The 144,179-nt window shown below is 47.2% G+C and overlaps 1 protein-coding gene across 1 annotated transcript; it reads right to left on the bottom strand.

The window, feature by feature from the left end:
* Positions 1–74,736: 74,736 nt before the first annotated feature.
* On the bottom strand, positions 74,737–139,152 carry LOC137308896 (deleted in malignant brain tumors 1 protein-like). The gene is made up of 15 exons (XM_067977333.1): positions 138,833–139,152; positions 120,014–120,319; positions 118,641–118,946; positions 117,264–117,671; positions 113,512–113,814; positions 110,911–111,225; positions 108,562–108,867; positions 102,696–103,001; positions 99,598–99,900; positions 95,014–95,310; positions 93,475–93,789; positions 89,080–89,373; positions 85,673–85,960; positions 82,937–83,053; positions 74,737–80,776 (listed from the first exon to the last, which is right to left on the bottom strand). Exons 1-15 carry the CDS (start codon positions 139,044–139,046, stop codon positions 80,697–80,699), a joined length of 4,158 nt encoding a protein of 1,385 aa, XP_067833434.1. The 5' UTR covers positions 139,047–139,152; the 3' UTR covers positions 74,737–80,696.
* Positions 139,153–144,179: the final 5,027 nt, after the last annotated feature.

Raw genomic sequence — 144,179 nt, 5'->3', positions numbered from 1 at the left:
AGGAATTAACGCGACGCCAACGTCAGACAAGGGATTGTCTCCAATGGATAGTCGTCCCTGAATTAGGTTTTACGACAAACAGCAAACTCCGTTTGATATGTCTTTGGTCACTCGTTCATGGGATGTGGGCATCGCTGGCGAGGCCGGCATTTATTGCCCATCCCTAATTGCCCCTTGAGAAGGTGGTGGTGAGCCGCCTTCTTGAACCGCTGCAGTCCGTGTGGTGAAGGTTCTCCCACAGTGCTGTTAGGAAGGGAGTTCCAGGATTTTGACCCAGCGACGATGAAGGAACGGCCGATATATTTCCAAGTCGGGATGGTGTGTGACTTGGAGGGGAACGTGCAGGTGGTGTTGTTCCCATGTACCTGCTGCTCTTGTCCTTCTAGGTGGGAGAGGTCGCGGGTTTGGGAGGTGCTGTCGAAGAAGCCTTGGCGAGTTGCTGCAGTGCATCCTGTGGATGGTCCACACTGCAGCCACGGTGCGCCGGTGGTGAAGGGAGTGAATGTTTAGGGTGGTGGATGGGGTGCCAATCAAGCGGGCTGCTTTGTCCTGGATGGTGTCGAGCTTCTTGAGTGTTGTTGGAGCTGCACTCATCCAGGCAAGTGGAGAGTATTCCATCACACTCCTGACTTGTGCCTTGTAGATGGTGGAAAGGCTTTGGGGAGTCAGGAGGTGAGTCACTCGCCGCAGAATACCCAGCCTCTGACCTGCTCTTGTAAATTGCATTCCCTTCACAACCATAACATTGCAATCTTAAATTATGTCACACTCACACTCACACACACACTCACTCACACTCACACACACTCACAGTTACTACATGCTTTACTGGGGAACAAAGATTGTTTGAAACGATTCTGTTCCAACAGCCCTGCAACCATTGGGAATTCAGCTACTTTTGTGTTTTCATTCAAATATTGTAAATTAACATCTTTGGTCACCATTCCCATCGACGACTAATCAGATTCCAAGTCTGGCATAATCTAATTCTGCTCAATAATCTTGCAAAGACTGCAACTGACCTTAATATGATGTGTGCTATAACTTTGTAGTACTGCTATCACTATTGCTGTTAATAAAAATACAAAGTATATAAATATTATCAGCATATATTAATATTAATATCATCACCACTATTAACTTGAAATCGTTCAGAGTAACTTGATATGATAAAATAAGTCATACAATAATTGAACGATCGCAAGAACCATCTTAGAAATTGTAAATAAGACTGAACTGGGGTAAGTCTGACTCACTTGTGAGGATTATTTCAATGGGACGACTCGGTGACGATCGTACCCATCGACCTGACACCTGTGTCTGGTATAAACAGGTGTAGTTCCCTTCACTGCCGGCCTTGACGTTTCTAATGGGATGTGCGAGGGATCGTTGGCTTCTGGTGCTGTCCAGGACAGAGGTCGAGTCCTTCAGCAACTGGAATCGGCCCTCTGAGTAACCAGGTGGAACTGTACAGGTAATGGTGACGGTCTCTCCTGTCACATACACTGGATATTCAGGACTCTGAGAGACCGTGGGCTGAGGCGGGGGATCTGAAACGAGAAAATCCAAAATATCAATTCCAACAATCGGACATTTGAACGCCAAGGAATTAACTCGACGCCAACGTGGGACAAGGGATTGTCTCCAATGGAAAGTCGTCCCTGAATTCGGTTTTATGACAAACAGCAAACTCTGCTTCATATCTCTTCATCATCCAGTCATCATTGGGATGTTCTTCATTAATTTATTATAATAATTACTGAAACTATTATTGTCATAGTTATCAATATCCTCGCATTCGAACAAAAGTGGCCGAGGACATGGGCTGGAAAGGGTTAATATGTATTTTAACAGGACGGGAGATGACGGACAACTGGATCTTCTGCATATGCCTTCCCTGCTGGAATGATAAACCAACTCTCCCAAGACAAGATGAGCACCTGCAAGCCTATTATATCCCAGAGTATGGAAAAACCGTCCAGTCACGATAGTGATTATTATTGGAGTGGAGATAGATTGGGAAAAGGGAAGGTGCAACGAGACCTGGTTGTCCTTGTACACCAGTCGCTGAAAGCAAGCATTCAGGTGCAGCAAGCAGTTAGGAAGGCGAATGGTCTGTTGGCCTTCATTGCAAGAGGATTTGAGTACAGGAGCAGGGATGTCTTACTGCAGTTATGCAGGGCCTTGGTGAGACCACATCTGGAGTATTGTGTGCAGTTTTGGTCTCCTTATCTGAGGAAGGATGTCCTTGCCATGGAGGGAGTGCAACGAAGGTTCACCAGACTGATTCCTGGGATGACAGGACTGACGTATGAGGAGAGATTGGGTCGACTCGGCCTGTATTCACTAGAGTTTAGAAGAATGAGAGGAGATCTCATCGAAACATGTAAAATTCCAACAGGACTAGACAGACTAGATGCAGGGAGGATGTTCCCGATGGCTGGGGAGTCCAGAACCAGGGGTCACAGTCTCATGATACGGGGGGTGGGACATTTGGAACCGAGATGAGGAGAAATGTCTTCACTCAGAGGGTGGTGAACCTGTGGAATTCTCTACCACAGAAGGCAGTGGAGGTCAAGTCCAGAAGGAGATAGATATATTTCTTAATGCTAAAGGGATCAAGGGATATGGGGAAAAAGCGGGAACAGGGGACTGAGTTAGACGATCAGCCATGATCATTTTGAATGGCGGAGCAGGCCCGAGGGGCCGAATGGCCTACTCTTGCTCCTATTTTCTACGTTTCTATGTGTGTGAGACTTAAACCCAGTTGGTCCGGCGAACTGGATTGAGGAAGGTCAGGGTTATGGGATCGTTAGAGGAAGTAACATTAACTGATAAAGTTATCTCACCCATTCCAACTAATGGTAGAACTCAACCCATTGGCCATGCAGAAATATCTTGTAGTTCAGAGAGATGGATTTCATGCCTTAGAAGGACATTTGGCTTTGAGATTTGTAGTCAAGAGAGGTGCAGAAAGCAGCGAATTGTAAGGGGAACTTGGATTTCAGTCTGCAGGTTAGTGTTCGGGTATTTATACTCGATGGACACTGTTTCACCAAGAATGAGCTACCCTGAGATCTCAGTCATGAGAACTTGGCCTTTTTTGAAACATTGAACGAGTGAAATTTTCCCTGTGAGAGCATCGTTCACCGTCATTGAATGAGTTCACCCAAAAATCACCCCAAAGGTATCAATATTCCTTCCATATAATCGAATGTCACCCAAAGGCACTGTATCCTCACTACAGAATTGTAGCATCATTCCAAAAACAAATCTGGGAAATCACTGTGAAACGTTCCCAACTATTTTTGGAAAGTTTGAATACGACAGAACTGCAGTGAGTCTCAGTGAGAATTGGTCCAATGGGACGACTCGGAGACGATCGAGCTCAGACCTGTGTCTCGTGTCAACACTTGTCGTCCCCTTCACTGCTGGTCTTGACATTTCGAAGATTAATATCATCATTAAACTACTATTATTATCAGTATTCTTGCAAACGTTTGAAATAACTCAATGGGACAAACACTTCTCACAAGTTAAGGAATGGGAGCACCAAACGTCTGAGTGAGTTTGAGGAATGCAGTAAGTCTGACTCACTTGTGAGGATTATTTCAATGGGACGACTCGGTGACGACCGTACCCATCGACCTGACACCTGTGTCTGGTATAAACAGGTGTAGTTCCCTTCACTGCCGGCCTTGACGTTTCTAATGGGATGTGCGAGGGATCGTTGGCTTCTGGTGCTGTCCAGGACAGAGGTCGAGTCCTTCAGCAACTGGAATCGGCCCTCTGAGTAACCAGGTGGAACTGTACAGGTAATGGTGACGGTCTCTCCTGTCACATACACTGGATATTCAGGACTCTTCGAGACCGCGGGCTGAGGCGGGGGATCTGAAACGAGAAAATCCAAAATATCAATTCCAAACAATCGTGCTTTTGACCTCCGAAGTCGCCAGTCTGCACTTATCGACAAATGGGGCTTGTTCAGGTCTAAAAAAACCCGCTCTTTTGTGGGATCTTTTGGAGGGAGTGCAGCGTAGGTTTACCAGAATGATACCCGGACTTCAAGGGTTAAGTTACGAGGAGAGATTACACAAATTGGGGGTTGTATTCTCTGGAGTTTCGAAGGTTAAGGGGTGATCTGATCGAAGTTTATAAGATATTAAGGGGAACGGATAGGGTGGATAGAGAGAAACTATTTCCGCTGGTTGGGGATTCTAGGAGTAGGGGGCACAGTCTAAAAATTAGAGCCAGACCTTTCAGGAGCGAGATTAGAAAACATTTCTACACACAAAGGGTGGTAGAAGTTTGGAACTCTCTTCCGCAAACGGCAATTGATACTAGCTCAATTGCTAAATTTAAATCTGAGATAGATAGCTTTTTGGCAACCAAAGGGATTAAGGGATATGGGCCAAAGGCAGGTATATGGAGTCAGATCACAGATCAGCCCATGATCTTATCAAATGGTGGAGCGGGGACGAGGGGCTGAATGGCCTCCTCCTGTTCCTATGTTCCTATGTTCCTCATCCCTTCTTTACACGTCTCTGACCGCAGTTGCATCCTGCAGCAGATTGACGAATCTCTGACTCTCAAGGGGGATAGTCACTGATTTATTACGTGAATCAGGTTGGACTTGTTTCCTCAGGAAGCCAATCATCATCCTCATTGACCACTGGCAAGAAACGGTCATAATAATACAATTAATAATAATATTGGACTATTCTTCAGGATCCTGATATTATTACCATCGTTACTCTGATGATGACAGGGATTATTACTATCGATACTTTTATTGGTTTATCATCATAAATATTATCCATTAAGACGAAAAACAAATGCTTGAGGACATGTTCAAAATAATTTGACGGTGTATTTTAAACCAACGACAGACGATGTAGGACAGAACCTTATTTATTGGCCTTCTCTACTGGAATGCTAAAGCTGGCCTCCATCGAGAGTCTGACCACCTATGTCCTAATCATCTCCCAGAATGTGATAATAACCCACAGATAAGATGGGACAAACGCAGTGGGTCGGGCGAACGCGAATGAGGAAGCTGAGAGGTGTGGGACACTGAACCGAAACAACTCGACAAGATCGGTTCACCGCACCCGTTTCAAGCCATCGCCCAACTTTAGGACATTGTTCAGGTACCTGCACCTGATAACTGCGGGACTTATTCGGACAAATAGATTCCACCGTTGCAGTCAAGAAAGATTTATAAAGCAGAGAATTGTAAGGGAGATGTTGATTCTACTGGGGGGGATTGAACTCAAGAGCTTGTAATCGAAAGACGCAGCTTCCTCTGCTTGAGCTGTGCTCATATCGTAGCTGTAACTCCATCGTCCAACTTGTAACTCTGAATCAGCGGTCGTTAACATGTGAGCAAATACGTCTTACCGCCATCAAATAAATTCATAGAATCGTACAGCAGAGATGAAGGCCATTCGGCACATAGTCCCCGTGCAGGCTCTTTGAAAGAGCTACCCAGTTAATCCCACTGCGCTGCACTTTCCCCATAAGTGAGTAAAAGATAGCTATAAGAAAGGAGAGAATTGTAGCGGGAGTTTGGATCACACTGGGGAGAATTGTACTCACCAGTTTGTTCCTGATAGACACCATCTCCCTAATGGGTCTCCCTTGATATCTTCGTTAAAAATAGTTGGAAACATTGAAAAGGTGCAACTTTGCTTGTGAGCCAATTGCCTTCCCGCCATTCAATGAATTTACCTAAATCTAGCCAGCTGACAGCAAATAACCCAATGGTATAAATATTTCTGATGTATCCACGAAGGGAAAGCAAATTAAAAATTATTTTTACATCAGAGATAGAATCTTATTTCACAAATATACGCGGGGAAACATTATCGAATTGGCCCAAAGTGTTTGAGAAATTGTAAATAAGACTGAACTGGGGTAAGTCTGACTCACTTGTGAGGATTATTTCAATGGGACGACTCGGTGACGACCGTACCCATCGACCTGACACCTGTGTCTGGTATAAACAGGTGTAGTTCCCTTCACTGCCGGCCTTGACGTTTCTAATGGGATGTGTGAGGGATCGTTGGCTTCTGGTGCTGTCCAGGACAGAGGTCGAGCCTTTTCGCAACTGGAATCGGCCCTCTGAGTAACCAGGTGGAACTGTACAGGTAATGGTGACGGTCTCTCCTGTCACATACACTGGATATTCAGGACTCTTCGAGACCGCGGGCTGAGGCGGGGGATCTGAAACGAGAAAATCCAAAATATCAATTCCAAACAATCGTGCTTTTGACCTCTGAAGTCGCCAGTCTGCACTTATCGACAAATGGGGCTTGTTCAGGTCTAAAAAAACCCGCTCTTTTGTGGGATCTTTTGGAGGGAGTGCAGCGTAGGTTTACCAGAATGATACCCGGACTTCAAGGGTTAAGTTACGAGGAGAGATTACACAAATTGGGGTTGTATTCTCTGGAGTTTCGAAGGTTAAGGGGTGATCTGATCGAAGATTGTAAGATATTAAGGGGAACGGATAGGGTGGATAGAGAGAAACTATTTCCGCTGGTTGGGGATTCTAGGAGTAGGGGGCACAGTCTAAAAATGAGAGCCAGACCTTTCAGGAGCGAGATTAGAAAACATTTCTACACACAAAGGGTGGTAGAAGTTTGGAACTCTCTTCCGCAAACGGCAATTGATCCTAGCTCAATTGCTAAATTTAAATCTGAGATAGATAGCTTTTTGGCAACCAAAGGGATTAAGGGATATGGGCCAAAGGCAGGTATATGGAGTTAGATCACAGATCAGCCCATGATCTAATCAAATGGTGGAGCGGGGACGAGGGGCTGAATGGCCTCCTCCTGTTCCTATGTTCCTATGTTCCTAATCCCTTCTTTACACGTCTCTGACCGCAGTTGCATCCTGCAGCAGATTGACGAATCTCTGACTCTCAAGGGGGATAGTCACTGATTTATTACGTGAATCAGGTTGGACTTGTTTCCTCAGGAAGCCAATCATCATCCTCATTGACCACTGGCAACAAACGGTCATAATAATACAATTAATAATAATATTGGACTATTCTTCAGGATCCTGATATTATTACCATCGTTACTCTGATGATGACAGGGATTATTACTATCGATACTTTTATTGGTTTATCATCATAAATATTATCCATTAAGACGAAAAACAAATGCTTGAGGACATATTCAAAATAATTTGACGGTGTATTTTAAACCAACGACAGACGATGTAGGACAGAACCTTATTTATTGGCCTTCTCTACTGGAATGCTAAAGCTGGCCTCCATCGAGAGTCTGACCGCCTATGTCCTAATCATCTCCCAGAATGTGATAATAACCCACAGATAAGGTGCGACAAACGCAGTGGGTCGGGCGAACGCGAATGAGGAAGCTGAGAGGTGTGGGACACTGAACCGAAACAACTCGACAAGATCGGTTCACCGCACCCGTTTCAAGCCATCGCCCAACTTTAGGACACTGTTCAGGTACCTGCACCTGATAACTGCGGGACTTATTAGGACCAATAGATTCCACCGTTGCATCCAAGAAAGATTTATAAAGCAGAGAATTGTGAGGGAGATGTTGATTCTACTGGGGGGGATTGAACTCAAGAGCTTGTAATCGAAAGACGCAGCTTCCTCTGCTTGAGCTGTGCTCATATCGTAGTTGTAACTCCATCGTCCAACTTGTAACTCTGAATCAGCGGTCGTTAACATGTGAGCAAATACGTCTTACCGCCATCAAATAAATTCATAGAATCGTACAGCAGAGATGAAGGCCATTCGGCCCATAGTCCCCGTGCAGGCTCTTTGAAAGAGCTACCCACTTAATCCCACTGCGCTGCACTTTCCCAATAAGTGAGTAAAAGATAGCTATAGAAAGGAGAGAATTGTAGCGGGAGTTTGGATCACACTGGGGAGAATTGTACTCACCAGTTTGTTCCTGATAGACACCATCTCCCTAATGGGTCTCCCTTGATATCTTCGTTAAAAATAGTTGGAAACATTGAAAAGGTGCAACTTTGCTTGGGAGCCAATTGACTTCCCGCCATTCAATGAATTTACCTAAATCTAGCCAGCTGACAGCAAATAACCCAATGGTATAAATATTTCTGATGTATCCACGAAGGGAAAGCAAATTAAAAATTATTTTTACATCAGAGATTGAATCTTATTTCACAAATATACGCGGGGAAACATTATCGAATTGGCCCAAAGAGTTTGAGAAATTGTAAATAAGACTGAACTGGGGTAAGTCTGACTCACTTGTGAGGATTATTTCAATGGGACGACTCGGTGACGACCGTACCCATCGACCTGACACCTGTGTCTGGTATAAACAGGTGTAGTTCCCTTCACTGCCGGCCTTGACGTTTCTAATGGGATGTGTGAGGGATCGTTGGCTTCTGGTGCTGTCCAGGACAGAGGTCGAGCCTTTTCGCAACTGGAATCGGCCCTCTGAGTAACCAGGTGGGACTGTACAGGTAATGGTGACGGTCTCTCCTGTCACATACACTGGATATTCAGGACTCTTAGAGACCGCGGGCTGAGGCGGGGGATCTGAAACGAGAAAATCCAAAATATCAATTCCAAACAGTCGTGCTTTTGACCTCTGAAGTCGCCAGTCTGCACTTATCGACAAATGGGGCTTGTTCAGGTCTAAAAAAACCCGCTCTTTTGTGGGATCTTTTGGAGGGAGTGCAGCGTAGGTTTACCAGAATGATACCCGGACTTCAAGGGTTAAGTTACGAGGAGAGATTACACAAATTGGGGTTGTATTCTCTGGAGTTTCGAAGGTTAAGGGGTGATCTGATCGAAGTTTATAAGATATTAAGGGGAACGGATAGGGTGGATAGAGAGAAACTATTTCCGCTGGTTGGGGATTCTAGGAGTAGGGGGCACAGTCTAAAAATTAGAGCCAGACCTTTCAGGAGCGAGGATAGAAAACATTTCTACACACAAAGGGTGGTAGAAGTTTGGAACTCTCTTCCGCAAACGGCAATTGATACTAGCTCAATTGCTAAATTTAAATCTGAGATAGATAGCTTTTTGGCAACCAAAGGGTATTAAGGGATATGGGCCAAAGGCAGGTATATGGAGTTAGATCACAGATCAGCCCATGATCTTATCAAATGGCGGAGCAGGCTCGAGGGGCTGAATGGCCTACTCCTGTTCCTATGTTCCTATGTTCCTAATCCCTTCTTTACACGTCTCTGACCGCAGTTGCATCCTGCAGCAGATTGACGAATCTCTGACTCTCAAGGGGGATAGTCACTGATTTATTACGTGAATCAGGTTGGACTTGTTTACTCAGCAAGCCAATCATCATCCTCATTGACCACTGGCAAGAAACGGTCATAATAATACAATTAATAATAATATTGGACTATTCTTCAGGATCCTGATATTATTACCATCGTTACTCTGATTATGACAGGGATTATTACTATCGATACTTTTATTGGTTTATCATCATAAATATTATCCATTAAGACGAAAAACAAATGCTTGAGGACATGTTAAAAATAATTTGACGGTGTATTTTAAACCAACGACAGACGATATAGGACAGAATCTTATTTATTGGCCTTCTCTACTGGAATGCTAAAGCTGGCCTCCATCGAGAGTCTGACCGCCTATGTCCTAATCATCTCCCAGAATGTGATAATAACCCACAGATAAGATGGGACAAACGCAGTGGGTCGGGCGAACGCGAATGAGGAAGCTGAGAGGTGTGGGACACTGAACCGAAACAACTCGACAAGATCGGTTCACCGCACCCGTTTCAAGCCATCGCCCAACTTTAGGACACTGTTCAGGTACCTGCACCTGATAACTGCGGGACTTATTAGGACCAATAGATTCCACCGTTGCATCCAAGAAAGATTTATAAAGCAGAGAATTGTAAGGGAGATGTTGATTCTACTGGGGGGGATTGAACTCAAGAGCTTGTAATCGAAAGACGCAGCTTCCTCTGCTTGAGCTGTGCTCATATCTTAGTTGTAACTCCATCGTCCAACTTGTAACTCTGAATCAGCGGTCGTTAACATGTGAGCAAATACGTCTTACCGCCATTAAATAAATTCATAGAATCGTACAGCAGAGATGAAGGCCATTCGGCCCATAGTCCCCGTGCAGGCTCTTTGAAAGAGCTACCCACTTAATCCCACTGCGCTGCACTTTCCCCATAACTGAGTAAAAGATAGCTATAGAAAGGAGAGAATTGTAGCGGGAGTTTGGATCACACTGGGGAGAATTGTACTCACCAGTTTGTTCCTGATAGACACCATCTCCCTAATGGGTCTCCCTTGATATCTTCGTTAAAAATAGTTGGAAACATTGAAAAGGTGCAACTTTGCTTGGGAGCCAATTGCCTTCCCGCCATTCAATGAATTTACCTAAATCTAGCCAGCTGACAGCAAATAACCCAATGGTATAAATATTTCTGATGTATCCACGAAGGGAAAGCAAATTAAAAATTATTTTTACATCAGAGATAGAATCTTATTTCACAAATATATACGGGGAAACATTATCGAATTGGCCCAAAGAGTTTGAGAAATTGTAAATAAGACTGAACTGGGGTAAGTCTGACTCACTTGTGAGGATTATTTCAATGGGACGACTCGGTGACGACCGTACCCATCGACCTGACACCTGTGTCTGGTATAAACAGGTGTAGTTCCCTTCACTGCCGGCCTTGACGTTTCTAATGGGATGTGTGAGGGATCGTTGGCTTCTGGTGCTGTCCAGGACAGAGGTCGAGTCCTTTAGCAACTGGAATCGGCCCTCTGAGTAACCAGGTGGAAATGTACAGGTAATGGTGACGGTCTCTCCTGTCACATACACTGGATATTCAGGACTCTTAGAGACCGCGGGCTGAGGCGGGGGATCTGAAACGAGAAAATCCGAAACATGAGTCCCAGGAACCGTGCTCTCGAACACCAAAGAATTCGCTTCCTGTGCGAATCGGGTTTGTTGAAGATTCGAAGGCGAACACTGAATGAGATTCAGTCCTGGTCTCTGATCTCACTCGCGTGGATGGTGAGAGACGGATTTTATGTGTTTTTCTCCATTCACTCATTGATACAGTGAATCACATGAGAGGAGTGTTTAATTACTGCCAGCCAATCAGCAGCCCCGTTAACCCAACTAGAACCGAGTACGAATAATATTTACAATATTATTATTAATCGTATTAATAATAACAGTCATACAAATATTAATAATGAATTATTCTCCATTCTATTATCATATTAGTGCTATTCTGATGATTATTGTGATTATATTGTCTTGTTATCATTTCTGCTTCCATTCTGGTCTTCATCATTATCCTGGCTGTCGAACAAAATAGTTTGGGAATAAGAGCAGGAAAGGACGGGATGAGGGTTTGAGATGAGAGTTATTATATCCCAGTCTACGAGAATAAACCACACGTGATCATGTGCGAGACTGAAATACAAACAAGCAGTGGGGAAAAGTGGAAGGAGACAGATTCCTTCATGCATGTAGGGCTACACGCATGCTCAACAGCGGAAGCAACATGCTACGGACAGAGCTAAGCGATTCCACAACCAACGGATCAGATCAAAGCTCTGCAGTCCTGCCGCATCCAGTCGTGAATGGTGGTGGACAATTGAACAACTAACGGGAGGAGGAGGCTCTGTAAACATCCCCATCCTCAATGATGGCGGAGTCCAGCACATGAGTGCAAAAGACAAGGCTGAAGTGTTTGCAACCATCTTCAGCCAGAAGTGCCGAGTGGATGATCCATCTCAGCCTCCTCCCGATATCCCCACCATCACAGAAGCCAGTCTTCAGCCAATTCGATTCACTCCACGTGATATCAAGAAACGGCTGAGTGCACTGGATACAGCAAAGGCTATGGGCCCCGACAACATCCCGGCTGTAGTGCTGAAGACTTGTGCTCCAGAACTAGCTGTGCCTCTAGCCAAGCTGTTCCAGTACAGCTACAACACTGGCATCTACCCGACAATGTGGAAAATTGCCCAGGTATGTCCTGTCCACAAAAAGCAGGACAAATCCAATCCGGCCAACGACCGGCCCATCAGTCTACTCTCAATCATAGAAACATGCAGAATAGGAGCAGGAGTAGGCCATTCGGCCCTTCGAGCCTGCTCCGCCATTCAATATGATCATGGCTGATCCTCTATCTCAATACCATATTCCCGCTCTCCCTCCCCGTACCCTTTGATGCCTTTTGTGTCTCGAAATCTATCCAGCTCCTTCTTAAATATATTCAGTGACTCGGCCTCCACTGCCTTCTGTGGTAGAGAATTCCACAGGTTCACCACCCTCTGAGTGAAGACATTTCTCCTCATCTCACTCCTAAATGTCCTACCCCGTATCCTGAGACTGTGACCCCCCTCGTTCTGGACGCCCCCAGCCAGGGGAAACATCCTCCCTGCGTCCAGTCTGTCGAGCCCTGTCAGAATTTTATATGTTTCAATGAGATCCCCTCTCATTCTTCTAAACTCGAGTGAATACAGGCCGAGTCGACCCAATCTCTCCTCATACGACAGTCCTGCCATCCCAGGAATCAGTCTGGTGAACCTTCGCTGCACTCCATCCATGGCAAGGACATCCTTCCTCAGATAAGGAGACCAAAACTGCACACAATACTCCAGATGTGGTCTCACCAAGGCCCCTGTATAACTGCAGTAAGACATCCCTGCTCCTGTACTCAAACCCTCTTGTAATGAAGGCCAACATACCATTCGCCTTCCCAAATGCTTGCTGCACCTGCATGCTTGCTTTCAGCGACTGGTGTACAAGGACACCCAGGTCCCTATGTACATCAACATTTCCCCAATCTATCACCATTCTGCGATGCAGTTTGATGGACGGTGTTGTTGACAGTGCTATGATAGAATAAGTGAAGCTTTGTTTGTGAACGCCTTCTCTTACTGCCCTCGAATGAATTCACCAAACGCTCGCCAGCAAACGAAAATAACCCAATGTTATAAATTTTTCATACCGACAACCGAACGGCTGTCCAGGTATCATGAGCGTGTATCAGAAATAGAGGCTCATTTCACAATGAGAAAATATTATACATTTTATCAGAACCGTTTGAAGGGTCCAAATAAGACTGAACTGCTGTAAGTCTGACTCACTTGTGAGGATTATTTCAATGGGACGACTCGGTGACGACCGTACCCATCGACCTGACACCTGTGTCTGGTATAAACAGGTGTAGTTCCCTTCACTGCCGGCCTTGACGTTTCTAATGGGATGTGTGAGGGATCGTTGGCTTCTGGTGCTGTCCAGGACAGAGGTCGAGTCCTTTAGCAACTGGAATCGGCCCTCTGAGGAACCAGGTGGGACTGTACAGGTAATGGTGACGGTCTCTCCTGTCACATACACTGGATATTCAGGACTCTTAGAGACCGCGGGCTGAGGCGGGGGATCTGAAACGAGAAAATCCGAAACATGAGTCCCAGGAACCGTGCTCTCGAACACCAAAGAATTCGCTTCCTGTGCGAATCTGGTTTGTTGAGGATTCGAAGGCGAACACTGAATGAGATTCAATCCTGGTCTCTGACCTCACTCGCGTGGATGGTGAGAGACGGATTTTATGTGTTTTTCTCCATTCACTCATTGATACAGTCAATCACATGAGAGGAGTGTTTAATTACTGCCAGCCAATCAGCAGCCCCGTTAACCCAACTAGAACCGAGTACAAATAATATTTACAATATTATTATTAATTGTATTAATAATAACAGTCATACAAATATTAATAATGAATTATTCTCCATTCTATTATCATATTAGTGCTATTCTGATGATTATTGTGATTATATTGTCTTGTTATCATTTCTGCTTCTATTCTGGTCTTCATCATTATCCTGGCTGTCGAACAAAATAGTTTGGGAATAAGAGCAGGAAAGGACGGGATGAGGGTTTGAGATGAGAGTTATTATATCCCAGTCTACGAGAATAAACCACACGTGATCATGTGTGAGACTGAAATACAAACAAGCAGTGGGGAAAAGTGGAAGGAGACAGATTCCTTCATGCATGTAGGGCTACACGCATGCTCAACAGCGGAAGCAACATGCTACGGACAGAGCTAAGCGATTCCACAACCAACGGATCAGATCAAAGCTCTGCGGTCCTGCCGCATCCAGTCGTGAATGGTGGTGGACAATTAAACAACTAACAGGAGGAGGCTCTGCAAACATCCCCATCCTCAATGATGGCGGAGTCCAGCACGTGAGTGCAAAAGACAAGGCTGAAGCGTTTGCAACCATCTTCAGCCAGAAGTGCCGAGTGGATGATCCATCTCAGCCTCCTCCCGATATCTCCACCATCACGGAAGCCAGTCATCAGCCAATTCGATTCACTCCACGTGATATCAAGAAACGGCTGAGTGCACTGGATACAGCAAAGGCTATGGGCCCCGACAACATCCCAGCTGTAGAGCTGAAGTCTTGTGCTCCAGAACTAGCTGCGCCTTTAGCCAAGCTGTTCCAGTACAGCTACAACACTGGCATCTACCCGACAATGTGGAAAATTGCCCAGGTATGTCCTGTCCACAAAAAGCAGGACAAATCCAATCCGGCCAATTACCGGCCCATCAGTCTACTCTCAATCATAGAAACAAAGAGAATAGGAGCAGGAGTAGGCCATTCGGCCCTTCGAGCCTGCTCCGCCATTCAATATGATCATGGCTGATCCTCTATCTCAATACCATATTCCCGCTCTCCCTCCCCGTACCCTTTGATGCCTTTTGTGTCTCGAAATCTATCCAGCTCCTTCTTAAATATATTCAGTGACTTTGCCTCCACTGCCTTCTGTGGTAGAGAATTCCACAGGTTCACCACCCTCTGAGTGAAGACATTTCTCCTCATCTCACTCCTAAACGTCCTACCCCGTATCCTGAGACTGTGACCCCCCTCGTTCTGGACCCCCGCAGCCAGGGGAAACATCCTCCCTGCGTCCAGTCTGTCTAGTCCTGTTAGAATTTTATATGTTTCGATGAGATCCCCTCTCATTCTTCTAAACTCGAGTGAATACAGGCCGAGTCGACCCAATCTCTCCTCATACGACAGTCCCTGCCATCCCAGGAATCAGTCAGGTGAACCTTCGCTGCACTCCCTCCATGGCAAGGACATCCTTCCTCAGATAAGGAGACCAAAACTGCACACAATACTCCAGATGTGGTCTCACCAAGGCCCCTGTATAACTGCAGTAAGACATCCCCGCTCCTGTACTCAAATCCTCTTGCAATGAAGGCCAACATACCATTTACCTTCCTAACTGCTTGCTGCACCTGCATGTTTGCTTTCAGTGACTGGTGTACAAGGACAACCAGGTCCCTTTGTACATCAACATTTCCCCAATCTATCACCATTCTGCGATGCAGTTTGATGGACGGTGTCGTTGACAGTGCTATGATAGAATAAGTGAAGCTATGCTTGTGAACGCCTTCGCTTACTGCCCTCGAATGAATTCGCCAGCAAAAGAAAATAACCCAATGTTCTAAATATTTCATAACTACAACCGAACGGCTGTCCAGGTATCATGAGCGTGTATCAGAAATAGAGGCTCATTTCACAATGAGAAAATATTATACATTTTATCAGAACCGTTTGAAGGGTCCAAATAAGACTGAACTGCTGTAAGTCTGACTCACTTGTGAGGATTATTTCAATGGGACGACTCGGTGACGATCGTACCCATCGACCTGACACCTGTGTCTGGTATAAACAGGTGTAGTTCCCTTCACTGCCGGCCTTGACGTTTCTAATGGGATGTGTGAGGGATCGTTGGCTTCTGGTGCTGTCCAGGACAGAGGTCGAGTCCTTTAGCAACTGGAATCGGCCCTCTGAGTAACCAGGTGGGACTGTACAGGTAATGGTGACGGTCTCTCCTGTCACATACACTGGATATTCAGGACTCTTAGAGACCGCGGGCTGAGGCGGGGGATCTGAAACGAGAAAATCCGAAACATGAGTCCCAGGAACCGTGCTCTCGAACACCAAAGAATTCGCTTCCTGTGCGAATCGGGTTTGTTGGTGATTCGAAGGCGGACACTGAATGAGATTCAGTCCTGGTCTCTGACCTCACTCGCGTGGATGGTGAGAGACGGATTTTATGTGTTTTTCTCCATTCACTCATTGATACAGTGAATCACATGAGAGGAGTGTTTAATTACTGCCAGCCAATCAGCAGCCCCGTTAACCCAACTAGAACCGAGTACGAATAATATTTACAATATTATTATTAATCGTATTAATAATAACAGTCATACAAATATTAATAATGAATTATTCTCCATTCTATTATCATATTAGTGCTATTCTGATGATTATTGTGATTATATTGTCTTGTTATCATTTCTGCTTCCGTTCTGGTCTTCATCATTATCCTGGCTGTCGAACAAAATAGTTTGGGAATAAGAGCAGGAAAGGACGGGATGAGGGTTTGAGATGAGAGTTATTATATCCCAGTCTACGAGAATAAACCACACGTGATCATGTGCGAGACTGTAATACAAACAAGCAGTGGGGAAAAGTGGAAGGAGACAGATTCCTTCATGCATGTAGGGCTACACGCATGCTCAACAGCGGAAGCAACATGCTACGGACAGAGCTAAGCGATTCCACAACCAACGGATCAGATCAAAGCTCTGCAGTCCTGCCGCATCCAGTCGTGAATGGTGGTGGACAATTAAACAACTAACAGGAGGAGGCTCTGCAAACATCCCCATCCTCAATGATGGCGGAGTCCAGCACGTGAGTGCAAAAGACAAGGCTGAAGCGTTTGCAACCATCTTCAGCCAGAAGTGCCGAGTGGATGATCCATCTCAGCCTCCTCCCGATATCCCCACCATCACAGAAGCCAGTCATCAGCCAATTCGATTCACTCCACGTGATATCAAGAAACGGCTGAGTGCACTGGATACAGCAAAGGCTATGGGCCCCGACAACATCCCAGCTGTCGAGCTGAAGTCTTGTGCTCCAGATCTAGCTGCGCCTCTAGCCAAGCTGTTCCAGTACAGCTACAACACTGGCATCTACCCGACAATGTGGAAAATTGCCCAGGTATGTCCTGTCCACAAAAAGCAGGACAAATCCAATCCGGCCAACTACTGGCCCATCAGTCTACTCTCAATCATAGAAATAAAGAGAATAGGAGCAGGAGTAGGCCATTCGGCCCTTCGAGCCTGCTCCGCCATTCAATATGATCATGGCTGATCCTCTATCTCAATACCATATTCCCGCTCTCTCCCCGTACCCCTTGATGCCTTTTGTGTCTAGAAATCTATCCAGCTCCTTCTTAAATATATTCGGTGACTTGGCCTCCACTGCCTTCTGTGGTAGAGAATTCCACAGGTTCACCACCCTCTGAGTGAAGACATTTCTCCTCATCTCGGTTCTAAATGTCCTAACCCCGTATCCTGAGACTGTGACCCCTGTTTCTGGACCTTCCAGCCAGGGGAAACATCCTCCCTGCATCCCGTCTGTCGATCCCTGTCAGACTTTTATATGTTTCAATGAGATCCCCTCTCATTCTTCTAAACTCGAGTGAATACAGGCCGAGTCGACCCAATCTCTCCTCATACGACAGTCCCTGCCATCCCAGGAATCAGTCTGGTAAACCTTCGTTGCACTCCCTCCATGGCAAGGACATCCTTCCTCAGATAAGGAGACCAAAACTGCACACAATACTCCAGAGGTGGTCTCACCAAGGCCCTGTATAACTGCAGTAAGACATCCCTGCTCCTGTACTCAAATCCTCTTGTAATGAAGGCCAACATACCATTCGCCTTCCCAAATGCTTGCTGCACCTGCATGCTTGCTTTCAGCGACTGGTGTACAAGGACACCCAGGTCCCTATGTACATCAACATTTCCCCAATCTATCACCATTCTGTGATGCAGTTTGATGGACGGTGTTGTTGACAGTGCTATGATAGAATAAGTGAAGCTTTGTTTGTGAACGCCTTCTCTTACCGCCCTTGAATGAATTCACCAAACGCTCGCCAGCAAACGAAAATAACCCAATGTTATAAATATTTCATACCGACAACCGAACGGCTGTCCAGGTATCATGAGCGTGTATCAGAAATAGAGGCTCATTTCACAATGAGAAAATATTATACATTTTATCAGAACCGTTTGAAGGGTCTAAATAAGACTGAACTGCTGTAAGTCTGACTCACTTGTGAGGATTATTTCAATGGGACGACTCGGTGACGACCGTACCCATCGACCTGACACCTGTGTCTGGTATAAACAGGTGTAGTTCCCTTCACTGCCGGCCTTGACGTTTCTAATGGGATGTGTGAGGGATCGTTGGCTTCTGGTGCTGTCCAGGACAAAGGTCGAGTCCTTCAGCAACTGGAATCGGCCCTCTGAGTAACCAGGTGGAAATGTACAGGTAATGGTGACGGTCTCTCCTGTCACATACACTGGATATTCAGGACTCTTAGAGACCGCGGGCTGAGGCGGGGGATCTGAAACGAGAAAATCCGAAACATGAGTCCCAGGAACCGTGCTCTCGAACACCAAAGAATTCGCTTCCTGTGCGAATCGGGTTTGTTGGTGATTCGAAGGCAGACACTGAATGAGATTCAGTCCTGGTCTCTGATCTCACTCGCGTGGATGGTGAGAGACGGATTTTATGTGTTTTTCTCCATTCACTCATTGATACAGTGAATCACATGAGAGGAGTGTTTAATTACTGCCAGCCAATCAGCAGCCCCGTTAACCCAACTAGAACCGAGTACAAATAATATTTACAATATTATTATTAATCGTATTAATAATAACAGTCATACAAATATTAATAATGAATTATTCTCCATTCTATTATCATATTAGTGCTATTCTGATGATTATTGTGATTATATTGTCTTGTTATCATTTCTGCTTCTATTCTGGTCTTCATCATCATCCTGGCTGTCGAACAAAATAGTTTGGGAATAAGAGCAGGAAAGGACGGGATGAGGGTTTGAGATGAGAGTTATTATATCCCAGTCTACGAGAATAAACCACACGTGATCATGTGCGAGACTGAAATACAAACAAGCAGTGGGGAAAAGTGGAAGGAGACAGATTCCTTCATGCATGTAGGGCTACACGCATGCTCAACAGCGGAAGCAACATGCTACGGACAGAGCTAAGCGATTCCACAACCAACGGATCAGATCAAAGCTCTGCAGTCCTGCCACATCCAGTCGTGAATGGTGGTGGACAATTAAACAACTAACGGGAGGAGGAGGCTCTGCAAACATCCCCATCCTCAATGATGGCGGAGTCCAGCACGTGAGTGCAAAAGACAAGGCTGAAGCGTTTGCAACCATCTTCAGCCAGAAGTGCCGAGTGGATGATCCATCTCAGCCTCCTCCCGATATCCCCACCATCACAGAAGCCAGTCATCAGCCAATTCGATTCACTCCACGTGATATCAAGAAACGGCTGAGTGCACTGGATACAGCAAAGGCTATGGGCCCCGACAACATCCCAGCTGTAGTGCTGAAGACTTGTGCTCCAGAACTAGCTGCGCCTCTAGCCAAGCTGTTCCAGTACAGCTACAACACTGGCATCTACCCGACAATGTGGAAAATTGCCCAGGTATGTCCTGTCCACAAAAAGCAGGACAAATCCAATCCGGCCAACTACTGGCCCATCAGTCTACTCTCAATCATAGAAATAAAGAGAATAGGAGCAGAAGTAGGCCATTCGGCCCTTCGAGCCTGCTCCACCATTCAATATGATCATGGCTGATCCTCTATCTCAATACCATATTCCCGCTCTCTCCCCGTACCCCTTGATGCCTTTTGTGTCTAGAAATCTATCCAGCTCCTTCTTAAATATATTCGGTGACTTGGCCTCCACTGCCTTCTGTGGTAGAGAATTCCACAGGTTCACCACCCTCTGAGTGAAGACATTTCTCCTCATCTCGGTTCTAAATGTCCTAACCCCGTATCCTGAGACTGTGACCCCCCTCGTTCTGGACGCCCCCAGCCAGGGGAAACATCCTCCCTGCGTCCAGTCTGTCGAGCCCTGTCAGAATTTTATACGTTTCAATGAGATCCCCTCTCATTCTTCTAAACTCGAGTGAGTACAGGCCGAGTCGACCCAATCTCTCCTCATACGACAGTCCTGCCATCCCAGGAATCAGTCTGGTGAACCTTCGCTGCACTCCCTCCATGGCAAGGACATCCTTCCTCAGATAAGGAGACCAAAACTGCACACAATACTCCAGATGTGGTCTCACCAAGGCCCTGTATAACTGCAGTAAGACATCCCTGCTCCTGTACTCAAACCCTCTTGTAATGAAGGCCAACATACCATTCGCCTTCCCAAATGCTTGCTGCACCTGCATGCTTGCTTTCAGCGACTGGTGTACAAGGACACCCAGGTCCCTATGTACATCAACATTTCCCCAACCTATCACCATTCTGTGATGCAGTTTGATGGACGGTGTTGTTGACAGTGCTATGATAGAATAAGTGAAGCTTTGTTTGTGAACGCCTTCTCTTACTGCCCTCGAATGAATTCACCAAACGCTCGCCAGCAAACGGAAATAACCCAATGTTATAAATATTTCATACCGACAACCGAACGGCTGTCCAGGTATCATGAGCGTGTATCAGAAATAGAGGCTCATTTCACAATGAGAAAATATTATACATTTTATCAGAACCGTTTGAAGGGTCTAAATAAGACTGAACTGCTGTAAGTCTGACTCACTTGTGAGGATTATTTCAATGGGACGACTCGGTGACGACCGTACCCATCGACCTGACACCTGTGTCTGGTATAAACAGGTGTAGTTCCCTTCACTGCCGGCCTTGACGTTTCTAATGGGATGTGTGAGGGATCGTTGGCTTCTGGTGCTGTCCAGGACAGAGGTCGAGTCCTTCAGCAACTGGAATCGGCCCTCTGAGTAACCAGGTGGGACTGTACAGGTAATGGTGACGGTCTCTCCTGTCACATACACTGGATATTCAGGACTCTTAGAGACCGTGGGCTGAGGCGGGGGATCTGAAACGAGAAAATCCGAAACATGAGTCCCAGGAACCGTGCTCTCGAACACCAAAGAATTCGCTTCCTGTGCGAATCGGGTTTGTTGGTGATTCGAAGGCGGACACTGAATGAGATTCAGTCCTGGTCTCTGATCTCACTCGCGTGGATGGTGAGAGACGGATTTTATGTGTTTTTCTCCATTCACTCATTGATACAGTGAATCACATGAGAGGAGTGTTTAATTACTGCCAGCCAATCAGCAGCCCCGTTAACCCAACTAGAACCGAGTACAAATAAAATTTACAATATTATTATTAATCGTATTAATAATAACAGTAATTAAAATATTAATCATGAATTATTCTCCACTCTATTATCATATTAGTGCTATTCTGATGATTATTGTGATTATATTAGAATCATAGAAGTTTACAACATGGAAACAGGCCCTTCGGCCCAACATGTCCATGTCGCCCAGTTTACGCCACTAAGCTAGTCCCAATTGCCTGCACTTGGCCCATATCCCTCCATACCCATCTTGCCCATGTAACTGTCCAAATGCTTTGTAAAAGACAAAATTGTACCCGCCTCTACTACTGCCTCTGGCAGCTCGTTCCAGACACTCACCATCCTTTGAGTGAAAAAATTGCCCCTCTGGACCCTTTTGTATCTCTCCCCTCTCACCTGAAATCTATGCCCCCTCGTTATAGACTCCCCTACCTTTGGGAAAAGATTTTGACTATCTACCTTATCTATGCCCCTCATTATTTTATAGACTTCTATAAGATCACCCCTCAACCTCCTACTCTCCAGGGAAAAAAGTCCCAGTCTATCCAACCTCTCCCTATAAGTCAAACCATCAAGTCCCGGTAGCATCCTAGTAAATCTTTTCTGCACTCTTTCTAGTTTAATAATATCCTTTCTATAATAGGGTGACCAGAACTGTACACAGTATTCCAAGTGTGGCCTTACTAATGTCTTGTGCATCTTCAACAAGACATCCCAACTCCTGTATTCAATATTGTCTTGTTATCATTTCTGCTTCTATTCTGGTCTTCATCATTATCCTGGCTATTGAACACATTAGTTTGGGGCTAAGAGCAGGAAAGGACGGGATGAGGGTTTGAGATGAGAGTTATTATATCCCAGTCTACGAGAATAAACCACACGTGATCATGTGCGAGACTGAAATACAAACAAGCAGTGGGGAAAAGTGGAAGGAGACGGGATCCTGAGATGAGGTCATCTCACCGATTGCAATTAATAGGTCAAATTCACCCATTGGTCACATATATATATCGATAGATAAATTGTGTATTTTAGAGATGTATTTGGAGCCCTTCTCTGCAATTTAGAATCGTGATTTCTCCTTCAGTAAGATATATAAACCAGCGACGTTAAAGGTGATTTGGATTCGACCCATGATTTTTTACTTCAATTGCTGTACACTCAATTAACACTGAATCTCCGCCTCAAACTTTCTTGATATATTCGCTGTAAAAACTTCCACTTATCGGGAAAAATGGAATAAGTGAACCTTTGCTTGCGAGTGCATCGTCTTACCGCCCTCGAATGAATTCCCGAACATAGAAACAGAGAAAATAGGAGCAAGAGACGGCCATTCGGCCCATCGGGCCCGCTCCCCCATTCAAAATGATCATGGCTGATCATCTAACTCAGTACCCTGTTCCCGCTTTTTCCCCGTATCCCTTGATCCCTTTAGCATTGAGAAATATATCTATCTCCTTCTTGAATACATCTAATGACTTGGCCTCCACTGCCTTCTGTGGTAGAGAATTCCACAGGTTCACCACCCTCTGAGTGAAGACATTTCTCCTCATCTCGGTTCTAAATGTCCCACCCCCCGTATCCTGAGACTGTGACCCCTGGTTCTGGACTCCCCAGCCATCGGGAACATCCTCCCTGCATCTAGTCTGTCTAGTCCTGTTAGAATTTTATATGTTTCGATGAGATCACCTCTCATTCTTCTAAACTCGAGTGAATACAGGCCGAGTCGACCCAATCTCTCCTCATACGTCAGTCCTGCCATCCCAGGAATCAGTCTGGTAAACCTTCGTTGCACTCCCTCCATGGCAAGTATATCCTTCCTCAGATAAGGAGAACAAAACTGCACACAATACTCCAGGTGTGGTCTCACCAAGGCCCTGTATAACTGCAGTAAGACATCCCTGCTCCTGTACTCAAACCCTCTTGTAATGAAGGCCAACATACCATTCGCCTTCCCAAATGCTTGCTGCACCTGCATGCTCGCTTTCAGCGACTGGTGTACAAGGACAACCAGGTCCCTATGTACATCAACATTTCCCCAATCTATCACCATTCTGTGATGCAGTTTGATGGACGGTGTTGTTGACAGTGCTATGATAGAACAAGTGAAGCTTTGCTTGTGAACGCCTTCTCTTACTGCCCTCGAATGAATTCACCAAACGCTCGCCAGCAAACGGAAATAACCCAATGTTCTAAATATTTCATACCGACAACCGAACGGCTGTCCAGGTATCATGAGCGTGTATCAGAAATAGAGGCTCATTTCACAATGAGAAAATATTATACATTTTATCAGAACCGTTTGAAGGGTCTAAATAAGACTGAACTGGGGTAAGTCTGACTCACTTGTGAGGATTATTTCAATGGGACGACTCAGTGACGACCGGACCCATCGACCTGACACCTGTGTCTGGTATAAACAGGTGTAGTTCCCTTCACTGCCGGCCTTGACGTTTCTAATGGGATGTGTGAGGGATCGTTGGCTTCTGGTGCTGTCCAGGACAGAGGTCGAGTCCTTTAGCAACTGGAATCGGCCCTCTGAGTAACCAGGTGGGACTGTACAGGTAATGGTGACGGTCTCTCCTGTCACATACACTGGATATTCAGGACTCTTAGAGACCGTGGGCTGAGGCGGGGGATCTGAAACGAGAAAATCCAAAATATCAATTTCAAGAATCGTGCTTTCAAACTTCGAGGGAATCAGGCCTGAGTTACTTGAAAACGTGCCTTGTTGTGCTATCAAAAACCAGCCCTCGAATTAGGTTCGATGACAAACATCTGCTTTAGAGAACTTAGAACACACTGGCCTTGGAAACCACGAATTTGTGACTCTCCAGGGCGTGTTCACTGATTTATTCAGTGAATCATCGAAGAGTATTGTCTTTTACTGGAAGCCAGTCTTCCTCCATCATAACACATGGGAAACAAATAATACATCATAATAATGATATTTATTTTTATTGGTTCATGGGATGTGGGCGTCGCTGGCCAGGCCGGCATTTATTGCCCGTCCCTGATTGCCCCTTGAGAAGGTGGTGGTGAGCCGCCTTCTTGAACCGCTGCAGTCCGTGTGGTGAAGGTTCTCCCACAGTGCCGTTAGGAAGGGAGTTCCAGGATTTTGACCCAGCGACGATGAAGGAACGGCCGATATATTTCCAAGTCGGGATGGTGTGTGACTCGGAGGGGAACGTGCAGGTGGTGTTGTCCCCATGTGCCTGCTGCCCTCGTCCTTCTAGGTGGGAGAGGTCGCGGGTTTGGGAGGTGCTGTCGAAGAAGCCTTGGCGAGTTGCTGCAGTGCATCCTGTGGATGGTACACACTGCAGCCACGGTGCGCCGGTGGTGAAGGGAGTGAATGTTTAGGGTGGTGGATGGGGTGCCAATCAAGCGGGCTGCTTTGTCCTGGATGGTGTCGAGCTTCTTGAGTGTTGTTGGAGCTGCACTCATCCAGGCAAGTGGAGAGTATTCCATCACACTCCTGACTTGTGCCTTGTAGATGGTGGAAAGGCTTTGGGGAGTCAGGAGGTGAGTCACTCGCCGCAGAATACCCAGCCTCTGACCTGCTCTTGTAGCCACAGTATTTATATGGCTGGTCCAGTTAAGTTTCTGGTCAATGGTGACCCCCAGGATGTTGATGGTGGGGGATTCGGCGATGGTAATGCCATTGAATGTCAAGGGGAGGTGGTTAGACTCTCTCTTGTTGGAGATGGTCATTGTCTGGCACTTATCTGGCACGAATGTTACTTGCCACTTATCAGCCCAAGCCTGGATGTTGTCCAGGTCTTGCTGCATGCAGGCTCGGACTGCTTCATTATCTGAGGGGTTGCGAATTGAACTGAACTCTGTGCAATCATCAGCAAACATCCCCAATTCTGAACTTATGATGGAGGGAAGTTCATTGATGAAGCAGCTGAAGATGGTTGGGCCGAGGACACTGCCCTGAGGAACTCCTGCAGCAATGTCTTTACTCGGATGATACCAGAACTGGGAGGTTATACCTATCAGGAAAGACTGAACAGACTGGGGCTCTTTTCGCTGGAAAAGAGAAGACTGAGGGGTGAACTGATAGAGATCTTTAAGATTATGAAAGGGTTCGATAGGGTAGACGTAGAGAAGATGTTTTCACTTGTGGGGGAGACCAGAGCTCGGGGGCCATAAATATAAGATAACCCCTAATAAATCCAATCGGGAATTCAGGAGAAACTTCTTTCCCCAGAGAGCGGTGAGAATGTGGAAATCACTCCCACAAGGAGTAGTTGAGGTGAACAGTGGAGATGGATTTAAGGGGAAGCTGGATAAACACATGAGGGAGAAAGGAATAGAAGGATAGGGTGAGAGGGTGAGATGATATTTGTTCACGTGCTCTGTCACTCTTTCCCTCATTACTGAATACAGGAGTTTCTCCAGCTTAGAGAGTCTTATGGCCATTCCACCATCGTGCCTGTGCTAGATTTTTCACAGAGATATCCAATTATTCCCACCCCTTCCGCATTTGCCCTGCGAATTTTTCCTTGTTTTCAACTCTTTATCCAATTCCCCTTTTGAAAGTTATTATTGAATCTGCTCCCTTTCAGGCAGTGAATTCCAGATCAGAACAACTCGCTGCGTGAAAAAACATTCTCCTCATCTCCCCCCTCTGGCTCTTTTCCCGATCACCTTAAATCCGTGTCCTCTGCTCACCGACCCTCCTGCCCACTGGAAACAGTCTCTCCTTATTTACTCTCTCAAAACCCCTTCATGATTTTGAACCCCTCGATTAAATCTCTCCCCTTAACCTTCTCTGCTCTTAGGGGAACGACCCCAGATTCTCCAGTCTCTCCGCATCACTGAGGTCCCTCATCCATGGGACCATTCTGGTAAATCTCCTCTGCACCCTCTCTAAGGCCTTCACATCTTTCCTAAAGAGCGCGGCCCAGAATTGGACACAATACTCCAGCCGGGGACTGAGCACTGACTTGTGAAGGTTCAGCATAACTTCCTTGCTTTTGTACATCGGAACACAGGAACAGGAGGAGGCCATTCAGCCCCTCGAGCCTGCTCCGCCATTTGATAAGATCATGGCTGATCTGTGATCTAACTCCATATCCCTGCCTTTGGCCCATATCCCTTAATACCTTTGGTTGCCAAAAAGCTATCTATCTCAGATTTAAATTTAGCAATTGAGCTAGTATCAATTGCCGTTTGCGGAAGAGAGTTCCAAACTTCTACCACCCTTTGTGTGTAGAAATGTTTTCTAATCTCGCTCCTGAAAGGTCTGGCTCTAATTTTTAGACTGTGCCCCCGACTCCTACAATCTCCAACCAGCGGAAATAGTTTCTCTCTATCCACCCTATCTGTTCCCCTTAATATCTTATAAACTTCGATCAGATCACCCCTGAACCTTCGAAACTCCAGAGAATACAACCCCAATTTGTGTAATCTCTCCTCGTAACTTAACCCTTGAAGTCCGGGTATCATTCTAGTAAACCTACGCTGCACTCCCTCCAAGGCCAATATGTCCTTCCGAAGGTGCGGTGCCCAGAACTGCTCACAGTACTCCAGGTGCAGTCTAACCAGGGTTTTGTATCGCTGCAGCATAACTTCTGCCCCCTTGTACACCAGTCCTCTCGATATAAAGGCCAGCATTGCATTAGCCTTCTTGATTATTTTCTGCACCTGTTCATGACACTTCAATGATCTGTGGACCTGAACCCCTAAGTCCCTTTGGACATCCACTGTTTTTAACTTTTTACCATTGAGAAAGTATTTTACCATTCGTAATCCAGGCCTCTATTTCTAAATTCAAGGATCTCTCCTAACAGTATTTCCAACCTGTCCTGCCACCTTCGAGGAGTTGTGTATGTGAACCCCCCCAGGCCTCTCTGCTCCGTTACCCCCTTTAAAATCAAACCTCTTAGTTCATCTTGTCTCTCTTCATTCTTCCACGCAAAATGTCCCACTCCACCCTTCCATGTTTCTCATTTCGCCTGCTCCCGTGTTTGCCTGATACACCAGTCGGCCGACGTCTGGAATCAGCCTCACTGCTCATCGCACCACCAAGATCTACCAATCTCGCCAATGTCACCGAAATACCAAAAAAAAACACGCAGACAATCGCACGCACTTGTTACGCGTATTCGCAGGGCGTTGCTGGGTGTGAACCGGACCCACCGTCCAGACACCTGGACCTCGTACCGACAGGTGTAGCTCCCTTGGGTGTTGGAATTTATATTGTTCAACAAATGACTCCCGGATGTTAGGGGCGCCAAGGCAGTGACAGCGTTGGTGTCTCTCAGTATTTGATATCGGCCGCCCGAGTAGCCTTTCGGAGCTGCGCACTTGATGCTGATGGAATTTCCTGTCACGTGTACGGGAAAATCAGGATCCTGAGAGATGGTGGGTCGTAGCAATGGATCTGAAACGGGAAGACACAGTGACGTTACTCGAGTCAGTCTCTCCAATGGTTGGCCTGAATGGAAATCTTCGTGCGAGCTGCCTGATTCGTACGTGGACAGATTTTTGTGATGGACCCTCCCTTCGATTCGAACGCCAACTTTAAAAACAATGTTGTCACTCCAATGGTTAATCGGTCGACTCATTAACTTTGAGAAAAAAAGATTCAAATGAGATTAGGAATTGCGAGACTAATTAACACCCAGTTCGTGTCCTAATATCCTGGTAGTAACGAGGTAATGGAATTCACCAATTTTTATCCCTCCACCAACATCTTGGAAGATAGGAACAGGAGGAGGCCATTCAGCCCCTCGTGTCTGCTCCGCCATTTGATAAGATCATGGGCTGATCTGTGATCTAACTCCATATACCTGCCTTTGGCCCATATCCCTTAATACCTTTGGTTGCCAAAAGGCTATCTATCTCAGATTTAAATTTAGCAATTGAGCTAGTATCAATTGCCGTTTGCGGAAGAGAGTTCCAAACTTCTACCACCCTTTGTGTGTAGAAATGTTTTCTAATCTCGCTCCTGAAAGGTCTGGCTCTAATTTTTAGACTGTGCCCCCTACTCCTAGAATCCCCAACCAGCGGAAATAGTTTCTCTCTATCCGCCCTATCCGTTCCCCTTAATATCTTATAAACTTCGATCAGATCACCCCTTATCCTTCGAAACACCGGAGAATGCAACCCCGAATCTGGTCATCATCTCATTGAGGGGCCTCGTGCTTTCGAAATTATCAGTGGCATTTGCTTACCAAACAACAGTGCCCAGAAGCCAAATTGAGTTCATTAACTTTGGAGAGCCTTGGGGCGTCCTGGGAACAGGAAGGGAACTACACAGATGCGTGTGTTGTTTAATCTTTCTGTCCGACTTTGGTGACCTCAGTTAACGAAACATCTAAACCCTAAATTGGGGTTCCTTTTCGTTTCGGTGGTTGTGTTCTTACCTGGGTTGCGTCTTCCCCATGATTCCAGTTGCGTTCTTACCTGGGTTGCAGGTTACGCCCGTGTCTTCCCCGTGATCGCAGTTGTGCCTGCCCCATCCCCTGAAGGGGCAAGACCACAGGGACGGCTCGGTCCCCAGGCATTTGACGTCGTCCATCCAAATGCTGCCGGTGCCCCGTCCGAAGTGGATTGCAGTGTGGACCGATACGGGAGAACCGCAGCTCAGCTGGTTACAGACGACTTTGGCATCCGCCATGTCCCAGCCGTCGTCGCAAACCGTCCCCCATTGCCCGTTGTACTGGACTTCCACTCGGCCCGAACAGCGATCGATTGAATTCACCAGTCTCACGCTGGGCACTGAAATAACACGGAGGGAACGTTAAATCCGGACAGAGTTGTGACTTTGCTGTGCGAAGCCTCTGCCCTTACGTTTCACTTCATTGCCAGTGATTATTATACAAGAGCGAAGCATCTACTCCTGAGATTAAAAGGGCAATTCCATTCACCGATACATAGAAAAATAGGAGCGAGAGAAGGCTATTCGGCCCTTCGGGGCTGCTCCCCCTTTCAAAATGATCATGGCCAATCGTCTAACTCAGTCCCCTGTTCCCGCTTTTTCCCCATATCCCTTGATCCCTTCAGCATTAAGAAATATATCTATCTCCTTCTTGACTTGACCTCCACTGCCTTCTGTGGTAGAGAATTCCACAGGTTCACCACCCTCTGAGTGAAGACATTTCTCCTCATCTCGGTTCCAAATGTCCCACCCCCGTATCCTGAGACTGTGGCCCCCTGGTTCTGGACTCCCCAGCCATCGGGAACATCCTCCCTGCATCTAGTCTGTCCAGTCCTGTCAGAATTTTATATGTTTCGATGAGATCACCTCTCATTCTTCTAAACTCGAGTGAATACAAGCCGAGTCGACCCAATCTCTCCTCATACGTCAGTCCTGCCATCCCAGGGATCAGTCTGGTAAACCTTCGTTGCACTCCCTCCATGGCAAGGACATCCTTCCTCAGATAAGGAGACCAAAACTGCACACAATACTCCAGATGTGGTCTCACCAAGGCCCTGTGTAACTGCAGTAAGACATCCCTGCTCCTGTACTCAAATCCTCTTGCAATGAAGGCCAACATACCATTCGCCTTCCTAACTTCTTGCTGCACCTGAATGCTCGCTTTCAGTGACTGGTGTACAAGGACACCCAGGTCTCGTTGCACCTCCCCTTTTCCCAATCCATCACCATTCAGATAATAATCTGCCTTTCCGTTTTTACAACCAAAGTGGATAACCTCACATTTATCCATGTTATACTGCATCTGCCATGTTCTTGCCCACTCACCCAACTTGTCTAAATCACATTGGAGCCTCTTTGCATCCTCCTCACAGCTCACGTTCCACCCCAGGTACTTTTTAAAAGAGTTGAGGGTCCCTGCCTCGACCACCAATTCGGGCAGCGAATTCCATACACCCACCACCCTCTGGGTAAAATAGTTTCTCCTCATGTCCCCTCTAATCCTTCCGTCAATCAGCTTAAATCTACGTCCTCTAGTTCTTAAACTCTCTACTAGGGGAAACAGGTACTTCCTGTCTACTCTATCTGGGCCCCTCATAATTTTGTACGCCTCAATCAAGTCCCCCCTCAGCCTCCTCTGCTCCAAGGAAAACAACCCCTTAATTTTGCATTTTCCCTGCACTCTTTAAACATCAAATGTTATTTTCTACAGTCATATAAAGAAGTAACAGTCTCTATATTGTCCACAAGTGAGGAGTGTGATGGAATACTCTCCACTTGCCTGGATGAGTGCAGCTCCAACAACACTCAAGAAGCTCGACACCATCCAGGACAAAGCAGCCCGCTTGATTGGCACCCCATCCACCACCCTAAACATTCACTCCCTTCACCACCGGCGCACCGTGGCTGCAGTGTGGACCATCCACAGGATGCACTGCAGCAACTCGCCAAGGCTTCTTCGACAGCACCTCCCAAACCCGCGACCTCTCCCACCTAGAAGGACAAGAGCAGCAGGCGCATGGGAACAACACCACCTGCACGTTCCCCTCCGAGTCACATGCCATCCCCGACTTGGAAATATATCGGCCGTCCCTTCATCGTCGCTGGGTCAAAATCCTGGAACTAACGGCACTGTGGGAGAACCTTCACCACACGGACTGCAGCGGTTCAAGAAGGCGGCTCACCACCACCTTCTCAAGGGGCAATGAGGGATGGGCAATAAATGCCGGCCTCGCCAGCGACGCCCGCATCCCATGAACGAATAAAAAAGAAAACCATACGACCGAGCAGGTCAATCCAAATCGCGTTGCTTCGGAGACCAGAGATCAACTAAATGGTTGGTTTATTAAATATTGACTAAAAGTTCAGGCAACTCCACAGGCAGGCGAGTCGGACACCTATGGTGGAGGGCGATGTAATTTATAGCTATCTACGCCTCCATCGCAGGGAATAGGTTCATAGTGGGCAGATATTCGTGACGGCCCCTTTATTGTTGCTCAAATGTCTTCCTCATTTCATCCTCGATGTCCTGGGCTTTCTGGCCGAATCGCGCCCAATGCATCTCTGCTCTCCTTCACTGTAGCCCTACACGCTAACTATCCCATGATGGTCTCAACCTAAGCCAAGCGGTTATAATGCAGTCCCTCAATCAACACGACAACTGCAGGTCATAGGGCCTCGCCCTGTCGAAATTCTCAGTTGTATTCGCTCACGAAATCACAGTGCCTTGATCCTAAATTGGGCTCATTCACTGTAAAATGGTATCGCACGCCCCATGGAAGGCTGTCCTTGCCATGGAGGGAGTGCAACGAAGGTTTGCCAGGCTGATCCCTGGGATGGCGGGGACTGACTGTACGAGGAGAGATTGGGTCGACTCGGCCTGTATTCACTCGAGTTTAGAAGAACGAGAGGGGATCTCATCGAAACATGTAAAATTCGAACAGACTAGATGCAGGGAGGATGTTCCCGATGGCTGGGGAGTCCAGAACCAGGGGGTCACAGTCTCAGGATACGGGGGGTGGGACATTTAGAACCGAGATGAGGAGAAATTTCTTCGCTCAGAGGGTGGTGAACCTGTGGAATTCTCTACCACAGAAGGCAGTGGAGGCCAAGTCAAGAAGGAGCTGGATATATTTCTTAATGCTGAAGGGATCAAGGGATATGGGGAAAAAGCGGGAACAGGGCACTGAGTTAGACGATCGGCCATGATCATTTTGAATGGCGGAGCAGCCCCGAGGGGCCGAATGGCCTACTCTTGCTCCTATTTTCTATGTTTCTCTGTTGACACCAAAGGTGCGTTTGTTTTCCTCTCTCCTTCTGTCCTTCTGAAGGAGCAAGACTCCCTCCCTGGACCGTGACTGGGCGACTGGATATCCTCCAGCTGAATTCAATTTCTTGGGTGACCTATGTTAATGAAATGTCTACAATCATCGATTACTTTCATTTGGGCAACCGTCCTCTTACCTTGATTACAAGTCACACCCACATCCTCCGCATGGCCGCAGTTGTGCAGTCCCCACCCACGGAAAATGCACTGGAGCAGAGACACCTCGGTCCCTTTGCACTTGACGTCGTCCATCAAAATGTCCCCAGTGCCTTGCCCGAAGTGGGCGTTGGGATGTACCGACACGGGCCGCCCACAGCGAAGTTGTTTGCAGGCCACCGCGGCGGCCGACATGTCCCAATTGTCGTCACAGACCGTCCCCCATTTTCCATCGTGACGAACCTCCAATCGTCCAGAGCAAGAATGGGGCCCGTTCACCAGTCTCCAGCTGAGCACTGAAACAACACGGAGAAGAGGTTACTTCACGAAGGATTCACATCGCGGCTTCGATTCGAGAATAGTGTGGGCTTTCATCTCTCTTCGTCGCTCTTGGTCGTAACGGAGCACTGGCAGATCTCACCCTGAGATTGGAAGGACAATTTAATTGGCTGATATGTCAACACCTGGAGTATTGTGTGCAGTTTTGGTCTCCTTACCTTTGAAGGGATGTACTTGCCATGGAGGGAGTGCAGCGAAGGTTCACCAGACTGATCCCTGGGACTGTCGTGCGAGGAGAGATTGGGTCGACTCGGCCTGTATTCACTCGAGTTTAGAAGATTGAGAGGGGATCTCATTGAAACGTATAAAATTCTGACAGGGCTCGACAGACAGGATGCAGGGAGGATGTTCCCGATGGCTGGGGAGTCCAGAACCAGGGGTCATAGTCTCAGGATACGGGGGGGTGGGACATTTAGGAGTGAGATGAGGAGAAATGTCTTCACTCAGAGGGTGGTGAACCTGTGGAATTCTCTACCCCAGAAGGCAGTGGAGGCCGAGTCACTGAATATATTCAAGAAGGGGCTGGATAGATTTCTAGACTCAAAAGGCATCAAGGGGTACGGGGAGAGAGAGCGGGAATATGGTATTGAGATAGAGGATCAGCCATGATCATATCGAATGGCGGAGCAGGCTCGAAGGGCCGAATGGCCTACTCCTGCTCCTATTTTCCATGTTTCTATGTCATAGGACTTCTGATGTAAATTTCTGCCACTTCTGTGTTGATTCGAAATTTCAGTCCGACGGTTGGCAAGGTAAGAGGCCACAAAACAGAGGACACCATTGGTCTGAACTATTTGTCACTTTCGCACTGACAGTCCGACTGGGTTTATACTGAACCCACTGCCAGGACTGTCGGTCCTCGTACACTATCACAGCTCGAACGACGGAGGAATCTCTGAACATTTGAAACTCGCCACCCGAGGAATTACTGGGATCTGAACACGCGATGCTGACTGGATGCCGTGTCGCATATGGCGGCCAATCAGGATTTACAGCAACATTAGAAGCAGGAGACGTCCATTATCCCCCTCCGGCCTGTCCCCCGCCATTCAATTAGACAGAACTGCACCTCAACTCCAGGTACCCAATGTGATGGGTACCAGGAGTTGAGGCAACAGTGTGACTTTTCCAAAGTTGGGGTGGGAATGTGAGCTGTGAGGAGGATGCAAAGAGGCTCCAATGTGATTTAGACAAGTTGGGTGAGTGGGCAAGAACATGGCAGATGCAGTATAACGTGGATAAATGTGAGGTTATCCACTTTGGTTGTAAAGACAGAAAGACAGATTATTATCTGAATGGTGATAGATTGGGAAAAGGGGAGGTGCAACGAGACCTGGGTGTCCTTGTACACCAGTCGCTGAAAGCGAGCATTCAGGTGCAGCAAGCAGTTAGGAAGGCGAATGGTCTGTTGGCCTTCATTGCAAGAGGATTTGAGTACAGGAGCAGGGATGTCTTACTGCGGTTATACAGGGCCTTGGTGAGACCACATCTGGAGTATTGTGTGCAGTTTTGGTCTCCTTATCTGAGGAAGGATGTCCTTGCCATGGAGGGAGTGCAACGAAGGTTCACCAGACTGATTCCTGGGATGGCAGGACTGACGTATGAGGAGAGATTGGGTCAACTCGGCCTGTATTCACTCGAGTTTAGAAGAATGAGAAGGGATCTCATCGAAACATATAAAATTCTAACAGGACTAGACAGACTAGATGCAGGGAGGATGTTCCCGATGGCTGGGGAGTCCAGAACCAGGGGTCACAGTCTCAGGATACGGGGGGCAGGACATTTAGAACCGAGATGAGGAGAAATGTCTTCACTCAGAGGGTGGTGAACCTGTGGAATTCTCTACCAGAGAAGGCAGTGGAGGCCAAGTCATTAGATGTATTCAAGAAGGAGATAGATATATTTCTTAATGCTGAAGGGATCAAGGGATATGGGGAAAAAGCGGGAACAGGGGACTGAGTTAGACGATCAGCCATGATCATTTTGAATGGCGGAGCAGCCCCGAAGGGCCGAATGGCCTATTCTTGCCCCTATTTGCTATGTTTATCCAGCTTTGCGACATATCCCTCGATACCTCAGCTAACAAAAATCCATCTATCTCAGTACTGAAAGCTCCAAAGGCTTTTTGGGGGAGAAAATTTCTGATTTGTACGAGCGTTTGGGTGAAAAAAGTGTATCCTCGTTCCCCCTCCCAAATGGCCTAGCTCTAATGCTTGGGATTGCCCCACCAGAGGGAATGGTTTCTCCCTCTCAACCCTCTCAACAACTTCTAATCTTTCAAACACCTCGATCAGATCACCCCTCGATATTCTGTACGCACGAGAATACGAGCCGAGTTCCATGCAACCTGTCCTCCAAATTGAACCCTCTAATCTCTGGTCTCATTCTGGTGAGTCCACGCTGCACTCCCTCCAAGGCCAATCGACCCCAGCTGTGGTACAATGCCCAGAATGGATCTCAGTGCTCCAGATAGGATCTGACCAACGCCCCTACACAAGTATAACCTCCTCCTCATTGTAGGTGCAAAAAATAATCAATAAGGCTAATGGAACGCTGGCCTTTATATCTCGAGGACTGGAGTACAAGGGGGCAGAAGTTATGCTGCAGCGACACAAAACCCTGGTTAGACCGCACCTGGAGTCCTGTGAGCAGTTCTGGGCACCGCACCTTCGGAAGGACATATTGGCCTTGGAGGGAGTGCAGCGTAGGTTTACTCGAATGATACCCGGACTTCAAGGGTTAAGTTACGAGGAGAGATTACACAAATTGGGGTTGTATTCTCTGGAGTTTCGAAGGTTAAGGGGTGATCTGATCGAAGTTTATAAGATATTAAGGGGAACGGATAGGGTGGATAGAGAGAAACTATTTCCGCTGGTTGGGGATTCCAGGAGTAGGGGGCACAGTCTAAAAATTAGAGCCAGACCTTCCAGGAGCGAGATTAGAAAACATTTCTACACACAAAGGGTGGTAGAAGTTTGGAACTCTCTTCCGCAAACGGCAATTGATACTAGCTCAATTGCTAAATTTAAATCTGAGATAGATAGCTTTTTGGCAACCAAAGGGTGTTAAGGGATATGGGCCAAAGGCAGGTATGTGGAGTTAGATCACAGATCAGCCATGATCTTATCGAATGGCGGAGCAGGCTCGAGGGGCTGAATGGCCTCCTCCTGTTCCTATGTATCCCATCCTCTTGACATAAAGGTCAACATTCCATTAACCTCTTTTTGTACCTGCTCACTCGCTTTTTAACGATTTGTGTACTTGGGTTCCCAATTCTCTTTGCCCCTCTCCAGTTTTCCTAACGTCCGAACTGCTCTAATTAATTGCACTCAGAAGAAAAAATCACAGATTCTCCAGTCTCCCCACGTGACTGAGGTCCCTCATCCCTGGAACCATTCTGGTAAATCTCCTCTGCACCCTCTCCAAGGCCTTGACGTCCTTCCTAAAGTGCAGTGCCCAGAATTGGACCCAATACCCCAGTTGTGGCCAAACCAGTGTTTTATAAAGGTTTATCATGACTTCCATACTTTTGTACTCTGTGCCTCTATTAATAAAGCCCAGGATCCCGTATGCTTTTTTAAACACTTTCTCAACCTGCCCTGTCACCTTCAATGATTTGTGGACATACACCCCCAGATCTCTCTGTTCCTGTACCCCCTTTTAGAATTGTGCCCTCCAGTTTATATTGCCTCTCCTCGTTCTTCCTACCGAAATGTATCGCTTCTCACTTCTCTGTGTTAAATTTAATCTGCCACGTGTCCGCCCATTCCACCAGCCTGTCTACGTCCTCTTGAAGTCTATCACTATCCTCCTCACTGTTCACTCCAGTCGTACCAGGGGGCAAAAAGGGTGAGATTACCAGGAAAGGTCGCACAGACCAGGCCTGTACTCCCTCGAGTGTCGAAGATTGAGAGCGTGATCTAATCGAGGGGTTTAAGATGATTGAGGATTTGATGGGGTTGATAGAGAGAAATTATTTCCTCTGGTTGTGGGGGGGGAGAGTCCCGAATAAGAGGGGGCAGAACCTTAAAATTAGAGCCAGGTCTGTTCAGGGGGAACGTTTATTGCTTCTACAAGTGACTTGACGACGAAAGAGACTTTAGAGTCTTTTTTCAAATCAATTAACCGCACAGGTTAGCAAGAATATTTGAACAGATCTGAGCAGAGCTAGCAAGACAACACAAGAAAGGCCAATGATGTTCGATATTCGGACATGAATTGAAATATATTTAGCTATCAAAGATAAGAGAATATAGGAGCATAGGAACAGGTGGAGGCCATTCAGCCCCTCGAGCCTGCTCCGCCATTTGATAAGATCATGGCTGATCTGTGATCTAACTCCATATACCTGCCTTTGGCCCATATCCCTTAATACCTTTGGTTGCCAAAAAGCTATCTAGCTCAGATTTAAATTTAGCAATTGAGCTAGTATCAATTGTCGTTTGCAGAAGAGAGTTCCAAACTTCTACCACCCTTTGTGTGTAGAAATGTTTTCTAATCTCGCTCCTGGAAGGTCTGGCTCTAATTTTTAGACTGTGCCCCCTATTCCTAGAATCCCCAACCAGCGGAAATAGTTTCTCTCTATCCACCCTATCCGTTCCCCTTAATATCTTATAAACTTCAATCAGATCACCCCTTAACCTTCGAAACTCCAGAGAATACAACCCCAATTTGTGTAACCTCTCCTCGTAACTTAACCCTTGAAGTCCGGGTATCATTCTAGTAAACCTACGCTGCACTCCCTCCAAGGCCAATATGTCCTTCCGAAGGTGCGGTGCCCAGAACTGCTCTCAGTACTCCAGGTGCGGTCTAACCAGGGTTTTGTATAGCTGCAGCATAACTTCTGCCCCCTTGTACTCCAGTCCTCTAGATATAAAGGCCAGCATTGCATTAGCCTTATTCATTATTTTCTGCACCTGTTCATGACACTTCAATGATCGATGTACCTGAACCCCTAAGTCCCTTTGGACATCCACTGTTTTTAACTTTTTACCATTTAGAAAGTACCCTGTTCTATCCTTTTTTGATCCAAAGTGGATGACCTCACATTTGCCTACATTGAATTCCATTTGCCACAGTTTTGCCCATTCACCTAATCCATCAATATCCCTTTGTACTTTTATGTTTTCATCTGCTCCTATGTCCCTATATGTCCTACGTTCTGTGCTGTATCTTTTCGATGGTTCCCTGCTTCTAAATTATCGCTGGATGTCTGGGCTTGTAGCCCATGGTGCTGGCTAAATTCAGCGTGGAATAAAGAGAGTTTAATCATGAGAGGAAAATATAAAATGCTATTGTATGACAGATGGAGTAGAGAGAGAAGGCTTCCTTGTGTTGAAAGGATTCTCTCTCTGTAAATACAAATATGTAAATCACGACTAACATAATTTAGCTTATTTTGGTGATATTACAGATCACGGTATGGACACTAACCTTGAGAATAGACAATCTGCCATTCGCCCAGAAGCACTGAAACAGGACACAGAAAATAACTGTTATGTCTTTCTCTGACACATTTCTGATGCAGGAAAAAGTTAGTCGATTTTCGTTTCTAAATAACAGCGATGACAAGCGTTTATAGAGAGCCTTTAACCGAGCAAAACGTCCCGAGCCGCTTCACAGGAGCGATTATCGAACAAAATATGACTGCGAGCCGCACATAGGAAGGAATTCCAGAGCTCAGGGTCGAGGCAGCTGAAGGCAAATTAACAAGGTGCAAAAATCGAGGGATTGGGAGTCGGTGGGCACAGGTGCAGAAGGCGAATGGTATGTTGGCCTTCATTGCAAGAGGATTTGAGTACAGGAGCAGGGATGTCTTACTGCAGTTATACAGGGCCTTGGTGAGACCACACCTGGAGTATTGTGTGCAGTTTTGGTCTCCTTATCTGAGGAAGGATGTCCTTGCCATGGAGGGAGTGCAGCGAAGGTTCACCAGACTGATTCCTGGGATGGCAGGGACTGTCGCATGAGGAGAGATTGGGTCGTCTCGGCCTGTACTCACTCGAGTTTAGAAGAATGAGAGGGGATCTCATTGAAACATACACAATTCTGACAGGGCTAGAAAGACTGGACGCAGGGAGGATGTTTCCCCTGGCTGGCAGGGTCCAGAACAAGGGGGTCACAGTCTCAGGATACGGGGTAGGACATTTAGGACAGAGATGAGCAGAAATGTCTTCACTCAGAGGGTGGTGAACCTGTGGAATTCTCTACCACAGAAGGCAGTGGAGGCCGAGTCACCGAATATATTCAAGAAGGAGCTGGATAGATTTCTGGACACAAAAGGCATCAAGGGGTACGGGGAGAGAGCGGGAATATGGTATTGAGATAGAGGATCAGCCATGGTCATATTGAATGGGGGAGCAGGCTCGAATGGCCTACTCCTGCTCCTATTTTCCATGTTTCTATGTGATAATATTTCACAATGAGTGATGTCCAAGGTTTCCAAATAACCAGATTAGATGTTTCACACATTCTTATGAAACCCAGTTCCGAATAATACACTAGAATATATATGTATTATTCATTAATTATTTATTTGTTTTCTATATTTATGTATCTCATGATCTTATATCATAAAACATAGATAGCCAAACATCTGTTCTCTTGACATTAGTTGGTGATATTGGAACATATAACTCTTAAAACATTGTCTTAAAACATCTCACGGAATATCGAGACAGTGTACACAATCCAGGTAAAGATAACAGTAGAGGGACACGCCAGAACTTATCAAAACCGGTGTAAAACACAATCACAGCCAGCGATAATCCGGTCAAGAAAACGTCTCTGTAACAGTTTACTGCGATTTGTTTATCGTATTTTAAGGAATCGTTTGCCAGAAAATTGAAACACTCACCAAAGATGATAATCACAGACCGGTGAAACATGTCTGCCTCAAAACAGCATTGCAAGTTTCTGAAATGATAACCAAGTTTCCCCTTGCACTTTCTTGTGCTGGTCAGCACTGGGGAAAGAGAAATTGCTGGAGTCTGAGAGATTTAAAGTTTCGATTCTAAAAATAGGAGTCTCGAGAGAATCTCAAGTGCTGACAGTGAGTTATGGCTTTGGTGGAACTGGAGATTTAATTTTGGGAATAATATTCAGATGCCAGCTCAGTCTTTGCAACTTTGGGAACTGACTCGTGGAGCGTCTAGATCTAAACGCACACCAACATGCACAATAACACGGACACTGAGAACTATCTCTACATCTAAATCAACAACTATCTCTACATCTAAATCTACATCTAAATGCACAACTATCTCAACATCTAAATCGACATCTAAATCTACATCTAAATCTACATCGAAATATACATCTAAATCGACATCTAAATAAACATCTAAATCAACAACTATCTCTACATCTAAATCTACATCTAAATCCACATCTAAATCCACAACTATCTCCACATCTAAATCTACATCTAAATCCACATCTAAATCGACATCTAAATCCACATCTAAATCTACATCTAAATCTACATCTAAATATACATCTAAATCTACATCTAAATCCACATCTAAATCTACATCTAAATCCACATCTAAATCTACATCTAAATCCACATCTAAATCTACATCTAAATCCACATCTAAATCTACATCTAAATCTACATCTAAATCCACATCTAAATCTACATCTAAATCTACATCTAAATCTACATCTAAATCTACATCTAAATCCACATCTAAATCTACATCTAAATATACATCTAAATCTACATCTAAATCTACATCTAAATCCACATCTAAATCTACATCTAAATCTACATCTAAATATACATCTAAATATACATCGAAATCTACATTGAAATCCACATCTAAATCTACATCTAAATCTACATCTAAATCTACATCTAAATCTACATCTAAATATACATCTAAATCTACATCTAAATCTACATCTAAATCTACATCTAAATCCACATCTAAATCTACATCTAAATCTACATCTAAATCTACATCTAAATATACATCGAAATCTACATCTAAATCCACATCTAAATCTACATCTAAATCTACATCTAAATCTACATCTAAATATACATCTAAATATACATCGAAATCTACATTGAAATCCACATCTAAATCTACATCTAAATCTACATCTAAATCTACATCTAAATCTACATCTAAATCCACATCTAAATCTACATCTAAATATACATCTAAATCTACATCTAAATCTACATCTAAATCTACATCTAAATATACATCTAAATCTACATCTAAATCTACATCTAAATCTACATCTAAATCTACATCTAAATCCACATCTAAATCTACATCTAAATATACATCTAAATCTACATCTAAATCTACATCGAAATCTACATCTAAATCCACATCTAAATCCACATCTAAATCTACATTGAATACCACATCTAAATCCACATCTCAATCTACATCTCAATCTACATCTAAATCCACATCTAAATCCACATCTAAATCCACATCTAAATCCACATCTAAATCTACATTGAATACCACATCTCAATCTACATCTCAATCTACATCTAAATCTACATCTAAATCTACATCTAAATATACATCTAAATCCACAACTAAATCCACATCTAAATCCACATCTAAATCTACATCTAAATCCACATCTAAATCTACATCTAAATCCACATCTAAATCCACATCTAAATCTACATCTAAATCTACATCTAAATCCACATCTAAATCCACATCTAAATCCACATCTAAATCCACATCTAAATCAACATCTAAATCCACATCTAAATCAACATCTAAATCGACATCTAAATCTACATCTAAATCTACATCTAAATCCACATGTAAATCTACATCTAAATCCACATCTAAATCAACATCTAAATCCACATCTAAATCTACATCTAAATCCACATCTAAATCCACAACTATCTCAACATCTAAATCTACATCTAAATGCACATCTAAATCCACATCTAAATCCACATCTAAATCTACATCTAAATCCACAACTATCTCGACATCTAAATCTATATCTAAATCTACATCTAAATCCACATCTAAATCCACATCTAAATCTACATCTAAATCCACATCTAAATCCACAACTATCTCGACATCTAAATCTACATCGAAATCTACATCTAAATCCACATCTAAATCCACAACTATCTCGACATCTAAATCTACATCAAAATCTACATCTAAATCTACATAGAAATCTATCTCTAAATCTACATCGAAATCTACATCTAAATCTACATCTAAATCTACATTGAAATCTACATCTAAATCTACATCTAAATCTACATCTAAATCTACATCGAAATCCACAACCATCTCTACATCTAAATCTACATCTAAATCCACATCTAAATCTACATCTAAATCCACATCTAAATCTACATCTAAATCTACATCTGAATCTACATCTAAATCTACATCTAAATCCACATCTAAATCTACATCTAAATCTACATCGAAATCTACATCTAAATCTACATCTAAATCTACATCTAAATCCACATCTAAATCTACATCTAAATCCACATCTAAATCTACATCTAAATCTACATCTAAATCCACATCTAAATCCACATCTAAATCTACATCTAAATCTACATCTAAATCTACATCTAAATCCACATCTAAATCTACAACTAAATCTACATCTAAATCTACATCTAAATCCACATCTAAATCTACATCTAAATCCACATCTAAATCTACATCTAAATCAACATCTAAATCTACATCTAAATCTACATCTAAATCCACATCTAAATCTACATCTAAATCCACATCTAAATCTACATCTAAATCCACATCTAAATCTACATCTAAATCTACATCTAAATCCACATCTAAATCTACATCTAAATCTACATCTAAATCCACATCTAAATCTACATCTAAATATACATCTAAATCCACATCTAAATCTACATCTAAATCCACATCTAAATCTACATCTAAATCCACATCTAAATCTACATCTAAATATACATCTAAATCCACATCTAAATCTACATCTAAATCCACATCTAAATCTACATCTAAATCCACATCTAAATCTACATCTAAATCTACATCTAAATCTACATCTAAATCCATATCTAAATCCACATCTAAATCTACATCTAAATCTACATCTAAATCCACATCTAAATCTACATCTAAATCCACATCTAAATCTACATCTGAATCCACATCTAAATCTACATCTAAATCCACATCTAAATCTACATCTAAATCCACATCCAAATCTACATCTAAATCTACATCTAAATCTACATCTAAATCCACATCTAAATCCACATCAAAATCTATATCTAAATCTACATCTAAATCCACATCTAAATCCACATCGAAATCTACATCTAAATCCACCTCTAAATCTACATCTAAATCCACATCTAAATCTACATCTAAATCTACATCTAAATCCACAACTGAATCCACATCTAAATCTACATCTGAATCTACATCTAAATTTAAATCTAAATCCACATCTAAATCCACATCTAAATCCACATCTAAATCTACATCTAAATCCACATCTAAATCCACATCTAAATCCACATCTAAATCCACATCTAAATCCACATCTAAATCCACATCTAAATCTACATCTAAATCCACATCTCAATCTATATCTGAATCTACATCGAAATCCACATCTAAATCCACATCTAAATCCACATCTAAATCCACATCTAAATCTATATCTGAAACTACATCAAAATCTACATCTAAATCCACATCAAAATCCACATCTAAATCCACATCTAAATCTACATCTAAATCCACATCTAAATCCACAATCTAAATCCACATCTAAATCCACATCTAAATCCACAAATATCTTTACATCTAAATCCACATCTAAATCCACATCTAAATCTACATCGAAATCCACATCTAAATCTACATCTAAATCTACATCTAAATCCACATCTAAATCTACATCTAAATCCACATCTAAATCTACATCTAAATCTACATCTGAATCTACATCTAAATCTACATCTAAATCCACATCTAAATCTACATCTAAATCTACATCGAAATCTACATCTAAATCTACATCTAAATCTACATCTAAATCCACATCTAAATCTACATCTAAATCCACATCTAAATCTACATCTAAATCTACATCTAAATCCACATCTAAATCCACATCTAAATCTACATCTAAATCTACATCTAAATCTACATCTATATCCACATCTAAATCTAAATCTAAATCCACATCTAAATCTACATCTAAATCCACATCTAAATCTACATCTAAATCAACATCTAAATCTACATCTAAATCTACATCTAAATCCACATCTAAATCTACATCTAAATCCACATCTAAATCTACATCTAAATCCACATCTAAATCTACATCTAAATCTACATCTAAATCCACATCTAAATCTACATCTAAATCTACATCTAAATCCACATCTAAATCTACATCTAAATCTACATCTAAATCCACATCTAAATCTACATCTAAATCCACATCTAAATCTACATCTAAATCCACATCTAAATCTACATCTAAATATACATCTAAATCCACATCTAAATCTACATCTAAATCCACATCTAAATCTACATCTAAATCCACATCTAAATCTACATCTAAATCTACATCTAAATCTACATCTAAATCCACATCTAAATCCACATCTAAATCTACATCTAAATCTACATCTAAATCCACATCTAAATCTACATCTAAATCCACATCTAAATCTACATCTGAATCCACATCTAAATCTACATCTAAATCCACATCTAAATCTACATCTAAATCCACATCCAAATCGACATCTAAATCTACATCTAAATCTACATCTAAATCCACATCTAAATCCACATCAAAATCTATATCTAAATCTACATCTAAATCCACATCTAAATCCACATCTAAATCTACATCTAAATCCACCTCTAAATCTACATCTAAATCCACATCTAAATCTACATCTAAATCAACATCTAAATCCACAACTAAATCCACATCTAAATCTACATCTGAATCTACATCGAAATCTACATCTAAATTTACATCTAAATCCACATCTAAATCCACATCTAAATCCACATCTAAATCCACATCTAAATCCACATCTAAATCCACATCTAAATCTACATCTAAATCCACATCTCAATCTATATCTGAATCTACATTGAAATCCACATCTAAATCCACATCTAAATCCACATCTAAATCTATATCTGAATCTACATCAAAATCTACATCTAAATCCACATCAAAATCCACATCTAAATCCACATCTAAATCTACATCTAAATCCACATCTAAATCCACAATCTAAATCCACATCTAAATCCACATCTAAATCCACAAATATCTTTACATCTAAATCCACATCTAAATCCACATCTAAATCTACAACGAAATCCACATCTAAATCTACATCTAAATCTACATCTAAATCCACATCGAAATCTACATCTAAATCCACATCTAAATCTACATATAAATCTACATCTAAATCCACATCGAAATCCGCATCTAAATCCACATCTAAACCCACATCTAAATCCACATCTAAATCAACATCTAAATCTACATCTAAATCCACATATAAATCCACATCTAAATCTACATCTAAATCAACATCTAAATCTACATCTAAATATACATCTAAATCAACATCTAAATCTACATCTAAATCCACATCTAAATCCACATCTGAATCTACATCTAAATCCACTTCTAAATCCACAACTATCTCTACATCTAAATCTACATCTAAATCCACAAATATCTCTACATCTAAATCCACATCTAAATCTACATCTAAATCAACATCTAAATCTACATCTAAATCCACATCTAAATCTACATCTAAATCCACATCTAAATCTACATCTAAATCCACATCTAAATCTACATCTAAATCTACATCTAAATCCACATCTAAATCTAGATCTAAATCCACATCTAAATCTACATCTAAATCAACATCTAAATCTACATCTAAATCCACATCTAAACCTACATCTAAATCAACATCTAAATCTACATCTAAATCCATATCTAAATCTACATCTAAATCAACATCTAAATCTACATCTAAATCCACATCTAAATCTACATCTAAATCCACATCTAAATCTACATCTAAATCAACATCTAAATCTACATCTAAATCCACATCTAAATCTACATCTAAATCCACATCTAAATCTACATCTAAATCCACATCTCAATCTACATCTAAATCTACATCTAAATCCACATCTAAATCTACATCTAAATCAACATCTAAATCTACATCTAAATCCACATCTAAATCTACATCTAAATCAACATCTAAATCTACATCTAAATCCACATCTAAATCTACATCTAAATCCACATCTAAATCTACATCCAAATCCACATCTAAATCTACATCTAAATCTACATCTAAATCCACATCTAAATCTACATCTAAATCCACATCTAAATCTACATCCAAATCCACATCTAAATCTACATCTAAATCTACATCTAAATCCACATCTAAATCTACATCTAAATCCGCATCTAAATCCACATCTAATTCCACAATCTAAATCCACATCTAAATCCACATCTAAATCCACAAATATCTTTACATCTAAATCCACATCTAAATCCACATCTAAATCCACATCTAAATCTACATCTAAATCTACATCTAAATCCACATCTAAATCTACATCTAAATCCACATCTAAATCTACATCTAAATCTACATCTAAATCCACATCGAAATCTGCATCTAAATCCACATCTAAACCCACATCTAAATCCACATCTAAATCCACATCTAAATCCACTTCTAAACCCACATCTAAATCCACATCTAAATCTACATCTAAATCAACATCTAAATCTACATCTAAATCCACATCTAAATCAACATCTAAATCCACATCTAAATCCACGTCTGAATCTACATCTAAATCCACTTCTAAATCCACAACTATCTCTACATCTAAATCTACATCTAAATCCACAAATATCTCTACATCTAAATCCACATCTAAATCTACATCTAAATCAACATCTAAATCTACATCTAAATCCACATCTAAATCTACATCTAAATCAATATCTAAATCTACATCTAAATCCACATCTAAATCTACATCTAAATCAACATCTAAATCTACATCTAAATCCACATCTAAATCTACATCTAAATCAACATCTAAATCTACATCTAAATCCACATCTAAATCTACATCTAAATCCACATCTAAATCTACATCTAAATCCACATCTCAATCTACATCTAAATCTACATCTAAATCCACATCTAAATCTACATCTAAATCAACATCTAAATCTACATCTAAATCCACATCTAAATCTACATCTAAATCAACATCTAAATCTACATCTAAATCCACATCTAAATCTACATCTAAATCCACATCTAAATCTACATCCAAATCCACATCTAAATCTACATCTAAATCTACATCTAAATCCACATCTAAATCAACATCTAAATCTACATCTAAATCCACATCTAAATCTACATCTAAATCCACATCTAAATCTACATCTAAATCAACATCTAAATCAACATCTAAATCTACATCTAAATCCACATCTAAATCTACATCTAAATCCACATCTCAATCTACATCTAAATCAACATCTAAATCCACATCTAAATCTACATCTAAATCCACATCTAAATCTACATCTAAATCAACATCTAAATCTACATCTAAATCCACATCTAAATCCACAATCTAAATCCACATCTAAATCCACATCTAAATCCACAAATATCTTTACATCTAAATCCACATCTAAATCTACATCGAAATCCACATCTAAATCTACATCTAAATCTACATCTAAATCCACATCTAAATCTACATCTAAATCCACATCTAAATCTACATCTAAATCTACATCTAAATCCACATCGAAATCTGCATCTAAATCCACATCTAAACCCACATCTAAATCCACATCTAAATCCACATCGAAATCAACATCTAAATCTACATCTAAATCCACATATAAATCCACATCTAAATCTACATCTAAATCAACATCTAAATCTACATCTAAATCTACATCTAAATCTACATCTAAATCCACATCTAAATCAACATCTAAATCCACATCTAAATCCACATATAAACCCACATCTAAATCCACATCTAAATCCACATCGAAATCAACATCTAAATCTACATCTAAATCCACATATAAATCCACATCTAAATCTACATCTAAATCAACATCTAAATCTACATCTAAATCAACATCTAAATCTACATCTAAATCAACATCTAAATCTACATCTAAATCCACATCTAAATCAACATCTAAATCCACATCTAAATCCACATCTGAATCTACATCTAAATCCACTTCTAAATCCACAACTATCTCTACATCTAAATCTACATCTAAATCCACAAATATCTCTACATCTAAATCCACATCTAAATCCACATCTAAATCTACATCTAAATCCACATCTAAATCTACATCTAAATCCACATCTAAATCTACATCTAAATCAACATCTAAATCTACATCTAAATCCACATCTAAATCTACATCTAAATCAACATCTAAATCTACATCTAAATCCACATCTAAATCTACATCTAAATCCACATCTAAATCTACATCTAAATCCACATCTCAATCTACATCTAAATCTACATCTAAATCCACATCTAAATCTACATCTAAATCAACATCTAAATCTACATCTAAATCCACATCTAAATCTACATCTAAATCCACATCTAAATCTACATCTGAATCCACATCTAAATCTACATCCAAATCCACATCTAAATCTACATCTAAATCTACATCTAAATCAACATCTAAATCTACATCTAAATCCACATCTAAATCTACATCTAAATCAACATCTAAATCTACATCTAAATCCACATCTAAATCTACATCTAAATCAACATCTAAATCTACATCTAAATCCAAATCTAAATCTACATCTAAATCCACATCTAAATCTACATCTAAATCAACATCTAAATCTACATCTAAATCCACATCTAAATCTACATCTAAATCCACATCTAAATCTACATCTAAATCCACATCTCAATCTACATCTAAATCAACATCTAAATCTACATCTAAATCCACATCTAAATCTACATCTAAATCAACATCTAAATCCACAACTAAATCCACATCTAAATCTACATCTGAATCTACATCGAAATCTACATCTAAATTTACATCTAAATCCACATCTAAATCTACATCTAAATCCACATCTAAATCTACATCTAAATCAACATCTAAATCTACATCTAAATCCACATCTAAATCTACATCTAAATCCACATCTAAATCTACATCCAAATCCACATCTAAATCTACATCTAAATCTACATCTAAATCCACATCTAAATCAACATCTAAATCAACATCTAAATCTACATCTAAATCCACATCTAAATCTACATCTAAATCCACATCTCAATCTACATCTAAATCAACATCTAAATCCACATCTAAATCTACATCTCAATCAACATCTAAATCTACATCTAAATCCACATCTAAATCTACATCTAAATCCACATCTAAATCAACATCTAAATCCACATCTAAATCTGCATCTAAACCCACATCTAAATCTCAGTGTGCAGTTAATTCTAACTCTGTCCAGTGACCTCCTGTCTGAAAGTACTTCTTTTTCAGGTGAGAATTGATATGTTTTGAGGATAATTGGCGATGTTAATATGTGAGATATCTTTTATAACTGGATGTGTGATGCAGTATAAAATGCTCCCTATTTAATGACCATGTCAAGAAATCAAGTTCAGGATATTCTCTGTCTTCTCAGGATATTTCAAACGAAGCCAAACGCTGCTGAACTGAGTGAAACATTCAGAATCCAATGCAATGGGTCCCACAAAAACCTGCAGTCGTGAAGAGTATTGGTTTCATAAAGAAAGACAGGGGCCTGAATCGAAACGATAACTGCAGAATTGAAATTTCCTGAGAGTTTCGGACATGTGGGAAATTAAAACAGGAACTGAAATAATCGTGGTAAGCATTGTGCTCGCATGTGAATGGAAGCAGGACTGGGCGTGGAGAAGATGAGGAGAAACAAAACAGGAACGTAAATAGTGATTGCGAAAGCTTGGGACTACTATAAGTCAATCAGGAGGAGGGCAGGAGTGCAGGTGGGAAGGCCCCGAGACTGCCAGTTAGTCTATCGATTTGTATTCCGACCCTGACAAAATCGCTGACCCCCGTGTGGACTCGAGAACGAAATGTAATGGAGTTACAGAAAAGAACGCGACCCTTGGCAGCTTGGTAGCAAGGACGGCATTTATTGCCCATCCCTAATTGCCCCTTGAGAAGGTGGTGGTGAGCCGCCTTCTTGAACCGCTGCAGTCCGTGTGGTGAAGGTTCTCCCACAGCGCTGTTAGTTCCAGGATTTTGACCCAGCGACGATGAAGGAACGGCCGATATACTTCCAAGTCGGGATGGTGTGTGACTCGGAGGGGAACGTGCAGGTGGTGTTGTCCCCATGTGCCTGCTGCCCTGGTCCTTCAAGGTGGGAGAGGTCGCGGGTTTGGGAGGTGCTGTCGAAGAAGCCTTGGCGAGTTGCTGCAGTGCATCCTGTGGATGGTACACACTGCAGCCACGGTGCGCCGGTGGTGAAGGGAGTGAATGTTTAGGGTGGTGGATGGGGTGCCAATCAAGCAGGCTGCTTTGTCCTGGATGGTGTCGAGCTTCTTGAGTGTTGTTGGGGCTGCACTCATCCAGGGAAGTGGAGAGTATTCCATCGCAGTCCTGACTGGTGCCTTGTAGATGGTGGAAGCCTGTTAACCATGAACTAAAAACAGACAATTCTGAAAAGCACTCAGCAGATCAGGCGGCATCTGTGGAGGGAGAAACAGAGAGAAACCGTACTGAAGCAAGCACAGTGCCAGAGAAAGGGGAGAGAGGGAGGAGGAAAATTATGTGATAGACTGGAGGGCAGAAGTGATTACGTGACCAAAAGCATGGCCAAACTGGACAACGATGGGACACACCATGGCTCCAGACAAACTTTGGTTCAATCCCGAAAATAACAACATATTCGCACCCCTTGCACGGTGTTGTGTAAGTCAGAATTGAATGCCCAATCACTCATCTGTCAGTCACGATTAACTGGATCATCAAGAAGAAGAAACATAAGAACATAGCAAGAGCAGGAGGCCATTCAGCCCCTCGAACCTGTTCCACCATTTCACGAGATCATGGCTGATCTACATCGTAACTCCGTCTACTCGCCTTGGTTCCATATCCCAACACAATTCGATCAACTCTCAGTTTTGAAATTTCCAATTGACCCCCAGTCTCGACAGCTTTTTGGGGGAGAGAGTTCCAGATTTCCACTCCTACTTTGTGCAGAGAAACATCACCCCTGAACGTCCTGGCTCCAATTTTAAGGTGACGCCCCCTTCTTCTGGACTCTCCCCCCACCAGAGGAAATAGTTTCTCGCTATCGACCCTCAAGAACTCTTTCAATCATCTTGAACTCCTCGATTAGATCACCCCTTAATCTTCTGGGACGAGGACACATAGTGTCTGCAAAGGGATAGCGACAGGTTAAGCGAATGGGCAAAAATTTGGCAGATGGAATATCATGTGGGAAAATGTGAAGTCGTCCACTTTGGGAGGAAAAATAAAAAAGCAAAATGAATGGAGAAATATTACAGAATGCTGTGGTACCGAGGGATCTGGGTGTCCTCGTACATGAAACACAAAAAGTCAACATACAGGTGCAGCAGGTAATCCGGAAGGCAAACGGAATATTGGCCTTTATCTCGAGGGGGATGGAGTATAAAAGCAGGGAAGTCATGCTCCAACTGTACAGGGTGTTGGTGAGACCACACCTGGAGTACTGCGTACAGTTCTGGTGCCCTTATTTAAGGAAGGACATACTTGCATTGGAGGCAGTTCAGAGAAGGTTCACTCGGTTGATTCCGGGTATGGAAGGGTTGTCTTATGAGGAAAGATTGAACAGGTTGGGTCTCTACTCATTGGAGTTTAGAAGAATGAGAGGAGATCTTATTGGAACATACAAGATTCTGAGGGGACTCCATAGGGGAGATGCTGAGAGGATGTTACCCCTCATGGGGGAATCTAAAACGAGGGGGCATAGTCTCAGAATAAGGGGTCGCCCGTTTAAGACGCAAATGAGGAGGAATTTCTTCTCCCAGAGGGTCGTGAATCTTTGGAATTCTTTGCCCCAAAAAGCTGTGGGGGCCGAGTCATTGAATACATTCAAGGCTGAGTTAGACACATTTTTGATCAGCGAGGGAGTCAAAGGATATGGGGAAAGGGCGGGGAAAGTGGAGTTGAGGTAAAAATCAGATCAGCCATGATCTCATTGAATGGGGGAGCAGGCTCGAGGGGCCGAATGGCCTACTCCTGCTCCTATCTCTTATGGTCTTATGTAGTAAAGGCAGAACCTTTAGACGCTTGATAGCAGGTGGAGCACTTGAACAGAACACTTACAAAGTAATGCCACAAATCGTATTGCACCAAGAAGTAGCTGTTGTTCAGGACTTTGAAGAAGGGGCTTTGCTTCAGGAGCGAGCTGATTTGGCTAATCGAGTTCGTTTGGCGAGGTTGCATGATGGGGGAGTATTCGATTTTAAGGAGAGTCGTTACAAGTAGGAATCTATGACCAGTGGGCTGACGTAAAGGACCAGGAACAGAAAACAAACCCAAGAGGGCGAGGGTTTCTTAAAAGAACAAAAATACATATTGCAAGGCAATTAACACTTCGAAGATATTACTTAAGACCTCGAGTGAACAGTTGGGCAAGAAGGGAGAGTCGCCCCGGTCATCTTGGAGAAATCAGACGCAGCAGATTAAATTGCTTTCAACCTCATGTGAATTGCCGATACACAGAAAGTAGCAACAGTTTATAAAAATTCATTCTCATGATACGGGCGGCACTGGCAAAGCTGGCATTTAATGCCCACCTCCTTTATGGACCACCGCAGTCCATGTGTTGAAGGTGCTCCCACTGTGCTGTTCGGTAGAGAGTCCCAGTAGCAATGATGAAGGAACTGCGATATCTGTCCAAGTCAGGGTGGTGAGTGGAGGGGAACGTGCAGGTGGTGTTGTTCCCCATGCGCCTGCTCCCCTTGTCCTTCTAGGTGGTAGAGGTCGCGGGTTCGGGAGGTGCTGTCGAAGAAGCCTTATAAAGGATGTGATAACAGGACACTTAGAAAATATCAACGGGATTAGACAAAGTCGACATGGATTTATGAAAGGGAAATCGTGTTTGACAAACCTACTGGAGTTTTTTGAGGATGTAACTGGTAGAATAGTTAAGGGAGAACCAGTGGATGTGGTGTACTTGGATTTTCAGAAGGCTTTTGATGAGGTCCCACACAAGAGGTTAGTGTGCAAAATTAAAGCACATGGGATTGGGGGGAATATACTGGCGTGGATTGAGAATTGGTTGACAGACAGGAAACAGAGAGTAGGAATAAACGGGTCTTTTTCCGGGTGGCAGGCAGTGACTAGTGGGGTACCGCAGGGATCAGTGCTTGGGCCCCAGCTATTCACAATATATATCAATGATTTGGACGAGGGAACTGAATGTAACATTTCGAAGTTTGCAGACGACACAAAGCTGGGGTGGAATGTGAGCTGTGAGGAGGATGCAAAGAGGCTCCAATGTGATTTCGACAAGTTGGGTGAGTGGGCAAGAACATGGCAGATGCAGTATAACGTGGATAAATGTGAGGTTATCCACTTTGGTTGTAAAAACTGAAAGGCAGATTATTATCTGAATGGTGATAGATTGGGAAAAGGGGAGGTGAAACGAGACCTGGGTGTCCTTGTACACCAGTCACTGAAAGCGAGCATTCAGGTGCAGCAAGCAGTTGGGAAGGCGAATGGTATGTTGGCCTTCATTGCAAGAGGATTTGAGTACAGGAGCAGGGATGTCTTACTGCAGTTATACAGGGCCTTGGTGAGACCACATCTGGAGTATTGTGTGCAGTTTTGGTCTCCTTACCTAAGAAAGGATGTCCTTGCCATGGAGGGAGTGCAGCGAAGGTTCACCAGACTGATTCCTGGGATGGCAGGACTGTCATATGAGGAGAGATTGGGTCGACTCGGCTTGTATTCACTCGAGTTTAGAAGAATGAGAGATGATCTCATTAAAACATATAAAATTCTGACAGGGTTAGACAGGGTCAATGGGGGGAGGATGTTTCCCCTGGCTGGGGAGTCCAGAACGAGGGGGTCACAGTCTCAGGATAAGGGGTCGGCCATTAAGGACTGAGATGAGGAGTAATTTCTTCACTCAGAGGGCGGTGAGTCTTTGGAATTCTCCACCACAGAGGGCTGTGGAACCTCAGTCATTGAGAACATTCAAAACAGAGATCGACAGATTTCTCGATAGTAAAGGAATCAAGGGATATGGGGATGGTGCAGGAAAGTGGAGTTGAGGTAGAAGATTAGCCATGGTCGTTTTGAATGGCGGAGCAGGCTCGAGGGGCCGAATGGCCTACCCCTGCTCCTCTTTCTTATGTTCTTACAAGAGAGTCCCCAGTTGCTACGCACCGCCTGAATAAAATTAAGACCAAATGATAGAAATCGCAGGGAAGCAACTGACACAATACAATCCAGCCCAATTCAATCAAATCCAATGCAGTCTATTCCATTCCAAACCAAGCCAAACCAATCCAGTCCAGAACAGTCCAATTCAATCCAGCCCAATCCAATCCAATCCAGTATAATCCAGACAGTCAAATCCAATCCAATCGAACGCAACCTTGCCGAATTCAATCCAATTGAAATCGAAGACCATTTAAAAATGTGATCGCACTGCAGAGATTAAGCTCCTGGTATCCCCGGGCTGGAAATCGCTGCTGGCCTTTTCGAGCTGGATCCCTGCGGCCAACCCTTGCTCTGACTGGTTTACTTTTTCACTTTGAAAAACAGTTACACACCCAACTGCATGTGATTGGTCTTCCCACGCTATCCAACTGTCAAAGGCAGACGCGTAAAACAGGAGGCCCCCATCACCCACACACCGCAGCCCACCATTGCCGACACACCTGTGAATTAGACAAGTTGGGTGAGTGGGCAAGAACCTGGCCGATGCAGTATAACGTGGATAAATGTGAGGTTATCCACTTTGGTTGTAAAAACAGAAAGGCAGATTATTATCTGAATGGAGATAGATTGGGAAAAGGGGAGGTGCAACGAGACCTGGGTGTCCTTGTACACCAGTCGCTGAAAGCGACCATTCAGGTGCAGCAAGCAGTTAGGAAGGCGAATGGTATGTTGGCCTTCATTGCAAGAGGATTTGAGTACAGGAGCAAGGATGTCTTACCGCAGTTATACAGGGGCCTTGGTGAGACCACATCTGGAGTATTGTGTGCAGTTTTGGTCTCCTTATCTGAGGAAGGATGTCCTTTCCATGGAGGGAGTGCAGCGAAGGTTCACCAGACTGATTCCTGGGATGGTAGGACTGTCGTATGAGGAGAGATTGGGTCGACTCGGCCTGTATTCACTCGAGTTTAGAAGAATGAGAGGTGATCTCGTTGAAACATATAATGTTCGAACAGGACTAGACGGACAATATGCAGGGAGGATGTTCCCGATGGCTGTGGGAGTCCAGAACCAGGGGTCACAGTCTCAGGATACGGGGGGTGGGACATTTAGAACAGAGATGAGGAGAAATGTCTTCACTCGGAGGGTGGTGAACCTGTGGAATTCTCTACCACAGAAGGCAGTGGAGGCCGAGTCACGAAGGAGATAGATATATTTCTTAATGCTAAAGGGATCAAGGGATATGGGGAGAAAGCGGGAACAGGGGACTGAGTTAGACGATCGGCCATGATCATTTTGAATGGCGGAGCAGCCCCGAGGGGCCGAATGGCCTCCTCTTGCTCCTATTTTCTATGTCTCGATGTCTCTATGCCCACGGTAGCTAGTTTTCCTGCTACATATTTGTGTCCAAACTGGTGTCTAAAAATAGGTAAAGGTTATTTTTGGGACCCCCATGTTTGAAAATCTGTATAAATCCTGAAGGATGCTACAGGACATTGTTATGAAACAGTGTCCCCCGCTGTTAGGTCCAATTAAACATCCACTCCCTTCACCACCGGCGCACCGCGGCTGCAGTTTGCAATCTCCACGGGATGCACCGCAGCAGATCGCCAAAGCTTCTTCGACAGCACCTCTCAAACCCGCGACCTCTACCACCTAGAAGGACAAGGGCAGCAGGCACATGGGGACAACACCACCCGCACGTTCCCCTCCGAGTCACACACCATCCCCACTTGGAAATATATCGGCCGTTCCCTCCTGCTGGCTGGGTCAATCTCCGAACAGCACTGTGGCCGTAGCTCAAACATATGGACTGCAGGTTCACGATGGTGTCCAGCCACCTCCGACTCGGGGGTAACTGGGAACGGACAATTAATGCCAACCAGGCCAATATCCCGAGGATGAATTTGAAAATCCTCATTTCCCTTTCGGCAGACCGATGAGTGCGGCAGAGAGAAACGACAGGGTTTCTCCTGCGCTGGACAGTGGGAGGTGGCGAGGACAGACAGGCTTGGGAACATGAAAAAGTCTATTATCGTCGCCGTTATGGTCTGCGCTGGTCACCAAAGCAACCCACACTTGCCTCTGGATTCCTTGCCTGGAGAAAATTGCAGGTCGGGTGTTCGTCAACACATTGAAACACGAGGGGCTGAGATTGCGGGGATGCAAAGAGGGCGGAATCACAAAGTCCCATCAAACACTTCCAGGGCAGGTACAGGGTTAGATACAGAGCAAAGCTCCCTCTACACTGTCCCATCAAACACTCCCAGGGCAGGTACAGGGTTAGATACAGAGTAAAGCTCCCTCTACACTGTCCCATCAAACACTCCCAGGGTCAGGTACAGGGTTAGATACAGAGTAAAGCTCCCTCTACACTGTCCCATCAAATATCCCCAGGGACAGGTACAGGGTTAGATACAGAGTAAAGCTCCCTCTACACTGTCCCATCAAACACTCCCAGGGACAGGTACAGGGTTAGATACAGAGTAAAGCTCCCTCTACACTGTCCCATCAAACACTCCCAGGGCAGGTACAGGGTGAGATACAGAGTAAAGCTCCCTCGACACTGTCCCATCAAACACTCCCAGGGCAGGTACAGGGTTAGATACAGAGTAAAGCTTCCTCTACACTGTCCCATCAAACACTCCCAGGGCAGGTACAGGGTTAGATACAGAGGAAAGCTCCCTCTACACTGTCCCATCAAACACTCCCAGGGCAGGTATAGAGTTAGATACAGAATAAAGCTCCCTCTACACTGTCCTATCAAACACTCCCAGGGCAGGTACAGGGTTAGATACAGAGTAAAGCTCCCTCTACACTGTTCCATCAAACACTCGCAGGGCAGGTACAGCGTTAGATACAGAGTAAAGCTCCCTCTACACTGTCCCATCAAACACTCCCAGGGCAGGTAAAACACAGGTTAGATACAGAGTGAAGCTCCCTCTGCACTGTCCCATCAAACACTCCCAGAGCAGGTAGAGGGTTAGATACAGAGTAAAGCTCCCTCTACACTGTCCCATCAAACACTCCCAGGGCAGGTACAGGGTTAGATACAGAGTAAAGCTCCCTCTACACTGTCCCATCAAACACTCCCAGGGCAGGTACAGGGTTAGATACAGAGTAAAGCTCCCTCTACACTATCCTTTCAAACACTCCCAGGGCAGGTATGGGGTTAGATACAGAGTAAAGCACCCTCTACACTGTCCCATCAGACACTCCCAGGGCAGGTACAGGGTTAGATACAGAGTAAAGCTCCCTCCACACTGTCCCATCAAACACTCACAGGGTCAGGTACAGGGTTAGATACAGAGTAAAGCTCCCTCCACACTGTCCCATCAAACACTCCCAGGGCAGCTACAGGGTTAGATACAGAGTAAAGCTCCCTGTACACTGTCCCATCAAACACTCCCAGGGCAGGTAAAACACAGGTTAGATACAGAGTGAAGCTCCCTCTACACTGTCCCATCAAACACTCCCAGAGCAGGTAGAGGGTTAGATACAGAGTAAAGCTCCCTCTACACTGTCCCATCAGACACTCCCAGGGCAGGTACAGGGTTAGATACAGAGTAAAGCTCCCTCTACACTGTCCCATCAAACACTCCCAGGGCAAGTCCAGCACGGGTTAGATACAGAGTAAAGCTCCCTCTACACTGTCCCATCAAACACTCCCAGGGCAGGTACAGGGTTAGATACAGAGTAAAGCTCCCTCTACACTGTCCCATCAAACACTCCCAGGGCAGGTACAGGGTTAGATACAGAGTAAAGCTCCCTCTACACTGTCCCATCAAACACTCCCAGGGCAGGTACAGGGTTAGATGCAGAGTAAAGCTCCCTCTACACTGTCCCATCAAACACTCCCAGGGCAGGTACAGCACGGGTTCGATAGAAAGTAAGAAATAGGAGCAAGAGTCGGCCCCTCGAGCCTGCTCCGCCATTCATTCAGATCATGGCTGATCTTCAACCTCAACTCCACTTTCCCGCCCGATCCCCATATCCCTTGATTCCCCGAGAGTCCAAAAATCTATCCATCTTATCCTTGAATATACTCAACGACTGAGCATCCACAGTCCTCTGGGGTAGCGATTTCCAAAGATTCACAACCGACCCCTTATCCTGAGACTATGCCCCCTGGTTCTAGACTCTCCAGCCAGGGGAAACAACCTCTCAGCATCTACCCTGTCAAGCCCCCTCAGAATCTGATATCTTTCGATGAGATCACCTCTCATTCTTCTAAACTCCAGAGAGTATAGGCCCATTCTACTCAATCTCTCCTCATAGGACAACCCTCTCATCCCAGGAATCAATTAGTGAACCTTCATTGCACCGCCTCTAAGGCAGGTATATCCTTCCTTAGATAAGGAGACCAAAACTGTACACAGTACTCCAGGTGAGGTCTCTCCAAAGCCCTGGACAATTGCAGCAAGACTTCCTTACTCTTGTACTCCAACCCCCTTGCAATAAAGACCAACATACCATTTGCCTTCCTAATTGCCTGCTGTACCTGCATGTTAAGCTTTTGTGTTTCGTGTCCAAGTCTCTCTGAACACCAATAGTTTCTCACCTTTTAAGAATTGATCTGTTTTTCTCCTCTTCCTACCAAAGTGAATAACCTCACATTTCCCCACATTGTACTCCATCTGCCACCTTCTCGCCCGTTCACTTAACCTATCTACATCCCTTTGCAGGCTCTTTGTGTCCTCCTCACAGCTTACTTTCCCACCGAGCTTTGTATCGTCAGCAAATGTTTGATCATGTTCACCTTCTGATGGTGCGGAAGGTGACTGCGGGTCACGGTTGAGGAGTGGGGCTGTATCGAGAAGATCTTAAAAAGGGCAGGGAGGCATAAAGTTTCAGCATTTTTCCAAAGGCGGCGGGGGCTGGGCGGATTGCGTTTTTGGGACGGGTTTCGGGGGGGGCGGGGGGGAAGGAGATCTCGGAGGAGAAAACGAACCCAGAGGCAAAAAAAAAAGGAGAGAGATTTGTCCATCTTCGTTAGATTCATCAACGACGCACAGAAAGAGGTCCCGACTCCGTGGATGGATTGTCAGTTTGGGCTGGAAACCCGTCTCGGGCGGTGACGCAGGTTCACGTCCGTCGAAGGCTGGCAGCAGAATGGAGATCAGGAACAGACGGACCTCAGTGGTAACAACGGAAACTCTATGAAGGCGGCAGGGCAAGTCGATAAGGCTGTTTCGGAAGGGTAGTTGGGTGGATGATGCTCCCACTTGCCAGGAGCGTTGGTAACCCACAGGACACAGACTTAAGTTCATAGAATCATAGAATCATAGAAGTTTACAACATGGAAACAGGCCCTTCGGCCCAACATGTCCATGTCGCCCAGTTTATACCACTAAGCTAGTCCCAATTGCCTGCACTTGGCCCATATCCCTCTATACCCATCTTACCCATGTAACTGTCCAAATGCTTTTTAAAAGACAAAATTGTACCCGCCTCTACTACTGCCTCTGGCAGCTCGTTCCAGACACTCACCACCCTTTGAGTGAAAAAATTGCCCCTCTGGACCCTTTTGTATCTCTCCCCTCTCACCTTAAATCTATGCCCCCTCGTTATAGACTCTCCTACCTTTGGGAAAAGATTTTGACTATCGACCTTATCTATGCCCCTCATTATTTTATAGACTTCTATAAGATCACCCCTCAACCTCCTACTCTCCAGGGAAAAAAGTCCCAGTCTATCCAACCTCTCCCTGTAAGTCAAACCATCAAGTCCCGGTAGCATCCTAGTGAATCTTTTCTGCACTCTTTCTAGTTTAATAATATCCTTTCTATAATAGGGTGACCAGAACTGTACACAGTATTCCAAGTGTGGCCTAACTAATGCCCTGTACAACTTCAACAAGACATCCCAACTCCTGTATTCAATGTTCTGACCAATGAAACCAAGCATGCTGAATGCCTTCTTCACCACCCTATCCACCTGTGACTCCACTTTCAAGGAGCTATGAACCTGTACTCCTAGATCTCTTTGTTCTATAACTCTCCCCAACGCCCTACCATTAACGGAGTAGGTCCTGGCCCGATTCGATCTACCAAAATGCATCACCTCACATTTATTGGCGAAAAAATTCAAGAGGCGGGGGAAAGGAGGAGAAACCCTTTATTTGGCGGCGAGCCGTTAAGATTCACGACCTCAAAGGGAGGTGGAAAGCCAATTCAGTGGTTCCTTTCAAAAGGGAATTACACATATACTCGAAAAGGAGAGATTTGCAGGGTTAACGGCAAGAGGCAGGGATGTGAGAATGATTAGATGGAACCATAGAACCGTAGAAAAGATGCAGCACAGAAGGGGGACATTCGGCCCATCGTGTCCGCGCCGGCTCAAAAAACAACCAGGTGCCCATTCTAATCCCACCTTCCAGCACCCGGTCCGTGGCCCTGCAGCTGACAGCACTTTAGGTGCAGGTCCAGGTACCACCCTAAACATTCACTCCCTTCACCACCGGAGCACCGTGGCTGCAGTGTGGACCATCCACAGGATGCACTGCAGCAACTCGCCAAGGCTTCTTCGACAGCACCTCCCAAACCCGCGACCTCTACCATCTAGAAGGACGAGGGCAGCAGGCACATGGGGGACAACACCACCTGCACGTTCCCCTCCGAGTCACACACCATCCCGACTTGGAAATATAATCGGCCGTTCCTTCATCGTCGCTGGGTCAAAATCCTGGAACTAACGGCACTGTGGGAGAACCTTCACCACACGGACTGCAGCGGTTCAAGAAGGCGGCTCACCACCACCTTCTCAAGGGGCAATCAGGGACGGGCAATAAATGCCGGCCTCACCAGCGACACCCACATCCCATGAACGAATCATAAAAATAAGTATGTATGTTTCTGAAATCGCAATCTGTGCGTCATTATCGTGATAACTGAACCAACACACGGTCACGACCACAATTGTAACCCAATCGTCCCTCGGTACGTTTCTGAATCTGTGCAGCGGAGAAAGACCATTGACTGATATTTGCCTCCAACGCAGATCAACTGATGAGACCGTCCATTTCCGTGCTGAGATCATCGGCCAGCTTCGTCGGAGGTGAAGCACCAAACTTCCGATGCTCTGCCTCCAGCCAGTTCGCCGTGATCACATTCTACCTGTACAGGGTCGGAGAATCCGGCTCCATCACCTCAGTGGGACCAATCTCAGCTTCCACCGCCATATTGGGCATCCACAATGTCAGCGTCGCCCAGGAATCATAGAATCATAGAAGTTTACAACATGGAAACAGGCCCTTCGGCCCAACATGTCCATGTCGCCCAGTTTATACCACTAAGCTAGTCCCAATTGCCTGCACTTGGCCCATATCCCTCTATACCCATCTTACCCATGGAACTGTCCAAATGCTTTTTAAAAGACAAAATTGTACCCGCCTCTACTACTGCCTCTGGCAGCTCGTTCCAGACACTCACCACCCTTTGAGTGAAAAAATTGCCCCTCTGGACCCTTTTGTATCTCTCCCCTCTCACCTTAAATCTATGCCCCCTCGTTATAGACTCCCCTACCTTTGGGAAAAGATTTTGACTATCGACCTTATCTATGCCCCTCATTATTTTATAGACTTCTATAAGATCACCCCTAAACCTCCTACTCTCCAGGGAAAAAAGTCTCAGTCTATCCAACCTCTCCCTATAAGTCAAACCATCAAGTCCCGGTAGCATCCTAGTAAATCTTTTCTGCACTCTTTCTAGTTTAATAATATCCTTTCTATAATAGGTTGACCAGAACTGTACACAGTATTCCAAGTGTGGCCTTACTAATGTCTTGTACAACTTCAACAAGACATCCCAACTCCTGTATTCAATGTTCTGACCAATGAAACCAAGCATGCCGAATGCCTTCTTCACCACCCTATCCACCTGTGACTCCACTTTCAAGGAGCTATGAACCTGTACTCCTAGATCTCTTTGTTCTATAACTCTCCCCAACGCCCTACCATTAACGGAGTAGGTCCTGGCCCGATTCGATCTACCAAAATGCATCACCTCACATTTATTGGCGAAAAAATTCAAGAGGCGGGGGAAAGGAGGAGAAACCCTTTATTTGGCGGCGAGCCGTTAAGATTCACGACCTCAAAGGGAGGTGGAAAGCCAATTCAGTGGTTATTTTCAAAAGGGAATTACACATATACTCGAAAAGGAGAGATTTGCAGGGTTAACGGCAAGAGGCAGGGATGTGAGAATGATTAGATGGAACCATAGAACCGTAGAAAAGATGCAGCACAGAAGGGGGACATTCGGCCCATCGTGTCCGCGCCGGCTCAAAAAACAACCAGGTGCCCATTCTAATCCCACCTTCCAGCACCCGGTCCGTGGCCCTGCAGCTGACAGCACTTTAGGTGCAGGTCCAGGTACCACCCTAAACATTCACTCCCTTCACCACCGGCGCACCGTGGCTGCAGTGTGGACCATCCACAGGATGCACTGCAGCAACTCGCCAAGGCTTCTTCGACAGCACCTCCCAAACCCGCGACCTCTACCATCTAGAAGGACAAGGGCAGCAGGCACATGGGGGACAACACCACCTGCACGTTCCCCTCCGAGTCACACACCATCCCGACTTGGAAATATAATCGGCCGTTCCTTCATCGTCGCTGGGTCAAAATCCTGGAACTAACGGCACTGTGGGAGAACCTTCACCACACGGACTGCAGCGGTTCAAGAAGGCGGCTCACCACCACCTTCTCAAGGGGCAATCAGGGACGGGCAATAAATGCCGGCCTCACCAGCGACACCCACATCCCATGAACGAATCATAAAAATAAGTATGTATGTTTCTGAAATCGCAATCTGTGCGTCATTATCGTGATAACTGAACCAACACACGGTCACGACCACAATTGTAACCCAATCGTCCCTCGGTACGTTTCTGAATCTGTGCAGCGGAGAAAGACCATTGACTGATATTTGCCTCCAACGCAGATCAACTGATGAGACCGTCCATTTCCGTGCTGAGATCATCGGCCAGCTTCGTCGGAGGTGAAGCACCAAACTTCCGATGCTCTGCCTCCAGCCAGTTCGCCGTGATCACATTCTACCTGTACAGGGTCGGAGAATCCGGCTCCATCACCTCAGTGGGACCAATCTCAGCTTCCACCGCCATATTGGGCATCCACAATGTCAGCGTCGCCCAGGAATCATAGAATCATAGAAGTTTACAACATGGAAACAGGCCCTTCGGCCCAACATGTCCATGTCGCCCAGTTTATACCACTAAGCTAGTCCCAATTGCCTGCACTTGGCCCATATCCCTCAATACCCATCTTACCCATGGAACTGTCCAAATGCTTTTTAAAAGACAAAATTGTACCCGCCTCTACTACTGCCTCTGGCAGCTCGTTCCAGACACTCACCACCCTTTGAGTGAAAAAATTGCCCCTCTGGACCCTTTTGTATCTCTCCCCTCTCACCTTAAATCTGTGCCCCCTCGTTATAGACTCCCCTACCTTTGGGAAAAGATTTTGACTATCGACCTTATCTATGCCCCTCATTATTTTATAGACTTCTATAAGATCACCCCTAAACCTCCTACTCTCCAGGGAATAAAGTCCCAGTCTGTCTAACCTCTCCCTGTAAGTCAAACCATCAAGTCCCGGTAGCATCCTAGTAAATCTTTTCTGCACTCTTTCTAGTTTAATAATATCCTTTCTATAATAGGGTGACCAGAACTGTACACAGTATTCCAAGTGTGGCCTCACCAATGCCCTGTACAACTTCAACAAGACATCCCAACTCCTGCATTCAATGTTCTGACCAATGAAACCAAGCATGCTGAATGCCTTCTTCACCACCCTATCCACCTGTGACTCCACTTTCAAGGAGCTATGAATCTGTACTCCTAGATCTCTTTGTTCTATAACTCTCCCCAACGCCCTACCATTAACGGAGTAGGTCCTGGCCCGATTCGATCTACCTAAATGCATCACCTCACGTTTATCTAAATTAAACTCCATCTGCCATTCATCGGCCCACTGGCCCAATTTATCAAGATCCCGTTGCAATCCTAGATAACCTTCTTCACTGTCCACAATGCCACCAATCTTGGTGTCATCTGCAAACTTACTAACCATGCCTCCTAAATTCTCATCCAAATCATTAATATAAATAACAAATAACAGCGGACCCAGCACCGATCCCTGAGGCACACCGCTGGTCACAGGCCTCCAGTTTGAAAAACAACCCTCGACAACCACCCTCTGTCTTCTGTCGTCAAGCCAATTTTGTATCCAATTGGCTACCTCACCTTGGATCCCATGAGATTTAACCTTATGTAACAACCTACCATGCGGTACCTTGTCAAAGGTTTTGCTGAAGTCCATGTAGACCACGTCTACTGCACAGCCCTCATCTATCTTCTTGGTTACCCCTTCAAAAAACTCAATCAAATTCGTGAGACATGATTTTCCTCTCACAAAACCATGCTGACTGTTCCTAATCAGTCCCTGCCTCTCCAAATGCCTGTAGATCCTGTCTCTCAGAATACCCTCTAACAACTTACCCACTACAGATGTCAGGCTCACCGGTCTGTAGTTCCCAGGCTTTTCCCTGCCGCCCTTCTTAAACAAAGGCACAACATTTGCTACCCTCCAATCTTCAGGCACCTCACCTGTAGCGGTGGATGATTCAAATATCTCTGCTAGGGGACCCGCAATTTCCTCCCTAACCTCCCATAACGTCCTGGGATACATTTCATAAGGTCCCGGAGATTTATCTACCTTGATGCGCGTTAATTTGAAGGTTTATTTACCTGCATGTTCACCGTGATTATCAACAATCGTCTCTACTCTTCAACTCACAGTGAACGGGTCAAGATAATCGTATCGAGTGAGTCGCTCCTCCAAATATCTTCACTCTTAGTCTTCTTCATTTCCAGTTCCAAAGAGCAAAGCGCCATTGCCTAACACGAGAGGGCTTGGAGAGGAGATTTATCTGAATGGTACCAGGGGATGCGGATGTGAGGTTATGTGGAGAGAGTGGGGTTGTTCTCCTTGGAGTGGCGAAGGTTAAGGAGAGATTTGATGGAGGTGTTTCTGAGGGGTTCTGAAGGGTTTTGATGGAGAAGACAGGGCCAAACTCTTTCCATTGGGTGGAGGCTCGGTAACCAGAGGACGGAGATTTAGGATAATCGGCAAAAAGAGACAGGAGGGAGATGAGGAGACATTCTTTTACGCAGCGAGTGGTTAGGATCTGGAACGCACTGCCCGAGGGGGTGCTGGAGGCAGATTCAATCATGGCCTTCAAAGGGGAACTGGATAAATATATAAACATAGAAAATAGGAGCAAGAGAAGGCCATTCGGCCCCTCGGGCCTGCTCCGCCATTCAAAATGATCATGGCTGATCGTCTAACTCAGTCCCCTGTTCCCGCTTTTTCCCCATATCCCTTGATCCCTTTAGCATTAAGAAATATATCTATCTCCTTCTTGACTTGGCCTCCACTGCCTTCTGTGGTAGAGAATTCCACAGGTTCACCACCCTCTGAGTGAAGACATTTCTCCTCATCTCGGTTCTAAATGTCCCACCCCCCGTATCCTGAGACTGTGACCCCTGGTTCTGGACTCCCCCAGCCATCGGGAACATCCTCCCTGCATCTAGTCTGTCTAGTCCTGTTAGAATTTTATATGTTTCGATGAGATCTCCTCTCATTCTTCTAAACTCGAGTGAATACAGGCCGAGTCGACCCAATCTCTCCTCATACGTCAGTCCTGCCATCCCAGGGATCAGTCTGGTGAACCTTCGTTGCACTCCCTCCATGTCAAGGACATCCTTCCTCAGATAAGGAGACCAAAACTGCACACAATACTCCAGATGTGGTCTCACCAAGGCCCTGTATAACTGCAGTAAGACATCCCCGCTCCTGTACTCAAATCCTCTTGCAATGAAGGCCAACATACCATTCGCCTTCCTAACTGCTTGCTGCACCTGAATGCTCGCTTTCAGCGACTGGTGTACAAGGACACCCAGGTCTCGTTGCACCTCCCCTTTTCCCAATCTATCTCCATTCAGATAATAATCTGCCTTTCTGTTTTTACAACCAAAGTGGATAACCTCACAAATACTGAAGGCATATGGGATACTTTCCTTTATTAGCCGAGGCACAGAATATAAGAGCAGGGAGGTTATGCTGGAACTGTATAAAACACTAGTTGGGCCACAGCTTGAGTACTGTGTACAGTTCTGGTCACCACATTACAGGAAGGATGTGATCGCACTAGAGAGGGTGCAGAGGAGATTTACGAGGATGTTGCCAGGACTGGAGAATTTTAGCGATGAGGAAAGATTGGATAGGCTGGGGTTGTTCTCCTTGGAACAGAGGAGGCTGAGGGGAGATTTAATTGAGGTGTATAAAATTATGAGGGGACGAGATAGAGTGGGTAGGGAGGACCTATTTCCCTTCGCGGAGGGGTCAATAACCAGGGGGCATAGATTTAAAGTGATTGGGAGAAGGATTAGAGGGGAGCTGAGGAGAAATTTTTTTCACCCAGAGGGTGGTGGGAGTCTGGAACTCACTGCCTGAGAGGGTGGGAGAAGCAGAGACCCTCAACTCATTTACCTGGATGTGCCCCTGAAGAGCGGTCACCAACAGGGCTACCGACCGAGTGCTGGAAAGTGGGATGAGGCCGGTTGGCTCGTTTTCGGCCAGGGCGGACACGATGGGCCGAACGGCCTCCTTCTGAATTTTCTACGATTCCGTGATCGACCGCAATGGAGCCGTGCAAATCCCGATCCCCTTGTGAAAATACCGATGCAGGAAATACTGAACTATTTATCGCTCTCGTTTCAATGAACAGCCCGTGATATAATCGGTAAGATAACTTAACCGTACCGAGGACGGCATTAATATCTCCGTGTATTCTGTGTGAAAGAGGCTAACCCCTGGTCTGGATTGGGCCATTTTCTGTTCCGCAGTGGGGGCCGGGGCGGTTGCTATGTAAACAGTCGGCGTCCAGTTCATGCATTTTGAAAGCCTCAAAGGATTCGTGTCAGAATTTATTGTTATTTTGCAGACGGCTCGTCTACGTTCCAGCCTTTTATCATCCCGCGAGGGTGCTGCGTTTGTAGCCAGGCAGGGCTGCCTCATCACGGACACAGATAACAGCCCACATCCCAGTCAGAATGGACCGAATGTGGCGCCACAGTGCCATCTCCTGGCCGAGCAGCGTGAAGGTCACACGGCAATAATCTCAGAATTGACAGGTTCAGAGCAAATCGTCTGACGCTATCAATGACCGGTGCAGAAATCAGCTCACTCTCTGTCATTCTTTGGCGTTCCGTGTTGAGAACTCGCCTGGAATCGCTCAGCAGCTCGCACGCCCGGTGGGTGCCCTACTTGTAAGTATATAGAGGTACGACTTGCTTGCAATTCCTGTCGATGCCAATGAAGTCAACGAGTCGATTTGTCTCCGGCGTACGCATCTGTCGAATTCAGATCAATCCACTCAGTTGATCGAACATCTTGCTTTATTCATACAAGTTCCAGCTGTTTCTCCGTGCGAGAAGAGGTTCCTGGGTAATGAACCATGTCGCGAAGAGGGCCACCCCAGGACATGTTGTTTAACTGTCGCTACAGACAGCAAATGAATTATCTGTTACCTTAGTCTCTTATGAGTTGGCTTCTTGAAAGATTTAATCATACAAACCAGGGACATTAGCTCGACCACAGGTTTGTACTAACAGAAGATATTTGATTGAATTGGAATTTGGTGATGTAGCACCCGACTAATTGTGGATAATTGTAGACATTTGGTAGAAGGAAGATGGTAGAGGTTGTCGGAGGCCAATCATCTCAGCCCCAGGGCGTTGCTGCAGGAGTTCCTCAGGGCAGTGTCCTCGGCCCAACCATCTTCAGCTGCTTCATCAATGGCCTTCCCTCCATCGTAGGGTCAGAAATGGGGATGTTCGCTGATGATTGCACAGTGTTCAGTTCCATTCGCAACCCCTCAGATAATGAAGCAGTCCGAGCCCGCATGCAGCAAGACCTGGACATCATCACCACACGGACTGCAGCGGTTCAAGAAGGCGGCTCACCACCACCTTCTCGAGGGCAATTAGGGATGGGCAATAAATGCCGGCCTCGCCAGCGACGCCCACATCCCATGAACGAATAAAAATAAAAATTTGGATCGAAATGTAACCGTTTCTTATGCTCTCTCATCCTCTTTGCCGAGACTAGGCTTGTATTCACTTGAGTATAGACGATTATGGGATGATCTAATTGAGGTGTTTATGGTATGTTGGCCTTCATTGCAAGAGGAGTTGAGTACAGGAACAGGGATGTCTTACTGCAGTTATACAGGGCCTTGGTGAGACCACACCTGGAGTATTGTGTGCAGTTTTGTTCTCCTTATCTGAGGAAGGATGTCCTTGCCATGGAGGGAGTGCAACGAAGGTTCACCAGACTGATTCCTGGGATGGCAGGACTGACGTATGAGGAGAGATTGGGTCGACTCGGCCTGTATTCACTCGAGTTTAGAAGAATGAGAGGGGATCTCATCGAAACATATAAAATTCTAACAGGACTAGACAGACTAGATGCAGGGAGGATGTTCCCGATGGCTGGGGGAGTCCAGAACCAGGGGGTCACAGTCTCAGGATACGGGGGGTGGGACATTTAGAACCGAGATGAGGAGAAATGTCTTCACTCGGAGGGTGGTGAACCTGTGGAATTCTCTACCACAGAAGGCAGTGGAGGTCAAGTCAAGAAGGAGATAGATATATTTCTTAATGCTAAAGGGATCAAGGGATATGGGGAAAAAGCGGGAACAGGGTACTGAGTTAGACGATCAGCCATGATCATTTTGAATGGTGGAGCAGGCCCGAGGGGCCGAATGGCCTTCTCTTGCTCCTATTTTCTATGTTTCTATGTTTTGCACTCCCTCTATGGCAAGGACATCCTTCCTCAGATAAGGAGACCAAAACTGCACACACAATACTCCAGATGTGGTCTCACCAAGGCCCCTGTATAACTGCAGCAAGACATCCCCGCTCCTGTACTCAAATCCTCTTGCAATGAAGACCAACAGACCAACCTCGACTGGACCACCACCAAGGTGTGGACTGGTGTTACGGTCCGGAGAGGCTAACCTTCGGAGCCTGACCTTACAGCGGGGCGTCTGGTCGAGCTCAGGGTTGGCAGTTGGGGAGCTTTGCGACGATCAGAGGAGGTCACACTGTCATTAATGTTGTCGGGCCGACAGTCGGGACCTCGTCAGGGAAAGGTTTCAACACCTCCGAAGGACTGGATTCAGGCACGCACTCTCTACCACTGACTAATCTCCTCCGCTGAGCGTTAAAATTTGACTGAAGTGGGACTGAACAGCAGAGAAAAAATAACAAGATGTTTCAATCAAATTACGTTTTCCCAAATTCCCCTCGATTCGGAATGAGGAAAGGTGCCAACTCTGGCAAAAAGGTCAGGATGTTAATTACTGACACTCACACTCACACTAATATACACACTCACTCACACTAATATACACACACACTCACACTAATATACACACTCACACTCACACTAATATACACACTCACACTAATATACACACTCACACTCACACTAATATACACACTCACACTAATATACACACACTCACACTCACACTAATATACACACTCACACTAATATACACACTCACACTCACACTAATATACACACTCACACTAATATACACACTCACACTCACACTAATATACACACTCACACTAATATACACACTCACACTCACACTAATATACACACTCACACTAATATACACACTCACACTCACACTGATATACACACTCACACTAATATACACACACTCACACTCACACTAATATACACACACACTCACACTAATATACACACACACACTCACACTAATATACACACTCACACTCACACTGATATATACACTCACACTAATTTACACACTCACACTCACACTAATATACACACTCACACTAATATACACACACTCACACTCACACTAACATACACACACACACTCACACTAATATACACACACTCACACTCACACTAACATACACACACTCACACTCACACTAATATACAGACACTCACACTCACACTAACATACACACACACACTCACACTAACATACACACACACACTCACACTAATATACACACACACACACTCACACTAACATACACACACACTCACACTAATATACAGACACTCACACTCACACTAACATACACACACACACTCACACTAATGTACACACACTCACACTAACACAAACACACTCACACTAATATACACACACTCACACTAATATACACACTCACACTAATATACACACACACACTCACACTAACACACACACACTCACACTAATATACACACTCACACTCACACTAACACACACACACTCACACTAACACACACACACTCACACTAATATACACACACTCACACCAATATACACACACTCACACTCACACTAACACACACACACTCACACTAATATACACACACTAACACACACACACACACTCACACTAATATACACACACTCACACATGCTCACACTAATATACACACACTCACACACACACTCACACTAATATACACACACTAACACTAACATACACACACACACACTCACACTAACACACACACACTAACATACACAGACACACACTCACACTAACACACACACTCACACTAACACGCACACTAACATACACACACACTCACACACACACTCACACTAACACACACACTCACACTAACACACACACTAACATACACACACACTCACACACACACTCACACTAACACACATACACTCACACTAACACACACACACTCACACTAACATACACACACACTCACACACACACTCACACTAACACACATACACTCACACACACTCACACTAACACACACACACTCACACTAACACACACACACACTCACACACACACTCACACACACACACTCACACACACACTCACACTAACATACGCACACACACACACACGCACACTAACATACACACACACTCACACTAACATACACACACACTCACACACACACTCACACTAACACACATACACACTAACACACACTCACACTAACACACATACACTCACACTAACACACACACACACTAACACACACACACACACACACTCACACACACACTCACACTAACATACACACACACTCACACACTCACACTAACACACACACACTCACACTAACATACACACACTCACACACACACTCACACTAACATACACACACACTCACACTAACACACACAGACACACACACACTCACACTAACATACACAGACACACACACACTCACACACACTCACACTAACATACACACACACTCACACACACACTCACACTAACATACACACACACTCACACACACACTCACACTAACATACACACACACTAACACACACACTCACACTAACATACACACACTCACACACACACTCACACTAACACACACACACTCACACACACACACACACTCACACACACACTCACACTAACATACGCACACACACACACACTCACACTAACATACACACACTCACACACACACTCACACTAACATACACACACACTCACACTAACACACACAGACACACACACACTCACACTAACACACACAGACACACACACACTCACACTAACACACACAGACACACACACACTCACACTAACACATACACACACACACACTCACACACACACTCACACTAACATACGCACACACACACACACTCACACTAACACACACACACTCACACTAACACACACAGACACACACACACTCACACTAACACATACACACACACACACTCACACTAACATACGCACACACACACACACTCACACTAACACACACACACTCACACTAACATACACACACTCACACACACACTCACACTAACATACACACACACTCACACTAACACACACAGACACACACACACTCACACTAACACACACAGACACACACACACTCACACTAACATACACAGACACACACACACTCACACACACTCACACTAACATACACACACACTCACACACACACTCACACTAACATACACACACACTAACACACACACTCACACTAATATACACACACTCACACACACACTCACACTAACATACACACACACTCACACTAACACACTCACACTAGCACACACACTAACATACACTAATATACACACTCGCACCAACACACACATACAAACATACACACTCACAGTAACACACCTACTCGCAGAAAATACGTAGACACAAACACACACACACGTGCAAACATATGGGGAGTGCAAACAAGGCAAGGGAGTACACAATAAATGGGAGGATACTGAGAGGTGTAGAGGGAGTGAGGGACCTTGGAGTGCATGTCCACAGATCCCTGAAGGTAGCAGGACAGGTAGATAAGGTGGTTAAGAAGGCATGGGGGATACTTTCCTTTATTAGCCGAGGCATAGAATATAAGAGCAGGGAGGTTACGCTGGAACTGTATAAAACACTAGTTAGGCCACAGCTTGAGTACTGGGTACAGTTCTGGTCACCACATTACAGGAAAGATGTGATCGCACTAGAGAGGGTGCAGAGGAGATTTACGAGGATGTTGCCAGGACTGGAGAATTTTAGCGATGAGGAGAGATTGGATCGGCTGGGGTTGTTCTCCTTGGAACAGAGGAGGCTGAGGGGAGATTTAATTGAGGTGTATAAAATTATGACAGGACGAGATAGAGTGGATAGGAAGGACCTATTTCCCTTAGCGGAGGGGTCAATAACCAGGGGGCATCGATTTAAAGTGATTGGGAGAAGGATTAGAGGGGAGCTGAGGAGAAATGTTTTCACCCAGAGGGTGGTGGGAGTCTGGAACTCACTGCCTGAGAGGGTGGGAGAGGCAGAAACCCTCAACTCATTTAAAAAATCCCTGGATGTGCCCCTGAAGAGCCGTGACCCACAGGGCTACGGACCGAGTGCGGGAAAGTGGGATTAGGCCGGGTGGCTCATTTTCGGCCAGCACGGACACGATGGGCCCAATGGCCTCCTTCTGTGCCGTAAATTTTCTATGATTTCCATGATTCTGTGACATGCGTACATGCCACAAACACACACACACATGTAGACACAAACACACACAGACATGCAAACACACACAGAAACACACACATGCAAACACACACAGACACACATGTGCAAAAACACACAGACACACACACATGCAAACACACACAGAAACACACACATGCAAACACACACAGACATGCAAACACACACAGACATGCAAACACACACAGAAACACACACATGCAAACACACACAGACATGCAAACACACACAGAAACACACACATGCAAACACACACAGACATGCAAACACACACAGAAACACACACATGCAAACACACACAGACATGCAAACACACACAGACATGCAAACACACACAGAAACACACACATGCAAACACACACAGACACACATGTGCAAAAACACAGACACACACACATGCAAACACACACAGAAACACACACATGCAAACACACACAGACACACATGTGCAAAAACACACAGACACACAGACATGCAAACACACACAGAAACACACACATGCAAACACACACAGACATGCAAACACACACAGAAACACACACATGCAAACACACACAGACATGCAAACACACACAGAAACACACACATGCAAACACACACAGACATGCAAACACACACAGAGACACACACATGCAAACACACACAGACATGCAAACACACACAGAAACACACACATGCAAACACACACAGACATGCAAACACACACAGACATGCAAACACACACAGAAACACACACATGCAAACACACACAGACACACATGTGCAAAAACACAGACACACACATGCAAACACACACAGAAACACACACATGCAAACACACACAGAAACACACACATGCAAACACACACAGACACACATGTGCAAAAACACACAGACACACAGACATGCAAACACAAACAGAAACACACACATGCAAACACACACAGACATGCAAACACACACAGAAACACACACATGCAAACACACACAGACATGCAAACACACACAGACATGCAAACACACACAGAAACACACACATGCAAACACACACAGACATGCAAACACACACAGAAACACACACATGCAAACACACACAGACATGCAAACACACACAGAAACACACACATGCAAACACACACAGACACACATGCAAACACACACAGACACACATGTGCAAAAACACACAGACACACACATGCAAACACACACAGACATGCAAACACACACAGAGACACACACATGCAAACACACACAGAAACACACACATGCAAACACACACACAGAGACACACACATGCAGAAATTTCCTGTAAACCGGGGGACGACACCTTTAGAAGGTGGCCCAATCACGAGAGACTGGCTCACGCTTCACCCCGCCTGCATCCCATACGTGTAACACCGCAATCACATCTGGCACCTTTGCGCGGGCGAGTTTCCCGATTGCGGACCGGGGGCTGTGGTATCGACCGCTCACGCGGGTGTCAGTGGAGCGAGGCGTGCAGTGAAACCAGCTTTGCCTTCGAACTGGACAACCTGAGCTTTAAAGACACACACGGTACGGACAATGAACATTTTAATGGTTTACGGCAATCAGACAGACAATTCCCGGTGTACGTGCAATCGTTGAATCGTCGCCTGAGGCAAACTTGATTGTTCCGTCGTACGGGCAGCGATGTTCCGCACACTGTGTGGAAAACTGCTTCCCGATTACGCCCTTGAAGGGCCCGGCTCTCAACCTTGATGCGATGTCCCCTCCTTTATCATTCCCCCTCCCTCACCGGGGGACGGTATCTGAACCGAGAGGTCGTAACCACCAAGAAAGACTGACAAGAGAGGCTGAGGGGTGACCCAGTAAAGGCAGGGGAAATGGTGCATGAGGGAGGACTTCAGATGCCTGTGGCATTGGGGAGGTCTTCTGAGGCAGAAGGGGCACCCATACAAGCCAGAAGGGTTACGCCTCGACAGAGCTGGGATTACTGTCCAGGCGGGGGAAGTGAACCAGTGCTGTGCGGAGGGTTTAAACTGATTTTGTTCGCAGGAGGGTGTGAAAGGGGACGAAACATTAATCTAACGAGAAAACAAGTTCCACACAGACTGGGACAGACGAGTGGCACTGCAGCAAAGGATAGTTCGGGAACAGCAGGGATCAAACAGGGGGGGGGCAATCATGAGGCACTCGAAGATGGGTTTGGGTGTACACAACGGGCCACCAAATGGTGGGAAGGAAACAGAGGAGCAAACTTGAAGGCAAATTACAGAAAGATGCAAGAGCGACGGAGTAGTGATAATGTGCGATTCAATTATAGACTGGGATAGTAGCAGTGCGAAGGGCAAAGAGGGGGAGGAAATTCCTCAAATGCACACAAGAGAGCATTCTTCATCAGTACGTTTGCAGCCAAACGAGGAAGGAGGCAGTGCTGGGCACAGTTCTGGGAACGAAGTGGGGCAGGAGGGCCATGTTTCGATGGGGGAGCAGTTGGGGAACAGCGATCACAATATCATCAGGTTTAGAATAGTTGTGGAAAAGGACAAGGGACAAAAATATGTGAAAATACTTAACTGGTGGATTGGAATCAAAAATTTATTTTTTTACTCGTCCATGGGGTGTGGGCGTCGCTGGCGAGGACGGCATTTAGTGCCCATCCCCAATTGCCCCTTGAGAAGGTGGTGGTGAGCCGCCTTCTTGAACCGCTGCAGTCCGTGTGGTGAAGGTTCTCCCACAGTGCTGTTAGGAAGGGAGTTCCAGGATTTTGACCCAGCGACGATGAAGGAACGGCCGATATATTTCCAAGTCGGGATGGTGTGTGACTCGGAGGGGAACGTGCAGGTGGTGTTGTTCCCGTGTGCCTGCTGCCCTCGTCCTTCTAGGTGGGAGAGGTCGCGGGTTTGGGAGGTGCTGTCGAAGAAGCCTTGGCGAGTTGCTGCAGTGCATCCTGTGGATGGTCCACACTGCAGCCACGGTGCGCCGGTGGTGAAGGGAGTGAATGTTTAGGGTGGTGGATGGGGTGCCAATCAAGCGGGCTGCTTTGTCCTGGATGGTGTCGAGCTTCTCGAGTGTTGTTGGAGCTGCACTCATCCAGGCAAGTGGAGAGTATTCCATCACACTCCTGACTTGTAGATGGTGGAAAGGCTTTGGGGAGTCAAGAGGTGAGACACTCGCCGCAGAATACCCAGCCTCTGACCTGCTCTTGGTAGGCAAAACAGTAGTTGAAGAATGGGAAGCCTTCAAGGTGGTCTGAATACAGAGTAGACACTTTCCCATGAGTGAAAAAAACCCAAGAACATAAGAAATAGGAGCAGGAGTAGGCCATTCGGCCCCTCGAGCCTGCTCCGCCATTCAATCAGATCTTTGACCTCAACTCCACTTTCCCGCCCGATCCCCATATCACTTGATACCCATGAAAGCTCGAGCTCCCTGGATGACAAAAGATCATGAAACAGAAAAAGGAGGCTTATGACAAATGTAAGGTTCATGATACAGTAGAGAAGCAGGCTGAATACAGAAAGTACAGAGGAGATCTATAAAAGTCTATAAAATAACGAGGGGCATAGATAAGGTAGATAGTCCAAATCTTTTCCCAAAGGTAGGGGAGTCTGTAACGAGGGGGCATAGATTTAAGGTGAGAGGGGAGAGATACAAAAGGGTCCAGAGGGGCAATTTTTTCACTCAAAGGGTGGTGAGTGTCTGGAACGAGCTGCCAGAGGCAGTAGTAGAGGCGGGTACAATTTTGTCTTTTAAAAAGCATTTGGACAGTTCCATGGGTAAGATGGGTATAGAGGGATATGGGCCAAGTGCAGGCAATTGGGACTAGCTTAGTGGTATAAACTGGGCGACATGGACATGTTGGGCCGAAGGGCCTGTTTCCATGTTGTGAACTTCTATTCTAAGGGAAATAAGAGGGGCAAAGAGAGAGTCTGAGAATAGATCAGCGGCCAACGTAAAAGGGAACCCAAATGTCTTTTACAAACGTAGAAATTGTCCAAGGGTTGGGACAAAGTATGAAATCTTCTTGAGGGCATGGCTGAGGCACTAAACGACGGGTCGGTCTTCACTAGAGATGAGGATGCTGCCAACGTAACAGTGAAGGAGGAGGCAGCAGCGATATCAGATAGGACAAAAACAGATAAAGAGGAGGAACTTAAACGATCAGCAGTTCTCAAAGTAGGAAAGTTGCCCGGTCCAGATGGGATGCATCCTCGGTTACTGAGGGAAGTAAGGGTGGAAATTGCGGAGGATCTGACCATAATCTTCCAATCCTCCTTAGATATGGGGACGGTGCCAGAGGACTGGAGGATTGCAAATGTTGCACCCCTGTTCAAAAAAAGGGGGGAGAGGGATAAACCCGACAATTACAGGCCAGTCAGACTAACATCGATGGTGGGGAATCTTTGAGAGACAATAATCTGGGACAAAATTAATTGGCACTTGGAAAAGCACAGGCTAATAAATGAAATTCAGCATGGATTTGTTAAATTGTGTTTCACGAACTTGATTGAGTCTTTGATGAAGTAACGGAGAGGGTCGATGAGGGTAGTGCGGTAGATGTGGTGTATATAGACTTTCAAAAGGCATTTGATAAAGTGCCACAAAATAGACTTCTAACAACACCAACTTGCATTTATATAGCGCCTTTAACGTAATAGAAAATCCCCAGCGACACCAAGCCACATAAGGAGATATTAGGACAGGTCATCAAAGAGGGAGGTTTTAAGGAGCGTCTTAAAGGAGGAGAGAGAGGCGGAGAGGTTTAGGGAGGGAATTCCGGAGCTCAGGGCCCAGGCAGCTGAAGGCACGGCCGCCAATGGTGGAGCGATGGGAATCGGGGATGCGTAAAGAGGCCAGAATTGGAGGAACGCAGAGATCTCGGAGGGTCGTAGGGGCTGGAGGAGGTTACAGAGATAGGGAGGGGGCGAGGGCCATGGAGGGATTTGAACAGGAGGATGAGAATTGTCGGGACTGGAGGAGGTTACAGAGATAGGGAGGGGGCGAGGGCCATGGAGGGATTTGAACAGGAGGATGAGAATTGTAGGGGCTGGAGGAGGTTACAGAGATAGGGAGGGGGGCGAGGGCCATGGAGGGATTTGAACAGGAGGATGAGAATTGTCGGGACTGGAGGAGGTTACAGAGATAGGGAGGGGGCGAGGGCCATGGAGGGATTTGAACAACAGGATGAGAATTGTAGGGGCTGGAGGAGGTTACAGAGATAGGGAGGGGGGGGCGAGGGCCATGGAGGGATTTGAACAGGAGGATGAGAATTGTAGGGGCTGGAGGAGGTTACAGAGATAGGGAGGGGGGGGCGAGGGCCATGGAGGGATTTGAACAGGAGGATGAGAATTGTAGGGGCTGGAGGAGGTTACAGAGATAGGGAGGGGGGGGCGAGGGCCATGGAGGGATTTGAACAGGAGGATGAGAATTGTAGGGGCTGGAGGAGGTTACAGAGATAGGGAGGGGGGGCGAGGGCCATGGAGGGATTTGAACAGGAGGATGAGAATTTTAAAATCGAGGCGTTCCCGGACTGGGAACCAGTGTCGGTCCAGCGAGCACAGGGGGTGATGGGTGAACGGGACTCGGTGCGGGTTAGGATACGGGGGGGGCAGAGTTTTGGATGAGCTGGAGGGTGGACGATGGGAGGCCGGGCAGGAGAGCATCGGAATAGTTAAGTCTGGAGATAACAAAGGCACGGACGAGGGCTCCAGCCGCAGGTGAGCTGAGGCAGAGGGGGCGGAGACGGGAGATGTAACAGAGGTGGCAGTCAGCGGTCTTGGCGATGGACCGGACAAGTGGCCGGAATCTCATCTCAGGGTCAAATGGGACGTCAAGATTGCGAACAGTCCGGTTCACTCTCAGACACAGGGCCAGGGAGATGGATGGAGTCAGTGTCTCAGGGATGGAGTTTGCAGAAGTCAATGGCCCTGGTCGTCCCAATACAGAGCTGGGGAAAAATCTGTAAGCAAATTTGAAGCCCATGGGATTAAAGGGACAGTGGCAGTATGGATATAAAATTGGCTCGGGGGGCAGAAAGCAGAGAGTTGGAAGGAAATCTACAGTGGGTGTTCCCCAGGGGTCAGTATTAGGACCACCGCTCTTTTTGATACACATTAATGACCCGGACTTGGGAATAATTTCACAGTTTGCAGAAACTCGGGAATGTAGTAAACAGCGAGGGGGATAGTAACAGACTTCAGGAGGACGGAGACAGACTGGGGGAACGGACGGACACACGGCAGAGGGAATTTAACACAGAGAAGTGCGAAGCGATGGATTTTGGTAGGAAGAACGAGGAGAGGCAATATAAACTAAATGGGACAATTTTAAAGGGGGTGCAGGAACAGAGAGACCTGGGGGTGTGTGTACACAAATCACTGAAGGGGCAGGACAAGTTGAGAAGGCTGTTAAAAAAGTATCTGGGACCCTGGGCTTGATTAATAGAGGCACAGAGTACAAAAGCAAGGGAGTTATGCTGAACCCTTTATAAAACACTGGTTCGGGCCACAGCTGGAGTATTGGGTCCAATTCTGGGCCTCGCTCATTAGGAAAGACGTGAGGGCCTTAGAGAGGGTGCAGAGGAGATTTACCAGAATGGTCCCAGGGATGAGGGACCTCAGTGATGCGGAGAGACTGGAGAATCTGGGGTCGTTCCCCTCAGAGCAGAGAAGGTTAAGGGGAGAGATTTAATCGAGGGGTTCAAAATCATGAAGGGGTTTTGAGAGAGTAAATAAGGAGAGACTGTTTCCAGTGGGCAGGAGGGTCGGTGAGCAGAGGACACGGATTTAAGGCGATCGGGGAAAGAGCCAGAGGGGGGAGATGAGGAGAATTATTTTTACGCAACGAGTTGTTCTGATCTGGAATTCACTGCCTGAAAGGGAGCAGATTCAATAATAACTTTCAAAAGGGGAATCGGAGAAATAATCAAAGGGGAAAAATTTACAGGGATACGGGGAAAGAGCAGGGGGGAGTGGGAATAATCGGATAGATCTTTCGCAGAGCTAGCACAGGCTCGATGGGCAGAGTGGCCCCCCACCCCGCCGTGCCATGCCTGCGATGAAACACAATTATATTTTAGAGACGAACAACGTAAGAGCGGGCTAAACGGACGCGCCTTTCGAGAGGCGGATTTGGAGCTGAGACCTCGAGTGTCGAAGTTCTCTCCCCGCCTTGTTTCCTAAAATGCCCCCGTCCCGTCGGTCTGGCGGTGGACTTCAATTGGCTGTTCCGCAAACGGCTAAATTGGCAAAGGGAACTCTTCTGCCAGCAACGGCGTTCGTCCTGCTTGAGATGCTGCTCGCACCGTCACTGGCGAACGTCCAGAGCGTCCGCGGTCAATCGGCAAAAGAAAACAAAACGGCGTTGACCATAAACTTGGCGGTCGAGATGAGTCCTGGACAGAAAAAGGGGCGGGGGGGAACGGCCGCACGCCTGCTGAGATTCGGCAATTGGCAATGAAATCTGAACATGGGAGCAATCTAATGTCCTCGCTGTATGATTCCTTCAGAACACACTCCCCAAGATATCGTCTGGGTTAAAAGGGAGTGTCGTCGTCTATCGCCTCGATGTGAGTCACGTCGTCGAGCAGTCGCTGTCGGACATATATCCTGTACTCTGTGGGTCGAAGATACATAAGAACATAAGAAACAGGAGCAGGAGTGGGCCAATCGGCCCCTCGAGCCTGCTCCGCCATTCAATAGGATCATGGCTGACCTGATCCTAACCTCAAATCTAAATTCATGTCCAATTTCCTGCCCGCTCCCCGTAACCCCTAATTCCCTTTACTTCTGGGAAACTGTTTTAAATTTATTTAATGATGTAGCTTCCTGGGGCAGCAAATTCCACAGACCCACCACCCTCTGAGTGAAGAAGTTTCTCCTCATCTCAGTTTTGAAAGAGCAGCCCCTTATTCTAAGATTATGCCCCCTAGTTCTAGTTTCACCCATCCTTGGGAACATCCTTACCGCATCCACCCGATCAAGCCCCTTCACAATCTTATATGTTTCAATAAGATCGCCTCTCATTCTTCTGAACGCCAATGAGTAGAGTCCCAATCTACTCAACCCCTCCTCGTATGTCCACCCCCTCATCCCCGGGATTAACCGAGTGAACCTTCTTTGTACTGCCTCGAGCGCAAGTATGTCTTTCCTTAAGTATGGACACCAAAACTGTATGCAGTATTCCAGGTGCGGTCTCACCAATACCTTATATAACTGCAGCAATACCTCCCTGTTTTTATATTCTATTAATGGAGATCGCAGATCAGTCCTTTGTAGCTCTTGCAAAGATAACAAAGTATTTATCAGAAATGCCGCAGTCCAGATGCGTGTTTGATTTTTACGCGGCAAGTTCGAAAGTATTTATCTGGATACCTGCTCTGCAAAGAGAGACCTCTCGCATAACGCATGTGTAAAGCCTTTCCCCACTGCAGGATGGCAAATACCTTCACGTCCAGCGAAATGTTTTTGAAGCACAGTCACTCTTAATGTAGGGAAAGCCCGACAGGTAACGGGTGCACAGAAAGAGTAATTCAATTTTTTTTTTATCATTCGTTCATGGGGTGTGGGCGTCGCTGGCGAGGCCGGCATTTATTGCCCATCCCTAATTGCCCCTTGAGAAGGTGGTGGTGAGCCGCCTTCTTGAACCGCTGCAGTCCGTGTGGTGAAGGTTCTCCCACAGTGCCGTTAGGAAGGGAGTTCCAGGATTTTGACCCAGCGACGATGAAGGAACGGCCGATATATTTCCAAGTCGGGATGGTGTGTGACTCGGAGGGGAACGTGCAGGTGGTGTTGTCCCCATGTGCCTGCTGCCCTTGTCCTTCTCGGTGGGAGAGGTCGCGGGTTTGGGAGGTGCTGTCGAAGAAGCCTTGGCGAGTTGCTGCAGTGCATCCTGTGGATGGTCCACACTGCAGCCACGGTGCGCCGGTGGTGAAGGGAGTGAATGTTTAGGGTGGTGGATGGGGTGCCAATCAAGCGGGCTGCTTTGCCCTGGATGGTGTCGAGCTTCTCGAGTGTTGTTGGAGCTGCACTCGTCCAGGCAAGTGGAGAGTATTCCATCACACTCCTGACTTGTGCCTTGTAGATGGTGGAAAGGCTTTGGGGAGTCAGGAGGTGAGTCACTCGCTGCAGAATACCCAGCCTCTGACCTGCTCTTGTAGCCACAGTATTTATGTGGCTGGTCCAGTTAAGTTTCTGGTCAATGGTGACCCCCAGGATGTTGATGGTGGGGGATTCGGCGATGGTAATGCCGTTGAATGTCAAGGGGAGGTGGTTAGACTCTCTTTCCATTTTTGAGATGTTGCTTGAGGGATACTTATTGGTCGGGACACTGGGAGAACTCCTCTCTGCTCTTCTTTGAATAGCTCGATGGGATCTTTTACACCCACCCGAGAGGGGCCTCGGTTTAGCGTCTCACCCGAAAGACGGCACCTCCGACAGTGCGGCGCTCCCTCAGCACTGCAATGGGGAGTGTGGGCCTGGATTGTGCGTTCGCGGGGCCGGAAAGCTGAGAAGCAAAGACCAGGGGGCTGCCATTGCGTCCGTACTTTCAGGTCTTGGATTTCGGCCTGGCGAAGGCAAAGGGGAAACAACAGTTGGTCTCCAAAGTCATCGCGACTGGTGGAATGCATCACTTACCCCTCCTGCAGAATTCACTGCAGAAGTTCGGCAACCATTGGATGCTCTGAAAGCCCCCAAAAGGAGTGAATTTGGTTCTCTCACACGCAAAGAGCATTCGAAAGTTTGCTCCATACCGAGGTCAAAGCGCATTCCTTACCACGTTTGCTCTTGCCAGTCCTCGATTTCCTGAAGTAATACACGGAGACGACCAGAATCAGGAGCAGGATCAGAGTCGCCAAGAGCCAACCAACGATTGCCCCAACGTTGGAGGATTCTAGAACGAAACACGATTTGAAAAAGAAAGAAGCCAGTTTAACTGCAAGGTTCACTTTGCTAAAAACCAACCAACACTTTTCAACTCTGTTCCCGTTTATCTATCCGCCCGAAAATCCTTACGTCTTCATCTCAACAAGGTTCAGCTGCTCCGAAGACTGATTTCCCTTGCTTATAACATCCGAGAAGGCATGAATTTATTTGCGCCCGCAGGAGGACCTGGACGCCATCCGTGTTTGGCTGACCGGGAGCGGGCCAATGCTACGTTGGCCTTCACTGCAAGAGGATTTGAGTACAGGAGCAAGGATTTCTTACAGCAGTGAGACCACACCTGGAGTATTGTGTGTGCAGTTTTGGTCTCCTGACCTAAGAAAGGATGTACTTGCCATAGAGGGAGTGCAGCGAAGGTTCACCAGACTGATCCCTGGGACGACAGTATGAGGAGAGATCGGGCCTGTATTCACTCGAGTTTAGAAGAATGAGAGGGGATCTCATTGAAACGTACAAAATTCTGACAGGGCTCGACAGACTGGATGCAGGGAGGATGTTTCCCCAGGCTGGGGGGGTCCAGAACGAGGGGGGTCACAGTCTCAGGATACGGGGGTGGGACATTTAGGACTGAGATGAGGAGAAATGTCTTCACTCAGAGGGTGGTGAACCTGTGGAATTCTCTACCACAGAAGGCTGTAGAGACCAAGTCACTGAATATATTTAAGAAGGAGCTGGATAGATTTCTGGACACAAAAGGCATCAAGGGGTACGGGGAGAGATCGGGAATATGGTATTGAGATAGAGGATCAGCCATGGTCATATTGAATGGCGGAACAGGCTCAAAGGGCCGAATGGCCGTCTCCTGCTCCTATTTTCTACGTTTCAATATGATCATGGCTGATCCTCTATCTCAATACTATATTCCCGCTCTCTCTCCCCGTACCCCTTGATGCCTTTTGTGTGCAGAAATCTATCCAGCTCCTTCTTGAATATATTCAGTGACTCGGCCTCAACTGCCTTCTGTGGTAGAGAATTCCACAGGTTCACCACCCTCTGAGTGAAGAAATTTCTCCTCATCTCACTCCTAAATGTCCCACCCCCCCGTATCCTGAGACTGTGACCCCTGGTTCTGGACATCCCCCCCCCAGCCGGGGGAAACATCCTCTCTGCGTCTAGTCTGTCGAGCCCTGTCAGAATTTTATATGTTTCGATGAGATCCCCTCTCATTCTTCTAAACTCTAGTGAATACAGGCCGAGTCGACCCAATCTCTCCTCGTACGACAGTCCCTGCCATCCCAGGAATCAGTCTGGTGAACCTTCGCTGCACTCCCTCCATGGCAAGGATATCCTTCCTCAGATAAGGAGACCGAAACTGCACACAATACTCCAGGTGTGGTCTCACCGAGGCCCTGTATAACTGCAGTAAGACATCCCTGCTCCTGTACTCAAATCCTCTTGCAATGAAGGCCAACATACCATTCGCCTTCCTAACTGCTTGCTGCACCTGAATGTTTGCTTTCAATCTCAATGATTTATTTGCCTCAGCATGTGCTTTTCTCGCAGCACTGTGCACAGTTCTGGTCTCCATACACCTTGGTTAGACCACACTTGGAGCACTGTGCACAGTTCTGGTCTCCATATACCTTGGTTAGACCACACTTGGAGCACTGTGCACAGTTCTGGTCTCCATATACCTTGGTTAGACCACACTTGGAGCACTGTGCACAGTTCTGGTCTCCATATACCTTGGTTAGACCACACTTGGAGCACTGTGCACAGTTCTGGTCTCCGTATACCTTGGTTAGACCACACTTGGAGCACTGTGCACAGTTCTGGTCTCCATATACCTTGGTTAGACCACACTTGGAGCACTGTGCACAGTTCTGGTCTCCATATACCTTGGTTAGACCACACTTGGAGCACTGTGCACAGTTCTGGTCTCCGTAAACCTTGGTTAGACCACACTTGGAGCACTGTGTACAGTTCTGGTCTCCATATACCTTGGTTAGACCACACTTGGAGCACTGTGCACAGTTCTGGTCTCCATATTAAAAACAGGATATCGAGGCACTGGAGAAGGTGCAAAACAAGATTTACAAGGGTGATCCCAGAACTGAGAGGTTATAAACTATCAGGAGAGACTGAACAGGCTGGGGCTCTTTTCTCTGGAAAAGAGAAGACTGAGGGGTGAACAGATCGAAGTCTTTAAGATTATGAAAGGGTTCGATAGGGTAGACGTAGAGAAGATGTTTCCTTTGTGGGGGGAGACCAGAACTAGGGGGCCATAAATATAAGATAGTCAGTAATAAATCCAATCGGGGAATTCAGGAGAAACTTCTTTACCCAGAGAGTGGTGAGAATGTGGAACTCACTCCCACAAGGAGTAGTTGAGGTGAATAGTGTGGATGGATTTAAGGGGAAGCTGGAGAAACACATGAGGGAGAAAGAGATAGAAGGAGAGGGTGAGATGGAGTCGGGAGGGAGGAGGCTCGTGTGGAGCATAAACACCGGGATAGACCCAGTTGGGCCAAACAACGCAAGCAATGCAGATCACGGCTGCCCGAGGAGGACCATCCATCCCGTCCGCAAACAGCAATCCGGAAAAGCTTTAAATATCAAGCTCGCTCACCTGGAATGGCAACGACAACGGACTCGGTGTAGCTCGAGTTGACCCATCTTCCTCTCACCTGCGCTTGGTGCAAACAAGCAAAGTGGCCTTCGATCACCTTCCCGCCTTCATTCAGGGGAAAGATCGAGGTAGAATTTGGCATTGGGATGCATTGGACCTGCCTGGGTCCACTCAGACCTATTTCGAATAAATACATCTTGCTGTTCGCTGTGGTGTTCTCGGCCGTGCAGTTAATGAAAGTCTGACCGTCCAATGTGAATAATCTTATCTTCGGATTTGGGAGGGGGTCTAATTGAAAGAAACGAGCAGCAGAAAAATAAGTACAGACAAGAAGCTGAAACACAATAATTTTTTCTTTGTTCGTGGGCGTCGCTGGCCAGGCCGGCATTTATTGCCCATCCCTGATTGCCCCTTGAGAAGGTGGTGGTGAGCCGCCTTCTTGAACCGCTGCAGTCCGTGTGGTGAAGGTTCTCCCACAGTGCTGTTAGGAAGGGAGTTCCAGGATTTTGACCCAGCGACGATGAAGGAACGGCCGATATATTTCCAAGTCGGGATGGTGTGTGACTCGGAGGGGAACGTGCAGGTGGTGTTGTTCCCATGTGCCTGCTGCCCTTGTCCTTCTAGATGGTAGAGGTTGCGGGTTTTGGAGGTGCTGTCGAAGAAGCCTTGGCGAGTTGCTGCAGTGCATCCTGTGGATGGTCCACACTGCAGCCACGGTGCGCCGGTGGTGAAGGGAGTGAATGTTTAGGGTGGTGGATGGGGTGCCAATCAAGTGGGCTGCTTTGCCCTGGATGGTGTTGAGCTTCTTGAGTGTTGTTGGAGCTGCACTCATCCAGGCAAGTGGAGAGTATTCCATCGCACTCCTGACTTGTGCCTTGTAGATGGTGGAAAGGCTTTGGGGAGTCAGGAGGTGAGTCACTCGCCGCAGAATACCCAGCCTCTGACCTGCTCTTGTAGTATTTATATGGCTGGTCCAGTTAAGTTTCTGGTCAATGGTGACCCCCAGGATGTTGATGGTGGGGGATTTGGCGATGGTAATGCCGTTGAATGCCAAGGGGAGGTGGTCAGACTCTCTCTTGTTGGAGATGGTCATTGCCTGGCACTTGTCTGGCGCGAATGTTACTTGCCACTTATCAGCCCAAGCCTGGATGTTGTCCAGGTCTTGCTGCATGCGGGCTCGGACTGCTTCATTATCCGAATTAACTCAAAGGTTCTTCGTCTTGTCCCAGTTTGGTGTAAGTCAATTTATTCTTCAGATGTTGGCGTCGCTGGCAAGGCTGCCATTACCTGGCCACCCCAGGTTGGTTGGCGATGAGCTGCCTTCTTCAACTACGACAACTGAGCGGCCTGCCAGGCCACTTCAGAGGACCACTCAAGAGTCAATCACATTGGCGTCGGGCTGGAGTCACAAATAGGCCACACACCGGGTACGGACGGTGGGTCTCCTTCCCCAAAAGGACATTACTGAACCAACTGGGGTTTTACGACAATCCAACACACTACCACACTGACGGACAAAACGGGAAATTGCTTTGATTTTCTTCCCTCTTCTCCCGCCATGAGTTTTGGCCGACTTTCACAAAATATTTGCAACCATCTTCAGCCAGAAGTGCCGAGTGGATGATCCATCTCGGCCTCCTCCCGATATCTCCACCGTCACAGAAGCCAGTCTTCAGCCAATTCGATTCACTCCACGTGATATCAAGAAACGGCTGAGTGCACTGGATACAGCAAAGGCTATGGGCCCCGACAACATCCCGGCTGTAGTGCTGAAGACTTGTGCTCCAGAACTAGCTGCGCCTCTAGCCAAGCTGTTCCAGTACAGCTACAACACTGGCATCTACCCGACAATGTGGAAAATTGCCCAGGTATGTCCTGTCCACAAAAAGCAGGACAAATCCAATCCGGCCAATTACCGCCCCATCAGTCTACTCTCAATCATCAGCAAAGTGATGGAAGGTGTCGTCGACAGTGCTATCAAGCGGCACTTACTCACCAATAACCTGCTCACCGATGCTCAGTTTGGGTTCCGCCAGGACCACTCGGCTCCAGACCTCATTACAGCCTTGGTCCAAACATGGACAAAAGAGCTGAATTCCAGAGGTGAGATGAGAGAGACTGCCCTTGACATCAAGGCAGCATTTGACCGAGTGTGGCACCAAGGAGCCCTAGTAAAATTGAAGTCAATGGGAATCAGGGGGAAAACTCTCCAGTGGCTGGAGTCATACCTAGCACAAAGGAAGATGGTAGTGGTTGTTGGAGGCCAATCATCTCAGCCCCAGGACATTGCTGCAGGAGTTCCTCAGGGCAGTGTCCTAGGCCCAACCATCTTCAGCTGCTTCGTCAATGACCTTCCCTCCATCATAAGGTCAGAAATGGGGATGTTCGTTGATGATTGCACAGTGTTCAGTTCCATTCGCAACCCCTCAGATAATGAAGCAGTCCGAGCCCGCATGCAGCAAGACCTGGACAACATCCAGGCTTGGGCTGATAAGTGGCAAGTAACATTCGCGCCAGACAAGTGCCAGGCAATGACCATCTCCAACAAGAGAGAGTCTAACCACCTCCCCTTGACATTCAATGGCATTACCATTGCCGAATCCCCCACCATCAACATCCTGGGGGTCACCATTGACCAGAAACTTAACTGGACCAGCCATATAAATACTACAAGAGCAGGTCAGAGGCTGGGTATTCTGCGGTGAGTGACTCACCCCCTGACTCCCCAAAGCCTTTCCACCATCTACAAGGCACAAGTCAGGAGTGTGATGGAATACTCTCCACTTGCCTGGATGAGTGCAGCTCCAACAACACTCAAGAAGCTCGACACCATCCAAGACAAAGCAGCCCGCTTGATTGGCACCCCATCCACCACCCTAAACATTCACTCCCTTCACCACCGGCGCACCGTGGCTGCAGTGTGGACCATCCACAGGATGCACTGCAGCAACTCGCCAAGGCTTCTTCGACAGCACCTCCCAAACCCGCGACCTCTACCACCTAGAAGGACAAGGGCAGCAGGCACACGGGGACAACACCAGCTGCACGTTCCCCTCCGAGTCACACACCATCCCGACTTGGAAATATAATCGGCCGTTCCTTCATCGTCGCTGGGTCAAAATCCTGGAACTCCCTTCCTAACGGCACTGTGGGAGAACCTTCACCACACGGACTGCAGCGGTTCAAGAAGGCGGCTCACCACCACCTTCTCAAGGGCAATTAGGGATGGGCGATAAATGCCGGCCTCGCCAGCGACGCCCACATCCCATGAACGAATGGAAATAAAAGTCGCAACTCAAATCACTCGTATGCTGTCTCTTACAATTTTATCTTCTGAAGGAAATTGCTCGAATCTGCTTTGAACGAATCAACACTTCTTTCTCCCTCTCAATATTCACCGTGCTCACCTGTTACAGCGATGTGGACTGTATCACTGAGCGATGAATTCACGTATTTCCCTGCAACTTGGTTCCGGAACTTGCAGCTGTACCTCCCGGTGTCGTTCATCGTTAAATTGGTGATTTGAAAGATGGCGGAATTGATCCCTTGCTGAAGGTCCTGATGGCTCAGGTAAGCGTCATTCTTGTAAAAGTCAATCGCCCTGCTGGAGTTCCGGTCTCCGGTGGTACAGTTAAGATTAACAGACTCCCCTTTCACAAATATATGGTAGTTGGGTTCCAAGGCTAACATTGGCTTTATGCCTGAGGGGAGAAGGTAATGCCGTGAATGGGATCAGTTGAAGTGACAACGAAGGCAGACAGCCATCGAGTTCGAACTCTGCTCGGCTCAGAGTCGCAGCCAATGGTTCGTTGGGCCGCACTCTTCCCTTTGTGCCAAGAAGGTTCTGAGTCCCAGTCCCACCCCAGGGGCTCGAGCACGCTGATCTGGGGCGAGACCCATCAGAAGTACTGTCTTTCGGATAAGGTGTCACACAGCGTCTCCCTCTCGGGTGGGTGTAAAAGACCTACTCCCCCCGTCATCGCCCACCCCTGCCGCTATTTGAAGAAGAGTAGGGGAGCTCTCCCCAGTGCCCCTGCCTATCATCACATCTCCGAACCAACACTGTGCTCAGCATTGGCCTGCCGCCTTTCCGACATTTTAACTGCGATTACACTACAATATTATTTCACTGTGAGGAACTTTGGGCTGTCCTGACTTTGCGAGAGTCACTCAGTAAATAGAAGATGGGGGTTAAAAGATTCCTCATTTCCCCCTCTGGCTCCTTTACCAATAAATCCGTGCCCTCTGCTCACCGACCCTCCTGCCCACTGGAAACAGTCTCTCCTTATTTACTCTCTCAAAACCCCTTCATGATTTCGAAAACCTCGATTAAATCTCCTCTTAACCTTCTCTGCTCTGAGGGGAACGACCCCAGATTCTCCAGTCTCTCCGCATCACTGAGGTCCCTCATCCCTGGGACCATTCTGGTAAATCTCCTCTGCACCCTCTCTAAGGCCTTCACATCTTTCCTAAAGAGCGGGGCCCAGAACTGGACCCAATTCTCCAGCTGAGGCCCGAACCAGTGTTTTATAAAGGGTTTAGCATAACTCCCTTGCTTTTGTACTCTGTGCCTCTATTAATAAAGCCCAGGGTCCCAGATGCTTTTTTAACAACCTTCTCAACCTGTCCTGCCACCTTCAAAGATTTGTGTACACACACCCCTAGGTCTCTCTGTTCCTGCACCCCCTTTAAAATTGTCCCATTTAGTTTATATTGCCTCTCCTCGTTCATCCTACCAAAATACATCACTTCACACTGCTCTGTGTTAAATTCCCTCTGCCATGTGTCCGTCCGTTCCCCCAGTCTGTCTCCGTCCTCCTGAAGTCTGTTACTATCCCCCTCGCTGTTTGCTACATTCCCGAGTTTCGTGTCAGCTGCAAACTTTGAAATTATTCCCAAGTCCCGGTCATTAATATATCTCAAAAAGAGCAGTGGTCCCAATACTGACCCCTGGGGAACACCCACTGTAAACTCCCCTCCAGTCTGAGAAACAACCGTTCACCACGACTCTCTGCTTTCTGTCCCCCCGAGCAAATTTTATATCCACGCTGCGACTGTCCCTTTAATCCCACGGACTTTAATTTTGCTAAAAAGTCCATTATGTGGCACTTTATCAAACGCCTCTTGAAAGTCCATATACACAACATCTACCGCACTACCCTCATCGACCCTCTCCGTTACTTCATCAAAGAACTCAATAAAATAATTCAAACATAATTTGCCTTTAACAAATACGTGCTGGCTTTCATTTATTAACCCATGCTTTTCCAAGTGCCAATTAATTTTGTCCGGATTTATTGTCTGTAGAATCATAGAATCATAGAAAATAGGAGCAAGAGAAGGCCATTCGGCCCCTCGGGCCTGTTCCGCCATTAAAAATGATCATGGCTGACCGTCTAACTCAGTCCCCTGTTCCCGCTTTTTCCCCATATCCCTTGATCCCTTTAGCATTAAGAAATATATCTATCTCCTTCTTGACTTGGCCTCCACTGCCTTCTGTGGTAGAGAATTCCACAGGTTCACCACCCTCCGAGTGAAGACATTTCTCCTCATCTCGGTTCTAAATGTCCTACCCCCCGTATCCTGAGACTGTGACCCCTGGTTCTGGACTCCCCCAGCCATCGGGAACATCCTCCCTGCATCTCGTCTGTCTAGTCCTGTTAGAATTTTATATGTTTCGATGAGATCACCTCTCATTCTTCTAAACTCGAGTGAATACAGGCCGAGTCGACCCAATCTCTCCTCATACGTCAGTCCTGCCATCCCAGGAATCAGTCTGGTAAACCTTCGTTGCACTCCCTCCATGGCAAGGACATCCTTCCTCAGATAAGGAGAACAAAACTGCACACAATACTCCAGATGTGGTCTCACCAAGGCCCTGTATAACTGCAGTAAGACATCCCTGCTCCTGTACTCAAATCCTCTTGCAATGAAGGCCAACATACCATTCGCCTTCCTAACTGCTTGCCGCACCTGAATGCTCGCTTTCAGCGACTGGTGTACAAGGACACCCAGGTCTCGTTGCACCTCCCCTTTTCCCAATCTATCACCATTCAGATAATAATCTGCCTTTCTGTTTTTACAACCAAAGTGGATAACCTCACATTTATCCACGTTATACTGCATCTGCCATGTTCTTGCCCACTCACCCAACTTGTCTAAATCACATTGGAGCCTCTTTGCATCCTCCTCACAGCTCACATTCCACCCCAGCTTTGTGTCGTCCGCAAACTTGGAAATGTTACATTCAGTTCCCTCGTCCAAATCATTGATATATATTGTGAACAGCTGGGGCCCAAGCACTGATCCCTGCGGTACCCCACTAGTCACTGCCTGCCACCCCGGAAAAAGACCCGTTTATTCCTACTCTCTGTTCCCTGTCTCCAAGGGTTCCCCCACCATCGACAGGCTGACTGGCCGATACCTGCCATGTTTATCTGTCCTCACTTTCTTGAACAAAGGTGAAACATTTGCAACCCTCCAATCCTCCAGCACGGACTCCGCTCTGAAATCTCAGAAGGACTGAACGACCGTTCGTGTTGCCTCTATTAATAAAGCTCAGGATCCCATATGCCTTCTCAAGGTGACCTGCCACCTTCAAAGGTTTGTGTACATACACCCCCAGGTCTCTCTGTCCCTGCATCCCCTTTAGAATTGTACCCAAGGGAAGAATTATCATAGAATCATAGAATCATAGAAGTTTACAACATGGAAACAGGCCCTTCGGCCCAACATGTCCATGTCGCCCAGTTTATACCACTAAGCTAGTCCCAATTGCCTGCACTTGGCCCATATCCCTCTATACCCATCTTACCCATGTAACTGTCCAAATGCTTTTTAAAAGACAAAATTGTACCCGCCTCTACTACTGCCTCTGGCAGCTCGTTCCAGACACTCACCACCATTTGAGTGAAAAAATTGCCCCTCTGGATCCTTTTGTATCTCTCCCCTCTCACCTTAAATCTATGTCCCCTCGTTATAGACTCCCCTACCTTTGGGAAAAGATTTTGACTATCTACCTTATCTATGCCCCTCATTATTTTATAGACTTCTATAAGATCACCCCTAAACCTCCTACTCTCCAGGGAAAAAAGTCCCAGTCTGTCTAACCTCTCCCTATAAGTCAAACCATCAAGTCCCGGTAGCATCCTAGTAAATCTTTTCTGCACTCTTTCTAGTTTAATAATATCCTTTCTATAATAGGGTGACCAGAACTGTACACAGTATTCCAAGTGTGGCCTTACTAATGTCCTGTACAACTTCAACAAGACATCCCAACTCCTGTATTCAATGTTCTGACCAATGAAACCAAGCATGCTGAATGCCTTCTTCACCACCCTATCCACCTGTGACTCCACTTTCAAGGAGCTATGAACCTGTGCTCCTAGATCTCTTTGTTCTATAACTCTCCCCAACGCCCTACCATTAACGGAGTAGGTCCTGGCCCGATTCGATCTACCAAAATGCATCACCTCACATTTATCTAAATTAAACTCCATCTGCCATTCATCGGCCCACTGGCCCAATTGATCAAGATCCCGTTGCAATCCCAGATAACCTTCTTCACTGTCCACAATGCCACCAATCTTGGTGTCATCTGCAAACTTACTAACCATGCCTCCTAAATTCTCATCCAAATCGTTAATATAAATAACAAATAACAGCGGACCCAGCACCGATCCCTGAGGCACACCGCTGGACACAGGCATCCAGTTTGAAAAAACTACCCTCTACAACCACCCTCTGTCTTCTGTCGTCAAGCCAATTATGTCGGCAACATTGTGGAACGAGCTTGTCCTTACCGGAACAAATCGCGCCTGCATCTTCTCCGTGGTGGCAATTGTGCTGACTCCACGACCTGGCAACACAGTGCCACAGGGCAGACTCGTCCCCGCGGCAGGCCACGTCGTCCATCCAGATCGGCCCGATGCCCCTTCCAAAGTGAGCATGCGTTGGGGCGGCCAAGGCGGAGCCGCACCCGAGGGTCTGACAGACAACCTTGGCGTCGAGCAGTCCCCACTGGTCGTCGCAGATCGTCCCCCAGCTGTCTCCGAACAAGATCTCCACTCGGCCGGAGCAGGGGCTGCTCCCGTTCGCCAGGCGCTGCTCCATGCTCGCTGTTTCGGGTTAGAATAGAGAGCGGACACGTCGTCAGGCGTCTGTCATCCCGTCCGACCGCTCGCCCCTCTCCTCCCAAACCCCGCTCTAGAAGCGTCCGCCCACTCGCCTTAAAACCCGCGCGGGCGAGCGAATCCGCCTCGCGCGGCAGCCCGAGAGCCTGAAACGGGGGGCGGCGGGAGGTCGGGGCGGCCGCCCGCCCTGAGACTCGGCTCCGTCTGAAAACCGCACCAGTCGGAGCGAGTCGTCTTGTGGCCGATGAGGAAGCCGAGAGCCGGAGGAACGGGGTTCTCGGGGGGTTGCGGAGGGGCGGCCAGTGGTATTAATTCGACTAGGGAGGGGATGCAGCTCCCCTGCGGACCGTTATACGTGGTAACTCAGCCCCGCTGTCATAACTCGGAACGCCTTTATTATTAATTCGTTCATGGGATGTGGGCGTCGCTGGCGAGGCCGGCATTCATTGCCCATCCCTGATTGCCCCTTGAGAAGGTGGTGGTGAGCCGCCTTCTTGAACCGCTGCAGTCCGTGTGGTGAAGGTTCTCCCACAGTGCCGTTGGGAAGGGAGTTCCAGGATTTTGACCCAGCGACGATGAAGGAACGGCCGATATATTTCCAAGTCGGGGATGGTGTGTGACTCGGAGGGGAACGTGCAGGTGGTGGTGTTCCCATGTGCCTGCTGCCCTTGTCCTTCTAGATGGTAGAGGTCGCGGGTTTGGGAGGTGCTGTCGAAGAAGCCTTGGCGAGTTGCTGCAGTGCATCCTGTGGATGGTCCACACTGCAGCCACGGTGCGCCGGTGGTGAAGGGAGTGAATGTTTAGGGTGGTGGATGGGGTGCCAATCAAGCGGGCTGCTTTGCCCTGGATGGTGTCGAGCTTCTCGAGTGTTGTTGGAGCTGCACTCATCCAGGCAAGTGGAGAGTATTCCATCACACTCCTGACTTGTGCCTTGCAGATGGTGGAAAGGCTTTGGGGAGTCAGGAGGTGAGTCACTCACCGCAGAATACCCAGCCTCTGACCTGCTCTCGTAGCCACAGTATTTATATGGCTGGTCCAGTTAAGTTTCTGGTCAATGGTGACCCCAGGATGTTGATGGTGGGGGATTCGGCGATGGTAATGCCGTTGAATGTCAAGGGGAGGTGGTCAGACTCTCTCTTGTTGGAGATGGTCATTGCCTGGCACTTGTCTGGCGCGAATGTCACTTGCCAATTATCAGCCCGAGCCTACCTGCAACAGATATCTGAAGAGGGTCACTGTGGCTCGAATTGTACTCTCGCCCTGACACGATTGTTCGGTATGTGCAAGTGTAGTCTCCTTCGTCGGCCATGCTTGTGTTCAAGATGGAGAACTCCGCAGACGAGCTGCTCCCCACCCGCCTGGCGGTTAACATCACCCCACTTTTATACAGGTGAAAATCGCTCGTCCGGTACTGATTTGGGGCCGTGCAGACGATGGAAAGCAGTTGCCCCTGCGGGTATTGGTCAAAGGCCTTCCTCACAGATATGGAAGGCCTCTCCGTTTCACCTGAAAGACAGAACGCAAAGCGCGATTGTTGGAAAACTTACCGCGCGGGAGGATGCTGACCGGCCTGCCGCGCCCGGGCCGGCCGAGAAACGAGCCACCCGGCCTCATCCCACCCTCCCGCACTCGGTCCGTGGCCCTGCAGGTGACCGCTCCTCAGGGGCACATCCAGGGTATTTTTTTAATGAGTTGAGGGTCTCTGCCTCTCCCACCCTCTCAGGCAGTGAGTTCCCAGACCCCCACCACCCTCTGGGTGAAAACATTTCTCCTCAGCTCCCCTCTAATCCTTCCACCAATCACTTTAAATTGATGCCCCCTGGTTATTGACCCCTCCGCTAAGGGAAATAGGTCCTTCCTATCCACTCTATCTCGTCCTGTCATAATTTTATACCTCAATTAAATCTCCCCTCAGCCTCCTCTGTTCCAAGGAGAACAACCCCAGCCGATCCAATCTCTCCTCATCGCTAAAATTCTCCAGTCCTGGCAACATCCTCGTAAATCTCCTCTGCACCCTCTCTAGTGCGATCACATCCTTCCTGTAATGTGACCAGAACTGTACACAGTACTCAAGCTGTGGCCTAACTAGTGTTTTATACAGTTCCAGCATAACCTCCCTGCTCTCATATTCGATATCTCGGCTAATAAACGAAAGTATCCCAGATGCCTTCTTCACCACCTTATCTACCTGTCCTGCTACCTTCAGGGATCTGTGGACATGCACTCCAAGGTCCCTCACTCCCTCTACACCTCTCAGTATCCTCCCATTTATTGTGTATTCCCTTGCCTTGTTTGCTCTCCCCAAATGCATTACCTCACACTTCTCCAGATTGAATTCCATTTGCCACTTTTCTGCCCACCTGACCAGTCCATTGATATCTTCCTGCAGTCTACAGCTTTCCTCCTCACTATCAACCACACGGCCTATCTTTGTGTCATGCGCAAATTCTTAACCATGCCTCCTGCGTTTAAGTCCGAATCGTTAACGTGCACCACAAAAAGCAAGGGACCCAGTACCGAGCCCTGGGAGACCCCACTGGAAACAGCCTTCCAGTCACAAAAACACCCGTCGACCATTCCCCTTTGCTTCCTGCCACTGAGCCAATCTTGGATCCAATCTGCCTCTTTCCCTTGGATCCCAAGGGGCCTGTACTTTTTTTGACCAGTCTGCCACGTGGGACCTTGTCGAAAGCCTTGCTGAAATCGATCAATCGCGCCACGTCCTGTGCCTCGATTGCTACGATCAAGAACGCAAGAGGTTGTGATCTGCAAAGCACGGACTGAAAGGGAGTTCGTCGCGAATTGAACGGCTTCTTTCAAAAGCAAATTGGACTTGTGTTTGAAGGGCTGGGTTGCTCAGGGCGACGGAGAAGGAGCAGGAGAGTGGGAGCAATTGGACAGGGCACCTCTCTCCAACAGCGGGCCGATTGGCCTCCTTCTCCGCGGTGTGATCTATGACTGAAGGCGTATTGTATTGCTCTCTGCGTCTGTGAGAGGGTTTATCTATAACATACATCAAAAATTCACATCTCTGTGCATTTCCTCAGTACGAGACTTCGGTTTGCATTTTCCCTTTAAATTTCACGTCAAAGTTTTTCTGCGATAAACTTCCCCACGTCGGGATATGGAACGGGAATTGGTCCCGGAAAATTGCCGTGCTGCAATCGCGCCCTCCCTGCCAGTTGTGGGCGCGGTTTCTCTCTGCGTTATTGCGTCTCTCCGCCCTTTGCTCGTGCAGCGCGGGGTGGGATTGTCAGTTTTGTCGATGGCGGCAGCATGCAAAGAAGACCAGAGGAGATAGGAGAAGGAGCAGGCCATTCGGCCCCTCGAGCCTGCTCCGCCATTCAACGAGACCATGGCTGACCTGATTTTTACCTCAACTCCACTTTCCCCGCCCTTTCCCCATGTCCTTTGACTCCCTCGCTGATCAAAAATTGGTCTAACTCGGCCTTGAATGAATTCGATGACTCTGACATCTTTTTGGGGTCAAGAATTCCAAAGATTCACGACCCTCTGGGAGAAGAAATTCCTCCTCATTTCCGTCTTAAACGGGCGACCCCTTATTCTGAGACTATGCCCCCAAGTTTTAGATTCCCCCATGAGGGGTAATATCCTCTCAGCATCTACCCTATGGAGTCCCCTCAGAATCTTGCATGTTTCAAGAAGATCCCCTCTCATTCTTCTAAACTCCAATGAGTAGAGACCGCATTCGGAAGTCCAAAATGGGATCTTGGTTTGCGTGAGATATGGCCGCAGAGTGGGCAGGAGACGCCAAGTAGCATCCTGTAATGCTGTACTCGCAACAGAAGGACCTGCAGGCGCAGCAAGCAGTGAGGAAGTCAAATGGTACGTTGGCCTTCATCGCAAGAGGATTCGAGTACAGGAGCAAAGCTCGTTGCGATGAGGACACAGAGTGTCTGCAAAGGGATATCGACAGGTTAAGCGAATGGGCAAAAATTTGGCAGGTGGAATATCATGTGGGAAAATGTGAGGTCGCCCACTTTGAATATTATTTGAATGGAGAAACACGACAAAATGCCTCTGAGTGAAGAAATTTCTCCTCATCTCGGTTCTAAATGTCCCACCCCCCGTATCCTGAGACTGTGACCCCCTGGTTCTGGACTCCCCAGCCATCGGGAACATCCTCCCTGCATCTAGTCTGTCTAGTCCTGTTAGAATTTTATATGTTTCGATGAGATCACCTCTCATTCTTCTAAACTCGAGTGAATACAGGCCGAGTCGACCCAATCTCTCCTCATACGTCAGTCCTGCCATCCCAGGAATCAGTCTGGTAAACCTTCGTTGCACTCCTTCCATGGCAAGGACATCCTTCCTCAGATAAGGAGACCAAAACTGCACACAATACTCCAGATGTGGTCTCACCAAGGCCCTGTATAACTGCGGTAAGACATCCTTGCTCCTGTACTCAAATCCTCTTGCAATGAAGGCCAACAGACCATTCGCCTTCCTAACTGCTTGCTGCACCTGAATGCTCGCTTTCAGTGACTGGTGTACAAGGACACCCAGGTCTCGTTGCACCTCCCCTTTTCCCAATCCATCACCATTCAGATAATAATCTGTCTTTCTGTTTTTACAACCAAAGTGGATAACCTCACATTTATCCACGTTATACTGCATCTGCCATGTTCTTGCCCACTCACCCAACTTGTGTAAATCACATTGGAGCCTCTTTGCATCCTCCTCAAAGCTCACATTCCACCCCAGCTTTGTGTCGTCTGCAAACTTGGAAATGTTACATTTAGTTCCCTCGTCCAAATCATTGATATATTTTGTGAATAGCTGGGGCCCAAGCACTGATCCCTGCGGTACCCCACTAGTCACTGCCTGACACCCCGGAAAAAGACCCGTTTATTCCTACTCTCTGTTTCCTGTCTGTCAACCAATTCTCAATCCATGCCAGTATATTCCCCCCAATCCCATGTGCTTTCATTTTGCACACTAACCTCTTGTGTGGGACCTCATCAAAAGTACTTGAAATTAAAATTCTAACAGGACTAGACAGACTAGATGCAGGGAGGATGTTCCCGATGGCTGGGGGAGTCCAGAACCAGGGGTCACAGTCTCAGGATACGGGGGGTAGGACATTTAGAACCGAGATGAGGAGAAATGTCTTCACTCGGAGGGTGGTGAACCTGTGGAATTCTCTACCACAGAAGGCAGCGGAGGTCAAGTCAAGAAGGAGCTGGATATATTTCTTAATGCTAAAGGGATCAAGGGATATGGGGAAAAAGCGGGAACAGGGGACTGAGTTAGACGATCAGCCATGATCATATTGAATGGCGGAGCAGGCCCGAAGGGCTGAATGGCCTTTTCTTGCTCCTATTTTCAATGTTTATATATTTACCCAGTTCCCCTTTGAAGGCCATGATTGAATCTGCCTCCAGCACCCCCTCGGGCAGTGCGTTCCAGATCCTAACCACTTGCTGCGTAAAAGAATGTCTCCTCATCTCCCTCCTGTCTCTTTTTGCCGATTATCCTAAATCTCCGTCCTCTGGTTACTGAGCCTCCACCCAATGGAAAGAGTTTGGCCCTGTCTTCTCCATCAAAACCCTTCAGAACCCCTCAGAAACACCTCCATCAAATCTCTCCTTAACCTTCGCCACTCCAAGGAGAACAACCCCACTCTCTCCACATAACCTCACATCCGCATCCCCTGGTACCATTCAGATAAATCTCCTCTCCAAGCCCTCTCGTGTTAGGCAATGGCGCTTTGCTCTTTGGAACTGGAAATGAAGAAGACTAAGAGTGAAGATATTCGGAGGGACGACTCACTCGATACGATGATCTTGACCCGGTCACTGTGAGTTGAAGAGTAGAGACGATTGTTGATAATCACGGTGAACATGCAGGTAAATAAACCTTCCTGGGCGACGCTGACATTGTGGATGCCCAATATGGCGGTGGAAGCTGAGATCGGTCCCACTGAGGTGATGGAGCCGGATTCTCCGACCCTGTACAGGTAGAATGTGATCACGGCGAACTGGCTGGAGGCAGAGCATCGGAAGTTTGGTGCTTCACCTCCGACGAAGCTGGCCGATGATCTCAGCACGGAAATGGACGGTCTCATCAGTTGATCTGCGTTGGAGGCAAATATCAGTCAATGGTCTTTCTCCGCTGCACAGACTCAGAAACGTACCGAGGGACGATTGGGTTACAATTGTGGTCGTGACCGTGTGTTGGTTCAGTTATCACGATAATGACGCACAGATTGTGATTTCAGAAACATACATACTTATTGTTATTATTCGTTCATGGGATGTGGGCGTCGCTGGCGAGGCCGGCATTTATTGCCCGTCCCTAATTGCCCCTTGAGAAGGTGGTGGTGAGCCGCCTTCTTGAACCGCTGCAGTCCGTGTGGTGACGGTTCTCCCACAGTGCTGTTAGGAAGGGAGTTCCAGGATTTTGACCCAGTGACGATGAAGGAACGGCCGATATATTTCCAAGTCGGGATGGTGTGTGACTTGGAGGGGAACGTGCAGGTGGTGTTGTCCCCATGTGCCTGCTGCCCTTGTCCTTCTAGGTGGGAGAGGTCGCGGGTTTGGGAGGTGCTGTCGAAGAAGCCTTGGCGAGTTGCTGCAGTGCATCCTGTGGATGGTCCACACTGCAGCCACTGTGCGCCGGTGGTGAAGGGAGTGAATGTTTAGGGTGGTGGATGGGGTGCCAATCAAGCGGGCTGCTTTGCCCTGGATGGTGTCGAGCTTCTCGAGTGTTGTTGGAGCTGCACTCATCCAGGCAAGTGGAGAGTATTCCATCACACTCCTGACTTGTGCCTTGTAGATGGTGGAAAGGCTTTGGGGAGTCAGGAGGTGAGTCACTCGCCGCAGAATACCCAGCCTCTGACCTGCTCTTGTAGCCACAGTATTTATATGGCTGGTCCAGTTAAGTTTCTGGTCAATGGTGACCCCCAGGATGTTGATGGTGGGGGATTCGGCGATGGTAATGCCGTTGAATGTCAAGGGGAGGTGGTTAGACTCTCTCTAACATGTCACACGCATAAAATATCACCCATTTCTTTTCGAAAACAACACTTCGAACCTATCATGCACATCACTGAAAAACATCACACATATTATTGCAAAGAGCTTAATTTTCAAATTAATGAGAGATTGAGTAGAATGGGCCGATACTCTCTGGAGTTCAGAAGGATGAGAGGTGATCTCATTGGAACATATCAGATTCTGAGGGGGTTTGACAGGGTAGATGCTGAGAGGCTGTTTCCCCTGGCTGGAGAGTCTAGAACCAGGGGGCATAATCTCAGGGTAAGGGGGTCGGCCATTCAAGACTGAGATGAGGAGGAATTTCTTCACTCAGAGGGGTCGAGAACCATTGGAATTCTCTACCCCGGAGGCCTGTGGATCCAGAGGGGGTAGAAATTAATCGGGCAAAGGCACGAGACCAGTTGGAGCTCACCTGCCGCCCGTTACAGGGGCAGATGGAGCATCATGTGGGATAATGTGAACTTGTCCACTTTGGCAGGAGGAATAGAAAAGCAGTATATTATTTAAATGGAGAGAGATTGACGAACTCTGAGGTACAGAGGGATCTGGGTGTCCTAGTACATGAATCACAAAAAAGTTAGCATGCAGGTACAGCAAGTGATCAGGAAGGCAAATGGAACGTCGTAATTTATTGCAAGGGGAATGGAATATAAAAGTAGAGATGTTTTCCTCCAGTTGTACAGGGCATTGGTGAGACCACATCTAGAATACTGTGTGCAGTTTTGGTCTCCTTATTTACGAAAGGACATAATTGCTTTGGAGGCAGTTCAGAGAAGGTTCGCTCGACTGATTCCTGGGATGAGGGGGTTAACTAGAGTGCCACAGATTAAAAATAAGGGGTCTCCCATTTAAGACGGAGATGAGGAGAAATGTTTTCTCTCCGAGGGTCGTGAGTCTGTGGGACTCCCTTCCCCAGAGAGCGGGGGAGGCAGGGCCATTGAATATTTGTTAGAGAGAGTCCTGATTAACAAGGGAGTCAAAGGTTATAGTCGGTAGACGGGAAAGTAGGATTGAGGACACAATCAGATCAGCCCATGATCTTATCAAATGGTGGAGCAGGCTCGAGGGGCCGAATGGCCTGCCCCTGCTCTTAATTCGTATGCTCGTATGTTCAAGCCAAGGGAGCTGAATATTGAGTGGAGCATACAGAGAATCATAGAAACATAGAAACTAGGAGCAGGAGTAGGCCATTCGGCCCTTCGAGCCTGCTCCGCCATTCAATATGATCATGGCTGATCCTCGATCTCAATACCATATTCCCGCTCTCTCCCCGTACCCCTTGATGCCTTTCGTGTCTAGAAATCTATCCAGCTCCTTCTTGAATATATTCAGTGACTTGGCCTCCGCTGCCTTCTGTGGTAGAGAATTCCACAGGTTCACCACCCTCTGAGTGAAGACATTTCTCCTCATCTCAGTCCTAAATGTCCGACTCCATATCCTGACCCCCTCGTTCTGGACCGCCCCCCTCCCGGCCAGGGGGAACATCCTCCCTGCATCCAGTCTGTCGAGCCCTGTCAGAATTTTATATGTTTCGATGAGATCCCCTCTCACTCTTCTAAACTCGAGTGAATACAGGCCGAGTCGACCCAATCTCTCCTCGTACGACAGTCCCTGCCATCCCAGGGATCAGTCTGGTGAACCTTCGCTGCACTCCCTCCATGGCAAGGACATCCTTCCTCAGATAAGGAGACCAAAACTGCACACACAATACTCCAGGTGTGGTCTCACCAAGGGCCCCCCCGCCCTGCCGTATAACTGCAATAAGACAGTCGGTCCATGCAATGCCCCACCACTCTCCCCTTTATCGTCCCGCTCGTGCTCGCTGCACGGGGGGCACAATGATTTGAGCCCTCAAGGAACACGCAGCCCTACCTGTCACGGACACCTTGACACGGGCACTTTGCGTTGAGCTGAGGAGCTTTCCAGCTCGCTTGAGCTGGTACAAGCAGGCGTAGTACCCGTCGTTGGCAAAGGTGAGGTTGGCGATGGAGAAGGTCATGGAGGAGCCCGCCGATGGCTCGGTCTTGTACGTCACCGAGGACTCCCCGTCCATTTTAAGCAGCAGGAACGTCAGGCCCGTGAAGATCATGGGAGCAGTGCACCTAATGCTGAGGTACTCGCCAATGGTGTATATCCCAGGAGTGCGGAAGAGCTGGATGCTTGGTTTGCTTGGCTGCTCTACGGAGAGAGAGGGAGAACACAGACGGGAGAAAAGAAAGAAAAAGCAGAGAGGTGAGATATTTCGAAATCACGGGCAGGAAGAACCAGAGAGCAAGTTATTATCTTAATGGCGAGAAACTGGAAAGTACTGCAGTACGAAGGGATCTGGGGGTCCTAGTGCAAGAAAATCAAAAAGTTAGTATGCAGGTGCAGCAGGTGATCAAGAAGGCCAACAGAATGTTGGCTTTTATTGCTCGGGGGATAGAATATAAAAACAGGGAGGTATTGCTGCAGTTATATAAGGTATTGGTGAGACCGCACCTGGAATACTGCATACAGTTTTGGTCTCCATACTGAAGAAAAGACATACTTGCTCTCGAGGCAGTACAAAGAAGGTTCACTCGGTTAATCCCGGGGATGAGGGGGCGGACATATGAGGAGAGGTTGAGTAGATTGGGACTCTACTCATTGGAGTTCAGAAGAATGAGAGACGATCTTATTGAAACATATAAGATTGTGAAGGGGCTTGATCGGGTGGATGCGGTAAGGATGTTCCCAAGGATGGGTGAAACTAGAACTAGGGGGCATAATCTTAGAATAAGGGGCTGCTCTTTCAAAACTGAGATGAGGAGAAACCTCTTCACTCAGAGGGTGGTGGGTCTGTGGAATTTGCTGCCCCAGGAAGCTACATCATTAAATAAATTTAAAACAGTTCCCTAGAAGTAAAGGGAATTAGGGGTTACGGGGAGCGGGCAGGAAATTGGACATGAATTTAGATTTGAGGTTAGGATCAGGTCAGCCATGATCTTATTGAATGGCGGAGCAGGCTCGAGGGGCCGATTGGCCGACTCCTGCTCCTATTTCTTGTAAGACTGAAAGGAAGGCGGCCGTTCGGCCCATCCTGCCCGTTCTATCACTCGATGAAAGGGCGATCCCAATTCGTCCCGTTCCCCCTGAGCCGGCCAGTTATTTTTTTTTTGGTTTTCGATCGTCTTTTGAAAGTTGAATCACGACGAGGGAAAGCGAATGTCAGTCCGTTGAAGGTGCGGCTCACTGTGGCAGGGGTTTCTCGAGGGATCTCGCACTCAACGGAGTGATTTCAACTTGGGCCCGCGTATAAAATGGCCGACCTCCGTTCAACCACCCATTGTACATTGGAATATAACAAAAAACAACAACCACAAATTGCATTTATATAGTGCCTTTAACATCCCTTCACAGGAGCGATGATCAAACAAAATTTGACACATAACATAGGAACAGGAGGAGGCCATTCAGCCCCTCGAGCCGACTCCGCCATTTGATAAGATCATGGCTGATCTGTGATCTAACTCCATATACCTGCCTTTGGCCCATATCCCTTAACACCCTTTGGTTGCCAAAAAGCTATCTATCTCAGATTTAAATTTAGCAATTGAGCTAGTATCAATTGCCGTTTGCGGAAGAGAGTTCCAAACTTCTACCACCCTTTGTGTGTAGAAATGTTTTCTAATCTCGCTCCTGAAAGGTCTGGCTCTAATTTTTAGACTGTGCCCCCTACTCCTAGAATCCCCAACCAGCGGAAATAGTTTCTCTCTATCCACCCTATCCGTTCCCCTTAATATCTTATAAACTTCGATCAGATCACCCCTTAACCTTCGAAACTCCAGAGAATACAACCCCAATTTGTGTAATCTCTCCTCGTAGCTTAACCCTTGAAGTCCGGGTATCATTCTAGTAAACCTACGCTGCACTCCCTCCAAGGCCAATATGTCCTTCCGAAGGTGCGGTGCCCAGAACTGCTCATAAGGAGATATTTGGACAGGTGACTAAAAGCTCGGTCAAAGAGGGAGGTTTGAAGGAGCATCTTGAAGGAGGAGAGAGAGGGGGAGAGGTTTAGGGAGGGAATTCCAGAGCTCAGGGCCCAGGCAGCTGAAGGCACGGCCGCCAATGGTGGAGCGATGGGAATCGGGGATACGCAAGAGGCCGGAATTGGAGGAGCGCAGAGATCTCGGAGGGTCTTAGGAGGTTACAGAGATAGGGAGGGGGGCGAGGGCCATGGAGGGATTTGAACAGGAGGATGAGAATTGTAGGGGCTGGAGGAGGTTACAGAGATAGGGAGGGGGGCGAGGGGCATGGAGGGATTTGAACAGGAGGATGAGGATTGTAGGGACTGGAGGAGGTTACAGAGACAGAGAGGGGGGCGAGGGCCATGGAGGGATTTGAACAGGAGGATGAGGATTGTAGGGACTGGAGGAGGTTACAAAGATAGGGAGGGGGGCGAGGGCCATGGAGGGATTTGAACAGGAGGGTGAGAATTGTAGGGGTTGGAGGAGGTTACAGAGATAGGGAGGGAGGGGCGAGGGCCATGGAGGGATTTGAACAGGAGGATGAGAATTGTAGGGGCTGGAGGAGGTTACAGAGATAGGGAGGGGGGGCGAGGGCCATGGAGGGATTTGAACAGGAGGATGAGGATTGTAGGGGGCTGGAGGAGGTTACAGAGATAGGGAGGGGGGGGCGAGGGCCATGGAGGGATTTGAACAGGAGGATGAGAATTGTAGGGGCTGGAGGGGGTTACAGAGATAGGGAGGGGGGGCGAGGGCCATGGAGGGATTTGAACACGTGGATGAGAATTTTAAAATCGAGGCGTTCCCGGACTGGATGCCAGTGTCGGTCCAGCGAGCACAGGGGGTGATGGGTGAACGGGACTTGGTGTGAGTTGGGATACGGGCAGCAGAGTTTTGGATGAGTTCAAGTTCATGGAGGGTGGAAGATGGGAGTTTGGCCAGGAGCCCATTCGAAACAGTGGAGTCTGGAGGTAACAAAGGCATGGATGAGGGTTTCAGCAGCAGATGAGCTGTGGCAGGGGCGGAGACGGGCGATGTTACTCGAGGTGGAAGTCGGCGGTCTTGGTGATGGAGCAGAGATGAGGCCAGAATCTCATCTCAGGGTCAAATAATGAAGCAGTCCGAGCCCGCATGCAGCAAGACCTGGACAACATCCAGGCTTGGGCTCATAAGTGGCAAATAACATTCGCGCCAGACAAGTGCCAGGCAATGACCATCTCCAACAAGAGAGAGTCTAACCTCCTCCACTTGACATTCAACGGCATTACCATCGCCGAATCCCCCACCATCAACATCCTGGGGGTCACCATTGACCAGAAACTTAACTGGACCAGCCATATAAATACTGTGGCTACAAGAGCAGGTCAGAGGCTGGGTATTCTGCGGCGAGTGACTCACCTCCTGACTCCCCAAAGCCTTTCCACCATCTCCAAGGCACAAGTCAGGAGTGTGATGGAATACTCTCCACTTGCCTGGATGAGTGCAGCTCCAACAACACTCAAGAAGCTCGACACCATCCAGGACAAAGCAGCCCACTTGATTGGCACCCCATCCACCACCCTAAACATTCACTCCCTTCACCACCGGCGCACTGTGGCTGCAGTGTGTACCATCCACAGGATGCACTGCAGCAACTCGCCAAGGCTTCTTCGACAGCACCTCCCAAACCCGCGACCTCTCCCACCGAGAAGGACGAGGGCAGCAGGCACATGGGGGCCAACACCACCTGCACGTTCCCCTCCAAGTCACACACCATCCCGACTTGGAAATATATCGGCCGTTCCTTCATCGTCGCTGGGTCAAAATCCTGGAACTCCCTTCCTAACAGCACTGTGGGAGAACCTTCACCACACGGACTGCAGCGGTTCAAGAAGGCGGCTCACCACCACCTTCTCAAGGGGCAATCAGGGATGGGCAATGAATGTCGGCCTCGCCTGCGACGCCCACACCCCATGAACGAATAATAAAAAAAAATGGGACGCCAAGGTTGCGAATGGTCTGTTTCAGCCTCAGACTGTGGCCAGGGAGAGGGCTGGAGTCGGTCGGCTCAGGAATGGATATTTAGTTGGACGATAATTTTCCTCATCCGGTACTGAATGTCGGGCGAGCAGTGTGAGAAATGAGAGACAGTGGAGGGGTCGAGGGAGGTCGATTTCGGCGAGGGGCCAGCATGCAGATGAGAAATGGGGGGGTGGGGGACAGCCAAGGATAGACCCTTGGACAGAACAGTGCAGGAGTGGGAAGAGAAACCAATACAGGTGAACCTATAGCTACGACTGCTTCGATATTCTGGGCGGCAATGCTCCTCTCATGCTCAAAGTCAGAATTCCTCCCTAAGGGGTAAAATCACATTGTCCCTTTTCAGCTACCACCGCCCATTTTGCCCAAAATGACACTTGTGTCTTGCTCATTCCCTCTGCTCATGCACACCGTCGTTTCGAACCAATTATCCATCAATCCGGATACGGGCTCAGGTAAGAATTCGTCAGGAACAGAAACGTAGAAACTCGGAGCAGGAGTAGGCCATTCGGCCCTTCGAGCCTGCTCCGCCATTCAATATGACCATGGCTGGTCCTCTATCTCAATACCATATTCCCGCTCTCCCTCCCCGTACCTCTTGATGCCTTTTTGTGTCAAGAAATCTATCCAGCTCCTTCTTCAATATATTCAGTGACTTGGCCTCCACTGCCTTCTGTGGTAGAGAATTCCACAGGTTCACCACCCTCTGAGTGAAGACATTTCTCCTCATCTCAGTCCTAAATGTCCTACCCCGTATCCTGAGGCTGTGACCCCTCGTTCTGCACCCTCCAGCCAGGGGAAACATCCTCCCTGCATCCAGTCTGTCGAGCCCTGTCAGAATTGTGTATGTTTCAATGAGATCCCCTCTCATTCTTCTAAACTCGAGTGAATACAGGCCGAGTCGACCCAATCTCTCCTCGTACAGTCCCCGCCATCCCAGGGATCAGTCTGGTGAACCTTCGCTGCACTCCCTCCATGGCAAGTATATCCTTTCATAGGTAAGGAGACCAAAACTGCACACAATACTCCAGGTGTGGTCTCACCAAGGTCCTTTATAACTGCAGTAAGACATCCCCGCTCCCGTACTCAAATCCTCTTGCAATGAAGGCCAACATACCATTCGCCTTCCTAACTGCTTGCTGCACCTGAATGCTCACTTTCAGTGACTGGTGTACAAGGACACCCAGGTCTCGTTGCACCTCCCCTTTTCCCAATCTGTCACCGTTCAGATAATAATCTGCCTTTCTGTTTTTACAACCAAAGTGGATAACCTCACATTTATCCACGTTATACTGCATCTGCCATCTTCTTGCCCACTCATCCAACTTGTGTAACTCACATTGGAGCCTCTTTGCATCCTCCTCACAGCTCACATTCCACCCCAGCTTTGTGTCGCCTGCAAACTTGGAAATGTTGCATTCAGTTCCCTCGTCCAAATCATTGATATATATTGTGAATAGCTGGGGCCCAAGCACTGATCCCTGCGGTACCCCACTAGTCACTGCCTGACACCCCGGAAAAAGACCCGTTTATACCTACTCCCTGTTTCCTGTCTGTCAACCAATTCTCAATCCATGCCAGTATATTCCCCCCAAATCCCATGTGCTTTATTTTTGCACACTAACCTCTTGTGTGGGACCTTCTGAAAATCCAAGTACACCACATCCACTGGTTGTCCCCCATCTGTTCTACTAGTTACATCCTCAAGAAACTCCAGTAGATAGGACACTTACCAATAACATCTATCTTCACTCTGTCACTCTTTGTCGAATTGTACAATCGTCCCTGCCTCTCCAATTGGTACATGCAGGTGTAATATCCGCCCTGGCTCATCTTCACATCTTCGACGATGAACGTGACATTGGCGTACTTGGCGCCTGCCGCCATTGAACTCGTGTAGGCGGACTCACCGACCTTTTGCAAATGGAAGGTCCCCGCTGTGTAGTGGCTTAGCGCGGTGCACTGGATGCTGAGAGACTCCCCTCGTGCGAAAGTCCCGGACGTCCTCAACACGTTGATCTCAGGGCTTTGGGGCTCATCTGGATCGAGGGAAGATACAGCGAATGAAACGGATGGATCCAAACGACTGACACATGGGTCAATTGGGAGGGGGGATAATATCGTTGCCGTTTGAAGACGAGAACGGGGAACACACTTTTGATTACAGCGAGCCTTTCACGGCTCCTCAAAGTGTTTTACAGCCGATGAAGTGCTTTTGGTGACATCGGCAAACGGGTCAGCCGATTTTTGAACAGAAGGATCCCACAGCGGCAATTTGATAGTAAACAGATAACTCAGAGTATTGTTTTAATGATGTCCGTTGAGGAGATAGAGCAGAACTCATCTGCTCTTGCTCAAGAACGTCAGAAATAGGAGCAGGAGTGGGCCACTCGGCCCCTCGAGCCTGCTCCGCCGTTCAATCAGATCATGGCTGATCTTCCACCTCAACTCCACTTTCCCCCCCCCGATCCCCATATCCCTTGATTCCCCGAGAGCCCAAAAATCTATCGATCTCAGCCTTGAATATATTCAATGACTGAGCATCCACAGCCCTCTGGGGTAGAGAATTCCAAAGATTCACCACCCTCTGAGTGAAGAAATTCCTCCTCATCTCAGTCTTGAATGGCCGACCCCTTATCCTGAGACTATGCCCCCTCGTTCTAGACTCTCCAGCCAGGGGAAACAGCCTCTCAGCATCTACCCTGTCAAACCCCCTCAGAATCTGATATGTTTCAATGAGATCACCTCTCATTCTTCTAAACTCCAGAGAGTATCGGCCCATTCTGCTCAATCTCTCCTCACAGGACAACCCTCTCATCCCAGGAATCAATCTAGTGAACCTTTGTTGCACCGCCTCTAAGGCAAGTATATCCTTCCTTAGATAAGGAGACCAAAACTGTACACAGTACTCCAGGTGAGGTCTCACCAAAGCCCTGGACAATTGCAGCAAGACTTCCTTACTCTTGTACTCCAACCCCCTTGCAATAAATGCTAACATACAATTTGCCTTCCTAATTACTTGCTGTACCTCCATGTTAACTTTCTGTGTTTCTCGTACGAGGACACCCAAATCCCTCTGAACACCAACATTTAATGGTCTCTCACCATTTAAAAAATATCCTGTTTTTCTATTCTTCCTACCAAAGTGAATAAACTCACATTTCCCCACATTATACTCCATCTGCCACCTTCTTGCCCACTCACTGAACCTGTCTATATCCCTTTGCAGACTCTGTGTCCTCCTCACAGCTTACTTTCCCACCTAGCTTTGTATCGTCAGCAAACTTGGATACATTACACTCGGTCCCTTCATCCAAGTCATTAATATAGATTGTAAATAGCTGAGGCCCGAGCACTGATCCTTGTGGTACCCCACTAGTTACAGCCTGACAACCTGAGAATGACCCGTTTATCCCTACTCTCTGTTTTCTGTCCGTTAACCAATCCTCTATCCATGATAATAAATTACCCCCAACCCCATGAGCCCTAATCTTGTGTGACAACCTTTTATGTGGCACCTTATCGAATGCCTTTTGAAAATCCAAATATACTACATCCACTGGTTCCCCCTTATCTCCCCTGCTAGTCACATCCTCAAAAAAACTCTAATAAATTTGTCAAACACGATTTCCCTTTCATAAAACCATGTTGACTCTGCCTGATCATATTATGATTTTCTAAGTGTTACCACTTCCTTAATAATAGATTCTATCATTTTTCCGATGGCCGACGTCAGGCTAACTGGCCTGTCGTTCCCTGTTTTCTCTCTCCCTCCTTTCTTGGGTAGCGGGGGTTGCATTTGCCACCTTCCAATCCGCGGGGGACCGTTCTGGAATCTGGGGAATTCTGGAAGGTCCAGTGCCATGGATTTTTTTTTATTTTGAGCCGACCTGAGAGGCCAGACGGGGGACTCACTTTAAAGTCCCATGCGATCCAGGGCGGGGGGGTGGTCTCTGACTGCGCAGCACCCCCCTCAAGTCATGCCACGGGACACCGCCCGTTTCTCGCGCCAACTCGAACTAACCCCTTCTGTCACTTTTAGCGTTTCGGCGCGCAGAGCACGGGCCGCCGAATGTCGTCACCTGAGCAAATAACGCCTGCATCGTTCTTCTGGCGGCAGGATCGGGGGCCGATGGTCAGCGAGGCGCAGGACCACAGGAACGGCTCCGACCCGTTGCAGCGGACGTTGTCCAACAAAACCGGCCCCGTCCCCTCTCCAAAGTGACCTCCGAAAGTGGCCGATTGGCCAAACCCGCATCCGAGCTGGTTGCACACGACCTCCGCGTCCAAGATCCCCCATCCAGAATCGCAGATGGTCCCCCAGCTGCCGTTGTAGTAAACCTCGACTCTTCCGGAACACGAGTTTGGTCCGTCCACGATTCGAATGTTAGAGTCCTCTGCGAATACACCACAAGGTTAATGTCGCCCCCCACCCAACCAAAAAAAAAAAGCATGAAAGGATTTCGGTCACGTGCGGGCCAGCTCCCCTGTTACACGCTCCAAACAGGCGGAGAATTGAACACGGTGATGTAAGTCAGCCCGTCTTCCTAGAAATAGATGGGGGCCATTCAGCCCCTCGAGCCTGTCCCACTATCCAATTCGATCGTGGCTGATCTGTATCTTCCCTCCTTGGTTCTATACCCCTTAACCATAAGAGATAGGAGCAGGAGTTGGCCATTCGGCCCCTCGAGGCCGCTCCGCCATTCAATGAGACCATGGCCGATCTGATTTTTACCTCAACTCCACTTTCCCCGCCCTTTCCCCACATCCTTTGTCTCCCTCGCTGATCAAAAATTGGTCGAACTCGGCCTTGAGTGTATTCGATGACTCGGCCCCCACAGCTTTTTGGGGTCAAGAATTCCAAAGATTCACGACCCTCTGGGAGAAGAAATTCCTCCTCATTTCCGTCTTAAATGGGCGACCCCTTATTCTGAGACTATGCCCCCTAGTTTTAGATTCCCCCATGAGGGGTAACATCCTCTCAGCATCCACCCTATCGAGTCCCCTCAGAATCTTGTATGTTTCAATAAGATCTCCTCTCATTCTTCGAAACTCCATTGAGTAGAGACCCAACCTGTTCAATCTTTCCTCATAAGACAAACCTTCCATACCCGGAATCAACCGAGTGAACCTTCTCTGAACTGCCTCCCATGCAAGTATGTCCTTCCTTAAATAAGGGCACCAGAACTGTCCGCAGTACTCCAGGTGTGGTCTCACCAGCACCCTGTACAGTTGGAGCATGACTTCCCTGCTTTTATACTCCATCCCCCTCGAAATAAAGGCCAATATTCCGTTTGCCTTCCGGATTACCTGCTGCACCTGTATGTTGACTTTTTGTGTTTCATGTACGAGGACACCCAGATCCCTCTGTACTGCGGCATTTTGTAATATTTCTCCATTCAACTAATAGTTTGCTTTTTCATTTTTCCTCCCAACGCACCGAACCTGAGCACAGAGGTCGGTAAGGACAGTGGGCGAGCATTTGGCAAAAAGTGTGAGATCTTTCATCTGGGAATTGGGAGAGCGTGGGAACGAGGTGCAGTGGGGGAAGGAGATGTGGAGTCATTTCAACAGAGGGGCTATAAACCAATCTATCAACTTTCAAAACTTATATCAAAAAATACAGATAATGAGAAAGACTAACGATTTCGAAATCATGCTGCATCCATTTGCTGTCTATATAGGGGTAGACGTAGCTCCCCCAATAATGGGGGGGCTCGAGGGGCTTTCTCCGTTGTTAGTGGCGGGTTGAAAGTGGAACTCGCTCGCAGTGATTGGCTGGCAATGGGACAGGGCCCAATTCAAGGGACACGGCCCTCTGCCATCAGCGAAATCACTGAGCCAGCGCCAACTTGCTCAAGTGCCCAGCTGGAAATTAACTAAATTACACCATCGAACAGGTCGGCTTAAAAATGTCAGGTCCAACCTAACAATTAAAAATTAACTATTTGAAACGTGAAGTCTCATATTATCCCTCATTTTTAATAAAGAGCCACTTTTATAATAGGTTTTTGGTCAGCGACTTTCGGTGACTGATGCCTGGTTTCCCGTTCGAGCAATGCTGGCCGGGACTTGTCTTCCTGACGGATTTTGTGGGCTGAAATTCTGGAGAAACTTCCTTACCCCAGAGAGTGGTGAGAATGTGGAACTCGCTCCCACAAGGAGTAGTTGAGGTGAATAGTGTGGATGGATTTAAGGGGAAGCTGGATAAACACATGAGGGAGAAAGGGATAGAAGGATGGGGTGAGATGGAGTAGGGAGGGAGGAGGCTCGTAAACACCAGCAGGGACCTGTCGGGCCGAACGGCCTGTTTCTGTGCTGTAAATTCGGTGTAATTCTGTTTAATACCCTGACCTAACAAAAACGATCAATCTAAGTTTTGAAATTCCATCAGATTTTTTTGGGAGGGGGAAAGAGAGTTCCAGATTGCTACTATCCTTCGCGTGAAGAAGTGTTCGTCTCTTTGCTTATTCCTGTCGATTTAAATTTTGAAAGCACGCTCTGAGATGCTTGATCTAAAAGAGCTTTCACGCATCGTCAGCGATGGGGCAAACGTTGGGACAATTGCGGCCTTGCATCCAGCCACATTGGCTATCTCACCGGACATCGAGCAGATCTAACGGTGAGCGATGCAAGAGCTGCGCGTGTTGAGGGAAAGATGCTTGCTCACGAACGTTGCTTACCGACGACAGTGATCTCCTGCGATTCGCTGTTTTCCGACACGAAGACGAGTTCGGAGACTTCGATTTGATAATTGCACCAGTAGGTACCATCGTGGGTGTTGTTGATGTTGGCGATGCTGAAGGTCACTGCGTTTTTATTCGAGTGGATGACATCGTACAAGAGCGGGTTCGCCTCGCCCATTTTGTAAAGTGACATTGAGGCTCCATTGTACAAAAAGTGGGCTGAGCAGACGAACTGAATGGTGTCGCCTTTGAAAACGACACCAGTTCCAACGATGGACATCAGCGGTTGAGGTGGTTGAGCTGTCATTACAGAAGATAAGGCATGTTTGTGAAAGAGAAAGAATCCAACTACCTCCCCTTGACATTCAACGGCATTACCATCGCCGAATCCCCCACCATCAACATCCTGGGGGCCACCATTGACCAGAAACTTAACTGGACCAGCCATATAAATACTGTGGCTACGAGAGCAGGTCAGAGGCTGGGTATTCTGCGGCGAGTGACTCACCTCCTGACTACCCAAAGCCTTTCCACCATCTCCGAGGCACAAGTCAGGAGTGTGATGGAATACTCTCCACTTGCCTGGATGAGTGCAGCTCCAACAACACTCAAGAAGCTCGACACCATCCAGGGCAAAGCAGCCCGCTTGATTGGCACCCCATCCACCACCCTAAACATTCACTCCCTTCACCACCGGCGCACAGTGGCTGCAGTGTGGACCATCCACAGGATGCACTGCAGCAACTCGCCAAGGCTTCTTCGACAGCACCTCCCAAACCCGCGACCTCTCCCACCTAGAAGGACAAGGGCAGCAGGCACATGGGGACAACACCACCTGCACGTTCCCCTCCGAGTCACACACCATCCCGACTTGGAAATATATCGGCCGTTCCTTCATCGTCGCTGGGTCAAAATCCTGGAACTCCCTTCCTAACAGCACTGTGGGAGAACCTTCACCACACGGACTGCAGCGGTTCAAGAAGGCGGCTCACCACCGCCTTCTCAAGGGGCAATCAGGGATGGGCAATAAATGCCGACCTCGCCAGCGACGCCCGCATCCCATGAACGAACAAAAAAAAAGCTGCCAGGACAACACGGTGCCCAGGAATTTAACTGCAAAGGGTTGCTACCTGGAATTCTCATCCGCTGATGGGATCGCATTTGTTTTTTGCAGTGCGACAGCGATAAGTCAGAAACTCAAAGACCAACTTTCATTCCCTCTCTCTCAGTCTCTCTCCCTCTCTCTCTCTATTCCCTCCTACACACTTCCCGTCTGCACAGAAAACCATACTTCCTCCTCAATTTTCTGTGTTATGGATGAGTACGACGTCATTTATAATCGAGGTGCTGTAAACCTTTTCATGCTGCAATTGTAGTCTTCAAGGATTGAGTTACAAGGGTTAAGTTACGAGGAGAGATTACACAAATTGGGGTTGTATTCTCTAGAGTTTCGAAGGTTATGGGGTGACCTGATCGAAGTTTATAAGATATTAAGGGGAACGGATAGGGTGGATAGAGAGAAACTATTTCCGCTGGTTGGGGATTCTAGGAGTAGGGGGCACAGTCTAAAAATTAGAGCCAGACCTTTCAGGAGCGAGATTAGAAAACATTTCTACACACAAAGGATGGTAGAAGTTTGGAACTCTCTTCCGCAAACGGCAATTGATGCTAGCACAATTGCTAAATTTCAATCTGAGATAGATAGCTTTTTGGCAACCAAAGGTATTAAGGGATATGGGCCAAAGGCAGGTATATGGAGTTAGATCACAGATCAGCCCATGATCTTATCGTACCCTGAGCCAACAAAAATCGGTCACTCTCAGTTTCGAAATTTTTAACTGGCCCCCCCACAGCCTCGACAGCATTACGGGGGAGAGAGTTCCAGATTTCCACTCCCCTTTGCGTGAAGGAGTGCTTCCTGGCATCGTACTTGGACTGCCAAGCTCTTATTTTAAGGTTGTGTGCCCTTCCCGATTCTGTTGGAGGCTTTATCTGTCCTTGGACAAACACCGCGGACATCAGTCGAAAACTGCGATGGACAGTCGGAGACCACTGCGCAATTCGCCCAGTAAATCATAAGACCATAAGAGATAGGAGCAGGAGTAGGCCATTCGGCCCCTCGAGCCTGCTCCCCCATTCAATGAGACCATGGCCGATCTGATTTTTATCTCAACTCCACTTTCCCCGTCCTTTCCCCATATCCTTTGACACCCTCGCTGATCAAAAATTGGTCTAACACAGCCTTGAATGGATTCGATGACTCAGCCTCCACAGCTTTTTGGGGTCAAGAATTCCAAAGATTCGCGACCCTCTGGGAGAAGAAATTCCTCCTCATTTCCGTCTTAAACGGGCGACCCCTTATTCTGAGACTATGCCCCCTAGTTTTAGATTCCCCCATGAGGGGTAACATCCTCTCAGCATCTACCCTATCGAGTCCCCTCAGAATCTTGTATGTTTCAATAAGATCTCCTCTCATTCTTCTAAACTCCAATGAGTATAGACCCAACCTGTTCAATCTTTCCTCATAAGACAACCCTTCCATACCCGGAATCAACCGAGTGAACCTTCTCTGAACTGCCTCCAATGCAAGTATGTCCTTCCTTAAATAAGGGCACCAGAACTGTCCGCAGTACTCCAGGTGTGGTCTCACCAGCACCCTGTACAGTTGGAGCATGACTTCCCTGCTTTTATACTCCATCCCCCTCGAAATAAAGGCCAATATTCCGTTTGCCTTCCGGATTACCTGCTGCACCTGTATGTTGACTTTTTGTGTTTCATGGACGAGGACACCCAGATCCCTCTGTACCGCGGCATTTTGTAATATTTCTCCATTCAAATAATAGTTTGCTTTTTTATTTTTCCTCCCAAAGTGGACGACTTCACATTTTCCCACATTAGATTCCATCTGCCAAATTTTTGCCCGTTCCCTTAACCTGTCGATATCCCTTTGCAGACACTCTGTGTCCTCATCACAACTTGCTTTTCCACCTATCTTTGTATCATCAGCAAATTTGGCCGCAGGACACTCTGTTCCTTCATCCAAATCATTGATATATATTGTAAATAGTTGAGGTCCCAGCACTGAGCCCTGCGGCACCCCACTAGTTACAGATTGCCATTTTGGAAATGACCCTTTTGTCCCGACTCTGTTTTCTCTGTTAACGAGCCGTGATGCAATTAAAGGAACTTTCAAGTTTGCAGCATTGAGATTTCGGTGGTCGGTAGTCTGGACAATCACGGTCGGATGGACAACCAACTGCCTTGTCTGTGTCTCTCCGTCTCCGTGTCCGTCTGTCCCTGTTTCGAAAACCCTGCCGACACTTATCCTGCGGGCCTCGCCCGCGATCAACGGGGCCGCTCGGGAGAAACGCCATTGAGGAGTGGGTGGAAGGGGGGACGTGGGTCTGGACCCTTTGGAGCCCGGACCCCAGCGTTCTTTCAGGGAAAGGAGGGGAGGGCTCCCTATGGCCTCACCCTCCCCGGATATGATAGGATCTGTGTCAGATGCGATCAGCCCTCTGAGCATGAACCCAAGGCCTCAGCTTGGGCTGCGGGGCTCAAGGAGGTGTATCGGAGGCGGCGGGGGGGGGGAGGAATTGGGACACGGGGACAAAAGGAGGCCATTCAGCCCCTCGAGTCCGTCCCGCCATTCAATCTGATCCGTGTCTCGGTTCCATTCAGCCGCGAACCCTAAATATCCCTCGTTCCCCTCTCCCCCACGAGAAATGAAGTAGCGGCAATGTTATTACCTGAGCAACTGACTTTTGCGCTGTTGGAACGCCCGCAGGAGATGCTGCTGGTCCACGCCCGCGACGGGCAAACCCACAGGTGCGTCTCGGCACCGCTGCACCGGACGGTACTCAACCAGATGGGCTTGGCGATCTGCACATCGCTTGACGCGTCCGCCGTTCTCTGAGCGAAGCCGCAGCCGAGTTGCCTGCAGACGACCTGCACGTCTGCGATGTCCCAGGAGTCGGCGCAGACCGAGCCCCAGGTCTCGTTGTAATAGACCTGGACCGTGCCCAAGCAGTCGTTCTCACCATCCACCAATCGCAGGGCCACGTCGTCTGAAAGCATGCGAGAGAAATGAACGCCGGCAAATCGCTGGAAATGAGTCTTATTGGGGTCAGAGCCGAGACGGAAGGGATAGATTCGCCCTGAGCCGTAAGAGACCGTAAGAGGTAGGAGCAGGAGAAGGCCATTCGGCCCCTCGAGCCCGCTCCGCCATTCAATGAGATCGTGGCCGATCTGATTTTTACCTCAACTCCACTTTCCCCGCCCTTTCCCCATATCCTTTGACTCCCTCGCTGATCAAAAATTGGTCTAACTCAGCCTCGAATGTATTCAATGACCCAGCCTCCACAGCTTTTTGGGGTCAAGAATTCCAAAGATTCCCGACCCTCTGGGAGAAGAAATTCCTCCTCATTTCCGTCTTAAACGGGCGACCCCTTATTCTGAGACTATGCCCCCTAGTTTTAGATTCCCCCATGAGGGATAACATCTTCTCAGCATCTACCCTATCGAGTCCCCTCAGAATCTTGTATGTTTCAATAAGGTCTCCTCTCATTCTTCTAAACTCCAATGAGTATAGACCCAACCTGTTCAATCTTTCCTCATAAGACAACCCTTCCATACCCGGAATCAACCGAGTGAACTGCCTCCAATGCAAGTATGTCCTTCCTTAAATAAGGGCACCAGAGCTGTCCGCAGTACTCCAGGTGTGGTCTCACCAGCACCCTGTACAGTTGGAGCATGACTTCCCTGCTTTTATACTCCATCCCCCTAGAAATAAAGGCCAATATTCCGTTTGCCTTCCGGATTACCTGCTGCACCTGTACGTTGACTTTTTGTGTTTCATGAACGAGGAAACCCAGATCCCTCTGTACCGCGGCATTCTGTAGTATTTCTCCGTTCAAATAATAGTTTGCTTTTTTATTTTTCCTCCCAAAGTGGACGACTTCACATTTTCCCACATGATATTCCATCTGCCAAATTTTTGCCCGTTCGCTTAACCTCTCGCTATCTATTTGCAGGGGGACCCGGGGAAGGCGCTGTGAACATCACCACATCTCAGATACGTTCTTGCAACGAGAATGCCACTTGCCCCAAAGCCCGATCGCACTCACCGACCACTGTAACTGGGACGTCCTCGCTGCGCGATGAGTTGAAGCTTTCCCCAGCGATCTGAGCTTGGTACTCGCAGGAGTAATTCCCATCGTCGGCTTTACTGATGTCCTGGATCCTGAACTTAACTCTGTCCAAACGCAGTTGGACGTTCTGAGACCTGATGAAGTCCCCACCGCTGCCCTTGTACAGATAAAACCTGGCCCCCGAGAAGTAATCGGGAGCTTCGCAAATAATGTCGAACGACAGCCCTTTCATCAATACTTGCAATTGTCCATCCAGATATATTGTTGGCTTCAGTAGCTGTTCTATAGAAGGTGGGAGAAGGAAAGCAAATTGGATTAATTGGAGATGCAGAGATTAATTGCAAATGCTCGCCCATTCTCCGATCCAGCTGAGATATGTCTCACCCATTTAAAATGCTGCAACTTATTTTTTGTATTATTCGTTCATGGGATGTGGGCGTCGCTGGTGAGGCCGGCATTTATTGCCCGCCCCTAATTGCCCCTTGAGAAGGTGGCGGTGAGCCGCCTTCTTGAACCGCTGCAGTCCGTGTGGTGAAGGTTCTCCCACAGTGCTGTTAGGAAGGGAGTTCCAGGATTTTGACCCAGCGACGATGAAGGAACGGCCGATATATTTCCAAGTCGGGATGGTGTGTGACTTGGAGGGGAACGTGCAGGTGGTGTTGTTCCCATGTGCCTGCTGCTCTTGTCCTTCTAGGTGGTAGAGGTCGCGGGTTTGGGAGGTGCTGTCGAAGAAGCCTTGGCGAGTTGCTGCAGTGCATCCTGTGGATGGTCCACACTGCAGCCACTGTGCGCCGGTGGTGAAGGGAGTGAATGTTTAGGGTGGTGGATGGGGTACCAATCAAGCGGGCTGCTTTGTCCTGGATGGTGTCGAGCTTCTCGAGTGTTGTTGGAGCTGCACTCATCCAGGCAAGTGGAGAGTATTCCATCACACTCCTGACTTGTGCCTTGGAGATGGTGGAAAGGCTTTGGGGAGTCAGGAGGTGAGTCACTCGCCGCAGAATACCCAGCCTCTGACCTGCTCTTGTAGCCACAGTATTTATGTGGCTGGTCCAGTTAAGTTTCTGGTCAATGGTGACCACCAGGATGTTGATGGTGGGGGATTTGGCGATGGTAATGCCGTTGAATGTCAAGGGGAGGTGGTTAGACTCTCTCTTGTTGGAGATGGTCATTGCCTGGCACTTGCCTGGCACGAATGTTACTTAGAAACACCAGCAAAGGCCCCTAATCACTGTTCCACTGCCCGTCCTGCCCTTAGTTAACGACAGTTGGAGCCGTTGCATGCCCAGTCTGCCTTAATCTGCTCGGCTTTCATTTCGTATGATATTGTATCGGGATTTTATCGAACGCACCTCTGACAACAACATTGGCCGCCTCACTCTTGGCCGATTTGTAAAGCCTTCCGGAAACTTCAACCTCGTAGGTGCAGGAGTAATTGGCTTCGTTCGCTGAGTCGACCTTGGAGAAAGTAAATGTTGCACTGTTGCCCCTGGCAGAAGCGACCTTCGAGGCGATGTGGTTCTCCTCATCGTCCTTGTACAGAAAGAAGACCGCTCCCTTGTAGAATCCCAAGGAGAGACACTGAATCAAAACCTTCTCCCCCTTCACAAAGGTATTGGAAACCCTGTTGAGCGATATCGACGGTTTGGGCGGCTGATCTGCGAACAGATGGAAGGCGTCAACCAATCGTTGATTGCAAGCTCTTGGAATCAGTCGTTGCACAGAATTAACGGGACAGGAGCAGGCCACTCGGCCCGACTGGTCTATCCCGGTGTTTATGCTCCACGCGAGCCTCCTCCCTCCCCACTTCATCTCACCCTATCCTTCCATTCCTTTCTCCCCCTCATGTGTTTATCCAGCTTCCCCTTAAATCCATCTACGCTATTCACCTCTACCGCCCCCAGTTCCAGGGCTCACCGCTTTCCAGGTACAGAAGTTTCTCTTGGGCTCCCTGTCACATTCACAGTGAAACCTGGCCGTGCGGACACTCGCAAATGACGGGCGATCGTAAAGTACGAACACCGCAAGGTTGGCCCAAATATTTTAGTTCATTAAAGGGACAAGAAGTACTCGGAACCAATGCACGGAAGCAAATTAAAGACTGGAGGCAGCCTTCAGTGAGACAAGCCCTGTTCAATCTTCTGGTTTCTCCTGATCTGATTTCAATGAGGGGTTTTATCCGGTGGGTTGAAGAGACAGAGATTAATGCGGGTAAAACACACTTTGGCCGTAATTTTGACTCAGTGTAAAATGGGCAACATGGAATTGGCCTCCTGTCATACGTCTCACCTGACTTTCCCGTCCAATGGGGGTGATTTTAACTTTTGGCAATAGCATAAAGTGGGTAACTTCTTTTTTTATTCGTTCACGGCATGTGGGCGTCGCTGGCGAGGCCGGCATTTATTGCCCATCCCTAATTGCCCCTTGAGAAGGTGGTGGTGAGCCGCCTTCTTGAACCGCTGCAGTCCGTGTGGTGAAGGTTCTCCCACAGTGCTGTTAGGAAGGGAGTTCCAGGATTTTGACCCAGCGACGATGAAGGGACGGCTGATATATTTCGAAGTCGGGGTGGTGTGTGACTTGGAGGGGAACGTGCAGGTGGTGTTGTCCCCATGTGCCTGCTGCCCTTGTCCTTCTAGGTGGGAGAGGTCGCGGGTTTGGGAGGTGCTGTCGAAGAAGCCTTGGCGAGTTGCTGCAGTGCATCCTGTGGATGGTCCACACTGCAGCCACAGTGCGCCTGTGGTGAAGGGAGTGAATGTTTAGGGTGGTGGATGGGGTGCCAATCAAGGGGGCTGCTTTGTCCTGGATGGTGTCGAGCTTCTTGAGTGTTGTTGGAGCTGCACTCATCCAGGCAAGTGGAGAGTATTCCATCACACTCCTGACTTGTGCCTTGTAGATGGTGGAAAGGCTTTGGGGAGTCAGGAGGTGAGTCACTCGCCACAGAATACCCAGCCTCTGACCTGCTCTCGTAGCCACAGTATTTATATGGCTGGTCCAGTTAAGTTTCTGGTCAATGGTGACCCCCAGGATGCTGATGGTGGGGGATTCGGCGATGGTCATGCCGTTGAATGTCAAGGGGAGGTGGTTGGACTCTCTCTTGTTGGAGATGGTCATTGTCTGGCACTTGTCTGGTGCGAATGTTACTTGCCACTTATGAGCCCAAGCCTGGATGTTGTCCAGGTCTTGCTGCATGCCGGCTCGGACTGCTTCATTATCTGAGGGGTTGCGAATGGAACTGAACACTGTGCAATCATCAGCGAACATCCCCATTCCTGACCTTATGATGGAGGGAAGGTCCTTGTACTCTAATGCCAATCTTGTACCATCGCCCAAAGTTGAACTGACCTACTTTGACGCTGAGCTAAACTGCGTCGTCTGTCCAGAAAGTGGGAAAGCTTTACGCAGATAAGAAAGTCAGATGATTCGTTTCAATAAACCTACTCTTTCTCATAAGAATTTGGAAGAGCAATTTGGCTCAGTGCGCAACTAAAAATAAACCAGCGTAGGGACATTCGGAGATGAATCAAGTCTTCCAGTGTGTTCCTTCATTCCGTTATACCGTGGCTGCCTTGTACCTGAACAACAATTAACCACCTAAAAATCTATCCATCTAATTCCTGAAAGTTTTAATTAACCCAACAGCCGTTTTCTAGATTTCCATTATCCTATGTCTGAGAAACTGCTTCTTGGCTTTACTCCTGAATGGCCGAGCTCTCATTTCAACACTGTGTCCCTTCCTTCTGGAGTCCCCCACCAGAGAAAATAGTTTATCTCCATCCATGCTATCCGATCGGGTTATCGTGATAAAGACATCGGTTGGACCAACTCTCAATCTTCTAAACTCAAGGGAATAGAAGCTGATCCCACCACCAAGGACATCGTCCCCTCTCCTCCGCTGTCAGCAATTCGAAGAGACCGCTCCCCCCGTGACGCCCTGGTCCACTCTCCCGCAACTCCCGCTTTCCTCCCCCACGGCACCTTCCCCTGCGAGCAAAGGACGAGCAAAACCTGCCCCTTTCACCTCCTCCCTTCCGTCATTCAATCACTCGTGGCCTCCACCATATCACAGACCTTCCCTTGTGTTCTTTCCCCAGCCCACAATTCCCTGGCTCCGCACTTACGGAAAACTGTACACTTTTAACATCTCCGCTTCTCACAAAAGGTCACCGAGCTCAAAAGTTACCTCCGTTTCTCTCCCCACAGGCGCTGCCCGACTCACGGAGTCTTTCCAGCAATTTCTGCTTTTATTATGGAATAAAAGCTGGGGTGGATTCGGGGCAATAGGACGATGGGTGATGGATGAGGGATGGGTTAATAGGATGAGGGATGAATGGGATGGGTTAATAGGATCAGGGATGAATGGGATGGGTTAATAGGATCAGGGATGAATGGGATGGGTTAATAGGATGAGGGATGAATGGGATGGGTTAATAGGATGAGGGATGAATGGGATGGGTTAATGGGATGAGGGATGAATGGGATGGGTTAATAGGATCAGGGATGAATGGGATGGGTTTATAGGATGAGGGATGAATGGGATGGGTTAATAGGATCAGGGATGAGTGGGATGGGTTAATAGGATGAGGGATGAGTGGGATGGGTTAATGGGATGAGGGATGAATGGGATGGGTTAATAGGATGAGGGATGAATGGGATGGGTTAATGGGATGAGGGATGAATGGGATGGGTTAATGGGATGAGGGATGAATGGGATGGGTTTATAGGATGAGGGATGAATGGGATGGGTTAATAGGATCAGGGATGAGTGGGATGGGTTAATGGGATGAGGGATGAATGGGATGGGTTAATGGGATGAGGGATGAATGGGATGGGTTAATGGGATGAGGGATGAATGGGATGGGTTTATAGGATGAGGGATGAGTGGGATGGGTTAATAGGATGAGGGATGAATGGGATGGGTTAATGGGATGAGGGATGAATGGGATGGGTTAATGGGATGAGGGATGAATGGGATGGGTTAATGGGATGAGGGATGAATGGGATGGGTTAATGGGATGAGGGATGAATGGGATGGGTTAATGGGATGAGGGATGAATGGGATGGGTTAATAGGATGAGGGATGAATGGGATGGGTTTATAGGATGAGGGATGAGTGGGATGGGTTAATGGGATGAGGGATGAATGGGATGGGTTAATGGGATGAGGGATGAGTGGGATGGGTTAATAGGATCAGGGATGAGTGGGATGGGTTAATGGGATGAGGGATGAATGGGATGGGTTAATGGGATGAGGGATGAATGGGATGGGTTAATAGGATGAGGGATGAATGGGATGGGTTAATGGGATGAGGGATGAGTGGGATGGGTTAATGGGATGAGGGATGAATGGGATGGGTTTATAGGATGAGGGATGAGTGGGATGGGTTAATGGGATGAGGGATGAATGGGATGGGTTAATGGGATGAGGGATGAATGGGATGGGTTAATAGGATGAGGGATGAGTGGGATGGGTTAATAGGATGAGGGATGAATGGGATGGGTTAATGGGATGAGGGATGAATGGGATGGGTTAATGGGATGAGGGATGAGTGGGATGGGTTAATAGGATGAGGGATGAGTGGGATGGGTTAATAGGATGAGGGATGAATGGGATGGGTTAATGGGATGAGGGATGAATGGGATGGGTTAATGGGATGAGGGATGAATGGGATGGGTTAATAGGATGAGGGATGAATGGGATGGGTTAATGGGATGAGGGATGAATGGGATGGGTTAATGGGATGAGGGATGAATGGGATGGGTTAATAGGATGAGGGATGAGTGGGATGGGTTAATAGGATGAGGGATGAGTGGGATGGGTTTATAGGATGAGGGATGAGTGGGATGGGTTAATAGGATGAGGGATGAATGGGATGGGTTAATAGGATGAGGGATGAATGGGATGGGTTTATAGGATGAGGGATGAATGGGATGGGTTAATAGGATGAGGGATGAATGGGATGGGTTAATGGGATGAGGGATGACTGGGATGGGTTAATGGGATGAGGGATGAATGGGATGGGTTAATGGGATGAGGGATGAATGGGATGGGTTAATGGGATGAGGGATGAATGGGATGGGTTAATGGGATGAGTAATGAGTGGGATGGGTTAATGGGATGAGGGATGAATGGGATGGGTTAATGGGATGAGGGATGAGTGGGATGGGTTAATGGGATGAGGGATGAATGGGATGGGTTTATAGGATGAGGGATGAGTGGGATGGGTTAATGGGATGAGGGATGAATGGGATGGGTTTATAGGATGAGGGATGAGTGGGATGGGTTAATGGGATGAGGGATGAATGGGATGGGTTAATAGGATGAGGGATGAATGGGATGGGTTAATGGGATGAGGGATGAATGGGATGGGTTTATAGGATGAGGGATGAGTGGGATGGGTTAATGGGATGAGTAATGAATGGGATGGGTTTATAGGATGAGGGATGAGTGGGATGGGTTAATGGGATGAGGGATGAATGGGATGGGTTTATAGGATGAGGGATCAGTGGGATGGGTTAATGGGATGAGGGATGAATGGGATGGGTTAATGGGATGAGGGATGAATGGGATGGGTTAATAGGATGAGGGATGAATGGGATGGGTTAATGGGATGAGGGATGAATGGGATGGGTTAATAGGATGAGGGATGAATGGGATGGGTTTATAGGATGAGGGATGAGTGGGATGGGTTAATGGGATGAGGGATGAATGGGATGGGTTAATGGGATGAGGGATGAGTGGGATGGGTTAATAGGATGAGGGATGAATGGGATGGGTTAATGGGATGAGGGATGAATGGGATGGGTTAATAGGATGAGGGATGAGTGGGATGGGTTAATGGGATGAGGGATGAATGGGATGGGTTTATAGGATGAGGGATGAGTGGGATGGGTTAATGGGATGAGGGATGAATGGGATGGGTTAATGGGATGAGGGATGAATGGGATGGGTTAATGGGATGAGGGTTGAATGGGATGAGTTAATAGGATGAGGGATGAGTGGGATGGGTTAATAGGATGAGGGATGAATGGGATGGGTTAATGGGATGAGGGATGAATGGGATGGGTTAATGGGATGAGGGATGAATGGGATGGGTTAATAGGATGAGGGATGAGTGGGATGGGTTAATGGGATGAGGGATGAATGGGATGGGTTAATGGGATCAGGGATGAATGGGATGGGTTAATAGGATGAGGGATGAGTGGGATGGGTTAATGGGATGAGGGATGAATGGGATGGGTTAATAGGATGAGGGATGAGTGGGATGGGTTAATGGGATGAGGGATGAATGGGATGGGTTAATAGGATGAGGGATGAGTGGGATGGGTTAATGGGATGAGGGATGAATGGGATGGGTTAATGGGATGAGGGATGAATGGGATGGGTTAATAGGATGAGGGATGAATGGGATGGATTAATGGGATGAGGGATGAGTGGGATGAGTTAATGGGATGAGTAATGACTGGGATGGGTTAATAGGATGAGGGATGAATGGGATGGGTTAATAGGATGAGGGATGAGTGGGATGGGTTAATGGGATGAGGGATGAATGGGATGGGTTAATAGGATGAGGGATGAATGGGATGGGTTAATGGGATGAGGGATGAGTGGGATGGGTTAATGGGATGAGGGATGAGTGGGATGTGTTAATGGGATGCGGGATGAGTGGGATGGGTTAATGGGATGCGGGATGAATGGGATGGGTTAATAGGATGAGGGATGAATGGGATGGGTTAATAGGATGAGGGATGAATGGGATGGGTTAATGGGATGAGGGATGAATGGGATGGGTTAATGGGATGAGGGATGAGTGGGATGGGTTAATGGGATGAGGGATGAATGGGATGGGTTAATGGGATGAGGGATGAGTGGGATGGGTTAATAGGATGAGGGATGAGTGGGATGGGTTTATAGGATGAGGGATGAGTGGGATGGGTTAATAGGATGAGGGATGAATGGGATGGGTTAATGGGATGAGGGATGAATGGGATGGGTTAATGGGATGAGGGATGAATGGGATGGGTTAATGGGATGAGGGATGAGTGGGATGGGTTTATAGGATGAGGGATGAGTGGGATGGGTTAATAGGATGAGGGATGAATGGGATGGGTTAATGGGATGAGGGATGAATGGGATGGGTTAATAGGATGAGGGATGAATGGGATGGGTTAATGGGATGAGGGATGAATGGGATGGGTTTATAGGATGAGGGATGAGTGGGATGGGTTAATGGGATGAGGGATGAGTGGGATGGGTTAATGGGATGAGGGATGAATGGGATGGGTTAATAGGATGAGGGATGAGTGGGATGGGTTAATGGGATGAGGGATGAATGGGATGGGTTAATGGGATGAGGGATGAATGGGATGGGTTAATAGGATGAGGGATGAATGGGATGGGTTAATAGGATCAGGGATGAATGGGATGGGTTAATGGGATGAGGGATGAATGGGATGGGTTAATAGGATGAGGGATGAATGGGATGGGTTAATGGGATGAGGGATGAGTGGGATGGGTTAATGGGATGAGGGATGAATGGGATGGGTTAATAGGATGAGGGATGAATGGGATGGGTTAATGGGATGCTGGATGAATGGGATGGGTTAATAGGATGAGGGATGAGTGGGATGGGTTAATAGGATGAGGGATGAATGGGATGGGTTAATGGGATGAGGGATGAATGGGATGGGTTAATGGGATGAGGGATGAGTGGGATGGGTTAATGGGATGCGGGATGAATGGGATGGGTTAATAGGATGAGGGATGAATGGGATGGGTTAATAGGATGAGGGATGAGTGGGATGGGTTAATAGGATGAGGGATGAATGGGATGGGTTAATGGGATGAGGGATGAATGGGATGGGTTAATAGGATGAGGGATGAATGGGATGGGTTAATGGGATGAGGGATGAATGGGATGGGTTAATGGGATGAGGGATGAATGGGATGGGTTTATAGGATGAGGGATGAGTGGGATGGGTTAATGGGATGAGGGATGAATGGGATGGGTTAATGGGATGAGGGATGAATGGGATGGGTTAATACGATGAGGGATGAATGGGATGGGGTAATAGGATGAGGGATGAATGGGATGGGTTAATAGGATGAGGGATGAATGGGATGGGTTAATGGGATGAGGGATGAATGGGATGGGTTAATGGGATGAGGGATGAATGGAATGGGTTAATAGGATGAGGGATGAATGGGATGGGTTAATACGATGAGGGATGAATGGGATGGGTTAATAGGATGAGGGATGAATGGGATGGGTTAATAGGATGAGGGATGAATGGGATGGGTTAATAGGATAAGGGATGAATGGGATGGGTTAATGGGATGAGGGATGAATGGGATGGGTTAATAGGATGAGGGATGAATGGGATGGGTTAATGGGATGAGGGATGAATGGAATGGGTTAATAGGATGAGGGATGAATGGGATGGGTTAATGGGATGAGGGATGAATGGGATGGGTTAATAGGATAAGGGATGAATGGGATGGGTTAATGGGATGAGGGATGAATGGGATGGGTTAATAGGATGAGGGATGAATGGGATGGGTTAATGGGATGAGGGATGAATGGAATGGGTTAATAGGATGAGGGATGAATGGGATGGGTTAATAGGATGAGGGATGAATGGGATGGGTTAATAGGATGAGGGATGAATGGGATGGGTTTATAGGATGAGGGATGAGTGGGATGGGTTAATGGGATGAGGGATGAATGGGATGGGTTAATGGGATGAGGGATGAATGGGATGGGTTAATGGGATGAGGGATGAATGGGATGGGTTAATGGGATGAGGGATGAATGGGATGGGTTAATGGGATGAGGGATGAGTGGGATGGGTTAATAGGATGAGGGATGAATGGGATGGGTTAATGGGATGAGGGATGAATGGGATGGGTTAATAGGATGAGGGATGAATGGGATGGGTTAATGGGATGAGGGATGAATGGAATGGGTTAATAGGATGAGGGATGAATGGGATGGGTTAATAGGATGAGGGATGAGTGGGATGGGTTTATAGGATGAGGGATGAATGGAATGGGTTAATGGGATGAGGGATGAATGGGATGGGTTAATGGGATGAGGGATGAATGGGATGGGTTAATGGGATGAGGGATGAATGGGATGGGTTAATGGGATGAGGGATGAATGGGATGGGTTAATAGGATGAGGGATGAATGGGATGGGTTAATAGGATGAGGGATGAATGGGATGGGTTAATGGGATGAGGGATGAATGGAATGGGTTAATAGGATGAGGGATGAATGGGATGGGTTAATGGGATGAGGGATGAATGGGATGGGTTAATAGGATGAGGGATGAATGGGATGGGTTTATAGGATGAGGGATGAGTGGGATGGGTTAATGGGATGAGGGATGAATGGGATGGGTTAATGGGATGAGGGATGAATGGGATGGGTTAATAGGATGAGGGATGAATGGGATGGGTTAATAGGATGAGGGATGAATGGGATGGGTTAATGGGATGAGGGATGAATGGAATGGGTTAATAGGATGAGGGATGAATGGGATGGGTTAATGGGATGAGGGATGAATGGAATGGGTTAATAGGATGAGGGATGAATGGGATGGGTTAATGGGATGAGGGATGAATGGAATGGGTTAATAGGATGAGGGATGAATGGGATGGGTTAATAGGATGAGGGATGAATGGGATGGGTTAATAGGATGAGGGATGAATGGGATGGGTTAATGGGATGAGGGATGAGTGGGATGGGTTAATAGGATGAGGGATGAATGGGATGGGTTAATGGGATGAGGGATGAATGGAATGGGTTAATAGGATGAGGGATGAATGGGATGGGTTAATGGGATGAGGGATGAATGGAATGGGTTAATAGGATGAGGGATGAATGGGATGGGTTAATGGGATGAGGGATGAGTGGGATGGGTTAATGGGATGAGGGATGAATGGGATGGGTTAATAGGATGAGGGATGAATGGGATGGGTTAATGGGATGAGGGATGAATGGAATGGGTTAATAGGATGAGGGATGAATGGGATGGGTTAATGGGATGAGGGATGAATGGAATGGGTTAATAGGATGAGGGATGAATGGGATGGGTTAATGGGATGAGGGATGAATGGGATGGGTTAATGGGATGAGGGATGAATGGGATGGGTTAATGGGATGAGGGATGAATGGGATGGGTTAATGGGATGAGGGATGAATGGGATGGGTTAATGGGATGAGGGATGAGTGGGATGGGTTAATAGGATGAGGGATGAGTGGGATGGGTTAATGGGATGAGGGATGAATGGGATGGGTTAATAGGATGAGGGATGAATGGGATGGGTTAATGGGATGAGGGATGAATGGAATGGGTTAATAGGATGAGGGATGAATGGGATGGGTTAATGGGATGAGGGATGAATGGAATGGGTTAATAGGATGAGGGATGAATGGGATGGGTTAATGGGATGAGGGATGAATGGGATGGGTTAATGGGATGAGGGATGAATGGGATGGGTTAATGGGATGAGGGATGAATGGGATGGGTTAATGGGATGAGGGATGAATGGGATGGGTTAATGGGATGAGGGATGAATGGGATGGGTTAATAGGATGAGGGATGAGTGGGATGGGTTAATGGGATGAGGGATGAATGGGATGGGTTAATAGGATGAGGGATGAATGGGATGGATTAATGGGATGAGGGATGAGTGGGATGAGTTAATGGGATGAGGGATGAGTGGGATGGGTTAATGGGATGAGGGATGAATGGGATGGGTTAATGGGATGAGGGATGAATGGGATGGGTTAATAGGATGAGGGATGAATGGGATGAGTTAATGGGATGAGGGATGAGTGGGATGGGTTAATAGGATGAGGGATGAATGGAATGGGTTAATGGGATGAGGGATGAATGGGATGGGTTAATGGGATGAGGGATGAATGGGATGGGTTAATAGGATGAGGGATGAATGGGATGGGTTAATGGGATGAGGGATGAATGGGATGAGTTAATGGGATGAGGGATGAGTGGGATGGGTTAATGGGATGAGGGATGAATGGGATGGGTTAATGGGATGAGGGATGAATGGGATGGGTTAATAGGATGAGGGTTGAATGGGATGAGTTAATAGGATGAGGGATGAGTGGGATGGGTTAATGGGATGAGGGATGAATGGGATGGGTTAATAGGATGAGGGATGAATGGGATGGGTTAATAGGATGAGGGATGAATGGGATGGGTTAATGGGATGAGGGATGAATGGGATGGGTTAATGGGATGAGCGATGAGTGGGATGGGTTAATGGGATGAGGGATGAATGGGATGGGTTAATGGGATGAGGGATGAATGGGATGGGTTAATGGGATGAGCGATGAGTGGGATGGGTTAATGGGATGAGGGATGAATGGGATGGGTTAATGGGATGAGGGATGAGTGGGATGGGTTGATAGGATGAGGGATGAATGGGATGGGTTAATGGGATGAGGGATGAATGGGATGGGTTAATGGGATGAGGGATGAATGGGATGGGTTAATGGGATGAGGGATGAATGGGATGGGTTAATGGGTTGAGGGATGAATGGGATGGGTTAATGGGATGAGGGATGAATGGGATGGGTTAATGGGATGAGGGATGAATGGGATGGGTTAATAGGATGAGGGATGAATGGGATGGGTTAATGGGATGAGGGATGAGTGGGATGGGTTAATAGGATGAGGGATGAATGGGATGGGTTAATGGGATGAGGGATGAGTGGGATGGGTTAATGGGATGAGGGATGAGTGGGATGGGTTAATGGGATGAGGGATGAATGGGATGGGTTAATAGGATGAGGGATGAATGGGATGGGTTAATGGGATGAGGGATGAATGGGATGGGTTAATAGGATGAGGGATGAATGGGATGGGTTTATAGGATGAGGGATGAGTGGGATGGGTTAATGGGATGAGGGATGAATGGGATGGGTTAATGGGATGAGGGATGAGTGGGATGGGTTAATAGGATGAGGGATGAATGGGATGGGTTAATGGGATGAGGGATGAATGGGATGGGTTAATAGGATGAGGCATGAGTGGGATGGGTTAATGGGATGAGGGATGAATGGGATGGGTTTATAGGATGAGGGATGAGTGGGATGGGTTAATGGGATGAGGGATGAATGGGATGGGTTAATGGGATGAGGGTTGAATGGGATGAGTTAATAGGATGAGGGATGAGTGGGATGGGTTAATAGGATGAGGGATGAATGGGATGGGTTAATGGGATGAGGGATGAATGGGATGGGTTAATGGGATGAGGGATGAATGGGATGGGTTAATAGGATGAGGGATGAGTGGGATGGGTTAATGGGATGAGGGATGAATGGGATGGGTTAATGGGATCAGGGATGAATGGGATGGGTTAATAGGATGAGGGATGAGTGGGATGGGTTAATGGGATGAGGGATGAATGGGATGGGTTAATAGGATGAGGGATGAGTGGGATGGGTTAATGGGATGAGGGATGAATGGGATGGGTTAATAGGATGAGGGATGAGTGGGATGGGTTAATGGGATGAGGGATGAATGGGATGGGTTAATGGGATGAGGGATGAATGGGATGGGTTAATAGGATGAGGGATGAATGGGATGGATTAATGGGATGAGGGATGAGTGGGATGAGTTAATGGGATGAGTAATGACTGGGATGGGTTAATAGGATGAGGGATGAATGGGATGGGTTAATAGGATGAGGGATGAGTGGGATGGGTTAATGGGATGAGGGATGAATGGGATGGGTTAATAGGATGAGGGATGAATGGGATGGGTTAATGGGATGAGGGATGAGTGGGATGGGTTAATGGGATGAGGGATGAGTGGGATGTGTTAATGGGATGCGGGATGAGTGGGATGGGTTAATGGGATGCGGGATGAATGGGATGGGTTAATAGGATGAGGGATGAATGGGATGGGTTAATAGGATGAGGGATGAATGGGATGGGTTAATGGGATGAGGGATGAATGGGATGGGTTAATGGGATGAGGGATGAGTGGGATGGGTTAATGGGATGAGGGATGAATGGGATGGGTTAATAGGATGAGGGATGAATGGGATGGGTTAATGGGATGAGGGATGAATGGGATGGGTTAATGGGATGAGGGATGAGTGGGATGGGTTAATGGGATGAGGGATGAATGGGATGGGTTAATGGGATGAGGGATGAATGGGATGGGTTTATAGGATGAGGGATGAATGGGATGGGTTAATGGGATGAGGGATGAGTGGGATGGGTTAATGGGATGAGGGATGAATGGGATGGGTTAATAGGATGAGGGATGAATGGGATGGGTTAATAGGATGAGGGATGAGTGGGATGGGTTAATGGGATGAGGGATGAATGGGATGGGTTAATGGGATGAGGGATGAATGGGATGGGTTAATGGGATGAGGGATGAGTGGGATGGGTTTATAGGATGAGGGATGAGTGGGATGGGTTAATAGGATGAGGGATGAATGGGATGGGTTAATGGGATGAGGGATGAGTGGGATGGGTTAATGGGATGAGGGATGAATGGGATGGGTTAATGGGATGCGGGATGAATGGGATGGGTTAATAGGATGAGGGATGAGTGGGATGGGTTAATAGGATGAGGGATGAATGGGATGGGTTAATGGGATGAGGGATGAATGGGATGGGTTAATGGGATGAGGGATGAGTGGGATGGGTTAATGGGATGCGGGATGAATGGGATGGGTTAATAGGATGAGGGATGAATGGGATGGGTTAATAGGATGAGGGATGAATGGGATGGGTTTATAGGATGAGGGATGAGTGGGATGGGTTAATGGGATGAGGGATGAATGGGATGGGTTAATGGGATGAGGGATGAATGGGATGGGTTAATACGATGAGGGATGAATGGGATGGGTTAATAGGATGAGGGATGAATGGAATGGGTTAATAGGATGAGGGATGAATGGGATGTGTTAATGGGATGAGGGATGAATGGGATAGGTTAATGGGATGAGGGATGAATGGGATGGGTTAATGGGATGAGGGATGAATGGGATGGGTTAATAGGATGAGGGATGAATGGGATGGGTTAATGGGATGAGGGATGAATGGAATGGGTTAATAGGATGAGGGATGAATGGGATGGGTTAATAGGATGAGGGATGAATGGGATGGGTTAATAGGATGAGGGATGAATGGGATGGGTTAATAGGATGAGGGATGAATGGGATGGGTTAATGGGATGAGGGATGAATGGGATGGGTTTATAGGATGAGGGATGAGTGGGATGGGTTAATAGGATGAGGGATGAATGGGATGGGTTAATAGGATGAGGGATGAATGGGATGGGTTAATAGGATGAGGGATGAATGGGATGGGTTAATAGGATGAGGGATGAATGGGATGGGTTAATGGGATGAGGGATGAATGGGATGGGTTAATAGGATGAGGGATGAATGGGATGGGTTAATGGGATGAGGGATGAATGGGATGGGTTAATAGGATGAGGGATGAATGGGATGGGTTAATGGGATGAGGGATGAATGGAATGGGTTAATAGGATGAGGGATGAATGGGATGGGTTAATAGGATGAGGGATGAATGGGATGGGTTAATAGGATGAGGGATGAATGGGATGGGTTAATAGGATGAGGGATGAATGGGATGGGTTAATGGGATGAGGGATGAATGGGATGGGTTTATAGGATGAGGGATGAGTGGGATGGGTTAATGGGATGAGGGATGAATGGGATGGGTTAATGGGATGAGGGATGAATGGAATGGGTTAATAGGATGAGGGATGAATGGGATGGGTTAATGGGATGAGGGATGAATGGGATGGGTTAATAGGATGAGGGATGAGTGGGATGGGTTAATACGATGAGGGATGAATGGGATGGGGTAATAGGATGAGGGATGAATGGGATGGGTTAATGGGATGAGGGATGAATGGGATGGGTTAATAGGATGAGGGATGAATGGGATGGGTTAATAGGATGAGGGATGAATGGGATGGGTTAATGGGATGAGGGATGAATGGGATGGGTTAATAGGATGAGGGATGAGTGGGATGGGTTAATAGGATGAGGGATGAATGGGATGGGTTAATGGGATGAGGGATGAATGGAATGGGTTAATAGGATGAGGGATGAATGGGATGGGTTAATAGGATGAGGGATGAATGGGATGGGTTAATGGGATGAGGGATGAATGGGATGGGTTAATGGGATGAGGGATGAATGGGATGGGTTAATGGGATGAGGGATGAATGGGATGGGTTAATGGGATGAGGGATGAATGGGATGGGTTAATAGGATGAGGGATGAGTGGGATGGGTTAATGGGATGAGGGATGAATGGGATGGGTTAATAGGATGAGGGATGAATGGGATGGGTTAATAGGATGAGGGATGAATGGGATGGGTTAATAGGATGAGGGATGAATGGGATGGATTAATGGGATGAGGGATGAGTGGGATGAGTTAATGGGATGAGGGATGAGTGGGATGGGTTAATGGGATGAGGGATGAATGGGATGGGTTAATGGGATGAGGGATGAATGGGATGGGTTAATAGGATGAGGGATGAATGGGATGAGTTAATGGGATGAGGGATGAGTGGGATGGGTTAATAGGATGAGGGATGAATGGAATGGGTTAATGGGATGAGGGATGAATGGGATGGGTTAATGGGATGAGGGATGAATGGGATGGGTTAATAGGATGAGGGATGAATGGGATGGGTTAATGGGATGAGGGATGAGTGGGATGGGTTAATGGGATGAGGGATGAATGGGATGAGTTAATGGGATGAGGGATGAGTGGGATGGGTTAATAGGATGAGGGATGAATGGGATGGGTTAATGGGATGAGGGATGAGTGGGATGGGTTAATGGGATGAGGGATGAATGGGATGAGTTAATGGGATGAGGGATGAATGGGATGGGTTAATGGGATGAGGGATGAATGGGATGGGTTAATGGGATGAGGGATGAATGGGATGGGTTAATGGGATGAGGGATGAATGGGATGGGTTAATAGGATGAGGGTTGAATGGGATGAGTTAATAGGATGAGGGATGAGTGGGATGGGTTAATGGGATGAGGGATGAATGGGATGGGTTAATAGGATGAGGGATGAGTGGGATGGGTTAATAGGATGAGGGTTGAATGGGATGAGTTAATAGGATGAGGGATGAGTGGGATGGGTTAATGGGATGAGGGATGAATGGGATGGGTTAATAGGATGAGGGATGAGTGGGATGGGTTAATAGGATGAGGGATGAATGGGATGGGTTAATAGGATGAGGGATGAATGGGATGGGTTAATAGGATGAGGGATGAATGGGATGGGTTAATGGGATGAGGGATGAATGGGATGGGTTAATGGGATGAGCGATGAGTGGGATGGGTTAATGGGATGAGGGATGAATGGGATGGGTTAATGGGATGAGGGATGAATGGGATGGGTTAATGGGATGAGCGATGAGTGGGATGGGTTAATGGGATGAGGGATGAATGGGATGGGTTAATGGGATGAGGGATGAGTGGGATGGGTTGATAGGATGAGGGATGAATGGGATGGGTTAATGGGATGAGGGATGAATGGGATGGGTTAATGGGATGAGGGATGAATGGGATGGGTTAATGGGATGAGGGATGAATGGGATGGGTTAATGGGATGAGGGATGAATGGGATGGGTTAATAGGATGAGGGATGAATGGGATGGGTTAATGGGATGAGGGATGAGTGGGATGGGTTAATAGGATGAGGGATGAATGGGATGGGTTAATGGGATGAGGGATGAGTGGGATGGGTTAATGGGATGAGGGATGAGTGGGATGGGTTAATGGGATGAGGGATGAATGGGATGGGTTAATAGGATGAGGGATGAATGGGATGGGTTAATGGGATGAGGGATGAATGGGATGGGTTAATGGGATGAGTAATGAATGGGATGGGTTAATGGGATGAGGGATGAATGGGATGAGTTAATAGGATGAGGGATGAGTGGGATGGGTTAATAGGATGAGGGATGAATGGGATGGGTTAATAGGATAAGGGATGAGTGGGATGGGTTAATAGGATGAGGGATGAATGGGATGGGTTAATGGGATGAGGGATGAATGGGATGGGTTAATGGGATGAGGGATGAGTGGGATGGGTTAATGGGATGAGGGATGAGTGGGATGGGTTAATGGGATGAGGGATGAATGGGATGGGTTATTAGGATGAGGGATGAATGGGATGGGTTAATGGGATGAGGGATGAATGGGATGGGTTAATAGGATGAGGGATGAATGGGATGAGTTAATAGGATGAGGGATGAGTGGGATGGGTTAATGGGATGAGGGATGAATGGGATGGGTTAATGGGATGAGGGATGAATGGGATGAGTTAATTGGATGAGGGATGAGTGGGATGGGTTAATGGGATGAGGGATGAGTGGGATGGGTTAATGGGATGAGGGATGAATGGGATGGGTTAATGGGATGAGTAATGAATGGGATGGGTTAATGGGATGAGGGATGAATGGGATGAGTTAATAGGATGAGGGATGAGTGGGATGGGTTAATGGGATGAGGGATGAATGGGATGGGTTTATAGGATGAGGGATGAATGGGATGGGTTAATAGGATGAGGGATGAGTGGGATGGGTTAATGGGATGAGGGATGAATGGGATGGGTTTATAGGATGAGGGATGAATGGGATGTGTTAATGGGATGAGGGATGAATGGGATGGGTTAATGGGATGAGGGATGAGTGGGATGGGTTAATGGGATGAGGGATGAGTGGGATGGGTTAATAGGATGAGGGATGAGTGGGATGGGTTAATAAGATGAGGGATGAGTGGGATGGGTTAATGGGATGAGGGATGAATGGGATGGGTTAATGGGATGAGGGATGAGTGGGATGGGTTAATAGGATGAGGGATGAATGGGATGGGTTAATGGGATGAGGGATGAGTGGGATGGGTTAATGGGATGAGGGATGAATGGGATGGGTTAATAGGATGAGGGATGAGTGGGATGGGTTAATGGGATGAGGGATGAATGGGATGGGTTAATGGGATGAGGGATGAGTGGGATGGGTTAATGGGATGAGGGATGAGTGGGATGGGTTAATAGGATGAGGGATGAGTGGGATGGGTTAATGGGATGAGGGATGAATGGGATGGGTTAATAGGATGAGGGATGAATGGGATGGGTTAATAGGATGAGGGATGAATGGGATGGGTTAATGGGATGAGGGATGAATGGGATGGGTTAATAGGATGAGGGATGAATGGGATGGGTTAATAGGATGAGGGATGAATGGGATGGGTTAATGGGATGAGGGATGAATGGGATGGGTTAATAGGATGAGGGATGAATGGGATGGGTTAATAGGATGAGGGATGAATGGGATGGGTTAATGGGATGAGGGATGAATGGGATGGGTTAATGGGATGAGGGATGAATGGAATGGGTTAATAGGATGAGGGATGAATGGGATGGGTTAATGGGATGAGGGATGAATGGGATGGGTTAATAGGATGAGGGATGAATGGGATGGGTTAATGGGATGAGGGATGAATGGAATGGGTTAATAGGATGAGGGATGAATGGGATGGGTTAATGGGATGAGGGATGAATGGGATGGGTTAATAGGATGAGGGATGAATGGGATGGGTTAATGGGATGAGGGATGAATGGAATGGGTTAATAGGATGAGGGATGAATGGGATGGGTTAATGGGATGAGGGATGAATGGGATGGGTTAATGGGATGAGTAATGAATGGGATGAGAAATAGATAGTTTGGCAGACAGACAGACAGACAGACAGTTGGAGAGAGAGAGAGGGAGAGATTGATGGATAGATAGATAGATAAATAGTTGGACAGATAGATCGACAGACAGACAGACAGATAGATCGATAGATGGACAGACAGGCAGATAGACAGGCAGACAGACAGATGGACGGACAGACAGACAGACGGATAGACGGACAGATAGATAGGTAGACAGAGAGACAGACAGACAGACCGACAGACAGACCGACAGACAGACAGACAGACAGACCGACGGACAGACAGACGGACGGACAGACTCTATCCAGTCCAAACTCACGTTGATGTGACCCTGTCTGTGTTCCACTGAAGGTCGTGCCCCAGTTTCCCCCCTTTGCCCTGTCCGACCGGGCCCCTCACTCACCTTGATTACAAACCACGCCCGCGTCCTCCCTGTGATTGCAGTTGTGCTGGCCGAGGGGCTTCAGCGTGCACTCCGCCAGGGTCGCCTCCGAGCCCTCGCACTTGACGTCATCCAGCCAGATCTTCTCCGTTCCTTCGCCGAAGGTTGCCGAGCCTTGCGCCAGCTCGGCAAAGCCGCAGTTCATCTGGCGGCAAACCACCACCACGTCCGCCATGTCCCAGTAGTCGTCGCAGATGGTCCCCCACGTGTCATTGTGATAGACCTCGACTCGTCCGCTGCAGGGCTTGCTCCCGTTCACCAGTCTGAGTTTCAATTTCTCTAATGGGACATTGAAGCACCAAAAGTGAGCAACCTTAACTCGGTTGGAGACACCAGTTCATCCGGGAGGTCCGCCAGACTCAGGAGAACGTTTCGTCCTGTCCCCACCATTAAAACAAGGACCAAGAACAACAAACTGCATTCATATAGCGCCTTCAACGCAGTAAAACTTCCCTCAGCGCTTCACAGGAGCGACCATCAAACTAAATTCGATACCCGAGTCGCGTCAGGAGATAGCAGCACAGGGGACCAAAAGCTCGGTCGAGGAGATAGGTTTTAAGGAGCGTCTCAAAGGAGGAGAGAGAGAGAGAGAGAGAGCGGAGAGGGAATTGAGGGATTAGGGCCGAGGCAGCTGAAGGCATGGCCGCCAATGGCAGAGCGATTAAAATCGGGCAAGAGGCCAGAATTGGAGGAGCGCAGAGATCTCGGAGGGTCGTAGGGGCTGGAGGAGATTACAGAGATAGGGAGGGGGGCGAGGGACATGGAGGGATTTGAACAGGAGGATGAGAATTGTAGGGGCTGGAGGAGGTTACAGAGATAGGGAGGGGGGCGAGGGCCATGGAGGGATTTGAACAGGAGGATGAGAATTGTCGGGGCTGGAGGAGGTTACAGAGATAGGGAGGGGGATGCGAGGGACATGGAGGGATTTGAACAGGAGGATGAGAATTGTAGGGGCTGGAGGAGGTTACAGAGATAGGGAGGGGGGGTGAGGGACATGGAGGGATTTGAACAGGAGGATGAGAATTGTAGGGGCTGGAGGAGGTTACAGAGATAGGGAGGGGGGCGAGGGCCATGGAGGGATTTGAACAGGAGGATGAGAATTGTCGGGGCTGGAGGAGGTTACAGAGATAGGGAGGGGGATGCGAGGGACATGGAGGGATTTGAACAGGAGGATGAGAATTGTAGGGGGCTGGAGGGGGTTACAGAGATAGGGAGGGGGACGAGGGCCATGGAGAGATTTGAACAGGAGGTTGAGAATTGTAGGGGCCGGAGGAGGTTACAGAGATAGGGAGGGGGGCGAGGGCCATGGAGGGATTTGAACAGGAGGATGAGAATTGTCGGGGCTGGAGGAGGTTACAGAGATAGGGAGGGGGGGGTGAGGGACATGGAGGGATTTGAACAGGAGGATGAGAATTGTAGGGGCTGGAGGAGGTTACAGAGATAGGGAGGGGGGCGAGGGCCATGGAGGGATTTGAACAGGAGGATGAGAATTGTCGGGGCTGGAGGAGGTTACAGAGATAGGGAGGGGGATGCGAGGGACATGGAGGGATTTGAACAGGAGGATGAGAATTGTAGGGGGCTGGAGGGGGTTACAGAGATAGGGAGGGGGACGAGGGCCATGGAGAGATTTGAACAGGAGGTTGAGAATTGTAGGGGCCGGAGGAGGTTACAGAGATAGGGAGGGGGGGCGAGGGCCATGGAGGGATTTGAACAGGAGGATGAGAATTTTACCAAGAAGGAACTCACATGTATAAGAGACCTGTACAATCTCAGGATGTCCCGAAACACTTAAAGCCAATTATGGACTGTTGATGGGTAGTTTCAATTGTAATGCAGGGACACAGCAGCCAATTCACATCGAGTTACAAAGAGTCTGCAGCTCAGAAACAGGCCATTCGGCCCAACTGGTCTATCCCGGTGTTTATGCTCCACACGAGCCTCCTCCCTCCCCACTCCATCTCACCCTATCCTTCTATTCCTTTCTCCCTCATGTGTTTATCCAGATTCCCCTTAAATCCATCCACACTATTCACCTCAACTACTCCTTGTGGGAGCGAGTTCCACATTTTCACCACTCTCTGGGGAAAGAAGTTTCTCCTGAATTCCCGATTGGATTTATTAGTGACTCTCTTATATTTATGGCCCCCTAGTTCTGGTCTCCCCCCACAAGGGGAAACATCTTCTCTATGTCTACCCTATCGAACCCTTTCATAATCTTAAAGACCTCGATCAGGTCACCCCTCAGTCTTCTCTTTTCTGGAGAAAAGAGCCCCAGCCTGTTCAGTCTTTCCTGATAGTTTATAACCTCTCAGTTCTGGGATCATCCTTGTGAATTTATTTTGCACCTTCTCTAAGGTCTCTATAGCCTTTTTATAATATGGAGACCAGAACTGTGCACAGTGCTCCAAGTGTGGTCTAACCAAGGTATATGGAGACCAGAACTGTGCACAGTGCTCCAAGTGTGGTCTAACCAAGGTATATGGAGACCAGAACTGTGCACAGTGCTCCAAGTGTGGTCTAACCAAGGTATATGGAGACCAGAACTGTGCACAGTGCTCCAAGTGTGGTCTAACCAAGGTATATGGAGACCAGAACTGTGCACAGTGCTCCAAGTGTGGTCTAACCAAGGTATATGGAGATCAGAACTGTGCACAGTGCTCCAAGTGTGGTCTAACCAAGGTATATGGAGATCAGAACTGTGCACAGTGCTCCAAGTGTGGTCTAACCAAGGTTCTTTCCAAGTTTAACATAACTTCTCTGCTTTTCAATGCTATCCCTCTAGAAATGAACCCCAGTGCTTGATTTGCCTTTTTTACGGCCTTATTAACCTGCGTTGCTACTTTTAGTGATTTGTGTATCTGTACCCCCAGATCCCTCTGCTCCTCTCCCCCATTTAGACTCTGATTATCCAAGCAGCATGTGGCCTCCTTGCTCTTCCGACCAAAATGCACCACCTCACACTTATGCGCACAGCAAGATCCCACATACAGCAATGTGATAACGACCAGATAATCTGTTTTCGTGATGCTGGTTTATGGGTAGATATTGGCCAGGGCATCAGATCATACCATGGGATATTTTACATCCACCTGAGAGGGCCAGGCGGGGCCTCGGTTTAACGTCTCGTCCGAAAGACGGCACCTCCGACAGTGCAGCACTCCCTCGGTACTGACCCGATTAACGCGCTCAAGTCCCTGCAGTAGTTATGGATCAGGTGGAGGTTGGCAGCAGAATTGCTCAGGACCATTCAATAATGTAACTTGATACAAACCTTCCGATGCCAATCCATTCCCCACGCCGCAAGGAACTGCAGGAAAAAAAACACAAAACAGGACAATGTTATCAAGGTGGACACATGGGAACACAAGAAATAGGAGCAGAAGTTGGCCAGTTGGCCCCTCGAGCCTGCTCCGCCATTCAATCAGATCGTGGCTGATCTTTGACCTCAAGTGTGGCACCAAGGAGCCCCAGTAAAATTGAGGTCAATGGGAATCAGAGGGAAAACTCTCCAGTGGCTGGAGTCATACCTAGCGCAAAGGAAGATGGGAGTGGTTGTTGGAGGCCAATCTTCTCAGCCCCAGGACATTGCTGCAGGAGTTCCTCAGGGCAGTGTCCGAGGCCCAACCATCTTCAGCTGCTTCATCAATGACCTTCCCTCCATCATAAGGTGAGAAATGGGGATGTTCGCTGATGATTGCACTGTGTTTAGTTGCAATCTCAACCCCTCAGATAATGAAGCAGTCCGAGCCCGCATGCAGCAAGACCTGGACAACATCCAGGCTTGGGCTGATAAGTGGCAAGTGACATTCGTGCCAGACAAGTGCCAGGCAATGACCATCTCCAACAAGAGAGAGTCTAACCACCTCCCCTTGACATTCAATGGCATTACCATCGCCAAATCCCCCACCATCAGCATCCTGGGGGTCACCATTGACCAGAAACTTAACTGGACCAGCCATATAAATACTGTGGCTACGAGAGCAGGTCAGAGGCTGGGTATTCTGTGGCGAGTGACTCACCTCCTGACTCCCCAAAGCCTTTCCACCATCTCCAAGGCACAAGTCAGGAGTGTGATGGAATACTCTCCACTTGCCTGGATGAGTGCAGCTCCAACAACACTCAAGAAGCTCGACACCATCCAGGACAAAGCAGCCCGCTTGATTGGCACCCCATCCACCACCCTAAACATTCACTCCCTTCACCACCGGCGCACCGTGGCTGCAGTGTGGACCATCCACAGGATGCACTGCAGCAACTCGCCAAGGCTTCTTCGACAGCACCTCCCAAACCCGCGACCTCTACCACCTAGAAGGACGAGGGCAGCAGGCACATGGGGAACAACACCACCTGCACGTTCCCCTCCGAGTCACACACCATCCCCACTTGGAAATATATCGGCCGTTCCTTCATCGTCGCTGGGTCAAAATCCTGGAATTCCCTTCCTAACGGCACTGTGGGAGAACCTTCACCACACGGACTGCAGCGGTTCAAGAAGGCGGCTCACCACCACCTTCTCAAGGGGCAATTAGTGATGGGCAATAAATGCCGGCCTCACCAGCCCACATCCCAAACAATGAAAGAGAGCAAAAGTCAACTATTTCCTAATTTTGTAATCGTCCTTGCAGAAAACGGGCAAATAGATTTTTTTTATTCGTCCATGGGATGTGGGCGTCGCTGGCGAGGCCGGCATTTATTGCCCATCCCTAATTGCCCCTTGAGAAGGTGGTGGTGAGCCGCCTTCTTGAACCGCTGCAGTCCGTGTGGTGAAGGTTCTCCCACAGTGCCGTTAGGAAGGGAGTTCCAGGATTTTGACCCAGCGACGATGAAGGAACGGCCGATATATTTCCAAGTCGGGATGGTGTGTGACTTGGAGGGGAACGTGCAGGTGGTGTTGTTCCCATGTGCCCGCTGCTCTTGTCCTTCTCGGTGGGAGAGGTCGCGGGATTCATCGGAATATAGGAACAGGAGTAGGCCATTCAGCCCCTCGTCCCCGCTCCGCCATTTGATAAGATCATGGCTGACCTGTGATCTAACTCCACATACCTGCCTTTGGCCCATATCCCTTTGGTTGCCAAAAAGCTATCTTCTTCAGTTTTATTTTTATTCCAGATTTTTTATTTTAATTAATTGAATTTAAATTCCCCAGCTACTATGGCAAGATTTGAACTCATGACTTTAGAATATTAGTCCAGTAACATTAGCACTATGCTGTTTTGAATGTTCTCAATGACTCAGCATCCACAGCCCTCTGGGGGAGAGAATTCCAAAGACTCACCGCCCTCTGAGTGAAGAAATTCCTCCTCATTTC

Source organism: Heptranchias perlo, unplaced genomic scaffold, assembly GCF_035084215.1.
Source record: "Heptranchias perlo isolate sHepPer1 unplaced genomic scaffold, sHepPer1.hap1 HAP1_SCAFFOLD_143, whole genome shotgun sequence".
NCBI lineage: Eukaryota > Metazoa > Chordata > Chondrichthyes > Hexanchiformes > Hexanchidae > Heptranchias > Heptranchias perlo.
The sequence above is the reverse complement of the archived record's forward strand: the minus strand, read 5'-3'. Positions and strand labels throughout refer to the sequence as shown.

What these genes read in the sequence shown, in the direction of transcription:
- LOC137308896 (XM_067977333.1), bottom strand. Translation starts at nt 139,046, where the DNA reads ATGGCGGACGTGGTGGTGGTTTGCCGCCAGATGAACTGCGGCTTTGCC. An exon ending in GCAGGAGATCACTGTCGTCG is followed by an intron (nt 111,226 to 113,511) that starts GTAAGCAACGTT and finishes GTGTATTCGCAG; the next exon opens with AGGACTCTAACATTCGAATC. An exon ending in AGTGAAGATAGATGTTATTG is followed by an intron (nt 103,002 to 108,561) that starts GTAAGTGTCCTA and finishes CTCTCTCCGTAG; the next exon opens with AGCAGCCAAGCAAACCAAGC.